This window comes from Lampetra fluviatilis, chromosome 60, assembly GCF_964198595.1.
Source record: "Lampetra fluviatilis chromosome 60, kcLamFluv1.1, whole genome shotgun sequence".
NCBI classification, from domain to species: Eukaryota; Metazoa; Chordata; class Hyperoartia; order Petromyzontiformes; family Petromyzontidae; genus Lampetra; species Lampetra fluviatilis.
The window spans coordinates 3,627,358-3,770,786 of record NC_136334.1 but is presented as its reverse complement, the minus strand read 5'-3'; the positions used below and the strand labels follow the sequence as shown (position 1 = coordinate 3,770,786).

Genomic DNA, 143,429 nt, shown 5'->3' with positions numbered 1-143,429 from the left:
GTCCAAGTCGAGTCGCAAGTCATCAAATTCATGACTCGAGTCTGACTCGAGTCCAAGTCACATGACTCGAGTCCACATCTCATAGGTGGGACAAAGTCATTGTTATGCAAGTCCAAGTCGAGTCGCAAGTCATCAAATTCATGACTCGAGTCTGACTCGAGTCCAAGTCACATGACTCGAGTCCACATCTCATAGGTGGGACAAAGTCATTGTTATGCAAGTCCAAGTCGAGTCGCAAGTCATCAAATTCATGACTCGAGTCTGACTCGAGTCCAAGTCACATGACTCGAGTCCACATCTCATAGGTGGGACAAAGTCATTGTTATGCAAGTCCAAGTCGAGTCGCAAGTCATCAAATTCATGACTCGAGTCTGACTCGAGTCCAAGTCACATGACTCGAGTCCACATCTCATAGGTGGGACAAAGTCATTGTTATGCAAGTCCAAGTCGAGTCGCAAGTCATCAAATTCATGACTCGAGTCTGACTCGAGTCCAAGTCACATGACTCGAGTCCACACCTCTGGATCATACATAGCAACCAGTGGCCCCCATCCCTGAAAGATTTGACACGAGCTTTAAAGCGAGGCTTTCCCTGGATAAGCAACAGGAGCAAATACAAAATAAAATAATAAGTCATATTTTAAAAATACCTTTTTTTTTTAAACACGCTTTAATGAAATGTACCGTACGAGTAATGGTAGAACTCCACGACTCCAGGAAGTGGCCCCGAGGCTTGCCATAACGTAAGGGAGCGTGGTGATTTACAGCCAACGTCAGTTGACCGTGGACAATTAGACCCAAGCCGAAACATAACATAAAAAAGATTGTTTAAAAAATTAAAATAAATTCATAATAGAATATAGTATCGTCACCGGTATGACATACGTATACCAAGTTTGCAGTCGATACGACATTGGGAAGTGGGTTAAAATTGAGTTACAAGATTTGAGGATACGACAACAGAGTGAGTTTATCAAAAGCGTGTAAAGTAATGTTTTCAAATATATGTTTTTTCTTTTTAATGATAGAATATAGTCTTGTCATCAGTATGACATAAGTATACCAAGTTTGCAGTCGATAACACATTGGGAAGTGGGTAAAAATTGAGTAACAAGATTTTTTGAGGATACGACAACAGACAGAGTGAGTTAAATAAAAGCGTCTTATAATAATAGACAATGGCCAGAGTTAAACTGACCATCCATCCAGCCACTGGCGCGTTCTGTTCACTGTGAGGCAAGGCCGTAGCCATGGAGTCAACATTGGGGGGGACCAAATCTTCCAGGGTGTCTGGGGGTCCCAACCCAGAAAAAGATCTAAATTTGAAAACTAATTTCCTACCTAAAATATACAAAAAAATTCACTAATGTCTAATAGTGTATTGTATTACATTGCTCTGTTTTTACTTTTTTTTTACAATTTCTTGTTTCATTGTATGTAATGGCAGAGATTAGGGATTAATAAAGTACAACCACAATCATATCAACAGAAATCTATGCATTGATTTATATGAAGACAAGTCCAGATATTTTGGCCAAGGTTTACCAAATTTTAGTTTTATTTACATAGCATAGCAATTATTTTCTTATAGCAATATATTGGGGGGGGGGGACATTTTGAGCAGATTTGCATATTGGGGGGGGGGGGGGGATGTGTGTCCCCCCGCCACAATATCTATTATAATTACGGCCTTGCTGTGAGGCTATTGGGGATTGTTGGCCGCTAGGCATGAGGCTGGCGATGGTGAGGTGGGGGGGGCTGCGTGGGGAAGAGAGGCTTGGCTCATTAGCTAACACGCAGATGATCGTGTTTCATGCTATTGCGTTAAATTATAGGGGTGGGGGGAGGGAGGTTTAAAGCACGTGCTTTGAATTTTCACGACGCAAAACTCGGGGTTCACAAGCTTACGTTCGACATCGACGTTATGTAATGCGAGGAAGGACGAATGTAACGGAGGTATGGTGCATGATGTCGGATCATTAATTTCAAGATTGTATGACAAATAATGTTTTTTTTATATTTGTAACACGCCACCGCCGAACAGTATCTGCTCGCTCTCATAGAGAGAGAATGGCTCAGAGGCAATGATGAAGGAAGCACAGACAATTTCGATTTAAAGCTTTCGTGACTGCAGGGATTCATCTTCTTGGTTCTTTCGGTAAAGTCACGTAGAAGGGAAGTAATAAAATAATAAAAATAAAACATAATAAAACAATTCTCACGACGTTTCGGCCACAACGCAAGCAGCCGTCCTCAGGCGAAGAATGAGAACATTATCAAGCTAGGAGCTTATATAGGTGTTGCGAGGAGGAGCGCCTTAACAAAAGAATGTGCATATGAAGAGGAATTTAGCATACCAATGGACAATGCGTAGGAGGTGGGCGGAGGGGTTTCAAAGTCCCATTATGCCCATGCATTATGCAGGATCAACAGCACCACGGGGGGGCGCAAGGAACAGCGTTAATAAAGGAAAGGAATGTTAGTGATATGTAGCTGCATTTACCAAACAACCACGTAGAAAACCAAAGTAAAAACTACATAAAAAAAATATATAAACTGAAACTTACTATACTCTACAATAAGCTGAGTTACTAACAACAAATAATAAATTACAATTCTACGTCGTAAGAAGTATATAATATACTTCCATCTAAACTTTATTCTCTTAGCATATACAGTACTATATACTGCCATAGATAAACCCAACATTAAATTATATACTGTATTGCTGTAAACCACCCTATACTTTATACATTTTAATATAACACTATGTATTATTCAACTCACCCTAATGTGTATCGAAATGGTTTATTACGTCCTTCCAATGATTGCTAAGCCTGAATCCATCTTCTCGGTTAAAATTGTCTCTGTGTTTGTATATGTGAATCGCCTCATGAACGAATCTCTCATGATAGCCAGATGGCTTGCAGAGAACCTCCGTCTTGGAAAAGTCAATGTCATGTGAGCCCACTGAGTTGTAACAGTGGTCTGCCACGGCTGAGGTGTTTGTCCTACCGTGTTTTAGATCAGCTTTATGTTCACGAATGCGGTCTGAGACGTGTCGTTTGGTTTCCCCAATGTAACTGCTACCACAGAGGCAACTTAGTTTGTAGACGCCAGGGTACTGTATGTCTGGAATCACATCTTTTACAGATGGTACCAGATCACGGATTTTATGTACTGTGTTGAATCGGACCTGGATCTTGTGTTTAATCAAGGATTTTGGAGATCTTTTTTTTTTTTGATGTCCTAATCAAAAGGAGACCTGATGGTTCAATGAGCCACTCTGTCTACAGGAAAGCCACCCACACGGATGCATATCTAAAACCGGATTCCCACCACCATCCATCCCAGAAGAATTCCCTCATCAAGACTCTATATCATAGAGCCCAATGCATCTCCGACCATGAACACATTTCCAGTGAACTCAAACACGTACGCCAAGCTCTTAAGGCTAATGGTTACTCCGACTACACAATCCGCAAAGCCATCACTCCAACCATCAAGAAAGATCCTGTTGAGGAGCCTTTCAAGACCATCACCTTACCCTACATTGCTGGGGTCACAAAAAAGATCTCCAAAATCCTGATTAAACACAAGATCCAGGTCCGATTCAACACAGTACATAAAATCCGTGATCTGGTACCATCTGTAAAAGATGTGATTCCAGACATACAGTACCCTGGCGTCTACAAACTAAGTTGCCTCTGTGGTAGCAGTTACATTGGGGAAACCAAACGACACGTCTCAGACCGCATTCGTGAACATAAAGCTGATCTAAAACACGGTAGGACAAACACCTCAGCCGTGGCAGACCACTGTTACAACTCAGTGGGCTCACATGACATTGACTTTTCCAAGACGGAGGTTCTCTGCAAGCCATCTGGCTATCATGAGAGATTCGTTCATGAGGCGATTCACATATACAAACACAGAGACAATTTTAACCGAGAAGATGGATTCAGGCTTAGCAATCATTGGAAGGACGTAATAAACCATTTCGATACACATTAGGGTGAGTTGAATAATACATAGTGTTATATTAAAATGTATAAAGTATAGGGTGGTTTACAGCAATACAGTATATAATTTAATGTTGGGTTTATCTATGGCAGTATATAGTACTGTATATGCTAAGAGAATAAAGTTTAGATGGAAGTATATTATATACTTCTTACGACGTAGAATTGTAATTTATTATTTGTTGTTAGTAACTCAGCTTATTGTAGAGTATAGTAAGTTTCAGTTTATATTTTAGTTTTTTTTTACGTAGTTTTTACTTTGGTTTTCTACGTGGTTGTTTGGTAAATGCAGCTACATATCACTAACATTCCTTTCCTTTATTAACGCTGTTCCTTGCGCCCCCCCGTGGTGCTGTTGATCCTGCATAATGCATGGGCATAATGGGACTTTGAAACCCCTCCGCCCACCTCCTACGCATTGTCCATTGGTATGCTAAATTCCTCTTCATATGCACATTCTTTTGTTAAGGCGCTCCTCCTCGCAACACCTATATAAGCTCCTAGCTTGATAATGTTCTCATTCTTTGCCTGAGGACGGCTGCTTGCGTTGTGGCCGAAACGTCGTGAGAATTGTTTTATTATGTTTTATTTTTATTATTTTATTACTTCCCTTCTACGTGACTTTACCGAAAGAACCAAGAAGATGAAGCACAGACAGCCAACGCTAACGATTCTCCAAGCTCTGCAGTCCTCTAAGCAACAAGGTGTTCTCGGCCAATGAATGAGGGTTTACATGCGGAAGGAAACCGGAGCAACCGAAGAAAACCCACCCAATAAGTGGGAGGTATAAGCACTCCATCCCATACAGACAGGACAGGTGGAGTAATAGGTTTTTACCCTTTTATCTGGCAACACAACTGACACCTTTATACAAGGGATCATGTTTGCATTAACCATAACACTTGCGGTCAAAATGCAAAAAAAAAGTCAACGCTGATAATGTATGCACTGTCCTTGAAATTGATTGGTCCACACCCGAGACAGCTTTTCTGAGAGCCCAGTCTCACATGGTGTTGGACCAGATGACGCCAAAATGCGCACAACTCAAAGACAACGCACCATCAGAGTATTGAGAGCTCGGGGTAAGCATTTACATTATGAGACCTCCTTTGCCAGTAGCAAGGTGGAGTCCACGTTTGCTCTACCGCCTTCTCGCGTCGAGCCAAGAGGTTATGGCATCTGGGCGACCCACGGAAGAAGGGAGGTTTCAGTTTAATTTATTAGGTACGAGCTGTACTACCCGGCTTCGCCCGGGACTTGGATTCACCACACCCGGCCGCCTTTGCCTCTCCAGTGGCGATGTTCACACACCAGTTACTCGTTTGAGGCTGAGTCGACCTAGCGGAGGCCCAGGACCGGTTCAAATAATCGTTGCCGGTGGTGGCCGTGAGCGGGAATCGAACTCGGGTTCGTAGCGCGGCGCGTTAACCACTACACTACAACGCGTTTGGCTTCCACGTGCGCGGGTCACGTGACAGATTCTACGTCACAGCTCACTTGCCGTGCAAAAAAATAAATGCATTATTGAGCTCCCACCCCCCCATAAAAAACCCACAAAAGTGTATTTTAATAATGTGTGCATGGTGTACAGTCTGGAAAATGCCCACATGGCAAATTTCAAGTTTGTTGCATGTCGGGAAGTTCTCTAAACATTTTGAACAGACACACATAATCACAACTTTGCCTTTTATATTTATGGCTAAAACCCTGTGAGCCATGCGGCTCTTGACTCGGTTGCAACCGCAACAAAACAAAAACACGAACAAGAAACATCTTAAAGTGACTACACGCAACAGAAAAATCCTGGGAAAAAAACAGCAAAGCCTTCCGGGAAAAAACACCGCATTTCAACGCTGTGTGCAAAAATCCCAGTGGGATGCAAGTCAAACAAGTGATACAGTAAATTTAGCTGTGACGGTCCCAAGCAGTGGCGGCTCCTGCAAAATCTCTCAGGGGGGGCAAATGTCTGGATGATTTATAAGGATAAGGTGCACCCATGCAAAGGATAAATTAACAGCTTAAGCATGTAAAGGCAACTTCACTTCTTTAATATTAATGAAAAATAAAGTGACTCTTACAATACATCTTGTTTGTTTCTATACTCACTATTAATACAATCCACTCAAGTTGCTTTTATTAAAGATTCCACTAGGTGGCGACAAATAAAATTGTTGACTGAAACGTGCTTACGTATGATGACGTAAGCACGTTAGTGCGAGCCCTCCCGGAAGCCATAGAGAATGCATTGCAGCGCCCCCCGTTCGAAAAAAAACATCTTTGAATGTAAGTCTATGGGAACACTCTGGGCGATTCTCAGCCGGAGTGAAATCGCCCAAAAAGAGGCGGTACTCCACAGAACGTGACATGACGCTGATTGGACTATATCCAGAGGCACAGTGACGGCTAGCGTGACTCTGTGGTTGAATGACATTGGTGGTGCGTCGCCCAATCGCCCTAATGAAGAAACCGCCCCGGGTCCCAAGTGATGACGGTGGGACCGTCACAGCTAAATTTACTGTATCACTTGATACAGTAGAAGGTAAATAATCGAAAACACAATGTTATCACTTGATACAGTAAATTTAGCTGTGACGGTCCCAAGTAATGACGGAGACTTGTGTTGCCTCCGAAACGTCGTGATTTATAATTTTATTTCTATTAGAATTTTATTTATTTATATTTTTACCTACGTGACTTTACCGAAAAAATAAGAGTATGAATCCTTGCAGTCACGAAAGCTTCAAATCTAGAATCTTTCGGTAAAGTCACCTGATGACGGACGCTTGTGTTGCGCCCGAAACGTCTTGATTTATTTTATTTTACACCTACGTGACTTTACCGAAAGAACCAAAGAGTATGGATTCCTGCAGTCACGAAAGTTTTCAATCAAGATTGAACGTCTTCTCTTCAGTGCAGTGGTTCTTCTTCTTCTTCTTAACTTGGGGGCGCGAGATGCCCTTTCTGGGGGGTGCGAGACGTGGCCAGATTTTTTTAGAACGTAAATCATCGATAACACAAATTGGGCATGGGGCATGTGAGTACAACTACTTTGTTTCATCAAACCCTTAGGTACTGATGAACATTCTACTTTTTTGACCATTGAGAACCAAAGGGGTGCAAGGCTGCAGTAAAGGTTGAGAACCACTGCTTTAGTAACCTTCATGCGGCTATGGCTTACGCCAAGGCCGTAGCCATGGAGTCAACATTGGGGCAGACCAAATCTTCCAGGGGGTCTGGGGGTCCCAACCCAGAAAAATATCTAAATTTGAAAACTAATTTCCTGCCTAAAATATAATTTTAAAAAATCACTAACACATACGATGGACTTTTTATTCATTTTTTACAATAATGTCTAATAGTGTATTGTATTACATTGCTCTGTTTTTACTTTTTTACCTTTTCTTGTTTGATTGTATGTAATGGCAGAGATTAGGGATAAATTAAGTACAACCATAACCACCATCATATAAACAGAAATATATTTTATAGCAATATATTGGGGGGGACATTTTGAGCATATTTGAATATTGGGGGGGGGGGGGGGATGTGTGTCCCCCAATATATATTATAATTACGGCCTTGCCTTACGCCAAAAATGCCTTTCACCATTTAAGTGCTGCGTCTTTCGATTCCATTTCTCCTTCGTTTCCCAATCAGTTTACAGTCCCACGAATGAATGCATTCTATTGGCACAACAGCAAAACGAATGTGGACTCCGTTTGTTCCGTCTTCATGGGATAGAGCGTTGCCCCCTCGCACGTGTGGATTTTCTCTGGGTGCTGTTTCCTCCCACATTTAAGCTACACGTCAATTGGCTGCCAACACCTTCATATGCAGAGGACCGCAGAGGTTGGGCAATCGTTGGCGTCGGCTCATCGCACGGCTGCTACTGCTGCCTTTCCGCTCGTCCACGGTTTCCGCTCGCACCTCCGAGTCGTCCTCTCTCTACGAGAGCGGGAGGAGATACCGTGTGTGGCAGTGCGTTCCAAGTAGAAATTATTAATTACTCCTTTACTCAGCAAGCCACACAAAAGCCAACGACTGTTTTTTTCCCTCCCCGTAGTGTCCTGCATTGTGTGTTGTTTTAATATTGAACGAATGCATTCTATTGCTTGCGGTCTGATATAAATCAGCATTTCCATTGTTGATGGACAGATGGGAGCTCACCAGGTGAACGGACAATCAAAGCAACAGAGACTCATTCTCTCCTACAGACACTGAGTTAATCCGCATCGCCACTCTCTGTACTCAACTCATGAAACCACAGGACACGCCTGCCACGAACTAGAAACTCACTCCCACCACCCCCCCACCTCCCCGAAAAAAAACTTTACACAATTCCCCCCCAGCCCTCCCCCCCCCAAAAAAAGATACTGACCCACAATCTCGCTGAACTATCAAATGCCTTTGGTGCGGAAAACCTCTGCGTTGTTGCGAAATTCGCCCTCCGCAAAAAATCTCCTTCTGGAGTTGGGAAATGCACAAGTGAAACTTATCATCCGAAAAGATCAAATTCTTGCAACAGTCTCAACAAGAACATGTCCTCTAAGGAATACACGAGGACATACAGGGTGCGCTTTTTGTGTGGAGGAGGGGAGGGAGGAGTCAGGGAATATCTCTGACTCTGACTTTTTTTTCCCTGGGATTGCACTTTTAGTACTCATCCCGGCAAGGGATGACAACAACAAGGGATGACAACAGTGGAATGTCATGACACTACCCCTCAAACGGGGAAGAAAGGGCAAACGTGACGTGCATTTCGAATCTGTGGAATAAGCACAACGAGGTGGCTTGGTTCGGGTCAACCCCGGATTGAGAATGATACCTCGTGGTATAAAGTAGTGGGATGAAGAATGATGAGCATACGGCAGGGAGTAGGGATCGTCATTAGCAACAGGATAGCGAAGTTCGCGACCAAGTTTGTACCCAAATAACTTACACATTCCTGCGGAGGGAGCTGGTAGGAACGTTGGGCTGTTCGGTCAATGGCCAGGGTCAACGGCGGCGTGGTGTATTCCGCAAATGTGGCCGACTGTGAGGGCGGGCACAAGCTGGCGTGAGTAGATTAAACGTTGAGTTTTATAAGGGCACCACGGGGTGACCAGCCCCTCCCCACCCAGCCCCACCCCTCCCACCTCCCAACCACCCTCCCCACCCAGCCCCTCCCCACCCTCCCCACCCAGCCCCTCCCCTCCCATTTTTGGATGCACGATGGACGGACGGACAGACGGACACAATAATCCCCTGTGGACTGATGGAACCAGGTGGTTCCTACCAGTATAATCCAGCACTGTGGAGACGAGGGTTGATTGATCTAACAAATGTTGTGCAACTCCCTTCACCGAGGTGTCAAGGGGTCATAACCCTGGCTTGCCAGAAGGCAGGACAGCAAAAAAGAATGTGGACTCCGTTTGTTCCGTAATTCATGGGATAGGGTGTTGCCCCCTCGCACGTGTAAGTTTTCTCTGGCTGCTCTGTTTCCTCCCACATTTAAGCTCCTCGTCAATTGGCTGACAACACCTTCATATGGAGAGGACCGCAGAGCTCGGGCAACCGTTGGCGTCGGCTCATCACACGGCTGCTGCTGCCTTTCCGCTCGTCCGCGGTTCCCGCTCGCACCTCCGCGTCATCCTCTCTCTACGAGAGCGGGGGGGGGAGATACCGTGTGTGGCAGTGCGTTCCAAGTAGAAATTATTAATTACTCGTTTACTCAGCAGGCCACACAAAGGCCAACGACTCTTTATTTTCCGGAGTGTCCTGCATTGTGTGTGTTTTAATATTGAAATGTTCCGAGCGGATTATTCTACTCAGGCCGCGGTTGGAGACATTGCAAAGTGTCAATCGTGGGAAGCGTAAGCGCCCATTGGGACAGCAGAGGAAGATATCAAAGATGAATGCTGCAATAGTCTCACACGTACGTGTTGAGCATGGAATGTTTGAATTTACTTTGATTTGTTACACGGATGGTCCCGTTTATGTTCAACTTCTCTCGCACCCTACGTAGCCAACGGCACTAATCGGAGGTGCGTGTGGAAGGACAACAAACTAAACACGAAAAAGCAGTTCTAAAGAAATGAGTTTTCAATCTAGATTTGAAAGTGCATGGCTTCAGCCTCTTCCTGATATCGGAAGGAAGAGCGTTCCAGACGGCCACAGAAGCACACTTATCATAAGCCAATGGTCCCGGCTATTTTACAAGGGAGATCCGTAGTGCGCGAGCACAGCAGAAACACAAACAAAAGACAAGGAGCATTGCACCACTAACAAACGAGGTTTTGAACGACCAAAAACGAAACATACACGCGAATCAGAACAAAAAAGTGTAAACGTGAGAGCAGGAGAAGCCAGGTCTGATTATACTGGTAGGAACCTCCTGGTTATACCAGCCCACAGGGGGTTATTGTATCCGTTGTGCAGGGAGGGGATGATTGGGGAGGGAGGGGCTGGGAGTTGAGGGGAGGGTGGGGAGGGGCTGGGTGGGGAGGGGAGGGACTGGGTGGGGAGGGTGGGGAGGGGCTGGGTGGGGGGTGGGAGGGGTGGGGCTGGGTGGGGAGGGGCTGGTCACCCCGTGGTGCCCTTATAAAACTCAACGTTTAACCTACTCACGCCGGCTTGTGCCCGCCCTCACAGTCGGGCATATTTGCGGAATACACCACGCCGCCGTTGACCCTGGCCATTGACCGAGCAACCCAACGTTCATACCTGCTCCCTCGGCAGGAATGTGTTTTAAATCATCGATCACTGTTTCAATGATCCGTTTGATTTCTCTAATCGGTGGATGACACGGAAATGGCTGTAAAAGGCGGTCTCACCGCTGCGTCCCATTGGAGGAAAGTCGATGGGAGGAACTCTACGACGTCACCCGCATAATTAATCGCATCCCGGTGGGCGTGGCTTGCAAGGGGGTTTCCTGCCTTCAGGAGGCAGGGATGTTGTTCTTGGTGGCTGCGATTTTTAAATGGGGAATCGACAACAGAAAGAGTCATTGGTTCAAATGTGTCATTGATTTAATTGGCCGATCACCCCCATCTCTATTGATTAGTCACGTTCAGAGTTCTCATATCTTCTAGATTTATTGAGCCCCTTATCCCGAGGTCCTTTACGACAATTGTGAAATATTTATATGAGATTAAAGTGGTTGAGATAAATAGTGGGGTTATTTAAAGTGGTGGCGTAGTTGTTGTGACAGGAGAACAGGCGGGAGTGGTTAAGGAGGTGCTGGGGTAGGGGTAGTGATAGGGGTAGGTGTGGTGATAGGGGTTGGGGTAGTGATAGGGATAGGGGTAGTGATAGGGGTTGGGGTAGTGACGGGGGTTGGGGTAGTGATAGGTGTTGGGGTAGTGATAGGGGTTGAGGTAGTGATAGGGGTTGGGGTAGTGATCGGGGAAGTGATAGGGGTAGTGATAGGGGTAGTGATAGGGGTTGGGGTAGTGATAGGGGTAGGGGTAGTGATAGGGGTAGGGGTAGTGATAGGTGTTGGGGTAGTGATAGGTGTAGTGGTAGTGATAGGGGTTGGGGTAGTGATAGGGGTAGTGATAGGGGTAGTGATAGTGGTTGGGGTAATGATAGGGGTAGGGGTAGTGATAGGGGTTGGGGTAGTGATCGGGGTTGTGGTAGTGACGGGGGTAGGGGTAGTGATAGGGGTTGGGGTAGTGATAGGTGTTGGGGTAGTGATAGGGGTTGGGGTAGTGATAGGGGTTGGGGTAGTGATAGGGGTTGGGGTAGTGATAGGGGTAGGGGTAGTGATAGGGGTTGGGGTAATGATAGGGGTTGGGGTAGTGATCGGGGTAGTGATAGGGGTTGGGGTAGTGATAGGGGTAGTGATAGGGGTAGTGATAGGGGTTGGGGTAATGATAGGGGTAGGGGTAGTGATAGGGGTTGGGGTAGTGATCGGGGTTGTGGTAGTGACGGGGGTAGGGGTAGTGATAGGGATTGGGGTAGTGATAGGTGTTGGGGTAGTGATAGGGGTTGGGGTAGTGATAGGGGTTGGGGTAGTGATAGGGGTTGGGGTAGTGATAGGGGTAGGGGTAGTGATAGGGGTTGGGGTAATGATAGGGGTTGGGGTAGTGATAGGGGTAGTGATAGAGGTTGGGGTAGTGATCGTGACTGCAGGAATCCATGCTCTTTGGTTCTTTCGGTAAAGTCACGTAGGTAGAAAAATAATAGATCACGACGTTCCGATAGCAACACAAGCAATGGTCATCAGGTGAAACAATGCAGCAGGCGGACTGCTGAGGCTCGAGTGAGGCTCGAGGACATGTCAGTAGGGGTGAGAATTTTGAAACACAGAGCGATAGTAGCAAACAGGGAGGTCAGCGGAGGCGTGGGAGAGTAGAGCAGAAGCGTGGGAATGGTTGGGGGGTTGAGGGGGGGGTTTAAAATGAGCTGAGGAGTTTTGCACAAGGCCGTAATTATAATATATATTGGGGGAGGGGACACACATCCACCCCAATATTCAAATATGCTCAAAATGTCCCCCCCCCCCCCCCCCAATATATTGCTAGAAACATTTTTTATTTCTATGCTTTGTAAATAAAAATAACAATTTGCTAAACCTTGGCCACAATATCTGGACTTGTCTTCATATACATCAATGCATAGATTTCTGTTTATATGATTGTGGTTATGGTTGTACTTTATCAATCCCTAATCTCTGCCATTGCATACAATGAAGCAAGAAATGGTAAAAAAAGTATAAACAGAGCAATATTCTCAGGTTTTTTCGGTAAAGTCACGTAGGTAAAACATTAAAAGTAATGAAAGTAAAATAAAACAAAACAAAAATAAAAATAAAATTCACGACGTTTCGGAGGCAACACAAGTCTCCGTCATCAGGTGGGACCGTCACAGCCAGATTAGCTGCATCAAGTGAAGCAATGATTCAAGATGTAATCCCTTATAAGCAAGTTGAAGGGGGGAGGAGAGGGGGGGGAGTTCATCAGAATGTGGTAGCCAATGAATGGAACGTATCGGGAGGGGGGGGGGGTGGGAGGGGGAGGGAGCCAACTTCTTGGACCACATCAATTCTAGACACCCATCTATCAGATTCACCATGGAAGTGGAGAAAGACGGTAAACTACCATTCTTGGATATTCTGTTTAAGAGGAGGCTTGACGGATCCTTGGGACATTCTGTCTACAGGAAAGCCACCCACACAGATTCCTACCTGAAACCGGATTCCCACCACCACCCATCTCAAAAGAATTCTCTCATCAAAACGCTATACCACAGAGCCCATGGCATTTCTGACCAACACCACCTGACTGATGAATTAAGACATGTACATCGGGCCCTCCAGGATGAACGGATACTCTGACCGTACTATCCGCCAAGCTGTCTCTCCCACCACACAGAAACAACCACATGAAACTCCGACCAAAACTATCACGTTACCATACATAGCTAGGCGTGACCAAAAAGATCTCCAAAATTCTAAACAAACATAAGATCCAAGTCCGATTCAGCACAGTGCATAAAATCCGTGATCTGATTCCATCTGTGAAGGATGTCGTTCCTGACTTACAGTATCCTGGAGTCTACAAATTGAGTTGCATTTGTGGTGATTGCTACATTGGAGAAACAAAACGTCATGTTGCTGATCGTGTCCGCGAGCACAAGTCAGATCTGAAACACGGCAGAACTGATTCTTCGGCCGTTGCCGATCATTGCTACAACTCGGCGGGCTCTCATGAAATTGTCTTTTCCGAGACCAAGGTTCTCTGCAAGCCTCCTGGCTACCATCAAAGGTTTGTACACGAAGCCATACAAATATACAAACACAGACATAATTTCAACCGTGATGATGGGTACAAACTCAGTAATCACTGGAAAGATGTTATTAACCACGCAAAAAAGACTTAATTACACTTTTGGACCATCTTATCTGACAGGCACTATTTTAATTTACTTCACCGAGTGTTAACATCCCCAGTTATTTTTAACAGTACTCTCTTCATTTTTTCAGCCTGCATTGGTATAAACATGGGCAATTTTCGTTCCTTTGTTCTATCATGTGTATCAGACCTCCCCTCCCCCCCTTTCTGCCCATTGTGTTGGCGTGCGCAGCAGCCGCGTCCAAGCCGTCGCCAAATGTTTTGTTGGCTCCCTCCCCCTCCCCCACCCCCCCCCCCTCCCGATACGTTCCATTCATTGGCTACCACATTCTGATGAACTCCCCCCCCCTCTCCTCCCCCCTTCAACTTGCTTATAAGGGATTACATCTTGAATCATTGCTTCACTTGATGCAGCTAATCTGGCTGTGACGGTCCCACCTGATGACGGAGACTTGTGTTGCCTCCGAAACGTCGTGAATTTTATTTTTATTTTTGTTTTGTTTTATTTTACTTTCATTACTTTTAATGTTTTACCTACGTGACTTTACCGAAAAAACCTGAGAATATGAATCATTGCAGTCACGAAAGCTTCAAATCTAGAAACAGAGCAATGTTATACAATACCCTATTAACATTATTGTAAAAATAAATAAAAAGTCCATACCAAGGGTTGGTGAAATTTTAATATTTTAGGCAGGAAATTAGTTTTCAAATTTAGATATTTTTCTGGGTTGGGACACCCTGGAAGATTTGGTCCCCCCCCCCCCAATGTTGACTCCATGGCGACGCCCTTGGTTTTGCATCAGTCGTTGTCGTTGTTGTTGAAAGATTAGTGAAGGCGTGGGCGGGGTAGGCCGAGAATCAGAGGAGTTGCAATCGTCAAGGATGAGTGAAAATTAAGGGAGTGAACGTGTAGGCGATGCAGCAGCAGACGCGCGAAACGAGTTGGCTACAGGATTCTCACAAAGTCTTGGCACGAGAGCTGGGATTGTTTTCGTGTAATTCATCATGCAAATTTCAGAATAGCTTTAACCCTTCCTGGCAATACAAACAATTTTGACAATTTTTTTTATTTTTGCACCAGGTAAGGCCCACTGAGCTGTACAGCTCTTTTTGTCAGAAGCGACTTGGCACGAATGATAGCTCAACGAATCGGCTTATCACGTGGAAATGTATAGCGGTCAAATAACCTAAACGCGCGTCTATAAATGTGGGGGGGGGGGGGGGGGAAACCGAAGGACCTGGAGAAAAACCCACGTGACCACGGGAAGAACAGACAGGCATCAGGGTCGGGATCGAACCTACGACCTCCTGTGTACCAGGCGAGGTAGTTAACATCTCATAGGCGGCCCTGCCAACATGCCAAGCGTGACTGAGCGAGTGCGCGTGGCGAACATGCGAACAACGTGCTCTGATAATTGTAATGTACGCATTTAAATTCTTTAACTGATTTGCCTACACCACAGACAGCCTAATCTCACAACGTCAGACCAGAGAACGCTAAAAGGCGAACGGTACAAATGAGCCGTCCATAAATGACGTCACGCGATTTTGGACGATTTTTGAACCCCCCCCCCCCCTTCGTCACACGGCGTCACAAAAAGTCAAACACCCCCTCAAATATGACGTCAGAAAGCTCTGCCCCCCCCTCCCCCCCAAAAAAATAAAACATGCTTCAAATTGCTTTAAACTATTGCCATTGAAGTACGTATTTAATGTGGCGCTGCACTCTGATGTTGTAGGAGAAAACATGTATTAAAAAGTTAAGTAGAACGCGTTGTCTATATGTATTTAAAGGTGCGCATTTTGATTTGACGTCACATTTCTCAAACCCCACCTCCCCTCGTCACACATCGTCACAAATGTCTGACCCCCCCCCCCCCCCCCCAGGTGTGTGACGTCATTTATGGACGGCCCCAAAGACAATGCACACATCACAGCATTCATTGCTCGGAGTGAGCGGCTATAACACATTCCTGCGGATGGAGCTGGTAGGAACGTTGGGTTACTCGGTCAATGGCCAGGGTCAACGGCGACGTGGTGTATTCCGCAAATATGGCCGACTGTGAGGGCGGGCACAAGCCGGCGTGAGTAGGTTAAACGTTGAGTTTTATAAGGGCACCACGGGGTGACCAGCCCCTCCCCACCCTCCCCTCCCCACCCAGCCCCACCCTCCCACCACCCAGCCCCTCCCCACCCCACCCAGCCCCTCCCCAACCTCCCCTCTCTACCCAGCCCCACCCCTCCCATTTTTTGATTCACGACGGACGGACGGACAGACGGACACAATAATCCCCTGTGTGCTGGTGGAACCAGGTGGTTCCTACCAGTATCACGGGGACTTTTTTTTGCCAGCATCAAAGTGGTTTGGAGCACGTGCGAGGGTGGATGCCCCTCCGGATTCAAAGTAAAATTTCCGTGCCCATCTGGTGGGACAAGCTGTTTCTCATTCCATTCTGGTGCCGGAGTAATATTGTTCACGAAAGTAATTTCGTCAATATTGCACACAAAAAATTCCAAGCGATGGAAGTGGCTCAGTTTGGCTTGACCAACAGATATTGCATTTTTGTAGTAAATCGTCATCTCCTACGTTGCATCATCACGTGCCCCTGATCTCTAGATGCACAACGAGACAACTCCACACTTTATACTGGGCGTCGAATCACCAGGTGCAACTTTTAGGCCACGCATGCTGTGGAGTTGTTGTTTGTCTTTTGGCCGTTGTGCAATTAACGTTCTAATAAAAAATAAAGTATATACTTTTCATCGGGTGGATTGCTACGGATGTCTGCCGCAAGCTGCCTTACCGCTTCACTGCTCGCCAATCCTTAACCTCGACATTTTAATGCGACCGCAAGTTCAACTTTAATACTGCTGCGATTTCAACTTTCATACAACTGCAATGCCAACTCGCAGCGCATCCGCTGCGGCACAGATTCGGAGGTTGTGGGTTGCCACGCTGTGGCTCGCCAAGAGAAGGCGGTACAGCAAAAATGTGGGCTCCCACCTATTCCGTATGCCCCCTCGAATGAATGGGCTTTCTCCGGATGCTCCAGGCTTCTTCCCACTAATTGGCCGAGAATACTTTCGTACATAGAGGACCGCAGAACTTGGGGGTGGTGGGGGAATTAGGCACTGGCTCACCACGTGGTAGATCCGAGTCGTTTTCAGAGAAGTTCTAGATTTGAAGCTTTCGTGACTGCAAGGATTCATACTCTTAGGTTTTTTCGGTAAAGTCACATAGGTAAAAAATAAAATTAAAAGTTAATAAAAGTAATAATGGATATACTTCTCTGAAATCACGTAGGTAAAAAATAAAATTAAAAGTTAATAAAAGTAATAATGGAAATATAATAAAAAATCACGTTATTTATTATTTTATTTTCATTATTACTTTTATTAACTTTTAATTTTATTTTTTACCTACGTGATTTCAGAGAAGTATTTGGCTTCGCGGCAATAAATCTCCACGTGACGATCAGCCGCTTTGTTGAGCTGCCATTTGTGGCCAAGGTAGCTTCTGCAAAAAGAGCTTGGTTATAGCTCAGTGGGCCTTACCTGGTAAAATTAAAAAATAGTTTATTGTGTAATTAACAGAGGTGTGGACTCGAGTCATGCGACTTGGACTCGAGTCAGACTCGAGTCATGATTTTGATGACTTCAGACTCGACTTGGACTTGCCTCATCTTTGACTCGACTTGACTCGGGACTCGAGAGCAAAGACTTGAGACTTACTTGTGACTTGCATAACAATGACTTTGTCCCACCTCTGGTAATTAAATAGTTTTTTGTCACGTGCATGTCGCGTCGTTAGTTTTCTCCCCATGTGAAGCATCTGGAGATGCGGTTGGATTTAGCCACCGTCACGTCAGTGGTGGAGGGTTAACGCCAAGTGCCTGTTGGCGTAAAATTATCTTGTGACGGGCAAAATTAAGAAACGGTTTCGTTTTCTCGCTCCCTTTGAGAGGCGAGCGGCGACTGCGCGTCGCCGAAGCTTTCCGAGTTGATCATTTTTGTCAACCTCGAATATTTGAAAACTTATAACAACCGCTCTGCCAGCTGCACTCGCCAAAGCTTTCAGCGGAGATTTGCCAACGCGAATTCGTGCGCACCCCCCGTTTCATTGGGGCCCGATCCACCACCCACGGCCGAGTCGGTGGCGATTCAAATTTGCGCGAATTTTTTTTTTTGGCACGCCATTATTAAATGCGAGCGTTCTCTCCCTTTCTTCGTTAATCGGATTTTCAGCGAATACTGGCGGCAATTTAGTAGCGCGTTTTTTTTTTTTTGGCGATGCAGCGAGTTTAATTCGGCTACGGGGAAACTTTCCCACGCACCGTGAACATTCTTGCTTAATAAATATATCCTAGCTTTTTTGCCCGTCCAAGGACGGGTGTATATTGCAGAAAATCTGAAATATAACAATAGAAAAATTGTTCAGCTCACGATTATTAATGAGGGGAGTTGCCCCACGTGGAGTGACGTCACGCGGGGGGGGGGGGGCTCAAGTGGAGTGACGTCACACGCGGGACACATTATTGGCTTATTATAGTAGTAATTTTTCATTGCCATTAATGAAAGCTCCATCACATTTGGCTTGGGCAAACATCCGCGGGCGAGCGCACGCACACACACACGAACTGTTTGTGCGTACGGGTAAATCCGACCTCGTCGACATCGTCAAGGAGCATCAACCATCATCACGCGTCGTAATCCTCGCAGCGGCTTCTGGCTCAGCCATCGAACAAAGACGCTGGTGACCGCATCGCGCTGCACTTACAGACGCGCTTCTGCGGCCGTCTGGAACGCGCTTCTGTGGCCGTCTGGAACGCGCTTCTGTGGCCGTCTGGAACGCGCTTCTGTGGCCGTCTGGAACGCCCTTTCCGATATTAGGAAGCCACCGGAGAGATGCACTTTTAAATCATCTAGACCAGGGGTCGGCAACCAAAATAACAAGAAGAGCCATTTATTTCCAATTCGGTACAAAATTCAGTATTTCAAGAGCCGCAATGCATCTGAGTACATACTGTACATACGTACATATCGTCAAGAAGCAGCCCGTAAAGAGCCGCATGCGGCTCCGGAGCCGTAGGTTGCCGACCCCTGATCTAGACTGACCAACTCATTTCTTCACAACTGCTTTTTATGTTTAGTTTGCTGTCCTTACCCCGCACCTCCGATTAGCGCGGTTGTCCACGTACGGTGCGACAGAAGTTCAACATACATATGTAGAGGAGTAGTGGGATGGCGTCATGTCATCTGTAAAGTGGGATGACGTGATGTGATGACGTCATGTCACCGAGGTGGCGGGGTACTTAAAGGGGACCCCGGGACGAGGGCGGGGTCGCCGTAGGGGAGTGAGAGAGAGGCCGTGTGCTCGGTGGCAGAAGACGGGGAGCTCTGCATGCAGATACGAGCTACCAATCGGAGGCCGTTGGACTGCGAGAAGGGCTGGGTGCAGATGCAGCACTTGTCGTAGTTTAAAAAGAGAGAGCGAGAGAGAGAGCGAGCGACATGGAATAGGGAGATGGGGGAAGAGAGAGGGGGGGCAGAGAGGGGGGTAGAGAGGGAAGGGGTAAGGAGAGCAGAGCAATAAATATTTTGTGAAATCTTTCATTTAAATAGGGGGGGGGGGGGTTTACATAAAGCAAAGCATTAAAAAAACGAAATGATGAACGAAGCAAAGTGCCGACTACACCGAGCATCTTCTTGTTTCCTTTGATCGTATAAAAAAAGAAAGGGGAACGAGAGCCTGCGTGGTAGACATCCCAGCCGCCGCCAAAGAAGGGCTAGAGATGTAGAGGTCTCACCTCATCGCCGGGTGAGCTCCCCGCCCGGGGCAGACGAGGTGATAGGCATCGGGGAAGCCGTACCGGGGCTGAGATAGCTGAGGGATGTCCGCGTAAAGGACAGAATCTTAGGTTTTTAAATCCTTTATATTAAGTTCGCTTGCTTGCTTACGACCGTGCAAATCTTTCGGTCGTTTTTTAACCCACTTCCCGTGATCCAATCGAGCTGACATTTTCCACACAGACTCGTTGTGCGTGACAATTAATGTTCGTGAAAAATGTTTTTCCAAAATTTTACACTTTTTAGGACAAAAATATATTTAATTACCAATTGCTTAATGGTGCAATGCAATCATCTGACCCATAGGTGGCAGCCATCTCAAGCCAGAGGACGAGAGGACTCTAGCCGCCACGCATATAAAGGATTTATAGTGAAAAACTTTGTTTTTACGGGTTATACTTGTTTTTCGGTTAAAGTCACGTAGGTAAAAATAAAAATAAATAATAAAATAACAATATAAATAAAATTATGAATCACGACGTTTCGGAGGCAACACAAGTGATACAGTCGTGATTTATTATTATTTTATTTCAATTATTGTTTTTATTATTTATTTTTATTTTCACCTACGTGACTTTACCGGAAAAAACCTAAGAGTATGAATCCTTGCAGTCACGAAAGATTCAACTCTAGAAGTAAAGGACAGAGTTCTGACGTGTGTAAGCGTCGAGCGTAGAGAGTGAAAACAGAGTGTGTAATATTGTGTAACAGTTGTGAATAAAGGACAAGCAGCCCTATGTAACAATCCTCATCTCCGTCTGGCTCTACAAGGCTCCTGCGTGTCAAGAGTTACTACACATAATATAGGTTTTTGGGTCAGATCGCGTTATTATTTATAAATAACGCGATCTGACCCAAAAACCTATATTATGAATATTGGTCGCGAAAGCCTACGTGTTAAAGTTACTACACAACACATGTGGCCCATCTACGGCACTACACATACATAACAGCGAGTTCAACGTGTCCCAACGCGTAATGCTCTAGCCAGGCGCGGTGATGGCTATGCTGCTGTACGTCTGTAACGTAGCACTGTGGGGGCCAACGAGAGTTGATGGATCACCAGGCACCACACGTCGCAAAACTCCCTTCCCCGTGGGTGTTGAGGTGCTATACCCTTGGCTCGCCAGGAGAAGGCGGTGCAGCAAAAGTGTGGCCTGCACCTGTTCGCTCTGGTTCTTTCGGTAAAGTCACGTAGGTATAAAATAAAATGAATTAAATTACGTGTTATGCTGCTGCAAAGTAGCAGCGATATTTGGCTGCTATAAATGTCCACATGATGATGAGCCACTTCGTTCAGCTATCACTTGTGGCCAGGTCGCCTTCTTAAAAAGAGCTTGATAGCTCAGTGGGCCTTGCCTGGTACAATTATAAATAGTTTATAGTTTTACTTTAGAAATTTGTATAATTTTTGTATCACTGTGTACGTGTAGTTTTTTTCCCGATTTCACATGTTCATGGCACAATTCACACCCATGTTTGCAACGCACGGCGGTTAGTTTGAAAACAATCGCCGCACAATTTCTAAATTTAACATAGCTATGTGCACAGTTTATGAGTTGCAGAATGTGAGAAATGTTGTCAAATTCCACGGAGGACACACGAGTTATGGTAATAAATCCAGACAAAAAACCCACGTTGCTGTGACACAAACAAAATCAGAATGCGTACACGAAATTTATTTACCAGGGTCACTGGCCAAACCACCAACACAGACATTTGCCACAATCGGGAGAATCATAACCCTTAAACCAGATTCCCGTGAAAAAAAACCATTGTTGTTGGACGCAAAATAACCTTGATATATACCCATGATACTGGTAGGAACCACCTGGTTCCACCAGCCCACAGGGGATTATTGTGTCCTTCCGTCGTGCATCCAAAAATGGGAGGGGTTGGGCTGGGTGGAGAGGGGAGGGTGGGGAGGGGCTGGGTGGGGAGGGGAGGGTGGGGAGGGGCTGGGTGGGGAGGGGAGGGTGGGGAGGGGCTGGGTGAGGAGGGTGGGGCTGGGTGGGGAGGGGCTGGTCACCTCGTGGTGCCCTTATAAAACTCAACGTTTAACCTACTCACGCCGGCTTGTGCCCGCCCTCTCAGTTGGGCATATTTGCGCAATACACCACGCCGCCGTTGACCCTGGCCATTGACCGAGCAACCCAACATTCCTACCAGCTCTCTCAGCAGGAATGTGTTATAGCTGCTCCCAGATCTGCAAATGCTCTGATAGTGCATTGGCATTCCACTCTTCACCTTTTGGCGTTCTCTGGTCTGACACTGGTGAGACTAGGCCATAAAGAAGGCTGTCTCTGGTATAGGCCAATCAGTTTCAAAGACAATGCCCATATATTATCAGAACATGTTTCGTTTGCATGTTCATCACAAGTACGTGTGGTTAATGCAGACTTGGTTCCTTGCAAAAGGTTTATTTTTGGTGTTTGAACATCTTAAGACTTGTTTTTTTGCCAGAGAGGGTAAAACCTGTTCTTATATTTCATGCTTTGATGCTGGCAAAGAAAGGTCCCATGATGCACCATTACCTTGTTATAACAAGTGCAATTTAATTCTAAAATAAAACATCTTAAAGTTACCAATAATAAATTACAGTCGGTTTTACATAACCTTTCAAATTCTTCAGTTACTTCTTCAGTTTTTTTTTTTGAAAATATATGCAGTCCCAACATTTTAATGTTTAATGTTATACACGGCGCGATTATTCATGCCAACTGCATCAACAACTTCCCAAGCTCTGCAGTCCTCTATGTATCAAGACGCTTCCAGCCAATTAACGAGCGGAAACGTGCGGGGAGGAAATTAGAGTATCGGGAGGAAACCCAAGGAACAGAAGAAGTTCAATTTGTTTTGATTGGCTAAGTCAGGTGGTGGAGGGTTATAGTAAAAAAATAACTTTATTCTCAAGACGATCTAACCCAAAATAAACCAATTATGACTCCGATTGTATTCGCTTCATCCCAGGCACATTTTCTCTCCAACCATTCATAACCTCATCACCTCATCACAAAATAAACAATGTGCCCATTACATTTTGATTTAAAGCTTTCGTGACTGCAGGGATTCATATTCTTGGTTCTTTCGGTAAAGTCACGTAGAAGGGAAATAATAAAATTAAAAAATATAAAAACTATAAAATTCTCACGACGTTTCGACTGTAACACAAGCAATCATCAGGTGTGAAATCCACAGGACTTTTTTCAAATTTTCTTGCTGTGGATTTCACACCTGATGATGATTGCTTGTGTTGCAGTCGAAACGTCGTGAGAATTATATTTTTTATATTTTTATTATTTTATTGTTTCCTTCTACGTGACTTTACCGAAAGAACCAAGAATATAATGTGCCCATTGTTTATTGTTAATATTAGTTAATATTAGTTAATATTAGTTCTTTAAGCACGAAGTTTGCCTGCACCTCTGACGTGTTCGATTCCACTCCGTTGTTGCCTGTTCCTCCAATACGGGATCACCTTGATGTTTATATTCTTAGGTTTTTTCGGTAAAGTCACGTAGCTATCGTGCTGTGACGGTTCCACCTGAAGACGGAAGCTTGTGTTGCCTCCGAAACGTCGTGATTTTTATTTTATTTAACTTTTATTAATTTTATTTTTTTACCTACGTGACTTTACCGAAAAAACCTAAGAATATGAATCCTTGCAGTCACGAAAGCTTCAAATCTAGAATTAACACCTTGATGTTGTCTGTTGCTCTCGTTCTGTGCCGACAACACCGCGGATCTCCGCGACGAACGAGCTGGGTAGCTCGCTAAACCCGACTTTCCCCCGTGTGACAAATAAACGACGATCGATAGAATGTTGAGACTGAAGACCTTTTTCTCGCACAGCCGCAACAATGTTTTAATGAGACAATATTTCAGTTTTATATCGCAGTCATTCACTGAAGCTGCATCGCAAACAACCGCTGTAGCAATGCGTAACGCAGCACACAGTTTCTTTATGCACGGGATGCGCGAAATACAAAACAGCGGAAAGGCGAACCGGACCGACGCTGCTGACAATTGTTCAAGCTCTGCCCTCCTATAATCGGGGCTGTGTGGCCAACTCCAAAAGAGTCAAGCAGAATGTGGATGAACTTTAGGGACACTGGGGTTATGTACAGTAAACATCACAAAACGTTGGTTTCCGTAGCCAATACAAGGATCCGTCCCTGCATTTGGGTTCGGCCGCACGGGAGATTTGTTGAAATTCTCGTGATTAATCCTCGAACATCGCACGAGATCGTCACACTTACACCGCTCGTGAGGAGCTTTATCGGTCATAACTTGAACGACGAAACGCCGCGTGCTATTGACACCGTTGTAAACGTGTCAATTTTGCCGGGATGGCGGAGGAGGGATAACAAAAAGAACTTTGGATTTTCGCTACTCCCGTGGTGCTCAACCCAATAAACAAACGTGAATCGGTGAGCTTCACGCCGCTGCGCTGCGATGACGACAAATCTAACGACGCCGGGTACACCTCAACGGCTCCACGGGGGGCCTTTTTGTTGTCCCCCCCCCCGCACATCCGATGAGCGCCACTGGCTACGTTCAACACGCACGTACGCACGCACGTCGGGTTACGCGCCGGCAAACAGCGCCTCCGTGGCGCCGGCAAACGAGCGCTCGAACTCGGCGTCGGAGAACCTGGAGACGGAGCGCCGGGCTCGCTCACGTAGCTGCCCACGCTCGGCCGGTGGCAGCGCCAGGATGGCGGCCATGGCCTCGGCGTAGGCCTCCTCGCTGGCGGCCAGGTAGCCGGTCGCCGCTCCCTCCGCGGGCACGACGATGTCCAGCTTGGGGCCGCCCGAGTCGTGCGCTAGCACGACGGCGCCGGCGGCCATGCACTCCACCACACCTCCGGGACGCGCGAGCGGGGGGGGGGGAGAGACGCGGCAAAAAAGGGGCAAAGGTTCCCGTCGTTTAGAGCCTCAACACAAAATATTCTTGGTTATTTCGGTAAAGTCAAGTTGAATGGATATAATAAAAATACAACATAATAAAATAATTATATTATTATACTATATTCTTTTATTATGTTTTATTTTATTATTTCCATTCTACATGACTTTACCGAAAGAACCAAGAAGATGAATCCCTGCAGTCACGAAAGCTTTAAATCGAAATCTTTTGGTAAAGTCACGTTGATATAAAATGAGAATTTTATAAAAATTAAATAAAATAAAAGCAAAAAACCCACGACCTTTCGACCGCAACACAAGCGGTCTTCATCAGGCGGAGAGAAAAGAGGGGGGAAGCCTCCAAATGCCACTGCTTATAATGAGGGCTTCCAAAGTTGTGAGTGGGCAGGGGACGAGAGTTGCGAGGCAGCAGCAAGGAAATCTGTGCGGTGTAACCAGCGTGGGCGGGGCAGCCAGTGCCAATGTCGGAGTAAAGCGCGAGATAGATAGACAATGGGGGGAGGAAGGGGGTAGAGATAGGGGGAGAGAGAGAGGGGGGGGTAGAGATAGGGGGAGAGAGAGGGGGGTAGAGATAGGGGGAGAGAGGGAGGGAGAGATAGGGAGAGAGAGAGGGGGGGGGGGGAGATAGGGGGAGAGAGAGAGGGGGAGAGATAGGGGGAGAAAGATGGGGGGGAGAGATAGGGGGAGAGAGAGGGGGGTAGAGATAGGGGGAGAGAGAGGGGGGGTGGATATAGGGGGAGAGAGAGGGGGTAGAGATAGGGGGAGAGAGAGGGGGGTAGAGATAGGGGGAGAGAGAGGGGGGTAGAGATAGGGGGAGAGGGGGGGGGAGAGATAGGGGGAGAGAGAGGGGGGGGGAGAGATAGGGGGAGAGAGAGGGGGGGGGGGAGATAGGGGGAGAGAGGGGGGGGGGGAGAGATAGGGGGAGAGAGAGGGGGGGGAGAGATAGGGGGAGAGAGAGGGGGGGAGAGATAGGGGGAGAGAGAGGGGGGGGGAGAGATAGGGGGAGAGAGAGGGGGGGAGAGAGAGGGGGGGGGAGAGATAGGGGGAGAGAGAGGGGGGTAGAGATAGGGGGGAGAGAGAGGGGGGGGAGAGATAGGGGGAGAGAGAGGGGGGGAGAGATAGGGGGAGAGAGAGGGGGGGGAGAGATAGGGGGAGAGAGAGGGGGGGGAGAGATAGGGGGAGAGAGAGGGGGGGGGAGAGATAGGGGGGAGAGAGAGGGGGTGAGAGATAGGGGGAGAGAGAGGGGGGGGAGAGATAGGGGGAGAGAGAGGGGGGTAGAGATAGGGGGAGAGAGGGGGGGGGGAAGAGATAGGGGGAGAGAGAGGGGGGGGAGAGATAGGGGGAGAGAGATGGGAGTAGAGATAGGGGGACAGAGAGGGGGGGGGTGGAGATAGGGGGAGAGAGAGGGGGGTAGAGATAGGGGGAGAGAAAGGGGGGTAGAGATAGGGGGAGAGAGAGGGGGGGGGGAGAGATAGGGGGAGAGAGAGGGGGGGAGAGATAGGGGGAGAGAGAGGGGGGGGGGAGAGATAGGGGGAGAGAGAGGGGGGGGGGAGAGATAGGGGGAGAGAGAGGGGGGGGGGGAGAGATAGGGGGAGAGAGAGGGGGGGGGGGAGAGATAGGGGGAGAGAGAGGGGGGGGGAGAGAGAGGGGGGGAGAGATAGGGGGAGAGAGAGGGGGGGGGAGAGATAGGGGGAGAGAGAGGGGGGGAGAAAGAGGGGGGGGAGAGATAGGGGGAGAGAGAGGGGGGTAGAGATAGGGGGAGAGAGAGGGGGGGGAGAGATAGGGGGAGAGAGAGGGGGGGGGAGAGATAGGGGGAGATAGAGGGGGGGAGAGATAGGGGGAGAGAGAGGGGGGGGGAGAGATAGGGGGAGAGAGAGGGGGGGGGAGAGATAGGGGGAGAGAGAGGGGGTGAGATAGGGGGAGAGAGAGGGGGGGGGAGAGATAGGGGGAGAGAGAGGGGGGGGAGAGATAGGGGGAGAGAGAGGGGGGTAGAGATAGGGGGAGAGAGAGGGGGGGGAGAGATAGGGGGAGAGAGAGGGGGGGAGAGATAGGGGGAGAGAGAGGGGGGTAGAGATAGGGGGAGAGAGAGGGGGGTGAGAGATAGGGGGAGAGAGAGGGGGGGGGAGAGATAGGGGGAGAGAGAGGGGGGGAGAGATAGGGGGAGAGAGAGGGGGGTAGAGATAGGGGGAGAGAGAGGGGGGGGGAGAGATAGGGGGAGAGAGAGGGGGGTAGAGATAGGGGAGAGAGGGGGGGGGGAAGAGATAGGGGGAGAGAGAGGGGGGGAGAGATAGGGGGAGAGAGATGGGAGTAGAGATAGGGGGAGAGAGAGGGGGGGTGGAGATAGGGGGAGAGAGAGGGGGTAGAGATAGGGGGGAGAGAGAGGGGGGTAGAGATAGGGGGAGAGAGAGGGGGGGGGGAGAGATAGGGGGAGAGAGAGGGGGGGGGAGATAGGGGGAGAGAGAGGGGGGGGGAGAGATAGGGGGAGAGAGAGGGCGGGGAGAGATAGGGGGAGAGAGAGGGGGGGGGGGGAGAGATAGGGGGAGAGAGAGGGGGGGAGAGATAGGGGGAGAGAGAGGGGGGGGTAGAGATAGGGGGAGAGAGGGGGGGGGGGTAGAGATAGGGGGGAGAGAGAGGGGGGGGGGAGAGATAGGGGGAGAGAGAGGGTGGTAGAGATAGGGGGAGAGAGAGGGGGGGTAGAGATAGGGGGTGAGAGAGGGGGGGTAGAGATAGGGGGAGAGAGAGGGGGGGGGGAGAGATAGGGGGAGAGATAGGGGGAGAGAGAGGGGGGGGAGAGATAGGGGGAGAGAGAGGGGGGGTAGAGATAGGGGGAGAGAGGGGGGGGGTAGAGATAGGGGGAGAGAGAGGGGGAGGGAGAGATAGGGGGAGAGAGAGGGGGGTAGAGATAGGGGGAGAGAGAGGGGGGGGGGGAGAGATAGGGGGAGAGATAGGGGGAGAGAGAGGGGGGGAGAGATAGGGGGAGAGAGAGGGGGGGTAGAGATAGGGGGAGAGGGGGGGGGGGGTAGAGATAGGGGGAGAGAGAGGGGGGGGAGAGATAGGGGGAGAGAGAGGGGGGGGGTAGAGATAGGGGGAGAGAGGGGGGGGGGGGGGTGAGAGATAGGGGGGAGAGAGAGGGGGGGGAGAGATAGGGGGAGAGATAGGGGGAGAGAGAGGGGGGGGGAAAGATTGGGGGAGAGAGAGGGGAGGTAGAGATAGGGGGAGAGAGGGGGGGGGTAGAGATAGGGGGAGAGAGAGGGGGGGGGGGAGAGATAGGGGGAGAGAGAGGGTGGTAGAGATAGGGGGAGAGAGAGGGGGGTAGAGATAGGGGGAGAGAGAGGGGGGGTAGAGATAGGGGGAGAGAGAGGGGGGGGGGAGAGATAGGGGGAGAGATAGGGGGAGAGAGAGGGGGGGGGAGAGATAGGGGGAGAGGAGAGGGGGGGTAGAGATAGGGGGAGAGAGGGGGGGGTAGAGATAGGGGGAGAGAGGGGGGGGGTAGAGATAGGGGGAGAGAGAGGGGGGGGGAGAGATAGGGGGAGAGAGAGGGGGGTAGAGATAGGGGGAGAGAGAGGGGGGGGGGAGAGTTAGGGGGAGAGATAGGGGGAGAGAGAGGGGGGGGGGGAGAGATAGGGGGAGAGAGAGGGGGGGGTAGAGATAGGGGGAGAGGGGGGGGGGGTAGAGATAGGGGGAGAGAGAGGGGGGGGGGAGAGATAGGGGGAGAGATAGGGGGAGAGAGAGGGGGGGGAGAGATTGGGGGAGAGAGAGGGGGGGTAGAGATAGGGGGAGAGAGGGGGGGGGGTAGAGATAGGGGGAGAGAGAGGGGGGGGAGAGATAGGGGGAGAGAGAGGGGGGTAGAGATAGGGGGAGAGAGAGGGGGGTAGAGATAGGGGGAGAGAGAGGGGGGGGTAGAGATAGGGGAAAGAGGGTGGTAGAGATGGCGGGGGGGGCATTGCACCACGCTACACACATCCACACTGCTGACGGTAGAGGTTGACAATAAAACACGAATAAAGTCATGACCCAAAGTGGTTGATGACATCTTTCCAATGATTGCCGAGTTCATAACCATCGTCTCCGTTGAAATTGTGTCTGTGTCTGTATATATGGATGGCTTCGTGAACGAATCTTTGTTGATAGCCAGTCGGCTTGCAAAGTACCATCGTCTTAGAGAAATCAATTTCACGTGAGCCAGCCGCATTAAAGTAATGATCAGCCACGGCAGAAGTATTGGTCCTGCCGTGTTTGAAGTGCTGTTAGCTGCTTGTTTGTTGCATTTAATTCTAGATTTGAAGCTTTTTAGGCCACTCAACAGAGACGATCTCCCTCTCTGTACCTGTGTTACTCTCTCTCTATGTATCTTGGTGATATCTGTCTGCTTATATGTCTGTCTATAGTTTTTCTGGTTAGAATTTTTTGTTGCTATTTCATTTATACCTGATGATGATTGCTTGTGTTGCAATCGAAACGTCGTTATTTTTTTTACTTTTATCAATTTTAATGTTTTACCTACGTGACTTTACCGAAAAAACCTAAGAATATGAATTGTTGCATTTAGTTTGCGGTCCTTCCCCTGCACCTCCGATTAGCACGGTTGGCCATTTACGGTGCTAAAGAAGTTCAATATACATAGTACAAAAACAAAGATCCACCCAATAGCCTGAACAGCCTGTTGGGGAAAGTGCTGTTAGCGTGTAGCACCAATCAAGGTCAGCACCGCACACGAAGGGGTAGTGGCCAACACCACGCCCGGCCGCCTTTGTCTCCGTAGTAGCAATGTTAACACACCGCACAAGGTACTAATTTTAGGCTGAGTCGACCTAGGGGAGGCCCAGGACCGGTTCAAATAATCGTCACTGGTGTCGGCCGTGAGCGGGGATCGAACTCGGGTCGCCAGGTTCATAGCGCAGCACGCTAACCGCTACACTACCGCTCAATTGGCATCACACACAGCAGTAGCAAACATCGCCTCCGTACTCTCAAAACTTGGCAGGACCTTCCAGCAAAAGAACCCTTGACACTCATGAAGGCTTTCCTGGGTAAACAAGTCTAGTAGTATTCTTGGTTCTTTCGGTAAAGTCACGTAGAAGGGAAATAATACAATAATACAATTATAAAACAATAAATATTGTTAGGGTTAGAATTTTTATTGTTTCATATTTGTATTATTTTATTATTTCCCTTCTACGTGACTTTACCGAAAGAACCAAGAATATGAATCCCTGCAGTCACGAAAGCTTTAAATCAAAATGTAAATCTAGTAGTAATAATAATAACATTGTGTACATTCTATTAAAATTCCTCTCGTCAAGAACCTTCTCATCTGTGACTCCACAAATATCGACGGTGTCAGGCCGCCCTGCACGTCTTCTCATCGTCGCTGCATCGGCTCTCACACCACCGAGATATCATCACGAAGGCATTATTTCGATTTAAAGCTTTCGTGACTGCAGGGATTCATATTCTTGGTTCTTCTTCTTACTATTAAATTTCTATTAAAATTTCTTCCCTTTATTACTGCTAACCCTACCTCCTCCCTTTGTTGCTGCTAATCCTACATAATGCACGGGCAAAATATGACTTTGAGACCCCCCCCACCTCCTACGCATTCCACAAGTAGTGATTAATCCCATATTTGCATTTTACATAAATATGCTAAATTCCTCTGTTGATATGCAAATTCCTTTGTCAAGGCACCCTTCCTCCCCTAACCCAGCTTAACTATACGCTGCCAAGCATGGTGGTGTTCATTCAGACGCTGTCTTTCCGACAGACCTGTTCTTCACCTGAGGACGGCTGCTTGCGTTGTGGCCGAAACCTCGTGAGAATTGTATTTTATAATGTTTGATTTTTTTTATTTTATTATTTCCCTTCTACGTGACTTTACCGAAAGAACCAAGAAGAAGGCATTATTGATGGGCGTTATATTCATCCTATAATCAAGGGGCCCAGCTATTTGGTCATCATCATCATCCCAAACGTACTCGTGCAGCTGTTCCACCACATTTGTAAATATGGCCAATATTCACAAGGTGACTTTTGTGTGGGCCACCTCCATCCTGAATCCCTTCCATCTCAACTATGGATCTTCATCTCTCTATCTAAATCAGCTCAAGCCTCGCGTAAATCACGTGACTTCTGTGTGGCGGATGATCGCTGCAAAGTATGACCTGTGTTTGATCTTAAAGGTGCATTGAAAAATTATAATATCCGATTGATGCTCCTGCTGTTGTGGAGTGACTCATGCAGCCAACTATGGCTGCAGGGTTTTGGTGGTAAATGTTGTTTGTCATTTATTGTGAAAATTCCGTCACAGTTCCTATGATCACTGTTTCATTGCTTTATTTTGGTGATTTCGAAAAGTTTACTGGTTTGGCCATGTTTGTTTGTTGTAGTACGGAGTAAGACTGATGACCTTAATCTAAGTTGTCTTGTGGTTGTTGTGTTGTTGTTTGACTTGCATCCCACTGGGATTTTTGCACACAGTGTTGGTGTACGGTGCTTTTTCTGCAATATTTTGCTGTCTTTTCTTGGATTTTCTGTTTGCACTGTAGTCACATATTCACTTTAAGATGTTTTCTTATTCATGTTTATGTTTTTTGTTTGTTGCGGTTGCACCCGATTCAAGAGCCGAATGGCTCACAGGGCTATACCTAATAAATGAACTTGAACTAAACCCCTCTCCTCTCCCAACTGCAGCCCCCTGTGAAAACAGACTCTGCTCCTCCGTGCAGGTCACTCCTGTTCGCTCATTCTGTACTCTCTTCTTTCTCTCTTCCCTCCCCTCTAATCACCCCCATCATCACCCTCTCACCATCCCCGACATATTGGCCCGAGCATTGTTTCTCCCGCTCCTCCTCCCCTTCCTGCTGCTCATCTTGAGACTTTCCGTCCTGGGGTCCCATCCCTCTCCCGTTCCTCTTTTCTTTCTCCATCAATTACATCCTCGACTCTACTCCCCTTCCCACGGTGCGGGGTACGGAGATTTACGTGCTGTTAAAAAAAAACAAGGCACAAGAGAAAAATAACACAAGGGATCAATGCGAGGTGACGGCGCGTGTGAGCGTGATACCTATTCCGAAGTGCTCGTTCCACATGGTGTGGAGACCGATGGTGGCTCGGCCCAACAGCGCTTTGAGCTCGGAGAAGGAAACTCCGATGTGGAATTCCACGCTGAGATCCAGGCCCAGAGACGCGGCCAGGGCTCGCAAGCCGTCCACCCTCTTCTGGTCCTCCCGGTCCCGACAACCACCCACCAGCACCAGCTGTCAATCACGCACACACGTACATCAGAAATGATACCAGCACCAACGGTCAATCACGCACACACGCACATCGGAAATGATACCAGCACCAACTGTCAATCACGCACACACGCACATCGGTAATGATACCAGCACCAACTGTCAATCACGCACACACGCACATCAGTAATGATACCACCACCAACTGTCAATCACACACACACACACACATCGGTAATGATACCACCACCAATTGTCAATCACGCACACACGCACATCGGTAATGATACCACCACCAATTGTCAATCACGCACACACATCAGTAATGATACCACTACCAACTGTCAATCACACACACACGCACATCAGTAATGATACCACCACCAACTGTCAATCACGCACACACGCACATCAGTAATGATACCACCACCAATTGTCAATCACGCACACACGCACATCGGTAATGATACCACCACCAACTGTCAATCACGCACACACGCACATCGGTAATGATACCACCACCAACTGTCAATCACACACACACGCACATCGGTAATGATACCACCACCAACTGTCAATCACGCACACACACATCAGTAATGATACCACCACCAACTATCAATCACGCACACACGCACATCGGTAATGATACCACCACCAACTGTCAATCACACACACACATGCACATCGGTAATGATACCACCACCAACTGTCAATCACGCACACACGCACATCGGTAATGATACCACCACCAACTGTCATTCACACACACACACAAATCGGGTAATAATATCACCATCTACCAGCACCAGCTCTGAATAATACATGCACATTACAGACCAAACCAGCACCAGCTGGCTGCTATACATTTCCACGTGATAAGCCACCTCGTTGAGCTGTCATTTGTGATAGCCAGGCCGCTTCTGAGAAATAGATACATAGCCCCAGTGGCCCCTTACCTGGTAAAATAAAAAGTGTCGCAGTTTTAGTTTAACATTCACGCAGGCACGAGAGCTGCACAATCTGACAGCGTGTTCAGAACGACGGCCACCTTCACGCGCGCTCGCTCCGCGGGCGCCAACAACTCCTGGAGCCGGTGGAAGGCGCGGATCTGCAGGGCGTGATCCTTCTCCGGCCGGAACTGCGCCACGGACACTATCGTCAGCTCACCACCACCGCCGCCCTCCTCCTGTCGCTCCAGCGGCAGCTCCAGGAAGGCGTCGACGTCGCACGGAGGGTACACGACGGCGGTGCGGTCGCTGCAGCGCCACAGCGCCAGCACGTGACCCAGCGTCCACGAGGAGTTGACCATCACGCAGCGGGCGCTGGAGCCCACCAGGCCGTACAGCCACGCGAACAGCCGGTAGTAGACCACTTTTGTGCTGCTCAACAGGGGGCTGCGCGAGATGCGGCCGGCGTTGTTTAAGCGCGCGGCTCGGTCCCGCACGACGTTCAGCATGTCGACGCTGATCGTGGGGTAATGGACGTAGCAGCCCACGCGGCAGCCGCCCAGGAAGCGGAAGAGGGGCATCACGAACGCGTAGCCCATCGAGTCGATGAGGACGTGAGGCACACGGCGGCACAGCGCCTCCCATCCCAGCACGATGGAGCCCAGGCTCTGGCCCAGGAGGGTGAAGTGCGGATATCGCTCGGCCTCCACCAGGTATCGGCAGCGCAGGAATACGAAGTCGACGGGACGGGGAAGGGTGATGTTAAAGCGCTGGCGAGCTCCCTCGATGATCTGGGCTCCGGTGACTCCCGTGTCGCCCGTGTACACGACAAACACCGCGTCCTTGTACCTGCACCAAACGCAAACATCCCCCGTTGTAGCCTGAACAGACTGATGGGGCAAGTGCTGTTAGGGAGTAACGCCGATGAAGGCCGACACGGCACATGAAAGGGGTGGGTGGCTTCACTAAGCACGGCCACCTTTGTCTCCCTAGTGACGAAGTTGACACATTACACCAGGTATTCATTTGAGTAGGATCTCGAAAGGGAATGCAACTCAGGTTATCGGGTTAGTAGCACGGTGCACTAACCAGGACGCCAACACTTCCCCTACATCACAAAGACAAATACCTGCATGACGCAAACACCTGGTTAACGCGACAGCACTGGTTGACTCAAGAACGCTTGAAGTCACATCTCATATCAACACATTTGAAAGGGCACTCCCTGTGGCAGCTGTCCATGGGCTGCACGAGGTGACTCAGCACCTGGCCTGCAAACGGGCATCAGTCTGCCAGTAGGGGGCAATGATTGCTACATATAATCCCAATGGAGTATAATCCCAATTCAGAGACAAGACACGTGGAACAGACGGATGGAACAGACAAGAAGACGCAAGCAGACACACGTGGAAAAGATGCAAAAAGACGGGTGGCGAGATGCCATCTGTTCTAGATTTGAAGTTTTCGTGACTGTAAGGATCCATACTCTTTGGTTTTTTCGGTAAAGTCACATAGGTGAAAATAAAATAAAAAACTAAATTAAATCACGATGTTTCGGAGGCAACACAAGCTTCCGTCTTCAGGTGGAACTGTCGTACAGTGATTTTGGCTGTAACAGTTCCGCCTGAAGATGATAGCTTGTGTTGCCACCGAAACGTCGTGATTTAATTTAGTTGTTTTTTTATTTTATTTTCACCTACGTGACTTTACCGAAAAAAACAAAGAGTAGAGATGCCATCTGCCTTACCTGGTATACAAGATAGTGGGTTCGATGCCGATCTTGACGGCTGCTTGCGTTGTGGCCGAAACGTCGTGAAAATTGTATCTTATTATGTTAAATTTTTATTTTTTTATCATTTCCCTTCTACGTGACTTTACCGAAAGAACCAAGAATATGACGTACGCGTACCTCATCGGAACGGGTTCATCTACTCACGCGCAGTAAACCGTAGAAGTGCCAGGAGCTCCGCTCTTACTTGCTCTGCAGGGTCCTCAGGGCGCACCACAGCACGCGCTCTCCACCGCCGCCGGCATTGCAGTACGGGTGGAAGAACGCCACCACCAGCGGCGCGTCGCCTCGGCTCGACACCATCCACTGGCGCACGAGGAAGAGAAGCGCGACGAGCGCCAGCATCAACACGACCAGGGCCAGCGCCAGCGGCAGGAGAATCGAAGCAAACAACCTGCGGCGCAGACGCACAGCTCACGGTTACGCATGGCGGTGGTTTTCTACAATGTGGGCGGGAAAAGCCACACAGCAGCAACGCCCTCCCCCCACCCGATCAGAGTATATTACACTGGTCAACACACTTTTTCTGGCATAAGGTATTCCAACGGTTTTAAGGGAATTTTTTTCAGTTTTTGTCTATCACATCAGGTTTTTGAGATATCAAATATTGCATTTTCAATAAAAGCTGCAGAAGAAAAATATTAAATAAATGTGTATATCTACATAAAATTATATTATAAGCACACTATCCTAAAAATACAGCACCATATTTTAACACTAAAGCAGTCACTGACTCGCAACAACTTGCAATCATAAGTGACAGAGTTAATTTCGGGTAAAATCAATGAAAATGGGGTATGCCGATAGCATAAAAATGAGATGTGATAGAGCAAATCTGAGATCACATTTAGAATCAGCGCCCTGAAATTAGTCTAAAACAGCTGCAAAAGTCCAGGCCAAAAAAAAATATTTTGTTTTGTTGACCAGTGTTATCAATGCCGCCACTGCGGAACCAAAGCTGTGACGCTGGAATAGACACACACAGGTTAGCAGAGCGGTCGTGGCTACGCACGCCTGTTCAAGTTCATTTATTAGGTATAGCCCTGTGAGCCATTCGGCTCTTGAATCGGGTGCAACCGCAACAAACAAAAAACATGAACAAAAAACATCTTAAAGTGAATGTGACTAAGTGCAAACAGAAAATCCAAGAAAAGACAGCAAAATATTGCAGAAAAAAACACCGTACACCAACGCTGTGTGCAAAAATCCCAGTGGGATGCAAGTCAAACAACAACAACAACAACCATAAGACAACTTAGATTAAGGCCATCAGTCTAACTCTGTACTACAACAAACAAACATGGCTAAACCAATACACTTTTCGAAATTACCAAAATAAAGCCATGAAAGCAATGAAAAAGCAATCATAGGAACTGTGACGGAATTTTCACAATAAATGGCATAAACATGTACTACCAAAACCCTGCAGCCACAGTTGGCTGCATGAGCCACTCCACAACAGCAGGAACATCAACCAGAACTGCGTGGAGGAGAGGGTCGGTGGATGGCACAAATGTTGCGAAAACTCCTTTCCCGTTGGGCATGGAGGTGCTGTACCCTGGCCCCCGCCACAAGGCAGTCCAGCAAGTGGACTGATCGCCATCTGTTTCCATCTATACGGGGATTGGGTGTTGTCCCCTTGCACGCACGTGTGGGTTTTCCCCGGGTGCTCCGGTAAACATCTTGAAGTAAAAATCCATGGCGTCAGGGCCCTGCTGAAAACGAGTCCCAACCACTCGGGGTTATTAATTTGTTTGTTAACTGCGAGCCCGTGAGTGGCACGGCTCGAGCCGAGGGTGTCGTGCTGGGGACGTGGTGGCGTGGCACGGCACGGCTCCCCACCGGTAGTGAAAACGAGGCCAGCGCCAATTTAATTTTTTAATTCTAATTTATTTAACTATTTTTCTTTAGTATTTTTATCGTGTTTTTTTGCTTTTATTATTTTCAATGTATTATTTTATATATATCTTTTAAAAAATATTTTTTTCTATCTACGTGACTTTACCGAAAGAACCTGCAGTCACGAACGTTTTAAGTCAAAATTAAAAGCCAAAATTTAAAGCCAGTGCCAGGGTTCAAAGACAAAGACCCCATCACCCGCACAGCCTTGAACACTGTTGGGTCAAGTGCTGTTAGTGAGCACCTGTGAAGACCGGACCGGTACACGAGGGGGTGGTGTGGCCAGCACCAAGCCCGACCGCCTTTGTCTCCCCAGTGGCGATGTTTATACATCACTGCACCGGGTGCTCATTTGGGGCTATTTCGACACCAGCGTTCACACAGACACATTGAAACGAGCAACGTGGGCCCCCCCCCCCACCCCCGAGACCCCACGACACCTCGGCTTCAGGCCTGCCGCACACTCCACGCCGGTGTTCTTCGTTGCAAGGGGCCCGTCCATAAATGACGTCACGCGATTTTGGACGATTTTTGACCCCCCCCCCTTCGTCACACGGCGTCACAAAAAGTCAGACCCCCCCCCCTCAAATATGACGTCACAAAGCTCTGCCCCCCTCCCCAAAATAAAACATGCTTCAAATCGCTTTAAACTATTGTCATTGTAGTGCGTATTTAATGTGGCGCTGCACTCTGATGTTGTATGAGAAAACATTTATTTAAAAGTCTATTTAATTAAGTAGAACGTGTTGTCTATATTTAAAGTTGCGCATTTTGATGTGACGTCACAAATGTCTGACCCCCCGCCCCCTAGGTGCGTGACGTCATTTATGGACGGCCCCATAGACAAATAGTGCGAAAACAACCCGTACCATCATGCTGTCAAAACCGCAATTGTTTCAAATGTGTGGTGGGCCCTCACGCTGTGTCCACACGGACCCAAGACTCACAACTGTCTGGTCATGGACCTGGGCCGCCACTGCTATTGACAGCATATGGGGGGATGGTGGGGGGAGAAACACAAACAGGGGGGCAGACAGAGGGAACAATGTGGGGGGGGGGGGGTCAGAGGGACACAGGGGGGGGCAGACAGAGGGACACGGGGGGGGGGGCAGAGGGACACGGGGGGGGGGGGGGAGGAGCACGGGGGGGGCAGATAGAGGGACACGGGGGGGGGGCAGAGGGACACGGGGGGGGCAGACAGAGGGACACGGGGGGGGCGCAGAGGGACACAGGGGGGGGGGAGGAGCACGGGGGGGGCAGATAGAGGGACACGGGGGGGGCAGAGGGACACGGGGGGGGGCAGACAGAGGGACACGGGGGGGGGGGGCAGAGGGACACGGGGGGGGGGAGGAGCACGGGGGGGGCAGCCAGAGGGACACGGGGGGGGGGGGCAGACAGAGGGACACGGGGGGGGGGGCAGGCAGAGGGACACGGGGGGGGGGGGCAGAGGGACACGGGGGGGGGCAGACAGAGGGACATGGGGGGGGGGGGCAGATAGAGGGACACGGGGGGGGGCGGGCAGAGGGACACGGGGGGGGCAGGCAGAGGGACACGGGGGGGCAGAGGGACACGGGGGGGGGGGCAGACCGAGGGACACGGGGGGGGGCAGAGGGACACGGGGGGGGCAGACAGAGGGACACGGGGGGGGGGCAGAGGGACACGGCGGGGGGGGGGGGGCAGAGGGACACGGGGGGGGGGGAGACAGAAGGACAAACAAGAGGGGGGTTTGGGGCAGGAGGGGGGGGGCAGCGGGGGGCTCACTCCGTGTCCCCAACCCCCGCCGTCACCTGATGGCTCCGTGCACAGTCTCCGCCGCGTCCATGCCCGCACGCTGTCTCTGTCTGTGTGTCTGTGTCTCTCTGTCTCTGTGTGTCTCTCTGTCTGTCTCTGTCTCTCTCTGTGTCTCTGTCTCTCTCTGTCTCTCTGTGTCTCTGTCTCTCGCGGGCGGCTGCCGCAGCCAACAGCGAGGGGAGCGCTCCAGCGACGTCACGACGAGGGGCAGGAAAGTCTGGGGGGTGGGTGGGAGGAGGAAGCACGTGACGTCACATCCTCATCATGATCACCACCACCACCAACAACCACAACAACCACCGGGCAACAGCAACAGCGGGTGACGTCGCAAGGCACCGAGTCGCCGTGACGTCACATCCTCACCAACACCAACAACAACCAACGGGCAGCAGCAACAGCGGGTGACGTCACAAGGCACCGAGTCGCCGTGACGTCACATCCTCACCAACACCAACAACAACCAACGGGCAGCAGCAACAGCGGGTGACGTCACAAGGCACCGAGTCGCCGTGACGTCACATCCTCACCAACACCAACAACAACTAATTCTAGATTTGACGGAGACTTGTGTTGCCTCCGAAACGTCGTGATTTTTGTTTTATTTTATTTTCATTCATTTTGATGTTTTACCTACGTGACTTTAACGAAAAAACCTAAGAATAAGAATACCAACAACAACCACAACCAACGGGCAGCAGCAACAGCTGGTGACGTCACAAGGCACCGAATCATCGTGACGTCACATCCTCATCAACAACAACCACAACCACCGGCAAGCAGCAACAGCGGGTGACGTCACAAGGCACCGAGTCGCCGTGACGTCACATCCTCATAATCCTCTTTCCGCCTCCGCCTCCTCCTCGTTACGTCATCAGCAAGCGACTTCCAGCGCGCGCCATCGCGTCGCGGTAACATCGTCATCACCGGTCACATCGTTGACAATCACCACCATCAGTAGCATCAAACAACACCACCACCGTCAAACAACACCACCATCAACAACACCATCAACAACACCACCATCAACAACACCACCGTCATCATCACTACCGTCAAACAACACCACCATCACCACCGTCATCATCACTACCGTCAAACAACACCACCATTATCAGCGTCACCACCACCATCAGCAGCATCAGCATCAAACAACAACACCATCAGCAACACCACCACCACCGTCACCACCACCACCGTCACCACCACAATCATCAGCAGCACCATCATCATCACCACCAGCACCACCACCACCACCATCATCACCAGCATCAGCAACACCCTCGTCCACCGTGCGGCTGGGTTACGGGTCGCGCGGGGCCAGGGCGTCCCGACTCTCATCCCCCCCCCTCATCTCCCCTCTCATCCCCTCCGACTCTCATCCCATCGGATTGCGCAGTGGACGCGAAGCTTCCGGCCTCAGCTCTGAGGTAACGACCCGGGGGTGATGGGGGTGACGAGGTAGAACAGTCGAGCGAGGTTGTCTGCAGATGAGACTCACAGGGCTGAGAGAGAGAGTTCAGTCCAGCAGTGGATCGTGGGTTCAAGAGCTGGAGTGGATCTTGGTGGGTGGGTGAGTGAGATGGTGGGTGGGTGGGTGAGTGAGACGGTGGGTGGGTGAGTGAGTGAGACGGTGGGTGGGTGAGTGAGTGAGATGGTGGGTGGGTGAGTGAGTGAGATGGTGGGTGGGTGAGTGAGTGAGATGGTGGGTGGGTGAGTGAGATGGTGGGTGGGTGAATGAGATGGTGGGTGGGTGAGTGAGTGAGATGGTGGGTGGGTGAGTGAGATGGTGGGTGGGTGAGTGAGATGGTGGGTGAATGAGATGGTGGGTGGGTGAGTGAAGATGGTGGGTGGGTGAGTGAGATGGTGAGGGAGTGAGTGAGATGGTGGGTGAGTGAGTGAGATGGTGGGTGGGTGAGTGAGATGGTGGGTGGGTGAGTGAGATGGTGGGTGGGTGAGTGAGATGGTGGGTGGGTGAGTGAGATGGTGGGTGGGTGAGTGAGATGGTGGGTGGGTGAGTGAGATGGTGGGTGAGTAAGTGAGACGGTGGGTGAGTGAGTGAGACGTGGGTGGGTGAGTGTAATGGTGGGTGAGTGAGATGGTGGGTGGGTGAGTGAGATGGTGGGTGAGTGAGTGAGATGGTGGGTGGGTGAGTGAGTGAGATGGTGGGTGGGTGAGTGAGTGAGATGGTGGGTGGGTGAGTGAGTGAGATGGTGGGTGGGTGAGTGAGTGAGATGGTGGGTGGGTGAGTGAGTGAGATGGTGGGTGGGTGAGTGAGTGAGATTGTGGGTGGGTGAGTGAGTGAGATGGTGGGTGGGTGAGTGAGATGGTGGGTGGGTGAGTGAGATGGTGGGTGGGTGAGTGAGATGGTGGGTGGGTGAGTGAGATGGTGGGTGGGTGAGTGAGATGGTGGGTTGGTGAGTGAGTGAGTGAGATGGTGGGTGGGTGAGTGAGTGAGATGGTGGGTGGGTGAATGAGATGGTGGGTTGGTGAAGGAGATGGTGGGTGAGTGAGTGATGTGGTGGGTGAGTGAGTGATATGGTGGGTGAGTGAGTGAGTGAGTGATATGGTGGGTGGGTGAGTGAGTGATATGGTGGGTGAGTGAGTGAGATGGTGGGTGGATGAGTGATATGGTGGGTGGGTGAGTGCAGAGCGTGGGTGAGTGGGTGAGTGGTATGGTGGGTGAGTGAGTGAGATGGTGGGTGGGTGAGTGAGATGGTGAGTGGGTGAGTGAGATGGTGGGTGGGTGAGTGAGTGAGATGGTAGGTTGGTGAGTGAGATGGTGGACGGGTGAGTGAGATGGTGGGTGGGTGAGTGAGATGGTGGGTGGGTGAGTGAGATGGTGGGTGAGTGAGTGAGATGGTGGGTGGGTGAGTGATATGGTGGGTTAGTGAGTGATATGGTGGGTGGGTGAGTGAGATGGTGGGTGAGTGAGATGGTGGGTGAGTGAGATGGTGGTGGGTGAGTGAGATGGTGGGTGGGTGAGTGAGTGAGATGGTGGGTGGGTGAGTGAGTGAGATGGTGGGTGGGTGAGTGAGTGAGATGGTGGGTGGGTGCGTGAGTGAGATGGTGGGTGGGTGAGTGAGTGAGATTGTGGGTGGGTGAGTGAGTGAGATGGTGGGTGGGTGAGTGAGATGGTGGGTGGGTGAGTGAGATGGTGGGTGGGTGAGTGAGATGGTGGGTGGGTGAGTGAGTGAGTGAGATGGTGGGTGGGTGAGTGAGTGAGATGGTGGGTGGGTTGATGAGATGGTGGGTGGGTGAAGGAGATGGTGGGTGAGTGAGTGATGTGGTGGGTGAGTGAGTGATATGGTGGGTGAGTGAGTGAGTGAGTGATATGGTGGGTGGGTGAGTGAGTGATATGGTGGGTGAGTGAGTGAGATGGTGGGTGGATGAGTGATATGGTGGGTGGGTGAGTGCAGAGCGTGGGTGAGTGGGTGAGTGGTATGGTGGGTGAGTGAGTGAGATGGTGGGTGGGTGAGTGAGATGGTGAGTGGGTGAGTGAGATGGTGGGTGGGTGAGTGAGTGAGATGGTAGGTTGGTGAGTGAGATGGTGGACGGGTGAGTGAGATGGTGGATGGGTGAGTGAGATCGTGGGTGAATGAGTGATATTGTGGGTGGGTGAGTGAGTGAGTGATATGGTGGGTGGGTGAGTGAGTGATATGGTGGGTGAGTGAGTGAGTGAGATGGTGGGTGAGTGAGTGAGATGGTGGGTGAGTGAGTGAGTGAGATGGTGGGTGAATGAGTGAGTGAGATGGTGGGTGGGTGAGTGAGTGAGATGGTGGGTGGGTGGGTGAGATGGTGGGTGGGTGAGTGAGTGGTGATGGTGAGTGAGATGGTGGGTGAGTGAGATGGTGGGTGGGTGAGTGAGTGGTGATGGTGAGTGAGATGGTGGGTGAGTGAGTGATATGGTGGGTGATTGAGTGAGATGGTGGGTGGGTGAGTGAGATGGTAGGTGAGTGAGTGAGATGGTGGGTGGGTGAGTGAGTGGTGATGGTGAGTGAGATGGTGGGTGGGTGAGTGAGATGGTGGGTGGGTGAGATGGTGGGTGGGTGAGTGAGTGGTGATGGTGAGTGAGATGGTGGGTGAGTGAGTGATATGGTGGGTGAGTGAGTGATATGGTGGGTGATTGAGTGAGATGGTGGGTGGGTGAGTGAGATGGTAGGTGAGTGAGTGAGATGGTGGGTGAGATGGTGGGTGGGTGAGTGAGTGATATGGTGGGTGAGTGAGTGATATGGTGGGTGAGTGAGTGATATGGTGGGTGAGTGAGTGATATGGTGGGTGAGTGAGTGATATGGTGGGTGAGTGAGTGATATGGTGGGTGAGTGAGTGAAGAGAGTGGGTGAGATGGTGGGTGAGTGAGTGAAGATGGTGGGTGGGTGAGTGAGTGAGATGGTGGGTGGGTGAGTGAGTGAGATGGTGGGTGGGTGAGTGAGATGGTGGGTGGGTGAGTGAGATGGTGGGTGGGTGAATGAGATGGTGGGTGAGTGAGTGAGATGGTGGGTGAGTGAGATGATGGGTGGGTGAGTGAGATGGTGGGTGGGTGAGTGAGATGGTGGGTGGGTGAGTGAGATGGTAGGTGGGTGAGTGAGATGGTGGGTGGGTGAGTAAGATGGTGGGTGGGTGAGTGAGATGGTGGGTGGGTGAGTGAGATGATGGGTGGGTGAGTGAGATGTTGTGTGAGTGAGTGAGATGGTGGGTGAGTGAGATGGTGGGTGGGTGAGTGAGATGGTGGGTGGGTGAGTGAAGATGGTGGGTGAGTGAGTGAGATGGTAGGTGAGTGAGTGAGTGAGATGGTGGGTGGGTGAGTGAGATGGTGGGTGGGTGAGTGAGATGGTGGATGGGTGAGTGAGATGGTGGGTTGGTGAGTGAGATGGTGGGTGGGTGAGTGAAGATGGTGGGTGGGTGAGTGAGATGGTGGGTGGGTGAGTGAGATGGTGGGTGGGTGAGTGAAGATGGTGGGTGAGTGAGTGAGTGAGATGGTAGGTGAGTGAGATGGTGGGTGGGTGAGTGAGTGAGATGGTGGATGGGTGAGTGAGATGGTGGATGGGTGAGTGGGATGGTGGGTGAATGAGTGAGATGGTTGGTGGGTGAATGAGATGGTGGGTGAGTGAGTGAGATGGTGGGTGGGTGAGTGAGATGGTGAGCTAGTGAGTGAGATGGTGGGTGGGTGGGTGAGTGAAGACGGTGGGTGGGTGAGTGAAGATGGTGGGTGAGTGAGTGAGTGAGATGGTAGGTGAGTGAGATGGTGGGTGGGTGAGTGAGTGAGATGGTGGATGGGTGAGTGAGATGGTGGGTGAGTGAGTGAGATGGTTGGTGGGTGAGTGAGATGGTGGGTGAGTGAGTGAGATGGTGGGTGGGTGAGTGAGATGGTGAGCTAGTGAGTGAGATGGTGGGTGGGTGGGTGGGTGAGTGAAGACGGTGGGTGGGTGAGTGAGATGGTGAGCTAGTGAGTGAGATGGTGGGTGGGTGAGTGAGATGGTGGGTGGGTGAGTGAAGATGGTGGGTGAGTGAGTGAGATGGTAGGTGAGTGAGATGGTGGGTGGGTGAGTGAGTGAGATGGTGGATGGGTGAGTGACATGGTGGATGGGTGAGTGAGATGGTGGGTGAGTGAGTGAGATGGTTGGTGGGTGAGTGAGATGGTGGGTGGGTGAGTGAGATGGTGGGTGGGTGAGTGAGATGGTGAGCTAGTGAGTGAGATGGTGGGTGGGTGGGTGAGTGAAGGTGGTGGGTGGGTGAGTGAAGATGGTGGGTGAGTGAGTGAGATGGTTGGTGGGTGAGTGAGATGGTGGGTGAGTGAGTGCGATGGTGGGTGGGTGAGTGAGATGGTGGGTGGGTGAGTGAAGATGGTGGGTGAGTGAGTGAGATGGTAGGTGAGTGAGATGGTGGGTGGGTGAGTGAGTGAGATGGTGGATGGGTGAGTGAGATGGTGGGTGAGTGAGTGAGATGGTTGGTGGGTGAGTGAGATGGTGGGTGGGTGAGTGAGATGGTGGGTGGGTGAGTGAGATGGTGAGCTAGTGAGTGAGATGGTGGGTGGGTGAGTGAGATGGTGGGTGGGTGAGTGAAGATGGTGGGTGAGTGAGTGAGATGGTAGGTGAGTGAGATGGTGGGTGGGTGAGTGAGTGAGATGGTGGATGGGTGAGTGAGATGGTGGGTGAGTGAGTGAGATGGTTGGTGGGTGAGTGAGATGGTGGGTGAGTGAGTGAGATGGTTGGTGGGTGAGTGAGATGGTGAGCTAGTGAGTGAGATGGTGGGTGGGTGGGTGAGTGAAGACGGTGGGTGGGTGAGTGAGATGGTGAGCTAGTGAGTGAGATGGTGGGTGAGTGAGTGAGATGGTGGGTGGGTGAGTGAGATGGGTGGGTGAGTGAGTGAAGATGGTGGGTGAGTGAGTGAGATGGTAGGTGAGTGAGATGGTGGGTGGGTGAGTGAGTGAGATGGTGGATGGGTGAGTGAGATGGTGGATGGGTGAGTGAGATGGTGGGTGAGTGAGTGAGATGGTTGGTGGGTGAGTGAGATCGTGGGTGAGTGAGATGGTGAGCTAGTGAGTGAGATGGTGGGTGGGTGGGTGAGTGAAGACGGTGGGTGGGTGAGTGAGATGGTGAGCTAGTGAGTGAGATGGTGTGTGGGTGAGTGAGATGGTGTGTGGGTGAGTGAGATGGTGAGCTAGTGAGTGAGATGGTGGGTGGGTGAGTGAGATGGTGGGTGGGTGAGTGAGATGGTGGGTGAGTGAGTTAGTTGATTTCGTTTCATCAGGGCGAGAAACCTGGTGGGTGGAGAGGGGGTCACGTTAAATGACAGAAGTAAAACGAGTCAAATAACCTACGGCATTGAAGCAAATATAAATCGAAGCAACGACAACTGCGTTGTCACTTTAGCAATGGGAAATAAATGCGTAAACATAAATCAATGTTAAATAAATTCCCTGCAGAGTCGTTTATACAGATCACGGTCCAATTCGATTCCTCCCTATGATGGCAGCAATGCCGTTTAGGAGCAAACATCACGGTGGCTAGGAGATGTTAACTCCCTTGCCTGGCGTGTAAGAGGTCGTGGGTTCAAACCCGACCTTGACGCCTGTTGTACATTTGGTGTTTGCGTGTCTCTCTCTCTACCCCCCATCCTGGTCGCGTGGATTTTTCACCGGTCCTCCGGTTTTCCCCGTCCACATTCAGAATCAACATCACGCGTTTAGAGATATGACTAATCTAGATTTCCACGTGATCAGCCACTTCTTGTTGAGCCATCATTTGTTACAGCCTGGTCGCTTCTGACAAAAAGCTGTCTCACCTGATGACGGATTGCTTGTGTTGCGATCGAAACATCGTGATCTATTAATTTTCTACCTACGTGACTTTACCGAAAGAACCAAAGGTCATGGATTCCTGAAGTCACGAAAGCTTCAACTCAAGATTGAGCCTTATCAGGTTAAATAAAACAATAGTTTCCTAGTTTATAGTTTGACTCGCTGGGCTACCGGCTTTGCCCGGGACTTGGATTCACCACACCTGCTGCCTTTGTATCCCCAGTGGCGATGTTCACACAGCAGAGCAGTTACTCGTTTGAGGCTGAGTCGACCTAGGGGAGGCCCAGGACCGGTTCAAATAATCGTCACCGGTGGTGGCCGTGAGCGGGAATCGAACTCGGGTCGCCGGGTTCGTAGCGCGGCGCGCTAACCACGACACTACAATGCGTTACGCTTCCACACGCGCGGGTCACGTGACAGATGTGACGTCACAGCTCACTTGAAAAAATATGCATTATTGAGCTCCCCCCAGCAAAAAAAAAATATTTTTTATAATGTTTGCATGGTCTACAGTCTGGAAAGTACCCACATGGCAAATTTAAAGTTTGTTGCATGTCGGGAAGTAGGCTAAACATTTTTTACGGACACACATATTCACAACTTTGCCTTTTATATATATGGAGATAGCCACGAGAAGAGGCCGCCAGGAGAGAGTTCATGTCGTCTTCTTGGTTCTTTCGGTAAAGTCACGTAGAAGGGAAGTAATAAAATAATAAAAATAAAACATAATAATAAAATAATTCTCACGACGTTTCGGCCACAACGCAAGCAGCCGTCCTCAGGTGGAGAACAGGTCCGTCAAGTAGACCTGTTCTCCACCTGAGGATGGCTGCTTGCGTTGTGGCCGAAACGTCGTTAGAATTATTTTATTATGTTTTATTTTTATTATTTTATTACTTCCCTTCTACGTGACTTTACCGAAAGAACCAAGAAGATGAATCCCTGCAGTCACGAAAGCTTTAAATCGAAATTTAGTTCATGTCGTGTTGCTGTTCCTCCTCTGTTGAAGGAGCCCAGACCGCAGTGGGGTTTAACTTTGCGGTCCTTAATTGGGGTTCCATGGGTGCAATCGCACACCGATGTGACTTATCTTTGGTGTAACTCAGCGTGTCCGTATGGTAACTCCATTGGCCCCATCCTGTGAAGGTTTTTCCCCCCTGGCTTGGATGGGAAAGTTGCGAATATGCTCTGGGATGTGGGCACGGTTAGACCTCGTTGACTCATTTCTTTGTTTTGATCACTTTCTGTTTTTGATGCCGTTTCTTAATTTGCTTTTTCACTTTTTTTTTTACACTTTCATTTAACTCACTCTGTTGTTGTTGTTGTTGTCGTTGTTGTATCTTCAAATCTTGTAACTCAATTTTAACCCACTTCCCAATGTGGTATCGACTGCAAACTTGGTATATTTATGTCATACTGATGACAATACTATATTCTATCATTAAAATTAGAACATTTTAAACATTCTTTTTTATATGTTGTGTTTCGGCTTGGGTATAATTGTCCACGGTCAACTGACGTTGGCTGTAATTACACACGGTCCCTTACGTTATGGTAAGCTTCGGGGCCACTTCCTGGAGTCGTGGAGTTCGTCCATTACTAGTACATTTCATAAAAGCGTGTTTAAAAAAACTTTTTTTAAATATCACTTATGTTGCTTGTTAGTAGTAGTTGTAGGGTTTTCATTTGCTTAATCGTGGCTGTATATGGGATTAGGTCCTGATATGTAATTAACGTACAGCGTTATGGGATGCTATTAGCATGAATGACCCTAAATAAAATCTAAGTATTATTATGTATCTATGGGTTTTTACGTACTATATAATCCACTGTTTTGGTTGTACTGCCAAAGTCTCGCTGCAACTTGTCTTTTTAATGTAACTGTGTGTCTATATGTGGAGGGACAGGAGAAAGAGGCTTAAACTATTGTCTACTTTTCGATTTCGTTCATTAAATTCTCCACTATTACGCCAATGCTTATTTTGTGTTAGCACGTTTGACTACGTGCGGTGCGAATGAAGTTCAACATACAAACGGGTTAATCACGTGTTTATATAACGGGAGTGATGTGTGTAAGTACGTGGTTGGGTGATGTCGACATTGTGGTGGTGGTGGTGGTGGTTGGGGCCTTTACAAATGCACCACTGGCATAGTAACATGGAGTTGTCAGCATTGGCTCAGGATAGCCCAACAGAGAAGAAGTTAGTGGTGGTACAGACAGACACACACTTGTTGGGCAACTTCAGTCGCAGGTCACGAGTAACGCCAGCTTGCGATGATGATGTGATGTTTCAAAAGTGTAAATGAACAAGGGGAAATGGTTTTGTTCCGTCTTGCGCAAATAATACGACGTTTTAGAGGGCCCCATCAGCCAAAGGCTAAACCACGCAGCCAGTTTCCACGTTTATGCGTCTCATTGACGGGCCCTCGTTAAACCTGAACGGAAAATCGTAAAAAAAAAAGTAAGACGTGAGGTGCACGTTAACTTGAAAAGGTCGCCATGCATTTTTTTTTAATTCATGAAATGTTTCAGCTCGCCCATAGCGCAAGGCCCCTGACTGGTTTTGTTGACCTTGAAATGGCTTCTGTGGCCTCATTTCATCCATATTCTTAGGTTTTTTCGGTAAAGTCACGTAGGTAAAAAATAAAAATTAATAAAAGTAAAATACAAATAAAATAAAAATCACGATGTTTCGGAGGAAACAAAAGCTTCCGTCTTCAGGTGGAACCGTCACAGCACGCTTGCTGCATCAAAATGCAGCAAAATTCCGCATTTTTAATGCATCCAAGCTGCTGTTGAGCGCACCCCAAGGCGGTGTTTCCCTCGCTCTCGTTAAGCCTGCGGGGAAAAAAGAGCGGCGTAAAATCTCGACAGTGTTGCGAAGCGCAATAATAATGCTGCTGCGAATATTTAACTTTATGGGCACCCTTACGATGTGAACATCACAGCGTGTGTGGGAAGACGCATCGCTGTTTGTCTGTGTGCCGTGTCCTTCTCTCAAAGATGTCGGCAACTATTGCCCTTCCACATGCCCTTCCATTTAGCCCTGTCCGTGACATTTACTGCAGAACGTTGAATTAGATACGAGGAGTTGCATCCAATCGTTCAAATTGCTTGCGTACTTAAATCGGTGTTTTCCCCGGCTTCTTATGCCTATACAATTCCCAGTCTCAAACATTTATATTCAGTCTCCTGTTAACTTATTACATGGATAAGAAATCTAACTTTGCCTCTCTCTAATCCACCTGAAGACGGAAGCTTGTGTTGCCTCCGAAACGTCGTGATTTTTCTTTTTCTTTTATTTAACTTTTTATTAATTTTAATGTTTTACCTACGTGACTTTACCGAAAAAACCTAAGAATATGAATCCTTGCAGTCACGAAAGCTTCAAATCTAGAATTAATCTTATACATTTTCTTGTTGTGTACCCTGATACATATATGCTACTCATCTTCTGTCTGACTCTAAAATATTCAACATTCCTAAAGAAAACTAATTTATGTTGCTTCTAATGTGCTTTTTTGGGTCTTCTGTAATTGTCCAGCTCTCACATCCATACAGGAGAACAAACCTGCACAAGCAGCAAATGCGGTATTCTATTTTTTCTAGTCATTGATCATTTCATATTTTTCAATACAAATCCTATTTTCTGAAATATATATTTTGCCGGTGCTGCAGTATTCTTCTGTTTATCTCTTGTGACGCACCTTCCATCTACGTGACAAACCTCCTACTTATTGGCTGTGTCGGGTGGCGGTGGGTTTAACGACACATTTATACTGGTAGGAACCTCCTGGTTGCACCAGCCCACAGGGGATTATTGTGTCCGTCCGTCGTGCATCAAAAAATGGGAAGGGTGGGGCTGGGTGGAGAGGGGAGGGTGAGGAGGGGCTGGGTGGGGAGGGGCTGGGTGGGGAGGGTGAGGAGGGGCTGAGTGGGGAGGGTGGGGAGGGGCTGGGTGGGGAGGGGCTGGGTAGGGAGGGTGGGGATGGGCTGGGTGGGGAGGGTGGGGCTGGGTGGGAGGGGTGGGGCTGGGTGGGGAGGGGCTGGTCACCCCGTGGTGCCCTTATAAAACTCAACGTTTAACCTACTCACGGCGGCTTGTGCCCGCCCTCACAGTTGGCCATATTTGCGGATTACACCACGCCGCCGTTGACCCTGGCCATTGACCGAGCAACCCAACGTTCCTACCAGCTCCCTCCGCAGGAATGTGTTATTTACGAGATATAACCCAAGAAACCTGTTATTATTATTATGGATGATACGTGCTAAACTGATGATGCACACTCTTATCGAACCACATTTTGACTTTATGCAACCTCTAGAAGAATCGTATACTTTCTCAATAATTTCATTGATTCTCCCCCACATGAATCGTACATTATTATTTTTGACACTCTATTTCCTCATTGGTCATTTAGTCACTAGTGGAGCCAGTGGGGGGTGGGGTGGCACATGCCCCCCAATGATCCGATCGAAATCCCTAATTTTGAAATGAATCGGCATTTTGCGACCCTACCACTGTGTAGCATATTATTATGTGCCAGAGACTCTATGAGATGATAGGACAATAGTCTGAGTCCATTATTGGCAATAAGTAACGGCAAAGCAGTTATAAGTGACTCACAGAATTGTGAGTCACTTCTAACTGCAAACACCTTCAGCGAGCGCGATGCCGATCACGCGCCGTTCGAATTCGACCCTCGATCGATGGCTGCGCCATCGCCGCACACGCGTCAAATAAAAAGCAAGGGACAAATCCTTGCTTACTAACAACTCCTCTATCATTTTTCATTGCTAGAGGGGTTGCCCCCTTACCTGAAAATCCTGGCTCCGCCATTGCATTTTGATATTTTTAATTTTGCTTGGATTCATTCTTATTAGGATTTTTTTTTTATAAATGTCTTTCCTGGGCGTTGGACGATTTTTGTTATGCTTCTCTCCGTTCTTCCGTGAGTAGAAAACTTTCTGATGTCACCCAATTCTTTCCACTTTCACCATCTCCATTAGGAATGGTTCTACTGTATTTTTTAAATCCTTTATATTAAGTTCGCTTGCTTGCTTAGGAGCGTGCAAATCTTTCGGTCGTTTTTTAACCCACTTCCCGTGATCCCATCGAGCTGACATTTTCCACACAGACTCGTTGTGCGTGACAATTAATGTTCGTGAAAATTTGTTTCCAAAATTTTACACTTTTTAGGACAAAAATATTATATTTAATTACCAATTGCTTAATGCTGCCATGCAATCATCTGACCCATAGTTGGCAGCCATCTCAAGCCAGAGGACGAGATGACTCTAGCCGCCACGCATATAAAGGATTTATAGTGAAAAACTTTGTTTTTACGGGTTATACTTGTTAACCCTTTCCCATTCCGATGACGTCGTGTACGTATGTCATCAATCCCGAAAGAAAACGGAGAAAAAACTTTATCGGCAACGAGGTTCCCACAAGGCCATGCAGGAGGGTGTGTTGTGGCACAGTTTGGCACCAGCAATCAGAGTGTGGTCGCATCACTACAGTTTTCTGCGTTGAGTACAATGTGTTTACAAACAACGTCACTCCGCCTCTCTTAACTAAAATTGACGGTAACCGTTTACCCGTTCTGAGATTCAGCGGTGAACAGAACACCCACCCTGCAATTTGCAGATGCCTCAGAATGTAATATGGTTGCATTTCTTACACTTCTGTATTTTAAAGAAAGCCAAATGTCTTTCTTTGCAGCCGCAATAAATTTTTTGCCGAGAAGCCGTCAAACAAGTTCAAAGTGGTATTTCAAAGGTTCATCCGTTAATTTATGAGAACAAAACCCCAAACATCCATACGACTTTAATTACAGTATTGCATCCCATAATTAGAGCCAACAATACAGAACTTTTCTCAGGATGGGGCAGAGGAACGAATGAAGTTCAGCAAATTGTCAAAATCCATTCACATTTCTGTTTGCATGAATGAGAAAATATTACAATATAAATTGTGCTAACTGCTACACCACTGCTTCCCAGGTTATAATGGATTTATGTATGTTGAACCTCTTTGTCTGTGTACAGCGCGGAAGAAGTTCAACATACATAAAGCCATTATAACCTGGCAAGCAGTGGTACAGCAGTTTGCACACTGCAGCGACGAAACCGGTGACCTGAGTTTGATTCCCGATCATGGCTAACATCAGCGGCGAGTGATGTCTGAACTGGTTCTGCCCCCTCCTCCCTGCCTTCTCCCCCATCAGCAACCCACAACCGACACAGCACGGAGAGAGACCTTCATTCCAGTGTGGATTGACACGGCTGTAAATTTTAATTGTTTTTATTACTTAGACAAAGACATAAAGTAGAACCCCCTCTTAACAACCACCCCTGTTCTTTGCCATGTTTTGCATTTTATCACAACACAATGGGATGTACACTACGATCATAATACAAGTATAACCCGTAAAAACTAAGTTTTTCACTATAAATCCTTTATATGCGTGGCGGCTAGAGTCCTCTCGTCCTCTGGCTTGAGATGGCTGCCACCTATGGGTCAGATGGTTGCATGGCAGCATTAAGCAATTGGTAATTAAATATAATATTTTTGTCCTAAAAAATTTTTGAATTTTTTTTCACGAACTTTAATTGTCACGCACAACGAGTCTGTGTGGGAAATGTCAGCTCGATTGGATCACGGGAAGTGGGTTTAAAAACGACCGAAAGATTTGCACGGTCCTAAGCAAGCAAGCAAGTGAACTTAATATAAAGGATTTAATAAATGCGTATTTTTGTCCCCCTCTGTCAACCCACTTGTCGATGAAGTACAATTCTGCGTGTATTGAGATACACTGTAGTAGACTCTCGATTATCCGCACTAATGACAGGGAGGACAGCCGTGGATAATTAAAAATTGCGGATAATCCAAAAAGTAACCATTTTCCGTGGATCTCTATGCCAAAAACCACTAATATAGGGGTATAAATTGTGTTCAAGTTAATAAAATTTAGTTTGTTAATGAAAACGAACATTTGTAGTATTAACGGTCGACCGATTGTTTCGCATGCTCAGTGATAGCAGAGCCACGCCAATTAAAATCAATCAAACGTCGCCCACTGTTGTAAAGCTATTGCAACTACTGGACTGTAGAGGCGATCACGTGGATTTCGGATTAACTGGAGCAACATTTGTTCAGTTTAAGCACGTGACTTGCTATAAACATTTCCAACAATAACAATCTATAACTGGTTTTAGATTTTTCTTTTTGGTTCTTTCGGTAAAGTCACGTAGAAGGGAAGTAATAAAATAATAAAAATAAAACATAATAAAATAATTCTCACGACGTTTCGGCCACAACGCAAGCAGCCGTCCTCAGGTGAAGACCAGGTCTGTCGGGGAGACAGACTATGGGACTTTACCGAAAGAACCAAGAAGATGAATCCCTGCAGTCACGAAAGCTTCAAATCGAAATTGGTTTTAGATTATTAATAAGGGCTTAAGGGAAAATCTATGAGTTATTAGTTTATGGCAAAATGTTAGGTGTGCGGTTAATCCCACAAATCGGATAAACCACACGCAGATAATCGAGAATCTATTGTGTTTCATTCATAATAAAGCTTTTTTAGTTGGATCGCGTAAGTATAAATGTGGCGTAACCCTCCACCAGTGCCATTTAGTTACCACCGTTGTGTTGTAGTAACTAATTGGTGCGTTGTTTACGTGACGAACCTTACTGGCTGTGTCGGGTCATGGTGGAGAGTCACGACACGTTTATACTTACGCGATCTAACCCCCAAAAACCTTTCTTATGAATAATATTGGTCGCAAAAGCCTACGAGTTAAACTTACTATTTCATACTCTTTGGTTCTTTCGGTAAAGTCACGTAAGTAGAAAAATAAAATAACTAAAATTTATTTTATTAAAAAAAAAATGTCTTTTATTTAAAAATAAATAATCATTTTAATATTTAAAAATAAAAGAATAATTTATTTTTAAATATAAAAAAAATTTAATTTTATTTTTCTATCTACGTGACTTTACCAAAAGAAGCAAAGAGTATGGATTCCTGCGGTCACGAAAGCTTCAAATCAAGATTGACTATTTCATATTTGTCTTCTATGTATGTTGAACTTTTTTCTCGCCATACATAGCCAACTGTGCTAATTGGATGTGTGAATGAAGAAAGGGCCATTACCCGAGACGCCACCTCATCACATACTCTTTCTCTATGAGACCTCCTTTACCAGTGGAAAAATATAGTAGTAGGTTTTTACCCTTTAAACTTCAAGGACAGTGCATATCATTATCATCATCAGAGTTGTTTATTTTTGTTTGCATTTTGACTACTTGTGTTGTGGTTATTGCAAACATGATGCCTTGTATAAAGGTGTCAGTTTTTTACCAGTTGAAAGGGTAAAAACCTACTACTACACTCTTTCTCTTTTAAGGCCACACGGCGTTTTTGACGGACGTGCTGTTACGTTCTCTGTGTGCTTGGCGTAGGGCTTCGGCGCGTGGCGGCAACGTGTGGCTTGAAAACCGGAGCACTGTGAGCCGCTGGGCATGGCGGAGGAGGAGGTGAAGGCCGGCGCGGAAGTAAAGGTCGATGTGGAGGTGAAGGCCGACATGGAGGTGTGGCACTCCACATTCACCGTGGAAGGCATGACGTGCCAGTCGTGCGTGCAGAGCATCACCAAGGTGCTCGCGGATCTGCCCGGGATCTACAGCGTACAGGTGCGGGCGTGCGTCATGGCTCTCTCTTTGCAGCAGCAGGCTTTGATATTATACTTTACACGCACACAACAAAAACCACACAAGGAAATCGCGCTGCTTTCACTGAACGTGTACCGCATGAATTGTATTTATCTGGCATCTAATTGCAAAAGACTACGCAACTCTCTGGAAACTTTCTCGGGGATATCAGACCTCGACATTGACATACGTTGCCATAAGCAAGACGAAAACTACACAAAGGTTTACTTCTTTTAATGTCACTCATTCACAATTTGGGCCACAGGGTAAGACCACTGTGGTGTCTGTGCTCCTTCAAGGGCAAAACCACATGACACGAACCCTCTCTCTGCTGAAGTCCTCTCATCGTGGCCAGCAGACCTCGACATGGGCATCCAATTCCTGAACCACATAGCTGATATCATGGGGCCTCCTTTGCCAGTACCAAAATATACTAATAGATGTTTCCCCTTTTTTCTGGCAACAAAACTGACACCTTTTGCAAGGAATCGTGATTGCATTAACCACAATACTTGCAGTAAAAAAAAACCTCTTATTTATGCATTGTCCTTGAAACTGATTGGTCCACACCTGAGACAGCTTTTCTTAGAGTCTAGTCTCATATGGTGTTTTTTTTTTGCATTCGCCTGAAAGTATTGTGGTTAATGCAAACATGATGCCTTGCAAAAGGTGTCAGTTTTGTTGCCAGAAAAAAGGGGAGAACCCATATTAGCATATAGCTGATGTTGCAATGGTACGCAAGAGTGGAATAAAATTCCAAAAGTGAACGGCAAAACCACACGACACGAACTCTCTCTTTGCTGAAGCCCTCTCATCGTGGCCAGCAGACCTCGACATTGGCAATCCAGTTTCTGAACCACATAGCTGATGTTGACATTGTACGCAAGTGCGGGATACAAACCCAAAAATGTAAAATTTGGACCACGATGCTGACACACACGGTGCTGATGTACTTCCAATAGCGTCGCGAGGTCCTTGGCGCCCACCTTGATTGAAGTGCTCGATGTGTATTTTACGTCTCGCGGTTAATACACAGACAGTAGAACTCCTGCAGGATTGAGGCACTGTGTTGTTGTTGTTGTCTTAGTTGGGTCTGGGACTGTTTTTGGTGTTATTTTGCTGCCTTGTCCAAGCGTGCGTTTGGTGTTGAAAAATCGGCAGGCATTTATCTACTTATGCAATTTGTACTTAGATACTTTATATATATTTTAAAGACAAAGATGCCCCATATAGCCTGTAACAGACTGTTGGGGCAAGTGCTGTTAGCGAGCACCTATGAAGGCCGGCAAATCACACGAGGGGGTGGGTGGCCAACACCATGCCCAGCCGCCTTTGTCTGCCCAGTGGTGATGTATGCACACCATACCAGGTAGTCATTTGAGGCTGAGTCGACCTAGGGGAAGCCCAAGACCAGTTCAGATAATCGTCACCGGTGTTGGCCGCGAGCGGAAATCGAACTCGGGTCGTTGGGTTCTGTAGCGCAGTGCGCTAACCGCCACACTACCGCTCTCCGTATACCAGAGGTCGCAAACGGGTTTTGATTCCTTACCCGTACCCGGCCGCACCAGGAATCGCAAACAGGTACCCGTACACGTACCTGGTTGGTACGGGTAGCCGGGTATCGGGTAGGGTACGGGTATCGGGTACACGATTGCGACCTCTGCCGTATATACACACATTTCATTTATTTAAGTGACTGGCTTAACTTTTCTCTATTTTGCACTCCTATCGTTTTTAGTTTTGTTGGTTGTTGTAATTAGCTGACCCGCCCCTACTGGCCATCTGTGAAAAAGCGCTTCAGGACTCATCAGATTCCTCTTTCTAAATACAGATTCTGATTCATCGTAAAACTGTCCGGTTGGCGGAATGATCATGGGGAAGATGTCCGGCACACTGCAAAAAATTACAAATGTACTCGATTTAATTTCGCCTTGTGTCTATTTAACACCAAACACTTTCATTTAATGAACACTTGGTGAATGCTCGTTGACCACCAATAACCATGACGTGAAACATTATTTGACGATGCCGCGTTGGCCGTGTGGTGCACATGCACAAATAACAACAGAAAAAACTCAACACATTCATCATAAATAACACCGTGTGTGTGTCCTTAGAAGGAAACGTTTTTACAGTTGAGTATCAATTATCCGGCGCGCGATTATCTGGCGGTCCTGGGCCTATCCGGCAAAACCGCACCAAAGGCTGTAACCAGTCCGGCGACCGGCACCAAGTATGTGACAAGAAAAAGATAGCTATACTTTATTTTAGTGTTAAATGTTACTTACAGTACATTATACACTTCATACAACAACTTAAACAAAAATACTGCACGTAAATACATCACCCCATCTCGAGTCTTCGAGATTGGAGTGGTAAGTACGGTACAGTAAATACAGTAATTTTTTAAAGTAGGAAATGTATTCTTTCTTTATTTGAAGCTTTTGTGACTGCAGGAATCCACACTCTTTGTGACCTCCCAGACTCTATGGTCTTCCTAAAATCCATAAAGAAGGCACCCCGCTACGACCCATCGTGTCGACGATAAACTCTCCGACGTACAAACTAGCCCGTTTTCTATCAGATACTCTGCTCCCCTTCACAGGCAAGACCTCTTCGGCAGTACTCAACTCAACCCAATTAGTCTCTATGGTTAAGGACATGGTACTATCTCCTGATGACATTCTCGTCAGCTTTGATGTAGTATCTTTGTTTACCAAAGTCCCAGTACCGGACACCCTAACAATAATTGAGGACTTAGTCCAACAGGGATTGAATTCTGATGTACCTGCGCTGGTTAGGCATTGCCTCACCAACACCTATTTTACCTGGAATGGCACCTTCTACAAACAGAATGAGGGTACCCCTATGGGCTCCCCCTTGTCACCAGTTATAGCCAACATTTTCATGGAAAAGTTTGAATCAGACGCCATCCAGACATCCACCCTGCGTCCTTCCCTGTGGAAGAGATATGTGGATGACACTTTCGTCATCTGGCCACATGGCCTCCCAGCATTGAACCACTTCTTGGACCACATCAATTCTAGACACCCATCTATCAGATTCACCATGGAAGTGGAGAAAGACGGTAAACTACCATTCTTGGATATTCTGTTTAAGAGGAGGCTTGACGGATCCTTGGGACATTCTGTCTACAGGAAAGCCACCCACACAGATTCCTACCTGAAACCGGATTCCCACCACCACCCATCTCAAAAGAATTCTCTCATCAAAACGCTATACCACAGAGCCCATGGCATTTCTGACCAACACCACCTGACTGATGAATTAAGACATGTACATCGGGCCCTCAGGATGAACGGATACTCTGACCGTACTATCCACCAAGCTGTCTCTCCCACCACACAGAAACAACCACATGAAACTCCGACCAAAACTATCACGTTACCATACATAGCAGGCGTGACCAAAAAGATCTCCAAAATTCTAAACAAACATAAGATCCAAGTCCGATTCAGCACAGTGCATAAAATCCGTGATCTGATTCCATCTGTGAAGGATGTCGTTCCTGACTTACAGTATCCTGGAGTCTACAAATTGAGTTGCATTTGTGGTGATTGCTACATTGGAGAAACAAAACGTCATGTTGCTGATCGTGTCCGCGAGCACAAGTCAGATCTGAAACACGGCAGAACTGATTCTTCGGCCGTTGCCGATCATTGCTACAACTCGGCGGGCTCTCATGAAATTGTCTTTTCCGAGACCAAGGTTCTCTGCAAGCCTCCTGGCTACCATCAAAGGTTTGTACACGAAGCCATACAAATATACAAACACAGACATAATTTCAACCGTGATGATGGGTACAAACTCAGTAATCACTGGAAAGATGTTATTAACCACGCAAAAAAGACTTAATTACACTTTTTGGACCATCTTATCTGACAGGCACTATTTTAATTTACTTCACCGAGTGTTAACATCCCCAGTTATTTTTAACAGTACTCTCTTCATTTTTCAGCCTGCATTGGTATAAACATGGGCATTTTCGTTCCTTTGTTCTATCATGTGTATCAGACCTCCCCTCCCCCCTCTCTGTCCATTGTGTTGGCGTGCGCAGCAGCCGCGTCCAAGCCGTCGCCAAATTTTTTGTTGGCTCCCTCCCCCTCCCACCCCCCTCCCTCCCGATACGTTTCCATTCATTGGCTACCACATTCTGATGAACTCCCCCCCCCCCTCTCCTCCCCCCCTTCAACTTGCTTATAAGGGATTACATCTTGAATCATTGCTTCACTTGATGCAGCTAATCTGGCTGTGACGGTCCCACCTGATGACGGAGACTTGTGTTGCCTCCGAAACGTCGTGAATTTTATTTTTGTTTTGTTTTATTTTACTTTCATTACTTTTAATGTTTTACCTACGTGACTTTACCGAAAAAACCTGAGAATATGAATCATTGCAGTCACGAAAGCTTCAAATCTAGAATTTATCAAAAAGTCTATTTCATTAAGTAGAACGTGTTGTCTATATTTATTTAAAGTTGCGCATTTTGATGTGACGTCACATTTCTCAAACCCCCTCCCTCGTCTTACATCGTCACAAATGTCTGACCCTCCCCCCCAGGTGCGTGACGTCATTTATGGACGGCCCCTTAATGACGAGTGTTTTTTTCCTGTCAATCATTTGTTTCATATTTCAGATTGGGCCAGCGTGGCGTGCTAGGAGGGGTTTGAGAATGAGTGTGTGGGGGTGGGCAAGTTTGCCTGATGGTCGTTATCTTGTGCCTGATACTGGTAGGAACCTCCTGGTTACACCAGCCCACAGGGGATTATTGTGTCCGTCCGTCGTGCATCCAAAAATGGGAGGGGTGCGGCTGGGTGGAGAGGGGAGGGTGGGGAGGGGTGGGCTGGGTGGGGATGGGATGGGCTGGTCACCCCGTGGTGCCCTTATAAAACTCAACGTTTAACCTACTCACGCCGGCTTGTGCCCACCCTCACAGTCGGCCATATTTGCGGAATACACCACGCCGCCGTTGACCGAGCAACCCAACGTTCCTGCCAGCTCCCTCCGCAGGAATGTGTTAACTAAGGTGATCTCTAGCAGTGAAAGTTACTTGTCGAAAACTTGCACTATGCACGTTAAGTCACCAGGGGGTGCCGCTTAATAGCATGCACTTTTACACAGTTCAGACAGTGGATATACAGTAAACCCGTGTTAATTCGACATATATGGCGCTTTGGCCTTGCCGAATTATCCAATATTCTGAATTATGTACAATAGTCCTCCCCAGTGCCTCCTGTCCCTCCTGTCCCAATAAAAAAAACTAATTTTTTTATTTTTTCCAAACAAAGTAACCATCTCTTGTTTCAAAGTTTTCCATGTACAGATTTGCTATATCAGCAAATACGCATTGACACACCTGCATCAATTCTATCCAAAACTCTGGATTTGTCTCGCAGTCTCAGGGATTTATACTTAAGTCCTTTCCTATTAGTTTAACACGTAGGCTTTCGCGACCAATGTTATTCATAATAAAGGTTTTTGGGTTAGATCGCGTTATGTATAAATGTATCGCAACCCTCCACTACCCGACACATCAGTAAAAATTGTCACGTTGACAAAAGACAAAATTGTTCACCACTATAGCCCACCGGTGTGTTGAAGAGTGAATCCACAACATTTACAATTTGAGTAGTACGACGTTTCGCTGAACATGACACCCAGCATCTTCGGGCGATTTGTCAGAATAGTGAAGCCATCCACGTGCTCCCGGTCTTAAATAGTGCAGGATGACGTCATCATTGTTGAACCCCATCAGGATTTGAGATTAGAGGCGGGGGTGTGGGTGAATGAAATTATGTAATAGATCAGTAATCAGCCACTTAGCATGTGACTCACCTGCAAGGAATTGCAATGTGTTGTGTATGACTTAATAATGCGCTTCCAAGCTGAGCCGAGTCTATAGCTATCGCAGCGATTAAAGTCATTCGAATTCTTAATTTCAATTGATTCGCTAACTAATCTTGGTCAGTAATAATTAGTTCTGCAAAACATTGAAGTGAGATTTGGTACGGTACACAGAATTCAAAAACTAGTGTCATGTACTAAAGATGAATTACCGAAGTTAACAACAGAAGGTGTATATCGGATCAATTGCTTATGCGGTAAGTGTTATATTTGACGGACGGGATGTAACATCAGCATAAGACTAAAAGAACACCAAAGGAACATTAAATTCTCCCAAACACAGCTGTCAGCAGTGGCAGAGCATGCTTGCCAACAAGGACATTCAATTGATTTTGATAGCGTTGAAGTGCTATGCGAGATCTAATTATTAGTGGCCAAGAATAGTTAGAGAATCAATTGAAATTGACAAGAATTCAAATCACCTTAATCACTGTGATAGCTATAGACTCAGCGCAGCCTGGAGGCGTATTATTAAGTAATTCACAACACACATTTCAATTCCTTACAGGTGAGTCACATGCTAAGTGGCTGATTACTGATCTATTACATAATTTCATTCACCCACACCCCCGCCTCTGATCTCGAATCCTGATGGCGTTCAACAATGATGACGTCATCCTGCACTATTTAAGACTGGAAGCACGTGGATGGCGTCACTATTCTGGCAAATCGCCCGAAGATGCTGGGTGTAATGTTCAGCGAAACGTCGTACTACTCAAATTGTAAATGTTGTGGATTCACTCTTCAACACACCGGTGGGCTAAAGTAGTGAACTATTTTGTCTTTTGTCAACGTGACACATTTTTAAATCCTTTATATTAAGTTCGCTTGCTTGCTTGCTTGCGTGCGTGCTTGCTTGCTTGCTTGCGTGCTTGCTTGCTTGCTTGCGTGCTTGCTTGCTTAGGACCGTGCAAATCTTTCGCTCGTTTTTTAACCCACTTCCCGTGATCCAATCGAGCTGACATTTTCCACACAGACTCGTTGTGACAGACAATTAATGTTCGTGAAAAAAAATCCCAAAATTTGACACTTTTTAGGCAAAAAAAAAATATTTTACATTTATTCAAATAGAACTCATTCATCGTTTTGGCTGAACGTCACAGTATAAGAGCCCAGAGCGTAACCCCTCCACAGGCTGTGGCGGAGTAGCGCAGTTGGTAGCGCCCTCGCTTCCCATGCCAAAGGTCGCGGGATCGATCCCCGCGTCCTCCACAGGCGAATATATTTTTAAATCCTTTATATTAAGTTCGCTGCCACGCATATAAAGGATTCATAGTGAAAAACTTTGTTTTTACGGGTTATACTTATTAAATCTTTTATATTAAGTTCGCTTGCTTGCGTGCTTGCTTGCTTACGACCGTGCAAATCTTTCGGTCGTTTTTTAACCCACTTCCCGTGATCCAATCGAGCTGACATTTTCCACACAGACTCGTTGTGCGTGACAATAAATTTTCGTGCAAAAAAAATTCCTACATTTTACACTGTTTAGGGAAATTTTTTAAAATATTTAATTACCAATTGCTTAATGCTGGCAGACAATCATCTGACCCATAGGTGGCAGCCATCTCAAGCCAGAGGACGAGAGGACTCTAGCCGCCACGCATATAAAGGATTTATAGTGAAAAACTTTGTTTTTACGGGTTAATTTTTTATTGATTAGCCGTGTCGGGTGGTGGAGGATTGCGACACATTTATAAATAGCGCGATCTAACTCAAAAAACCCCTACCTATTACTTTGAGATGTAGATGTGGACGACATTTCTGAGAGGATTGGCTTGCACAGAGTGCAAGGGTCCATACTCTTTGGTTTTTTCGGTAAAGTCACGTAGGTAAAAAAGAAAATGCCTTGATACAGCAATTTTGCTGTGACGGTGCCACCTGAAGACGGAAGCTTGTGTTGCCTCCGAAACGTCGTGATTTATTATTTTTTTTTTTACCTTCGTGATTTTACCGAAAAAACCAAAGAGTAAGTTTGCACAGAGTGCATAAACGAAGTCGAGTCCAAAGCGACGGGTCTGCACCAACGCTCACCACGCACGCGGCCCGATCACGCTGAGTCGTTGTTTTGGTCGTGGTGCACAGCTTCGCTCCACGTTCAATCCGAAATTGGACCATTGGGTATGGCAATTCGGCTCGTGGCGAATTACTAATACACCGATAATAGGTTTTTTACCCTTTTATCTGGCAACAAAATTGACACCTTTTTACAAGGGATCATGTTTGCATTAACCACAATACCTGCGGTCAAATGCAAACAAAAAAACAGCACTCTAATAATGTATGCATTGTCTTGGAAATTGATTGGTCCACACCCGAGACAGCTTTTTTTTGGAGCCCAATCTCCTATGGTGTTCGACCAGATGACGCCAAAAGGCGCACGATATAAAATAAATACTAATACACCGTGTATGTGCCGAAAGCGCAGCCGTGCCGAATGAGCCCCCATTACGAATGATTAATTACCGAGATAATGAGGTTTTACTGTACTGTGCAGTAGAGAGAGAGAGAAACACTTTCTCTGTTTACGGAGTGAAGTGTTGGCGCTTCCGAAGTCATTTAACAAATATTTAAAACATTTTAATAGCGACTATTTCTCTCTTCCATATGATGGCATATTTTCCCAGGAGCTAAATGCCAATGTCGCGGTCTGCTGCTGGCCATAAAGAGGGCTTCGAGAGCAGTGGCGGCTCCTGCAAAATCTCTCAGGGGGGGGCAAATGTCTGGATGATTGATAAGGATAAGGTCCACCCATGCAAATGATAAATTAACAGCTTAAGCATGTAAAGGCAACTTCACTTCTTTAATATTAATGAAAAATAAAGTGACTCTTACAATACATCTTGTTTGTTTCTATACTCACTATTAATACAATTCACTCAAGTTTATTTTATTAAGGATTCCACTAGGTGGCGACAAATTATATTGTTGGATGAAACGTGCTTACGTATGATGACGTAAGCACGTTAGTGCGAGCCCTCCCGGAAGCCATAGAGAATGCATTGCAGCGCCCCCGTTCGAAAAAAAACATCTTTGAATGTAAGTCTATGGGGCCACTCGGGGCGATTCTCAGCCGGAGTGAAATCGCCCAAAAAGAGGCGGTACTCCACAGAACGTGACATGACGCTGATTGGACTATATCCAGAGGCTGACAGTGACGGCTAGCGCGACTCTGTGGTTGAATGACATTGGTGGTGCGTCGCCCAATCGCCCTAATGAAGAAACCGCCCCTGTTCGAGAGAGAGAGTTTGTGTAGTTTTGCTGTTCCCCCCTCCCTTGAAGGAGCGCAGACGACAGTGGTTTACTAAGTGGTACATATTTCTAGATTTGAAGCTTTCGTGACTGCAAGGATTCATATTCTTAGTTTTTTCGGTAAAGTCACGTAGGTAAAAAATGAAATAAAAATTAATAAAAATAAAATCATACAAATCACGACGTTTCGGAGGCAACACAAGTCTCCATCATCAGGTGGGGCCGTCACAGCCAGATTTGCTGTACCTCACTTCATAGAGCAAATCTGGCTGTGACGGTCCCACCTGATGACGGAGACTTGTGTTGCCTCCGAAGCGTCGTGATTTTTATTATTTTATTTTTATTAATTTTAATTTCATTTTTTACCTACGTGACTTTACCGAAAAAAATAAGAATATAAAGTGGTACATAGCTTGGGTTACATGATCTGGAGTCACTGGTGTTGAAAAATAACACTAGAAGACGATAGGTCAAGATGTAATGTGAAGCGCATTGCTGGTATCGGATTTGACAGTGGTGAGATTTCCAATGGATTCAAAAGACATCGCAGCAATGGATTTCGATTTAAAGCTTTCGTGACTGCAGGGATTCATCTTCTTGGTTCTTTCGGTAAAGTCACGTAGAAGGGAAGTAATAAAATAATAAAAATAAAACATAATAAAACAATTCTCACGACGTTTCGGCCACAACGCAAGCAGCCATCCTCAGGCGAAGAATGAAACACCCCAAGCTTGGAGCGTATATTTAAGCTGGGTTAGAGGGGGGGGAGGTGGGAAGAAGAGCGCCTAAACAAAATAATTTGCATATCAAGAGGAATTCAGCATATGGAAAATGCGTAGGAGGTGGGCGGGGGGGGTTCCAAATCAATACTATGCCCGTGCATTATGCAGGATTAGCAGCATCAAAGGGGGGGGGGGAAGGGGGGGAGCATTAACAAAGGAAAGGAATGTTAATAGTATGTAGCTGTAGTTACTAAACAACCACGTAAAAAACTACAGTATAAACTGCATGACAAACTAAAGTATAAACTACATACCATCATCAGTAAACTTACTATACTCTACAATAAGCTGAGTTACTAACAGTAAGTAATACATGAAAAATTCTACGTTGTAAAAAATTATATAATATGCTTCCATCTAAACTTTATTCTCTTACATCACACGCGTCTATACCGTACTATATACTTCCATAGGCAAAACCAACATTAAATTACATACTGTATTGCTATAAACCACCCTATACCTTATACATTTTTAATATAACACTATGTATTATTCTACCCACCCTAATGTGTATCAAAATGGTTTATTACGTCCTTCCAGTGATTGCTAAGCCAGAATCCATCTTCATTAACCGAGAAGATGGATTCTGGCTTAGCAATCACTGGAAGGACGTAATAAACCATTTTGATACACATTAGGGTGGGTAGAATAATACATAGTGTTATATTAAAAATGTATAAGGTATAGGGTGGTTTATAGCAATACAGTATGTAATTTAATGTTGGTTTTGCCTATGGAAGTATATAGTACGGTATAGACGCGTGTGATGTAAGAGAATAAAGTTTAGATGGAAGCATATTATATAATTTTTTACAACGTAGAATTTTTCATGTATTACTTACTGTTAGTAACTCAGCTTATTGTAGAGTATAGTAAGTTTACTGATGATGGTATGTAGTTTATACTTTAGTTTGTCATGCAGTTTATACTGTAGTTTTTTACGTGGTTGTTTAGTAACTACAGCTACATACTATTAACATTCCTTTCCTTTGTTAATGCTCCCCCCCTTCCCCCCCCCCCTTTGATGCTGCTAATCCTGCATAATGCACGGGCATAGTATTGATTTGGAACCCCCCCCGCCCACCTCCTACGCATTTTCCATATGCTGAATTCCTCTTGATATGCAAATTATTTTGTTTAGGCGCTCTTCTTCCCACCTCCCCCCCCTCTAACCCAGCTTAAATATACGCTCCAAGCTTGGGGTGTTTCATTCTTCGCCTGAGGATGGCTGCTTGCGTTGTGGCCGAAACGTCGTGAGAATTGTTTTATTATGTTTTATTTTTATTATTTTATTACTTCCCTTCTACGTGACTTTACCGAAAGAACCAAGAAGAGCAATGGATTTATTGAAATGAGATGGGAGAGTGAAAATCTCCAGAGATATTCCGTGCAGACATGAGGAAGCAAAGTGTTTCACGCACCAGTGTCAAATTAGCAATACGATACTAATTAAGTTGTGAGTATCGTTATTCAAATTACCGATGAATGAGCTGAAACGATAATAATATAATCCATGCGTCGTTAAACGCTTGTACGCGTAACAATTTAATTTGTTGGGTGTTGCAGGGTTCTTAAGAACACAAATCCGGGTCAGCTCATTACGTGGCCTCATCCAAAATTAAATTATGAATCGGGAATACAATACACATGACTTGATGAAGCAATGGTGGCACAGTCGGGTTTTTTACAATCGGGTTTAATTGTCTTTTTATATTAAACCCGATCATCTTGAGATTGGGAGAAATCCGGTTTAATTGGTTCTAATTTAAGAACCGCACTTCTCAACGATGGGCTTCATCCACTCCAAGCTAAGGAACTCACTGGCGCCCACGATTGTGGAGAAGTTTGTGTTCATCAAGACCAACCTGCCCGCATTCTACAACTACCCCGTGCCCGACGGCCCCGAGTACGATTGCAGCACCGACGAGGAAGCAGCCTAAGCCTGTGAGTTTCGTATTCATTAAACCAGGTTTTAATTCTAGATTTGAAGCTTTCGTGACTGCAAGGAATCATATTCTTAGGTTTTTTCGGTAAAGTCACGTAGGTAAAACATCAAAATTAATGAAAATAAAATAAAATAAAAACAAAAATCACGACGTTTCGGAGGCAACACAAGTCTCCGTCATCAGGTGGGACCGTCACAGCCGAATTAGCTGCATCAAGTGAGGCAATGATTCAAGAAGTAATCCCTTATAAGCAAGTTGAAGGGGGGAGGAGAGGGGGGGGGAGCTCATCAGAATGTGGTAGCCAATGAAAAACAATGGACGACGGCTTGGACGCGGCTGCCGCTGCACACGCCAACACAATGGACAGAGAGGGGGGAGGGGAGGTCTGATACACATGATAGACAAAAGAACGAAAATGCCCATGTTTATACCAATGCTGGCTGAACAATGAAGAGAGCACTGCCAAAAAATAACTGGGGATGTTAACACTCGGTAAAGTAAAGTAAAATAGTGCCTGTCAGATAAGATGGTCCAAAAAAGTGTAATTTAGTCTTTTTTTTCAAGCCGTCGTCCATTGTTTTGGCCCCGCTCCCCCCCCCTCCCCCTCCCGATGCGTTGTGCTTAGCGCTCCGTGCTGTCTTTGAGCCCCGCCCCCTCCCTCCCGATGCGTTCCATTCATTGGCTACCACATTCTGATGAGCTCCCCCCCCCTCTCTTCCCCCCTTCAACTTGCTTATAAGGGATTACTTCTTGAATCATTGCCTCACTTGATGCAGGTTTTAATTCCCCGAAATCGGGTTTAATTGTATTAAAGAATAAACCCGATGCCTGCCGCTGGAAAAATCGGGTTTTTTCCACCCATGTGACGAAGTGAGTAAATTCGATGTCTTCCTCGAGATGGAAATAAAATTGTGAGCTGCTGGATAAGAGCACTGAGCATGGCAGCAGAAGAATGAAGGCAGAGATTTCAACACATTTAAACATATATACACACACAGGCATTTTTACTACTCTGCCAGTGCATATGCTGAGTAACAATCATTGCGCAGGCTCTGGTGAGGCCCAATTCAGGTTGTAAGAACTTGGGGGACCTTTGGAGTTGAATTTGACGAATGACCTTTGACCCTTGGCCATAAACCTTGACCAATCACTCGTTTCAATGGGTTGTGCGCGCCACCCCTCATTGCACACACCGCCTTACACGGCGCGGTAATAGGGAGCTGGTGAGTGTCTTCAGGCTGAGTGGCAAGTGTCGGGCAACTTTCTGGTGAGTGTCATTGTTTTGAGTTTAATTTATTTAGTTTTCAGTTTAATTTATTAGGATTTACCCTGTGAGCCATTCGGCTCTTGATTTGGGTTCAACCGTTTGTTTTACATTCGCGAAGGAGATGTGCGCAGCAGCCTGTCGATGTTCTTCCGCGGTTGATGGTCACCCCAGTGTTTTTTTGAGGAATGGCAAAGCCATGAGGTGTGATGTTTGTGTTTTGAATGAATGAGGTGTTCATGGTGGATGTCCCCCCATTGTTCCACTCTTGTTCGCCAGTGTTCTTCCGCATCTGTAATTCTGTTAGCTTTGTTCGTTATCTTATAGCTGAGGCACTTTAATGCTGAAGGGGCAGTACTATTATTTTTTAACCCAATGGGTCACGGATGGAAGATGGTGAAGTTTCCAATTACAAACAGTCCTCGACTTACGAACAGGTTACGTTCCTGTGACCCGTTCGGAAGTCTATTTAATTGTATCTCGGATCACAATATGTAATTGTAGGCAAGGTCAGTGTTATAAAATGTGTAACATTTCAACAAAAGAAGGGAAGCATTGTTAAACTAGAAATAAGAACAAATATTGAACATTTGCATGTAATACTTTAATACATACTTTGGAGTGAAGAAAAACGTGAAATAAAGTGACGTGAAAAGAAAAAAGGAAAATTATTTATTTTCACTTGCCTTGAGTCCTGATGCAGGCTTGCTTGTTGGAAAGCAGCACAGGATGCGAACGAAATAGTTCCCCGGTTTGGTTCGCAAGTCAGATGGTTAAAAACAATATCATATTTTTGGCGTATTCTTGGTTCTTTCGGTAAAGTCACGTAGAAGGGAAATAATAAAATAATAAAAATAAAACAATAAAATTCTCACGACGTTTCGATTGCAACACAAGCAATCATCATCAGGTGTGAAAATTATACAGCAAGAAGAAATTTGACGGTACATGGCCCCGTCCATCGTCCCTTTGATGCGGTGAAGTTGTCCTATCCGCTTAGCAGAAAAACACCCCCAAAGCATAATGTTTCCACCTCCATGTTTGACAGTGGGGATGGTGTTCTTGGGGTCATAGGCAGCATTCCTCCTCCTCCTCCAAACACGGCGAATTGAGTTGATGCCAAAGAGCTCCATTTTGGTCTCATCTGACCACAACACTTTCACCCAGTTGTCCTCTGAATCATTCAGATGTTCATTGGCAAACTTCAGACGGGCATGTATATGTGCTTTCTTGAGCAGGGGGGACCTTGTGGGCACTGCAGGATTTCAGTCCTTCACGGCGTAGTGTGTTACCAACTGTTTTCTTGGTGACTAGGTCCCAGCTGCCTTGAGATCATTGACAAGATCCTCCCGTGTAGTTCTGGGCTGATTCCTCACCGTTTTCATGATATTTGCAACTCCACGAGGTGAGATCTTGCATGGAGCCCCAGGCCGAGGGAGATTGACAGTTCTTTTGTGTTTCTTCCATTTGCGAATAATCGCACCAACTGATGTCACATTCTCACCAAGCTGCTTGGCGATGGTCTTGTAGCCCATTCCAGCCTTGTGTAGGTCTACAATCTTGTTCCTGACATCCTTGGAGAGCTCTTTGGTCTTGGCCATGGTGGAGAGTTTGGAATCTGATTTATTGATTGCTTCTGTGAACAGGTGTCTTTTATACAGGTAACAAGCCAAGATTAGGAGCACTCCTTTTAAGAGTGTGCTCCTAATCTCAGCTCGTTACCTGTATAAAAGACACCTGGGAGCCAGAAATCTTTCTGATTGAGAGGGGGTCAAATACTTATTTCCCTCGTTAAAATGCAAATTAATTTATAACATTTTTGACATGCGTTTTTCTGGATTTTCTTGTTATTCTGTCTCTCACTGTTCAAATAAACCTACCATTAAAATTATAGACTGATCATTTATTTGTCAGTGGGCAAACGTACAAAATCAGCAGGGGATCAAATACTTTTTTCCCTCACTGTATGTGTTTCCCCATCACGCGCATGGATTTTCTCCTGGTGCTTCAGTTTCCTCCCACACGACCCGTTGATATATGGAGGACCGCAGAGCTAAGATTTATTTTGTTGACAGTGAGCAGATAACAAATTTAATCAAATAAATGAAAACAACTAAATTAAATGACGACGTTTCGGGCGCAACACAAACGTTCTTCTTCAGGTGGGGACAACGTAGCGAAAGCACAACCGCTTAAGCGGTTGTGCTTTAATTGAGTTGTTTTCAGTTATTTTATTTTTTACCTACGTGACTTTACCGAAAAAATTAAAGAGTATGAATCCTTGCAGTCACGAAAGCCTCCAAATCTGGAAGTGAGCAGATACTATACGCATTGTAAGTTGAATGTAATTATTGTCATAGACCCAGATAGTCCGGTCATTATCCACATGTGCCAATGAGTATTTATAAGGCTCGGGTGGCACGGAAAGTGGCACGGAAAGTGGCACAGACTTGGGTATTCATTTTTGTCGTTGGTGTTAAGGTGTAGATTTCAGTGTCAACACCATTCTGGAATTCAGAAATGGGAAGTTGATTTTATTTTTTAAAGTTGGTTTCCACAACGTTATCTTGTGAATATTTGAAGTCTCTGTAGAAGCAACATTTTCAAGTTGGTAATGAAACGGAAGAGGTGTGTTCCTCGTTTTTTTTACGCTTTCAAATTAAGGTAGAAAGTATTCACCCATTCGCTCTTGCCATCCATCCGTCTGTTGCGTCTGTACAATCAGGAGCACAATGGCTCTTTGTAATACAAATCCAATACGAGCAGAACTTTAGTATCAAGTTTTGTTGCTGTTTTGGGATATATACAAGTTGATCAAAGTTTTCCCAAATCCTACACACGAGACCAGCGCCCTCCCAATGACTATTTAACGTGGGACGTCATCCGGTGATGTCACACTCCACGCGCCGTGTGACTACTGTTGTATGTGTTGGGTTATGAAATTTTGATGAAAATAATAAAAATTAATAATTTTCCGAAAAATGCGCAAATCGCATTAATTATGTTAATGTGTGTATTAACATGCATAAATTATGATAATGTGTGTAATTATATGCATAAATTATGATAATCGCGGAGATAAGCGTGAGGTTCCCAGTGTATAAGCGTAGTAATTTATGCGGATGCTTGCGATTATGTTACTGTGAGTAGTTATGATAATTAGGCTTAGCTTCGTTTATCCATTGTTATATCAATCAGGATAATACGATTATCATCGATTAAACGTTTACCGATTATCTTAGTGTGTGTTATGATATTTTAGGTCTCCATTTTCATATCTCATCGCAGGATACAGTTATCAAGAATAACATAGTTTTCCATGGACTTGGAAAGAAGCACTCGAACAGTTGGTGTTAAGCAATTTTATTCTAAACAAGCACATGACACTCTCTTATCCGAAAGCAAGTATACGTCAATAAATTCATGGACAAGATTATGCAGTAACGAAAATGAATGACTAAAAATACTTCTTCATTGGCGTGATTATGCAGTTAACGAAAATGAATGACTAAAACATTTCTTATTCATGTAACTCGACGACAGCAACGGCTTTGCACGATCCGTTGATATTGAACGCACCACCTCGAAATGGCAACCCTTTTTGAAACGCAATGACAATTTTTTTTTTTAAAGTCTTATTCGTGTGCGTGCTGTGTGTGCGTTGTCCCCTTGTAATATTAATTAATTCTTAGAGCCGGGAGTTGTGTCGTTAGCTTGTGTGGTGTGGGAGGATACGAACAGCGGCCAGAAGTTTTCTCTGGGTTGGGCGTGGCCGCCGCTCTGCTCCTGCTGCTCCCTCGCTCGGCGTGTCTCGGCTTGTGCGCTCTCTCTCTCTCCACTGCTGGACGACGAGTTGGCACGACGCTCGGTGACGCCCGGTGACGTCCGAGTCGTGCTGCTCTTGCGCTCTCTCTCCCTCTACTGCTAGATGACGAGTTGGCACGACGCTCGGTGACGCCCGGTGACGTCCGAGTCGTGCTGCTCTTGCGCTCTCTCTCCCTCTACTGCTAGATGACGAGTTGGCACGATGCTGTCCTTGAAGATGCTCGGTCGCTCGTGGCGCTCGGTGGCGCTCGGTGGCGCTCGGTGGCGCCCGGTGGCGCTCGGTGGCGCTCGGTGGCGCTCGGTGGCGCTCGGTGGCGCTCGGTGGCGCCCGGTGGCGCCCGGTGGCGCTCGGTGGCGCTCGGTGGTGCCCGGTGGCGCTCGGTGGCGCCCGGTGGCGCCCGGTGGCGCTCGGTGGCGCTCGGTGGCGCCCGGTGGCGCCCGGTGGCGCTCGGTGGCGCTCGGTCGCGCTCGGTGGCGCTCGTTCGGAAGACTTTGACTCTTTTTCTCCACTGCGGGATGACGAGTCGGTTTTGGTTGATGCTGGTTGATCTGGGTGTGTATTAGACACACGGCGCATTCGATGGCGTTGTCCTCTTCCTCACAGCCGTTTGACCAGGCTTTCTCCACTGCTTCGCGCTCTCTGCTTTGCTCGCTTGGTCGACACTTGGCGATCTCCGCCCTTTTACAGGTTGATTGCTTGTCGTCGCTCGTCACTCTCTCTGCTCCGTGCTTCCCTTGTTCGTGCAGCTGCCAGCTTCACTCACACTTAACTTCGTTCTGTGAGAAGCGACACCTGCTATCGGCATCGGTGTTTCGTTTCCTCACGACGCTCCACCAGCCGGAGCACAGCTGAAACCCAGCCCCGACCCAGGTTGAACTCAGACTTCTGCGACTCGAACGACCCCTCCTCGTTCCATCACTTCTCGAGGCACGATCTGTCCCCGCTCTCTTGCGAGCCCTGTCGCAATGCTGCGTCGCAAGCCGAGTTGCGAGACCGAGCACGACTCGACCCAGACTGCTCTCAGACTGTCACTTTAACGACGTCTCGTCGTCCCATCTCTCCTTGAGGCACGACTGCCACACCTCTCTTGCGAGCCCCGTCGCAACACCGCGTCGCAAGCCGAGTTGCGAGACCGAGCACGACTCGATCCAGACTGCTCTCAGACTGTCACTTTAACAACGTCTCGTCGTCCCATCTCTCCTTGAGGCACGACTGCCACACCTCTCTTGCGAGCCCCGTCGCAACACCGCGTCGCAAGCCGAGTTGCGAGACTGAGCACGACTCAACCCAGACTGCCTGTTCGCTGTGTGCGCCCGTGCCTAACTCAAAACGTGACTCCCCTCTCCTCTCTCCGCGTCTCTTGCGAGAGAAAACAAACAGAATAAAAAAAACAGATATCTTTGGAATGTCAGGCACCGATTCCCCCCTGTGACCTTTTTTCTCCCTCTTTGCTTGCCAGGCCCCGCTGGAAGACAAAGGTGGCTGAGGAGATGTTTGCAATACATTTATGTGGTCCTGTGTGTTACATTTATTCTTGAATTATATTTTATGAGTTCCTTCGGTCTTAGTATCGGGGTTATCATTCGTCTATGTTTAATGAATATTCGTAATGATCCTCGTCACATTATTATTTTGGGGCTTCGCCAAGTTAAGTTCTCCAGAGATTGGTGTTTTATTCTGAGTTATATTTTAATGTCCTGAGGTTAAGCGTAACTATGTTTCCACTTAAGCTTTCTGGAATTCGTACTCTTTAGTTTTTAGGAAGGTCGTGTAGGTAGGAAACATATACTAATAATAAAAAATATTATTGTTTGTTGGTTAATTATCTTTGTTAAGTTTCTACTTTTCGGTAAGGAAAACGTTAAGAAAACGCGAGTTGCAACCGTTATTTACTCTGCACCTTATCTGTACATCTCCAGATGTCTTGGGAGGCTAGTCCATACATCTTTTGTCCATCTGGATGTCTATGACCTCTCTGTGACCGAATTCTCAACATTTTAACCGCCCTCCATGTTTCATGGATTCCTGGTGTGCTTGTGAGGAGAAGTGAGTTGTTTTCATTGTTTAATAAAAAAATATATATATAGATAAAATAAAAATATTATAAAAAAACAATTTTGAATTGTTGTTAATAAAAAAAGGGTATAGACACAACACTACCTCTCGTAGCGCTGTTCATTGGCGCTTACAAGGACACATCGTACGTTGTAAAGCGTTACAGCATCCATGCGTACGTGCGTGCGTGGTTTTTATTCCTTGCTTTTTTTTGCCATGGGACGCAATGACCTGCGCATGGTCCTGTCACATGACACGTGAAACGTGCCCAGCTCCACACTTCCTGTGGCTCCAATGCCTCCACCCCCATTCCTCGTGCTCCCACCCCTCGCCGTTCCACTAACCCCTGTACTGGGATTGCAAACATTTCTCCCTCGCACTGTCCCACAACCCCCCCATCTGCTCGCTCACAAATCGCGACGCGGCACCCACACAAGCCACGAACGATCGGACCTCCGTTGCGCTGCGGCGGCGTGAGTAAGTATTCCTGCCTGGCACATGTGTTTTTTTTAGTTTTTCATGGCGACCAACTTGCGCACGTACACACGCTTGTGTGGAAAGAGCGAGTTTGTGAAATGATGTCTTGACGTGAGTTTGTCGTTACCGATGCCGGGTAAGGTTTTTTACAAAAAATGTACTTTATTGACGTTCGTCACGATTTATTGACCGATTTGTGCCAGCGATTCACTGCACGACATTTGCGTGAGTTATAAAGCGGATTTATATATTATGACGACCATCATTCATAAATTTATTCCAGTGCAATAACCCATTATGGTTTGGGATATGTTTATTTCAGTGAAGTAACTTGGACCTATTCGCTACAAATTATTGAATTCTTAGATTTGGTACGAATTGCGCTTTCGTTTTGATGTGTGCTTCTCTATTTTTATTTGTTTGACTTCATATTTAACAATAAAACAAATCCCAAAGATCTCTAAATATTTTCACATTTTAAAACAAGTTTTCCTCTAAATCAGTTTAAATATCTGTCAAATGTGGATAGAAACCAAAAGAATTAGCCGTTTCTTTTGCATGTGCCTTGTCGTAAGTACTTTAGGAACCCCCCCGTGAAATTTAAAACAATTGCCTGGTCGCTGACAGAGGTAATTTTATAAAGGAAAGTGCTTGTGTAAATAGTAAAGCATGGCCTCTTGGGCAACAGTCGGTTGGACTTTTGCGTACTGCTTGTAAAATAGGAATCAGTGGAGCAACACCCACACACCACACATACAAGGGGCGGGGGGGGGGGTAACGTGACTCCAAACGTTCTCGCGACGTTTTACAAGTAACGCGAAAACATGATGACCTTTTGTGTATTTACACGTAGCGTCCTGCGCTTCCATGTCACGAGGCCTGGCCCCATTCGGCACACGCGTGCCGTTGTAGGGGGGTTGGTAAAATTTGGGTTGGGCGGAATCACCGGTGACCGCGTGAAACGGCAACAACAAAAACGGTTACCGGTTTTGCGGCACGCGCAGAAATTCTCTCCGCCTTTCGGGCCCCTCTATTCAGCGCCCAGGAGTTTAGATCAAATACCCTCCCTCTAATTGAGGCCCTTCTACGAGCAGTGCCGTGAGTGAGCAAGTATTGGCTCGCGAGTAAGTGCTCGCTCACTGGCTCACTCACGGGTGTCCTCCAGCTTATCCGGTTTCTTCCCCATTAGCTAAAGATCAAACGTACAGTGGAGCTGGTACTGGTCCAAAATAAAACGAAAAAAATCCAAATTGTGAACAATCACTACCAATTACTCAATTGAGATTACGTACAGCAGTGTCACCACCCGACTGAAAACGTGGCAGGAATCTCCTCTTGAGACTCGCTGAGGCTTTTGAGGACGAACAAATTTAATAACAATATGTCCATGTACGAGGCTATAGGTAAGGCTATCAAACCAAATATCATAATGGGACCTGATATGAATAGAATTACTTGCGTAAATGCTGTGAGCGAGTGACTGGCAAATGGAGCTGAGAATATACATACTCGAAGGTGTCCTGTGCTACCGGTGGGGCAATATGACACTCACCTGACTCTACCTAGGGTTAGATCGCGTTATTTATAAATGTGTCGTAACCCTCCACTACCCAACGGCCAATCAGTAAAAAAGTGTCACGTTGACAAAAGACAAAATAGTTCACTACTTTAGCCCACCGGTGTGTTGAAGAGTGAATCCACATCATTAAAAAAAAATGTATTGTGGATTCATTAAAAAAAAATGTATTGTGGATTCATAAAAAAAAAATGTATTGTGGATTCATCAATTTTTTTTATTGTGGATTCATAAAAAAAAAATGTTTGGATTCATAATTTTTTTTTATGTTGTGGATTCACTCTTAAACACACCAGTGGGCTAAAGTAGTGAACTATTTGTCTTTTGTCAACGTGACACTTTTTTACTGATTGGCCGTGTCGGGTGGAGGAGGGTTACGACACATTTATAAATAACGCGACCTAACCCAAATACGTTTATTATGAATAATATTGGTCGCGGAAGCCTGCTACGTGTTAAACTGATTTTACTATCAATTTGATAATTTTACACTGGTGTGTGAAATACAGGAACTCCTCTACTTACGAACGGGTTAGGTTCTAGAAGTCCGTTTGCAAGTCGATGTGTTCGTAAGTCCAACTTTACTCCCATCGATTCCAAAGATGGGGAATGGATTTAAAAGTTGTATAATCTCCAGTAGATGTAGATGCCACTAGTTCATCGTGTTCTGCAGATGTAGATGCCACTGGTCATTTATGTTCTGCAGATGTAGATTGCGCTGGTTATTCATGTTGTGCAGATGTAGATGCCACTGGTTATTCATGTTGTGCAGATGTAGATGCCACTGGTTCTTCATGTTCTGCAGATGTAGATGCCGCTGGTTCTTCATGTTCTGCAGATGTAGATGCCGCTGGTTATTCATGTTGTGTAGATGTCGATGCCACTGGTTCTTTGTGTTCTGCAGATGTAGATGCCACTGGTTCTTTATGTTCTGCAGATGTAGATGCTAATTCCCTTTGGTGTATGTGTTTCCTCTCTACTCTCTTGAAAACTTACCAGGAGATGTCTGCACAGTTGTTCTCTACTTCTCTTCATAAATCAACTTGTAACAGGCAATAGCATCTTGAACAGCTTCCGAAACCTTCGTAAACATTTCAATGCTGGGTCCTGAGACTCTCAATTACACAGCTCTTAATAATAGGGTTTTTCCCCTTTTTTTGGCAACAAAACTGAAACCTTTTTACAAGGATTCATGTGTGCATTAACCACAATACTTGCAGTCAAATGCAAACAAAAACACACTCTGATAATATATGCATTGTCCTTGAAACTGATTGGTCCACACCAAGGGATGGCTAATCAGTTTCAAGGACAATGCATATATTATCATAGTATGTTTTTTAATGGCATTTTGACTGCAAGTATTGTGGTTAATGCAGACATGAATCCTTGTAAAAAGGTTTCAGTTTTGTTGCCAGAAAAAAGGGGAAAACCCCTATTATTATATTGTGGTACTGGCAAACGAGGTCTAATGATGTAGATGCTCACCCCGAGCCCTCATTACTTTGATAGTGCCGCTGTCTTTGAGCTGTACGCCTTTTGGCGTCCTCTGGTCGAGCACCAATTGGGTCGAGGCTCAAAAGAAAGCCGTCCCTTGGTGTGGACCAATCAGTTTCAAGGAGAATGCCACAGATATTATCATAGTGTTTTTTGTTTGCATTTTGACTGCAAGTATTGTGGTTAATGCAGACATGAATCCTCGTGGTTTCAGTTTTGTTGCCAGAAGAAAGGGGAAAAACCCTATTATTATATTTTGGTACTGGCAAAGGAGGTCTAATGATGTAGATACACAGCTCTTTTTCAGAAGCGACCTGGCCACAAACGATAGCTCAACGAAGTGGCTGGTCATTTGGAAATGTATTGCAGGCAAATACTCTGAATGCATGTTGATTATAAATGTGGAGGGGAAAACCGGAGGACCCAGAGAAAAATCCACACCACCACGAGGAGTGAGAACTCCAAATACAGACAGTCCCCGAGTTACGATGGGGGTCCGACTTAGGATATTTCGTTCTAACGATGGCGAAAGCGATACGACAAAATTGTTAAATATTTTAAATTTCGCGCGGCAGGCAAACGTAGCGGCGTATGAATCTTGGTGACTACAGTACAACATGATACGTTCAATGCATGTTAAAAGTTTTTATAGCAGATAGGATTGTTTCCTGAAAAAACTTTCTATTAAATTGCAGTTCATATAGGTAGGCTAAGAATTTACCTTGTTTTTTTTACTTTACATTTTACTGTGCAATACGGTATTGTAATTAATAAACACATACAGTATATAGTTTATACAGTACGGTACTGTAAATTGCTCTGTTTTGCTAAATTATCACCATTCTTTAAGACTCCTGCGTAGGCTAGGCCATCTTCGACTTACGATATTTTTGACTTACGATGGGGTCGTCGTAACGCATCTCCATCGTAAGTAGAGCAGTCGTCGGGGTCTGGATTGAACCCGAGACCTCCTGTATACCAGTCGAGGTAGTTTACATCTCGCCACCCTGGGGCGCCACTGTGGCGAGAACACATGGCCAGGTCAGAGGGGGTGCGCGTGTCCCTCCATCCTGATGCTGCCAGCCGTGCCGTGCCAGAAGGCCACCGAGATTCAATTTCGAACGCGGAGACAATTCTAATTTTCCACTGCGTCAGAATTTAAATTAATTTAAGTGAACAGACGTAATTCTGTCTGTTCGTTATTGAGGACACCTGGACATGGGAGAGCTGTTGGGAGGTTAATTTTTTTTTTTAAATAGTAAGTAAGCGCGTTTATAAAAGCGCAGCTCTTATAACCGAGGTTATAACGAGTGCGCAATTGTAGAAGGGTCGAATGTATTTTCACCGTAAGTTTAATTTGTATATCAAATGCATGGTTTGGTGTGCACAATATACTTTTTTTGTAATAATGGCTACATTTTGCCTGCATTATCAGTTTATTAAACATTCCCATCGACATTTGCTTATCATACGATATATGAAGACAAATGTGGTTGTGATGAGCAATGACAATTGATATTGCATTATTATTTGTTACATGTTACGTCATTTAAAATGTTTTGTCATTCATGCAAACCAGAGGTCGCAAACGGGTTTTGATTCCTTACCCGTACCCGGCCGCACCAGGGTCGCAAACGGGTACCCGTACCCTACCCGATACCCGGCTACCCGTTCCCGGCCGGGTATCGGGTACCCGTGCCCTACCCGATACCCGGCTACCCGTACCCGGCCGGGTATCGGGTACCCGTACCCGTACCCGGTACCCGGCCGGGTATCGGGTACCCGATTGCGACCTCTGGGATGAAGCCATGTTGCAGGCGCGGGTGGGTTGATTCTAGGAACTTGAATTGTGAGAAGAGACAAGACGTTGGGAAATGAGTGACAAACGGTTACTCACCAGTGACTCACGGCCTACCCGTACCCGGCCGCACCAGGGTCGCAAACGGGTACCCGTACCCGTACCCGATTGCGACCTCTGATGCAAACCGCATCTCGAATCACTGTAGACGTTGTAACACACACGGTTTTTCGCACGGAGGCGCGGGGGCAAACTGCAGACATGCGGCGTGGGAAGTCATCCACAGCCCGATGCTTACCAACAGTTGAACCTTATGGCGGAATCCCAAATGAATAGAAGTCAAAATCGTAATTTATTTATTTATGGCGACTCCGTCCCACCGCGCACATAAACGCAGCGACCCACCTGGCGCGGATCATTCTGTTGTCATGTCAGAGCGCAGCAGCGAGGACTAATGCCGTCGTCATAAACAAAACTTTGATTAGCGCATCGTGTAGAGCTCGTTGAGAGGAATAGATTGCCATATCGTTCACCTTCAACAGACATAAAATTATGTCGCAACGCAGTTCATGCGAGAGCCGGGGGATTATGGGGCCCCGGGGTCCCGCCATAAGGTTAAGTTATCCAAGCTCTGTGGTCCTATATTGTACGTGTGTATAGATGTTAACTACCTCTCCTGTTATACAGGAGGTCGTTGGTTCGATCCCGACACTGACACACCTGCTGTATGTTTGCATGTCTCTCTCCCCGTGGTCGCGTGGATTTTTCTCCCGGTCCTCTGGTTTTTCTCTCCACACTTAGATTCAATGTGCGTTTAGAATATTTGGCTGCTATACATTTGCACGTGATAAGCCACTTCGTTGAGCTATCATTTGTGGCCAGGCCGCTTCTGAAAAAGAGCTGTATAGCTCAGTGTGGGCCTTACCTGGTCAACTAAAAAATAGTTTTAATTAAAAAATGTATCTTGAACTTCGTTGACACTGTACGTAGCCAACTGTGCTCAAAGGCGGTACGGGATATTTGTAAGCTTGTAGACACCTAATGATTATCTAATCATTCTCTCCGCAGGTGTCTTTGGAGAATAAGAGTGCTTCAGTTCTGTACGACCCGGCACTGCATACCCTCAACTCTCTGAAAGACAGCATTGAGGACATTGGCTTTGAGGCAGCTCACAGAGGAGCAGCCACCGTCATGATGCTGGAAGTCGCCGACGTTGACATTGTGGGCATGACCTGTCAGTCGTGTGTGCAGAGCATAGAGGGGAAAATGTCAAAGCTCAAGGGAGTGCTGAGTTTCAGCGTGTGCTTACAGAAAAACAATGCCACGGCCGCATTCATTCCGGAGGTCATAAGCATGCAGAAGCTGTGCGACGAAATCGAAGACATGGGATTCGAGGCGCGCCCCGTCGATCGGAAGCCTGCCACGGACACCGCGGAGGAGGGCAGGTCAACCGCCGAGGATATGGTGAAAATGAGACTCGAAGGATTGATTGGGCAATCGGCGGTGAATGCAGTGGAGGGGAAGTTGAGCAAGTTGAATGGTGTCCTGCGTGTGAAGGTTAACCTGTCCAGCCAGGAGGTGGTCGTGTGGTTCCAGAAACTCGTCATCAGCGTCGACGACATCCAAAACCAGATCGCCGAATGTGGTTTGCAAACCACGGTGAGGTCGCGTCCGAAGCAGCTGAGGTTGTCGCCGCAGGCCGTGCAGAAACTGCAGGAGATGAACGGCTCTGTGTGCCATTTCAAAGAAGCCAAGCCAACGTCGCTGGGCCTCGGGAAGTGTCCGAACGTCGCCATAAGCGTCGAGGGGATGCACTGCAAGTCGTGCGTCTTTAACATCGAGAGCAACATCGGCCAGTTGCCCGGAGTGCACAGCATCGTGGTTTCTCTCGAGACAAAGTCGGCTGCGGTGAGCTACAGCCCGGAGGACATCTCCCCCGCGGCTCTATGCCAGGCCATCGAGGCGCTTCCACCCGGCATCTTTAAAGGTAAAACTGGGCAGTACTTCATACTAAAGGTTGCTGGGTTAGATCGCGTAAGTGTAAATGTGTCGAAACCCTCCACCACCCGACACAGACATGTCCCACCTGATGACGGACGCTTGTGTTGCGCCCGAAACGTCGTGATTTAATTTATGTTATACCTACGTGACTTTACCGAGGGTTTTGTCACGTAAACAATCCACAAGATTTACAATCTGAGTACTCAGATTGTAATGTTGTGGATTCACTCTTCAAACGCACCGGTGGGCTGAAGTAGTAACTAGTTGGCGTTTTGTTTAAGTGACAAATCCCTTACTGATTGGCCGTGTCGGGTGGTGGAGGGCACCATTTGTGCGTGCTTGTCTTTTCCGGCTGCCAACCACAGAATTATTTTAACCCTTTCCCGTTCCGTCTGCGAATCACAGGGAAGCTGTACCGTTTTCTTGGTTCTTTCGGTAAAGTCACGTAGAAGGAAAATAATAAAATAATAAAAATGAAACATAATAAAATAATTCTCACGACGTTTCGGCCACAACGCAAGCAGCCGTCTTCAGGTGGAGAACAGGTCTGTCGAGAGACAAAGTCTGAATGGCACGCCCCAGGCTTGGAGCGACTATTTAAGCTGGGATGGAGGGGCGAAGAGCGACTTGACAAAATAATTTGCATATCAAGAGGAATTTAGCATATTTACGAAAAATGCAGATATGCGATTAGCACTACTTGTGAAATGCGTAGGAGGTTTGGCGAGGGGTCTTGCGTTGTGGCCGAAACGTCGTTAGAATTTGATCTTATTATGTTTTATTTTTAATAATTTATTATTTTCCTTCTACGTGACTTTACCGAAAGAACCAAGAAGATGAATCCCTGCAGTCACGAAAGCTTTAAATCGAAATTTAATGTGTACCGTTGACCGCCGAATCTCGGTACGCGCAAGCAGGTTCAGCGCTCATTTTATTGAGTGGGGCGTAGCGCCGTTGTTTTTGAGACATTTTACTTGCCGTAGAGAACCGTAGCGATACGACCACATTCTAGGATAGCTGGCGCCAAACACATGGCCCTGTGGGAACCTCGGTACCGATAAAGTTATTTTTTTTTTCTCCCGGTTTTGTTTCAACGATGTACGCGTACGTCATCGGAACGGGAAACGGTTCCAACACCAGCGGAAGGAACGGGCGAGAGTGCCAATCCGGCACGTGGGGGTCACCGCATCGGTAACGTTTTCCTTTCCCCACCCTAGCGAGCGTCTCGCCAACGTCGGCGAAGGCGGTGGCTTCCCCCCCTCCTCCTCCGCTGAGCAGCGTCGTGGTGCTGCGCGTGGAGCACATGGAGAGCGCCGCTGGCGTCCTCGCCGTGGAGCGCGCCCTGCTGGAGTGCCCCGGCGTGAAAACGGCGCGCGCCTCGCTCGTCGACAGCACCGCCACCGTGCACTATGACCCCCGGGGCGCCAGCCCCGCCGCTCTCTGCGCCACCATCACCGGCAAGGGCTTCAAGGCTTCCCTGCTCGGTCGGTGAAGCCGCCTCCTCTACATCCTATGACCACCCCCCCTCCCACCCCTCTTCTCCGCTTCCTACGAATGTATTTTGTTTGTTAATTCACGGACGCCATCATACTTTCGCACTCTTTATCAATCACATACGCCCCAGGTTTTTCGTTCACGATGAAACGCCGGGTAGAAATTATGCTGAGCGTATGAGTTATAATTAAAACCTGTTCTCCCTAGACCATCCTGCTGCTGCTGCTACTCCCTGCCCACGCCCTCCCAGTGACGACCAGGCCTACCCTTTTATACTCTTTGGTTTTTTCGGTGAAGTCACGTAGGTAAAAAAGAGAAAATAATTTAAATGACGACGTTTCGGAAGCAACACAAGCAACCGTCATCAGGTGTTAACTGCTCCAGCAAAATGACTGAGGCGTGTTGCTTCCGAAACGTCGTGATTTAATTTATTTTCTATTTTTTACCTACGTGACTTTACCGAAAAAAACCAAGGAGTATGAACCCTTGCAGTCACAAAAACTTCAAATCTAGAACTACCTTTTTATAATTTCTGTAAAGCGTCTTGGAATAAGGCGCTATATATATCTAGATAAGATATTGGTTATTTAAAAACAAATCATGATGTTTCCCCACCGATTGTCGACCGCGAGCGGTGTGCGTGAAGCAACGTAGCAAGATGCTGGCAAAGAGGTCCAATTATGTAGCTGCTCACCCCGTGCTGTAAATGCCCTGATAGTGGCATTGTCCTTGTACTGTGTTCACCTTTTGGCGTTCTCTGGTTTGACACTGCTGAGACAAGGCCCTGATGAAGACTGTTTCTGGTGTAGGCCAATCAGTTTCAAAGGCAATGCCATATATTATCAGAGCGTGTTTGTTTACATGTTCATCACATGTACGTGTGGTTAATGCAGTAACTTTATTCCTTGAAAAGGGTTTATATTTGGTGTTTGTACATCTTAACACCTCCTGTGTTATTGCCAGAAAGGGTAAAACTTGTTTTTGTTCTTGTTTCAACATAGCAAGAGCCTGGCATGAGTCATGACCACATGACTCATGCCAGGAAAATTCAAATTTATATAATGTGCATTCCATCATCGGATCCTGATGCGCAGATGTACGTTCATGCATCGCCTGCATAATTCATCGTCGTGTTCGACGATGTTTCGCCCCCCCCCACCCCCGCGACATGATAGTGACGCGATTGTCTTTTACAAGTGGCGACCGTGGGAATACGTGAGTTCCCATTGAATTCACGTATCACCTGCCAAACCCCTGGACCATTTTGTAAACCCAGAGAGACGCATAGAGACTCATGCAGATGCATATAGACCAGTGGAGATACGTAGAGACTCAAGGAGATACATAAAAGGCAAGCCACAGTCGTGCGATCGTGACCATGGGACCCAAACTGTGGCCCCTAGAGTCAGAATCAGATTATTTTATAGATACAGTAAACCTTGGATTGCGAGCATTATTCGTTCCGGAAACGTGTTTGTAATCCAAAGCACTCGTATATCAAAGTGAATTTCCCCATAAGAAATAATGGAAACTCAGATGATTCGTTCCACAACCCAAAAATACTGTGTTCATGTAAAAATTATTCATACAAAATAACTTTTTATATTTTTATCATTTTTATTTAATATAAAGTAATCAAATTTATTAATTACATTTAATCGTGGCTGGTGTGATGGAGACGAGAGAGAGGAGAGGAGGAGGAGGGTTATTGTGTAGGACGATTTTCACTGTCACCAACGGAATCACTGCCATCTGTTGGCTCACTGGAATTTTTTTCTTTTTGTGCGACTTTAACAAGGAACCTATCCAATGACACTTGCTTTTGCCTCCTTTTGAGGATCTCGCGAAAATGGTCACAACACTATAGTAAACAGTTTACGCTCGCACAGATGTTGACTATACGAGTGAGGCACGCCGACTGAGACCGAGCATGGGAGACGATTACCCACAATCCCGCAGCGAGAGAGAGAGAGAAGAACCGTCGGCTCAGTTGTGATCACGTGACGCTCGGCAGACAAAGCGTATATGTGCTACTCGTATTGCAAGACCTCGCTCGTTTATCAAGTAAAGATGTATTTAAAATTTTTGCTCGTCTTGCCAAACACTCGCAGACCAAGTTACTCGCAATCCAAGGTTTTACTGTGCTGGAGAAATCCGATGAGGTGGGAAGCTTTTTTTTGCGCAGATGTCCAGTAGGGGCACATGAGGTCAGAAAGTTACAACAAGAAAAAAATACCAAAAAAAGAAACGCGACAGGAATGCTGCAATTGCGAACGTCGTCGTCCCGTCTCACCACAGATGGCAGCGATCCCAAGTCACGGGCAAGCCACTCGCAGTTCCTACTGGAGGGCTCGACTACCCCCTCGCTCAACGGCAGCAGGCCGGGCTGGCACGCGTCCACCAGCAGCAGCAGCAAGGGGGCCATGCAGCTCGTGCCCACCGAGGAAGAGGCGGTGGTGGCATCGGCGAAGGAAGAGGAGGCCAAGTGCTTCCTGATGGTCACGGGCATGACTTGCGCCTCGTGCGTGGCAAACATCGAGCGCGTGCTCGGCAGAAGGCACGGTAAGGGCTCCCCCCCCCCCCCATCCTCCCTCTGCCCGGGGGCATGCAGTCTAAACTAATAAACACGCTTTAATGAAATTGGCCGCAAAGCTTGCCATAACGTAAGGGGCCGTGGTGATTTACAGCCAACGTCAGTTGAGCGTGGACAATTAGACCCAAGCCGAAACATAACATATAAAAAAGATGGTTTAAAAATATACATATGTTTTAATGATATATAGTATTGTCATTAGTATAACATAAGTATACCAAGTTTTCAGTCGATACCACATTGGGAAGTTGGTTAAAATTGAGTTACAAGATTTGAGGATACGACAACAACAGAGTGAGTTAATAAAAAGCGTGTAAAAAGATTGTTTAAAAATAAATGTATTTTTGACAGAATATAGTATTGTCATCAGTATGACATAAGTATACGAAGTTTGCAGTCGATACCACATTGGGAAGTGGGTTAAAATTGAGTTACAATATTTGAGAATACTACAACAACAACAGACAGAGTGAGTTAAATAAAAGCGTGTAAAAAACTCAACTATTTTTAGTATTTTAGCAAGTAAGGCCCACCGAGCCATGCAGTAGCCACCTGGCTATCGCAAATGATATAATTCGACGAATTGGCTTATAGTCACGTGAAAATTTGTCACGGGCCAAATTACTCTGGATGCGTAGACATCAGGATTGGGGAAGACTAAGGCGGCAGGGCGTGCGTGACGCTGCCCCCCCCCCCGCGTTCCGTAATGGCCTTCACGTGTGCTCGCTAGCAGCCGTTGCCTCAACGGTCTGTTAAGGCTACACGGGAGATCTTTGTAGGGGAAGTACAGTTGGCTGTGGGCTGCCACACCCGTCTGTGTGACCTTTAAGTGTTATTCCCTGGCGCGTGAGTTTATTCTGGCCACTGTCCTCCAAACTCACTCCGCTCTTGCGGGAAACTCGAAAAGTAATGCCCATTAAGAAATGTGCCCAGTAATCTCTGTTAGGCTTAATTGCAGTGCGCTGTAAGTAGCCCAGGTTTATCGGGTTTCAGGTTTATTTTTTTAACCAGGAGGTGACAACTCAAGAATCCAGGAGAGGAGTCTCACTTGCAAGAGCGTCCTGGGTCACAAAAATGATAAAATCCAAACACAGCAAAGACACAAATGGCATATAAGCGATATAATTCGCTGTACGAGTAAAGAATGGCCTGTTGCGTAACGTATTCGCTTCCGAATGTGTTGTCAGCACGTCCAGGGTGATGCGATTTCACCAGACACCTCCAGTTGGTTGGCAACGTACGGTGCGAAAGTTCAACACACAGTCCGTTGGCGTTATATTTTTATTACGCCGATATACGAATTGAATGTGGCGCGATCGAGTGAACAGAGCTACGTCGCACTAGTGTGAATAAACGGTCGTATGGCTACCTCGTCGTAGCATCGCACAAGGCGGGATGCTGCTGGATGCTTCTAGGTGCTAAACACGCGCCTCCGTCTTTGTTCAGCCTGCGTACGCATCTCACGTGTTATCGCGGACCGTGCTATACCCGTGTACTGTTGTTCAGGAACGCAACTACCACCTACCGCGTTTTTGGAGAACAGACTGTACATACGTACATGCATACGTTCATCCCACCCCCCGGCAGGTGTTCAGTCGGTGCTGGTGTCGCTCATGGCCGGCAAGGCCGAGGTGCGCTACCACCCGGCCTCCGTGGCGCCGGAGGAGATCGCGGAGAGCGTGCGAGACATGGGCTTTGGGGCGACGCTCCTCGACAACCAGGACATCGCGCCGGGCTGCCTGGAGCTCGTGGTACGCGTCCCGGCCGTTATAGAAAACAAAAACACAAAAAAAACAATTGCTGTCGATATTTCTTTGCAGACTGGAACGTCAGCAGAGGTGTTTGTGTTTTTAAAGGAGTGTACAATGTGACCTGTGTCCCTCATTGACCTTGTTAATGGTTTGGTTATTGCACGCTAAGTTCAATGCCTCCCAAACCTTGCGGTCTAAAGTTGCTATGCTGCCTCCGATTAGCACGGCTTGCTACGTACGGCACGAAAGAAGTTCAACGTATATATACATGCTACGTGCAGGCGCTTGGTATTAGTGTGTTCTATGGTCTCCCCGTAATCTGCATGCGGTTCTCTATGGGTTGTCCAGTTTCCTCGCATAACTAACAAAAACACAGCATATGATGGAACTGGTATTGGCCCGAACATGCCAACGTTGAACTATCAACACTGCAAATTACTCGATTGAGATTACGCACAGCAACATAAAACTATACTCTTTGGTTCTACTATTGTTACTCTTGTTATTATGTATTGACTCATGCAACTAGTGAAGGATGCTAGGTTTAGTAATATATGTTATGTATGTCGCTATTGTAAACTTTCAATTACATTTCTTATGATAACTGTAACATTGTTTTTATAGCATTATTTTAGTAATTTCTAGAAAGGTTTAGTTTAGCCCGATTTTTTTATGTAGTATAGAGTTAGACTTAAAATTTTAATCTAAATTGTATTATGATGGTTATTCTGATCTAACATCAAAATGGGATTTTTGCACATATTCGTACGCAGCATAATCAAATGGTGCTTTTTTCTGGAAGATTTGATTGTTTTGTAGGGGATGTTTCAATTTGCGTACAGTATATTTTAAATGTATCTTGCAATTTTATTGTTTGTTGCAGTTGCACCCGAATCAAAAGGCGAATGGCTCACAGGGATATTCCAAATAAAAAAAAAAATGAAACCAAACTAGACGAGGGGTGAGAATCTTGATTTGAAGCTTTCATGACTGCAGGAATCCATACTCTTTGGTTCTTTCGGTAAAGTCATGTAGGTAGAAAAATAAAGTAAAATAAAAAATTATATCACAACGTTTCGATCGCAACACAAGCGATTTATTTTTTACGCCTGAGGACGACCACTTTTGTTGCGATCGAAACGTTGTGATATATTATTTTTTCTTTTCTTTTTCTACCTAAGTGACTTTACCGAAACAACCAAAGAGTATGGATTCCTGCAGTCACGAAAGCTTCAAATCAACATAAAACTATGAACTACATTTTATTTTATTCGGCAAGGCCCACCGAGCGATATGGCTCTTCTTCTTGGTTCTTTCGGTAAAGTCACGTAGAAGGGAAATAATAAAATAATAAAAATAAAACATAAAATAATTCTCACGACATTTCGGCCACAACGCAAGCAGCCGTTCTCAGGTGAAGACCAGGTCTGTCTATACATTTAAAAAAACTTTTTTTTATACACGCTTTTATGAAGTGTACGAGTAATGGAAGAACTCCACGACTCCAGGAAGTGGCCCCGAAGCTTGCCATAAAGTAAGGGACCGTGGGCAATTATAGCCAATGTTAGTTGACCGTGGACAATTAGACCCAAGCCGAAACATAACATAGAAAAAAGATTGTTTAAAAATATTTATTTTCATGATAGAATATAGTATTGTCATCGGTATGACATAAGTATACCAAGTTTGCAGTCGATGCCACATTGGGAAGTGGGTTAAAATTGAGTTACAAGATTTGAGGATACGACAACAACAACAGACAAGAGTGAGTTAAATAAAATCGTGTAAAAAGCTGAGGGTGATCAACCGACAAATAGGTAACAACATAACAGCGTCGAAAAAATTCAGGTGCGACGGCGGTGCCGCGCGATCATGTGATTGCCGCTTTGACCTCTGACCTGTTCGGCGACATGCCTCCTCTGCCGCGGTGGCGCCGGCAGGTCCAGGGCATGCGGTCGGCGTCGTGCGCTCACGCCATCGAGTCGGCGCTCACGCAGTGCCACGGCGTCACGAGCACCGCCGTGGCGCTGGCCACAAACCGGGCGCACGTGGAGTTCGACCCCGACCAGATCGGCCCACGGGACATCATCAAGGCTGTCCAGGTCAGCCCGTCGTCCGTGCCGTGCCGACGTGTTCTCTGTGTGTCGTATATCTTGTCATTTATTTTTATTTTATTCATTATTCAACAAACCGCGAGCCCGTTACAGCCCATCGCTCGACTCGCAAGTCGGGGAGTCAACACTCGCGGAGAACAGTCCCGATGCAACGGAGCCGTATACAGCGGTACCTCGGTATACGTCGTTAATTCGTTCCAGAAGGTCGGAGGACTTATACCGAAAATGACGTGTACCAAGCGAATTTTTCCCATAAGAAATAAAGGGAAAGGAAATCATTCGTTCTAGAGTATAAGAAATGATATTTTATATGGCATATTATACATTCATGGGGTTGTATAAAATAATTTAGACACTACTAAAATGCATACATAAATTAAAATAAATGCATAAATAAATTAAAATGAATTGAAATATAAATAAAATATAACATCACTTTACCTTGCTGAGAGGAGTTGATAGCCTATGAGGATGGTGGTGAGGAAGGGGAGGAGTCGTGAACGGGTTTACGCGGGTATGCCGGTGACTCATCCCGACCCATACAAGTTCTAGCAAGCGCCTCGTATCCCAAGCAAGACATCGTATCCCAAGACATTTTTTTCTCGTCAAAACACGACGTATACCAAATTCGACGTATTACGAGGTATGACTGTATTATTATTTGCCATTTGTAGGGGGGGGGAGGGGGGGGTTCTGCTGCTCCAACTAAGTGAGGACATCGTCGGGGGAGAGATGAGCATTTAAATAGGGGTGGGGGGGCGGTGGGGGGCTGATGGAGGGCAATGTGTGTGTGTGTAAATATCTTTTGGGGAAAAAACGACGATCACAGTTTTAAAATCGTAAATGGCTTCTTTGACGACTATTTAACGTTAAGAATTGTTGCTATCATGTGAAAAAAAAGAACGCTCCTGCACATTACTTTTTTTTTACGTATGAAACTTTTTCTGCAGTCTTCCGTGGCCCCGATAATCGCTTCGAGCGCCCTACACTCCCAGTGCCTCTGGGCAGTAATGCTGTGTGGTATCACAATGAGAATATTTATTCATATTTCAGGAATCCGATGAGCTACAAACCTCTTTCTCACAGATGTGCAGTAAGGGTGGGTACACCTCCCTCTGAAGTGGCGGTGCCGCGGACAGCCCCAGGTAGCATCAGTAGACCTGGCGATGTCCTTCCCTCTCGCCTCCGATTAGCACGGTTGGCTACGTACGGTGCAATAGAAGATCAACGTACATACTGCCCACAGACTAACACTGCCCATAGAGTCAACACTGCCCATAGACTCAACACTACCCATAGACTCAACACTACCTATAGACTCAACACTGCCCATAGACTCAACACTGCCCATAGACTCAACTCTGCCCAAAGACTCAACACTGCCCATAGACTCAACACTGCCCATAGACTCAACACTGCCCATAGACTCAACACTGCCCATAGACTCAACACTACCCATAGACTCAACACTACCTATAGACTCAACACTGCCCATAGACTCAACACTGCCCATAGACTCAACACTACCCATAGACTCAACACTGCCCAAAGACTCAACACTGCCCATAGACTCAACACTACCCATAGACTCAACACTGCCCATAGACTCAACACTGCCCATAGACTCAACACTGCCCATAGACTCAACACTGCCCATAGACTCAACACTGCCCATAGACTCAACACTGGCCATAGACTAAACACTGGCCATAGACTAAACACTGCCTATAGACTAAACACTACCCATAGACTCAACACTACCCATAGACTCAACACTGCCCATAGACTCAACACTACCCATAGACTCAACACTGCACCTCCGATTAGCACGGTTGGCTACGTACGGTGCGAAAGAAGTTCAACGCACGTACCTGTACATAGGTAGAGTCAGGTGTGCCCAAAGGTTCTTAAAGTTTTGCAGGACGAGCAGCCACTGCCCCCATGTTGGGTAGTTAGGGGGGGTCCAGTCAGGGATTTCCATCCTAGTCCTGAATCCTAAAGATAGGGGGGGGATCAATGTGTGTCGATCACTCTAAGAAGCCACAGCTCAGTGCCGCAGTTTACTCCAGCCGCAGTGCTGTCGGGTGAGTACGCACGTACGTACGTTGCGCTGATTTTGCACCGTGCATAGCCAACAGCGCTAATCGGAGGTGCGGAATAGTCTCGTGTTGGGAGTGATGTGGCCTCCGATGCGTTCGTGTGTGCGGCATAAGAACGGAAACCGCAACAGTGGAGGTCCGCTCCACGTCACAGTGGCGACGGGGTTTATTTTCAATGTGGTTCAGAAGCTAAATTCCAGTGTCAAGGTCTGTTGGCCACGATGATGGCTTCAGGAGAGAGAGTTTGTGTAGATTTGAAGCTTTCGTGACTGCAAGCATCCATACTCTTTGGTTCTTTCGGTAAAGTCACGTAGGTGAAAACAAAATAAAATAAAATTAAATCACGTGGTGATTAAACAAAAAAAAATCACCTACGTGACTTTACCGAAAGAACCAAAGAGTATAGAGTTTGTGTAGTTTTACTTGGAGCGCAGGCTACAGTGGTTTACTATGTGGTCCTTAGTTTGGGTTTTTATGACATCATGTAACTACCTCACCTGGTATGTAGGAGCTCGTAGGTTTGATCCTGACCCTAATGCCTATAAATTTGGAGTTTGCACCTTCTCCCCGTGAGCGCGTGAATTTTTCTCCAGGTCCTCCAGTTTTTCCCTCCACCTTTACAATCAATGCACGTTTCGAGTAGTTGGCTGCGATAGATTTCCACTTGATAAGCCGCTTCGTTTGAGCTATCATTTGTGGCGAAGGTCGCTCCTGAAAGCAAGCTACACGCACCCGCGCACACGGGAGCCTCGCTAACCGGGCGGGCGGTGCGGTGGGTGCGCGTGTGCGTTAGGCAGCACACACTCAATTTGAGACGTTACATCGTGTTGCTCCACCCCGTTCCCAGTAACCCGCCCCCACCCCCCACAACACCTGCGTTGGATGTCTAACACAGATTTAATCATCGCCATCGTGTTGTTCACAGAATGCCGGGTTCCACGCCGTCCACCTGAAGAGAGACCGCACGGGGAACCACCTCGACCACTCGGACAAGATTCACCAGTGAGATATTGATGTCGCTCATTGCCTTAAGATGCCCACGCTATGCGGTTTGACGTTCTTCCAAACCGGTGAAGATCACCTCGCATATTTAGCTGTGGGCAGGGATCAAACTCAGGTGGCCAGGTTCAGCGAGCAGCACGCTAACCACTGCGCCACAGCGCCACCCGTTGTATGCATTGACTGCGATGACGACTGTTGTCAGGGCATCTGATATGGCTAATGCGATCTATGTTTTTTCTCCAATTTCTTTTAGGGGCCGTCCTTAAATGACGTCACGCAATTTTTGACCCCCCCCCCTCCCCCCTTGTCACACGGCGTCACAAAAAGTCAGACACCCCCCCCCTCAAATATGACGTCACAAAGCTCTGCCCCCCCCCCCCCCAAAACCATATTTCCATTTTGAAAATAAAACATGCTTCAAATCGCTTTAAACTATTGTCATTGAAGTGCGTATTTAATGTGGCGCTGCACTCTGATGTTGTAGGAGTGTTGTTTAAACAATTAGTGTTGTTATAACAATTCTATATTTGTTTCAAGTTGCGCATTTTGATGTGACGTCACATTTCTCAAACTCCCCCCCTCACCCCTCGTCACACATCGTCACAAATGTCTGACCCCCCCCCCCCCCCCTAGGGCGTGACTTCATTTATAGACGGCTCCTTATGGATTTTTTTATGTGTCTGTGTAATGTTGGTGAGAGCAGAGCATCACTCCTTGTTGACTCCGATTTGTATTTTGCTGAATAACTTGTGCAATGTTCGTGGGTTTGATATAAATTTTTTTTTTTTTAAGAACTTGATATATTATATTCTTGGTTCTTTCGGTAAAGTCACGTAGAAGGGAAATAATAATAAAATAAGATAAATAAAACATTAGGACGCTGTCTTTCCGACAGCTCTGTTCTTCACCTGAGGACGGCTGCTTGCGTTGTGGCCGAAACGTCGTGAGAATTTTTATTATGTTTTATTTTTGTTACTTTATTATTTCCCTTCTACGTGACTTTACCGAAAGAACCAACAATATGAATCCCTGCAGTCACGAAAGCTTTAAATAGAACTTGATATGTTACGGCTTCAAATGCTTACTTCAATTCCCTCCGATTAGCGCACCACGCTGCACATCCGGCTTCGAGTTCGATTCCTGCTTACAACCAATAACGGTGGTGATCATCTGAAACCTGGTGCTGGGCCTCCCCTAGGTCAACTCTGTCTCAAATGAGTACCTGGTGCAGCGTGTGAACGGCGTCACTGGGGAGACGGTGGCGAAACCCACCGTGTGTGCCGTGCCGGCCTTCAAAGGTGCTACTTTTTTAATCGTAGCACTTGCCCCGACAATCTGTTTAAATTTTGATTTAAAGCTTTCGTGACTGCAGGGATTCATGTTCTTGGTTCTTTCGGTAAAGTCACGTTCACGTAGAAGGGAAATCATGCAATAAAAAATATATTAAACAATAGTAGTTTTAATTGTTTCATACTTTTATTATTTTATTATTTCCCTTCTACGTGACTTTACCGAAAGAACCAAGAATATGAATCTGTTTGAAGTCGATATGGGCAATCGCTGTCTTTGTGGAGTGCGGTAGCGCAGTGGTTGTCGCACTGCCCTACAAATCTAGCGACCCGAGTTGCGATTCCCGCTCACAGCCAACATCGATGACAAATATCTGAAGCTGTCTCTAGGTAAACGGCCTTAAACGAGTACCCGGCGTGATGTGTAAACATTCGTACACGGAGAGACATTGGCGCCCGGGTGTGTTCCTAGCTGTACAAAGCATCTCCGTCTTTTGTGTGTGTGTGTGTGTTACAGGTGGCGAAGGTCATTCTTCTTCAGCCTGATTATTGTGGTTCCTACCATGGGGATGATGATTTACATGATGGTGACAGAACGCCACCACGAGGGCCACCACACCGGCATATTGGCCAAGCACATCGTGCCGGGACTCTCTCTGATGAACCTCGCTGCCTTCGTGTTGTGCACCCCAGTGCAGGTATCGACTCCCAACGAATACGAACAACATAAAATCCACAGATCACGTTATCGTTACCATTATTATTACGTTCGCTTACCCAGGAATTCCTCGTTTTCAGGAAGGCCCCCGCCAAGTTTTTTTTTTGCAGCGGGGGACGACGACTGCCACCTTTAGATTCAAATTTGAACCGTGACGCCGGCGGCACACGATGGGCCCCCCTAACGCTTGCGAGTGACGTCACGGGATCTTTAACGTCGACTCCGAAGCGGACGAGCGCACGCTTCCGCCGTTAAGACGCCCGCGGTTATTAAATGGGGGGGTTGGCCGCTCGACGCGAACCGGGAACCTCTTGCGACAAGCGGGCGAACGCGCTGTCTGTCGACAAGGTCACGCCGCGGCCCACTTAACCCTACCCCGTTCCGAGGCGTCTGCAAGTCGCAGGGTGGTGGGTGGGTCTCGTTCACCGCCGAATCTCGGAACGGTTCAAGTGGCTCGGCATAAATTTTATTTCGAGAGGCGTAGTAACGCCGTTGTTTTTAACGACGTTATTCACCGCGGAGAACCGTAGAGACACGACCGCCGCACTCGACGATAGCCGGTGCCAACACTGTGCCACATGTCTTCTCCCCGCATGGCCTTGTGGGAGCCTCGGTACCGATGAAGTTACTTTATTTTAGTTTTTCTTGCCGGGTTCGTTTTTGATGATGTACACATACGTGTACATCGGAATCAGGAAGGAAGAACTGATGACCGACACGTACCTCATCGGAACGGGAAAGGGGTTAACCTGCACAGCGTCATAAAACCCAGGCTCCTGAACGATTCGTAGGTAGGGGTGGGAATGGGATGACATCGCTAGGGGGACGCATATGTGCCGAGCGCAGTGACGTAACAACATTTATTATACCAGGGGTCGAGTGACCCCCCCCTTAAATAGTGTTATTTTATAGGGCACATCTAGAGAAAAGCCTTTGTAGTGGCCTTTTAATAATTAACAAAATGAAGAAGTTGATATTTAGTATATAGTAGTGATGAAACCAATGTCTGTGGTCCTACTATTGGCTGGCTGATACAAGAGGCGTGGCCAAGGCAGTTCAGTCAGAACACACAAGAGTTAACACTTGCATATGGAAACCTTACAAGTCAGCGGAAAGTTAGGCAGAAGGAAGAAATAAAGAAACAAGATGAATCCTTGCTTCCTTCCGGAACGCAGTCGCAGGGTTCACAAATCCACTCCCCTTCTTCTTGGTTCTTTCGGTAAAGTCACGTAGAATGGAAATAATAAAAAATAAAAAAAATAAAAACATAATAAAATAATTCTCACGACGTTTCGGCCACAACGCAAGCAGCCGTCCTCAGGTGGAAATCCACTCCCGCTACGGCGTTCCGGGGCATTCCGGGGGCATTCCACGGGCGTTTCCGGCTTCATTCCCAACCACCGGTCCACAGGCCCCCTGAGCGCCCATCTCCCTTCTCCCGCAGTTCATCGGCGGCTGGTACTTCTACAAGCAGGCCTACGGGGCCCTGCGTCACGGCACGGCCAACATGGACGTGCTGATCGTCCTGGCGACCACCGTGGCGTACGCCTACTCGTGCGTGGTGCTCTTCGTGGCCATGGGGGAGCAGGCGATGGTCAGCCCCATCACGTTCTTCGATACGCCGCCCATGCTCTTCGTGTTCGTGTCGCTCGGCCGCTGGCTCGAGCACATCGCCAAGGTGTGAGGCCGCCCCAGAAGGAAGTTTGAGCACGCCGCGGGGAGCCTTGCCTTGACTTCAAGCTTTCGTCACTGCAGGAATTCATATTCTTGGGTCTTTCGGTAATGTCACGTAGATAGGTTCAAAGCGGTCGTCTTCCTGAAGATTCCGCGGGCAATCCTGAAGACGACCGCTTGTGTTGCGATCGAAACATCGTCGTTTTTTGTTATTTTTTGTTATTTCCTTTGAACCTATCTGCGTGACTTTATCGAAAGACCCAAGAATACAGGCTTGCCTTGTTGGATAATAACTAAAAGCAATAATAACAATTACAATCATTTCCTCCACGCGGAGGCGCGAGGAGGAACCACGGGCGAGTGGGAAGGCAACAGCCACGCGGGTGAGCCGCCGTTACCAACAATCGCCCAAGCCCTGCGGTCCTCCGTATATGAATGAGTGTTTCCACGTTTTATTGAAGACGCGCAACCACCGTAGAGAGTCGAAGTCAGCGGCTATTGCACCCCGAGTTACTCTAACCCAGTGGTTGTTAACCTTTACTGCAGCCTTTGCACCCCTTTGGTTTTCAATCATAGGGGTTTGATGAAAAAAGTAAGTATTTGTACTCGCGTGCCCCGTGCTTAATTTGTGTTTTCGATGATTTACCTTCTAAAAAAATCCAGCCATGTCTCGCACCCCCAGAAAGGGCATCTCGCACCCCCAGGGGGTGCGTGCACCCCTGGTTAAGAACCACTGCAAGTCTAACCCATGCCCCTTATGTACGCAATATCCAATCGCCAGACGTTCAGGCAATATAACAATTTTATTTTTCGATTTAAAGCTTTCGTGACTGCAGGGATTCATCTTCTTGGTTCTTTCGGTAAAGTCACGTAGAAGGGAAGTGATAAAATAAAAAATAAAAACATAATAAAATAATTCTCACAACGTTTCGGCCACAACGCAAGCAGCCGTCCTCAGGTGAAACCAGGTCTGTCGAGGCGACAGCGTCTGAATGCTGTCGCCTCGACAGACCTGGTTTCACCTGAGGACGGCTGCTTGCGTTGTGGCCGAAACGTCGTGAGAATTATTTTATTATGTTTTATTTTTATTATTTTATTACTTCCCTTCTACGTGACTTTACCGAAAGAACCAAGAAGAGAAATATAACAATTGCCGCATCTCGAGCCGTCTCGCAGACGGCCACGAAGCGACCCGTTTTACCAATGGGCCAATTGGGGCCTCTCGCGCCTGACTTAACCGAAGCATGAGCTCGGCGCTGAACCAACCAGCACGGTGGCCAACGGCAAAGTCAGTATTGTCACGTGAGCGCCGTGAGCCAATGGGAGGGCTTCCCGTGCCACGTTCGCGCTTCAGAGTTGCCGCGCTAACGTCTTAGCGGCAACCAGATATTAAAACTAACGCCAAGGATGGGTGAAATTAACGGTGGGGAAAAAAATTGAAATGTCCTCCGCTAAACGTAACACGCTCACCTTTTTAAAACTGAGAAACGTCGGGATCTGCCACAGTTGGACAACCTCCGTGAATGTTAAGGTCATTTCTATTCCCCTGGTGGCTGAACGATCGACGGCAGAAGGCGAGCTTGCCAAAAGGAAACGCTCGGGGTGGGGGGGGAGGGAGAATAAGCTGATACTAACACTGCTCTTCCCTGTTTCTACAAAGACACAGCTTAGCGCACGTTACTTTTTCGTTTTACCTGCATCATTGTTTGCCGAGACTGACCTGAATTGAACCTTTCAAGCAGTGATTTTGAACTCCCGTCTGTTGAGCTCGCTCCCAAAGCCAATGTGGGATTCAAAGGCCACCGACGTTCCATTGCGTCTGGTTTTAAATGCACGTTTTTCCCATTTTTTTAAACTTGAGGTTATGTAACCTTCACAGTCTCATGGCGTTTGTACTCTCTTCAGATTGCCGAGAATCGTGGGATGCATGATCGTGAAACGGGGGCTGTGTAAGCTCGCTTTTCGATTCAACGTCGCCGCATTTTGCCCTTCGCCGGCGGTTTGCCTTTCAGAGCAAAACCTCGGAGGCGCTCGTCAAGCTGATGTCCCTGCAGGCTGCGGAGGCCACGGTGGTGAAGTACGGACTCTACAACGACATCATCGGGTACGTCGGGGGTCGACGCTGTGCTCGCTTGGCTGAGACAGCAACAGCTTTCACATGAATAACAGGAACAGCATCAACAGGAACAGTAGGAACGGCGAACACGTGCAGTTTAAACAGGAATAGCGTGCACCTTTTGGAGTCATCTGGTCGAACACCGTGTGAGACTAGGCTCTTAAGGAAAGCTGTCTCTGGTGTTGATCAATCAATTTCAAGAGCAATGCATACATTATCAGAGTGTGTGTTTTTGTTTGCATTCTGACCGCAGGTATTGTGGTTAATGCGGACATGATTCCTCGTAAAAAGGTTTCAGTTTTGTTGCCAGAAAAAAGGGGAAAAAAACTATTATTAGGAACAGCAAAGACAGTAACAGCGTACAGATAGGAGCAATCGGAACAGGAGGAACACCGCAGACAGGCAAGAGTGTAAACAGAAATAGCTTTGACAGGAATAACAGGAACGGCTTCGACAAGAACAGTTTAAACGGAGAACAGATTCGGCAGGAAGAGCTGCAGCAGAACACAGCTTAGACAGGACCAGCTTAATAATAGGGGTTTTTCCCCTTTTTTCTGGCAACAAAACTGAAACCTTTTAACAAGGATTCATGTCTGCATTAATCACAATACTTGCAGTCAAATGGAAACAAAAACACACTATGATAATATATGCATTGTCCTTGAAACTGATTGGTCCACACCAAGGGACGGCTTTCTTTGAGAGAGAGGGACGACTGATTGGTGTGGACCAATCAGTTTCAAGGACAATGCATATATTATCATGGTGTGTTTTTGTTTGTATTTGACTGCAAGTATTGTGGTTAATGCAGACATGAATCCTTCGTTAAAAGGTTTCAGTTTTGTTGCCAGAAAAAAGGGGAAAAACCCTATTATTATATTTTGGTACTGGCAAAGGAGGTCTAATGATACAGGAACAGCTTTCTCACAAAATAGGTTCTGCAGCTTCACCAGAAAGCGGATTATCACTTCACTAATGGTGATATCTGTGCGATTATTTTTTTATACAAGCAATTCAACATGACAGCGAATGTACTTGCGTTAGCAACTGAGTGCAAGTTGCAATCATTGACATGAATCATTACACTGCCTCAGGACAGAAAGTACAGAGCAGGCTGGAATTTTGAGTAGTGGCCTTTCATCAGACCCAACGTATGTACATATGTTGAACTTCTTTTGCACCATACGTAGCCAACCGGTGAAGCGGGGGAAGGACAACAAACCAAACACAAAAAACAGTTCTAAATAGATTCGTTTTCTTACCCTGTCATTGGAACATTTAGGCGTGTTAAGTTGGGCTCGCATTTTGTTATAATAACACATTACGGATTTTTTAAAATCTACATTTAAAAGTGCATCAAACAGCAACAGCTTCAACAGGAAGAGCTATACCAACAAAGAGAGGACACGGACATCGGCTGGTTGACAGTTTGAGATGACCTCTCTGCGTTGTGACCTCTGCCCTCGGTGACCTCTGCTCTCGGTGACCTCTGTGCCCTCGGTGACCTCTGTGCCCTCGGTGACCTCTTCCCTCGGTGACATCTGCCCTCGGTGACCTCTGCCCTCGGTGACCTCTGCCCTCGGTGACCTCTTTCCTCGGTGACCTCTTTCCTCGGTGACCTCTGCCCTCGGTGACCTCTGCGCTCCGTGACCCTTGTGCTGTGCAGAGAGGAGCAGGTGGACGTGGACCTGGTGCACCGGGGGGACGTGGTGCGAGTGCTGCCCGGAGGGAAGTTCCCGGTCGACGGGAAGGTCGTCGAGGGGCAGTCCCTCGCCGACGAGTCTCTCATCACCGGTGAGAGGGAACCGACATTGCAGTAAAATATTTTTTACTGTTGTGATTTTTTTGCCAGGTAAGGCCCAATGAGTTATGTAGCTCTTTTTCAAAAGCGACCTGGTTATCACAAATGATAGCTCAACAATAGTGGCTTATCACGTGGGAATCTATAGCAGCAAATTACTCTAAATGCACGTTGATTCAAAATGTGGAGGGAGGGCCCGGAGACAAATCCACGGGACTAAAGGGAGAGAGAGAGACGAAAACACAAAATATACAGCAGGTGTCAGGTTCTGGATCGAATCCCACGACCTCCTGTACACCAGGCGAGGTAGTTAACATCTCCTAGCCACCGTGATGATGATGAGAGAGAGAGCCACGCAAACTTCAAATATACAGCAGCAGGCGTCAGGATCGATCCCACGACCTCCTGCATACCAGGCGAGGTAGTTAACATCTCCTAGCCACCGTGATGATGATGAGAGAGAGAGAGACACGCAAACTCCAAATACACAGCAGGTGTCAGGGTCGGGATCGAACCCACGACCTCCTGCATACGAGGCGAGGTAGTTAACATCTCCTAGCCACCGTGATGATGATGAGAGAGAGAGACACGCAAACTCCAAATACACAGCAGGTGTCAGGGTCGGGATCGAACCCATGACCTCCTGCATACCAGGCGAGGTAGTTAACATCTCCTAGCCACCGTGATGATGATGAGAGAGAGAGACACGCAAACTCCAAATACACAGCAGGTGTCAGGGTCGGGATCGAACCCACGACCTCCTGTATACCAGGCGAGGTAGTTAACATCTCGCCACTTTGACATAGAATTGTAATGTATTACTTACTGTTTAGTAGCTCAGCTTATTGGAGAGTATATTTAGTATACTGATGATACTATGTAGTTTATACTTTAGTTTTTTACGTGGTTTTTTAGCTACATACTATTAACATTCCTTCCCTTTGTTAATGCTACCCCCATCCCCTCCCTTTGATGCTGCTAATCCTGCATAATGCACGGGCATAATATGACTTTTAAACCCCCCGCCCACCTCCTACGCATTTACCATAAATATGCTAAATTATTCTTGATATGCAAATTATTTTGTCAAGGCGCTCTTCTTCCCCCCTCCAACCCAGCTTAAATATACACTCCAAGCTTGGTGGTGTTTCATTCTTCCTCGAGATGTTGGTGTAGGTTGATGTCTTTCTGTAATTTCTGCCGCGTCGCTCGCAGGGGAGGCTATGCCAGTGATGAAAAAGCCGGGGAGCCTGGTGATCGCTGGCTCCATCAACCAGAACGGCGGCCTGCTGGTGAAGGCCACTCACGTGGGAGCCGACACAACGCTGTCCCAAATTGTGCGGCTGGTGGAGGAGGCGCAGACTTCCAAGGTGAGGCTCGTGGCCACGTGCTGCCATCGGTAAGCGCCCCCCCCCCCTAGTGTACATCAGCATGTTACACTGGCCCATTCCTAGGGCTATCATTCCAAACATCTATTATTATTATGATTTCTGTGGGACCACAGAAATGATGATGATTATTATTACAGTGCTGCTCGCATCTCCGATTAACACGGGGAGCTACGTATGGTGTGAAATAAAGTTAAACATATGGCGCAGTCAGCAAGTGACCACGAGCTCTCGCGGGTAGGACTACCTTTCATGGGTGCTGTGCTTTCGAGATGTTAACTACCTCGCCTGGTATGCAGGAGGTCGTGGGTTCGATGCTGACCCTGACGCCTGCTGTATATTTGGAGTTTGCGTGTCTCTCTTTCTCCGTGGTCGCATGTATTTGTCTCCTGGGTCCTCCGGTTTTTCCCTCCACGTTAAGAATCAACACGCATTTTAAGAGTATTTCCGTGTGATGAGCCACTTCATTGCGCTATCATTTGTGGCCGGGTCGCTTCTAAAAATAGCCACAGCTCAGTGGGCCTTTACTGGTAAAAATAAGAAAAAACTTTCAGTCTTTAGTAGTTTTTATCTCGCAGACTTGGAGAAGGCGAGGGCCATTGGGCCCGTATGACGTTGAGGGACGATCGCCCGACCAACACGGGGTCGCGTTGTCGCCCCTCTCCTGCAGGCACCTATCCAGCAGTTTGCCGACAAGATCAGCGGCTACTTTGTGCCGTTCATCGTGGGCGTTTCGGTGGTGACCCTACTCTCCTGGGTCACCATCGGCTACGTGGATTTCAGCATCGCTAAGAAATATTTTCCGGTGAGTTTGCCCCCCCCCCCCCGCGTTGGATTCTGCAGCGGTGTGGAATGACGCGGCCCCTTGGCCCTGTTTAACATTTGTGATCGTGGCCCTGCTCTGCTCAGCGCTGGCTCCAGTGAGCCAGGCCTTTTGATCCTGACCCACGTAGTGTCGACGGTTCACTCTTAATGTGTGCCATTTTATTGAGGGAATACTACTACCGTGTTGTTATTAGTTCGAGGGATAGACGGCTGTCACTTTTGTGGACACGTCACCGGAGTCGCCCCCCCCCCTCCCCCACCGTGATCCGTGGATCAAACAAATCACTCGAGACGCCGGTGTATGGCAGCCAAGAGCAGTTTATGCGAATGCTGTCACCGCAAGAGGTCGCACGTTTGGCGCAGCAACGGTCCTTCACTGACTGTGCGTGACGAATGAATGACTTTGTGGTATTAATCCTGCTGTGGTCTGGGACTGTTTTGTTGTTTTTATGCTGCCTTGCCCAAGCTTGATACATCGGATTTCTATAATTATTTATGTATCTATTTATAATCAGTGGACTAGCTTACCTTTTTATAAATGTTGCACTCCCGTCGTGTTTTTGTGTCGTGTTTGCTGTCGCGGCTTGATGACCCCCACCCCACACTGTGATAAAGAGCTTCATAGCTCATAGGACCCTTCCTGCAGTCTTAACTAAATATTCTGATTCTGTCTTCTTGGTTCTTTCGGTAAAATCACGTAGAAGGGAAATAATAAAATAATAATAATAAAACATAATAAAATAATTCTCACGACGTTTCGGCCACAACGCAAGCAGCCGTCCTCAGGTGAAGAACAGGGCTGTCGGAAAGACAGACGCTGTTGTGAGAGTTGTATTTGATTGTTTAATTTTTTTTATTTTCTTATTTCCCTTCTACGTGACTTTACCGAAAGAACCAAGGAGATGAATCCCTGCAGTCACGAAAGCTTTAAATCGAAAAAAAAAAAATCTGATTCTGGTTCACAGCCACGCTAAACTTGAGCTGGCTCTTGAACGTGGTTCCAGCCACACTTAGGATTCCCATGAGCCTGACCCAAGTCAAGGCTTTTGAACATCTTTAGAAACAACCGAGTGGCTGAAACCTGAGCGGACCCGTGTTTAATTCAATCCTAAGCCAAACCACGACACGGAATACCGGTCTGAACGTGTCTTACCTGAATTTCCAACACCACCTTCTCAAGAAATGTCTGTATCCTGAAGCTGTCGATGATCTTCGCACCTTTGCACGGACCTTTCACCAATTGCTCGTGTGTTGAAATGGAAGGGCGCTTTTCGTGTTTTACGGTGTTTTATTTTTTTATAGTGAGCCCAAAAGATTATCAGTCACTAAATAATCGGACAATATACGTCTCCTTGCAGAATTTGTCTCTCTGCATACATTTTTTTGAGATGCATCCTATCCACCACGTGACTTTCTCAGACCCATATCTAGCAAAGGGTTAACATCTGGTATTTCACCACCATTGATTGGTGAAAGAAAGCTGATGAGTCAAAACCGGCGCTGGTGTGTTAAACCAACATTGCTGACAAAATCTACTCCAAGAACACCATGTGGCTGATGGTTTTGTAAAAAAAAAACTTTTTTTGGTCAACACACTTTCTATATGGAAAGACATTGACAAGGAGGCATATTATCATACGCTTAAAAAAAACACATTTATTTGGGGCACCACTGTGGCGAGATGTTAACTACCTCGCCTGGTATACAGGAGGTCATGGGTTCGATCCCGACATTGACACCTGTACATTGGAGTTTGCATGTTCTCCCGTGGTTACGTGGATATTTCTTCAACATTCAGACTCAACGTGCGTTTTTTCCTACACATTTAGAATCGACGTGCGTTTACATTATTTGGCTGCTATAAATTTCTACATGACGATGATGAGCCACATCGTTGAGCTATCATTTGTGGCCAGGTCGCTTCTGAAAAAAAGCTTTCCAGCTCAGTGGGCCTTACCTGGTAGAGTAAAAAATTGCTCTGTAGTTTTAATTCTAGATTTGAAGCTTACCGAGTATTTACATCCCTAACGTTTAACAGTACTCTCTTTATTGTCAGCCAACACTGGTATAAACATAGGCATTTTCTTTTCCTTTTCTATTATGTACATCCACAGTGACTTGCGCACAAACACGTCGTTGACCACGACCACGAGTACCCCGTCCCTCTGTTAGCCCCGCCCCCCCCCCTCCTGATACGTTCCATTCATTGGCTACCACATTCTGATAAGCCCCTCCCCTCCCTCCCCCCTTAACTGGTACTTAAGAGCTTACATCTTGAATCCCTCCCTCACTTGATGCAGCAAATCTGGCTGTGACAGTCCCACCTGATGACGGAGACTTGTGTTGCCTCCGAAACGTCGTGATTTTTATTGTTTTATTTTGATTAATTTTAATTTCATTTTTTTACCTACGTGACTTTACCGAAAGAACTAAAAGCCTGTAGTTTTAGTTTAATCGCTCATCCTGATGCGTGCGACTCTGCCCCCCCCCGTCCCCATCTGCCCACCCCCCCCCCCCCCCCCGCGTGCTGTCCCACGGAAGGAGTACGATTCGAGGCTGTCGCACGGCGAGGTGGTCTGGCGCCTCGCCTTCCAGGCGGCCATCACGGTCCTGTGCATCGCGTGCCCCTGCTCGCTGGGCCTGGCCACCCCCACGGCCGTCATGGTCGGCACGGGGGTCGGAGCGCAGCTGGGCATCCTCATCAAAGGCGGCGAGCCCCTGGAGATGGCTCACAAGGTGGGCACGGTCACCCTGCGGGTTCCGCAGGCCCACGTTGCGTTTTTCGGTGGAGATTGGGTGCCACGGTGGCGAGATGTTAACTACCTCACCTTTTGTGTTTAGTTTGTTGTCCTTCCCCCATACCTACGATTAGCACGGTTGGCTACGAATGGTGCGAAAGAAGTTCAACATACGTATAACAGACTAAACACAAGAAGTAGTTCTAAAGAAATTCGTTTTCAAGCTAGATTTGAAAGTACATGGCTCTAGTGCTTACCTAATATCGGAAGGAAGAGCGTTCCAGACGGCCGCTGGAGCACATCTGGCCCATGTTAGTTACGTTGTGTGATTTTTTTTTATCTGTGTGAACAATCTGGAGAACCTTGAAAAAACTCAGAACAGGGGGAGAACATTCAAAGCTCCGTACAAAAGTGGCCAAGTCAGTAATTGTGCTATCCCACTGTATTATTATACATCGTCAATGTACTCCAGGCGCTCGTGTTTTCTTCCACATTGCAAACTCTGCTTCGGAAGGAATTGCCGAAACCTCCCAGCAGAGGATGCGCCGAGACTCGGCAGGGACTCTCGTGGATAAATAATTGACAATATTCTTCCTGGCTGCTGGCTTTCAGCATTAATATATAATCACGGGGCCCTTAACCCCCCCCCCCCCCCCCAACATGCACTTAAAAAAAAACCGTTAAACTATTTTTATGTTACCAGGTAAGGCCCACTGAGCTACGTAGCTCTTTTTCAGAAGGCGACCTGCCCACAAATGATAGTTGAACGAAGTAGCTCATCATCATGTGGACATTTATAGCAGCCAAATACCGCTACCACTCTGTAGAAGCGTAACACGTGAAGCACTTGACTTAAAGCTTTTGTGACTGCAGGAATTCATATTCTTTGGGTCTTTCGGTAAAGTCACGTAGATAGGTTGAAAGAAAATAAATAAATTAGTAAATAAGTAAATATACAAATTGAAAGTCACGTAGATAGGTTCAAAGAAAATTAGTAAATTATTTTCTTTTAACCTATCTACGTGACTTTACCGAAAGACCCAAATAAAACGTGAAGCACTGTATGGCGGACAAAACATTTGCGGGGGCGGGGGCGGGTAGCGATAAGTATCCTATTATTATTATAACGAGAGAGAGAGCCGGTCAATTCGACTGTAACAGTCCCGTTGAACAGATGTGTGGATCAGCGTCGGCATGGATGTACGTTATAGCGTCGTTGGCGTCGGTCGTTTAGGTGGACACCCTGAGTGCCAGCGCGTGTTCACGCACCGCCGATTCGCGCGGTTGGCTACGTACGGTGCGAGAGAATTCAACAGACGTGTACGTACATACAGTAGATCATCGGTTCAACAGACGTGTACGTACATACAGTAGATCATCGGTTATCCGGTGGCTTGGGGGGGGGGGAAGGCGGCACTGGATTTTCAAAAATGCTGGATAATCACTAATCATTATTTTAAATAGGTTTATTTTTGCACATTCTTGCATAATGGATTTTTAGGTGTTGTGTGTATGTCTGTGTTTATAATGCGTTTTGTTACGCAAGACCGGCATAAGTAAATACACAAAGAGAAATAAATAAATATCCTACTGTGAATAGTTACTGTATTGACTGCATCGTACTTACCACTCGAATCTCGAAGACGCTTGCATGGGGTGATGATAACGGGATATAGAATCGGGGCTGGTTATTCAGAGTCTGAATCCAACGCCATCGGCTTGCGATGGAGGTGGTTCACCGGATCGGCACGGGACCGCGGATAGTGTTGGAAGCCGGGGACAATCGCCGGAATAATCGGCGATCGACTTGCACGTTCACGCCCGTCAGGTGCGCACGGTGGTATTTGACAAGACGGGCACGATCACGCACGGCATCCCCAAGGTGATGCGCGTGTCCATCCTGGAGGAGCACGTGAAGCTGCCCCTCCACACGTTCCTCGCGGTGGTGGGCACAGCGGAGGCGAGCAGCGAGCACCCGCTCGGCTCTGCCGTCGCCAAGTACTGTCGGCAGGTAATTATAGTGACTAAAAACTTTAGTGACTGCAGGAATTCATTTTCTTTGGTTGTTTCGGTAAAGTCGCGTAGATTCAAAATAAAATAAAAATTATCAAAAATATATACGTCAAAAACCAAAAACTCACAATGTTTCGATCGCAATAAACGTGTCGACCGCTTGTTTTTTTATTATGATTTGTTTTTCCAAACATCTGGCTAGTTTATCAGTTACTCCCGCAATGTACGGTATTTTAATAGTTTTAACTACTTGGTCAGTTTCAATGCTCGTGTTATTTGATTTGGTTTTGGTATTCAGTGCCCTGTTGATCTGTGCATCATTGTAACTATTAAATTGCAGCGCTTCTTTAACATGTTTAATTTCACTTATCAGATTATCGATTTGGCATGTTCTGTTTACGTAACAAACCTTACTAAATTGGTTGTATCGGGTGGTGGCGGGTTTTACAAAACATATATTTACGCGATGTAACCCAAAAAACCTGTATTATGGATGATATTGGTCGCGAAAGCCTATGTGGTAATAGGAATTATTACCACCATCAAAGGTTAAACTAAAACTAAGCTATTTTTGGTTCTTTCTGTAAAGTCACGTAGAAGGGAAATAATGAAATATAAAAATATTAAACAATAAAATTCTCACGACGTTTCAACTGCAACACAAGCAATCATCATCAGGTGTGAAATGATGATGATTGCTTGTGTTGCAGTCGAAATGTCGTGAGAATTTTATTGTTTTATATTTTTATTATTTTATTATTTCCCTTCTACGTGACTTTACCGAAAGAACCAAGAATATGAATCCCTGCAGTCATGAAAGCTTCGAATCAAAATTTAAAACTAAGCTTGTTTTTTTTATTTTACCAGGTAAGGCCCATTGAGTTATACAGCTCTTTCAGAAGCAACCTTGCCATCACAAATGATAGCCCAATGATAAGTGGCTTATCACGTGGAAATGTATAGCAGTCAAATACTAAACGCGTGTCCATTCTAAATGTGAAGGAAAAAACTGGAGGACCCGAACAAAAATCCACGCGACCACAAGGAGAACATGCAAACTTGAAATACACAGCAGGCATTAGGGTCTGGGTCGAACCCACGATCTCCTGCATACCAGGCATCGTAGTTAACGTCTCGCCCAGGTGAGGGAGGACCCCTCTCGTGCAGAACATCAGCCCCACTCCTGAAGGCAGCAGCTGGGGTCGCAAGCTGTGTCGGGTGCAGGAGCCGCTCGCGTGATGTGCCCTTACTCGGTCCAAGCGTCGAAACTCCTTCCTCCCTGGCCGTGTCCGCGACTGTGTCCAGAACCTCGGCACCGAAAGCCTGGGATCGTGCGCCGACTTCCAGGCCATCCCTGGGTGCGGGATCAGTTGCCGCGTGTCCGACGTGGAAGCCGTGCTGGCGTCGTCGAAACAGGGCCTCGCCGCCGCCAACTCGGTGGCAGCGGCGCTGCTGGTAGACATCGCCGACGGGGGACCCGCGGGCTCCCGAACCATCTCCAGCACCGGTGCGCATGTGTGTGTGTGTGTGTGTTACAAGGTCGCGTTCGTTACGCACGCACAAAGCGCTTTCCGCAAACGAAGCACGATGCTTTGCCGATTTCGTCAAGGAGCGTAAACCGTCATCGGCGAACGCCGGGCACCCTCGCAACAGCAGCGGCTTTTTGGCTCGGCCATCGAACAAAGATGGTCACCGTATCGTGCGCATTCAGATGCGCTTCTGCGGCTGTCTGGAATGCTCTTCCGATATTAGGAAGCCACTGGAGCTTTTCACTTTTAAATAATTTGGATTAAAAGCTCATTTCTTGATAACTGATTTTTGTGTTTACTTTGTTGTCCTTTTTGGGTTAGATCGCGTTATTTATAAATGTGTTGTAACCCTCCACCGCCCGACACGGCCAATCATCAAAAAAGTGTCACGTTGACAAAAGACAAAATAGTTCACTACTTTAGCCCACCGGTGTGTTGAAGAATTTTTTTTTTGTAAATGTTGTGGATTCACTCTTATGAAGATCAACATACATACGTATAACATACTAAACATAAAAAGTAGTCGGCGTTTGAGACTTGTTTCATACTGGCTGATTAAACATTCGAGAGTACCGCGTGTGTGCTCTGTAATTACAATGCTGATGGTTTTATAATAAGTACATGACCATCGTGTTACCTTGCTTATTTCTCACGAGTGTTGGCGGTCCCTTTTTATATTGCCGGAGGAAGTGTGTCGGTTATTTCACGGGGAGCATTCAATAATTGACGCAGTCCGCTGTTGGATATTAGCAGGAAAGTCCAAAGGCTCTTTCAGGGGAGTCCTGCATTGGGGTGTGTTTGGCCAACATCAATGACATTTTATGTTTTGAGTTTTGGGAAGAAAGGGAAATCCATGCAGAACAGGGGGAGAACATACAAACGCCACGCATAACGGCACCCTCGTCGGGGGAGTCGAACCCCGGGTCCATCTTGCTGTGAGGCACGATTGTTACCACCCGCACTCGGCGAGTAGCCTTCCCCAGCTGTGATCTGACGAAGGTGAGATGGAGGTTGCACCTGTGCGTGTGTGACACGTGTGTGACACGTGTGTGACACGTGTGTGACACGTGTGTGACACGTGTGTGACACGTGTGTGACACGTGTGTGACACGTGTGTGACACGTGTGTGACACGTGTGTGACACGTGTGTATGGTGAACCTCTATCGCATGCCGTACGCAGCCAACCGTGCTAATCGGAGGTGTGCCGGGGGAGGAAAGCCACCTCGCGGCCGCGTCACCAAACTTTCCTTGTTTCATGTCCACGGGAACAGATGTGGGGGCTGGACCAGCAGCAACCTCGGGGCAAGAATACGCGGTTCTGATTGGAAACCGCGAGTGGATGAACCGGAATGCGCTGCTGGTGGCGGAGCCCGTAGACAAGGCCATGGCTGAGCACGAGGAGAAGGGCCAGACCGCCGTCTTGGTCGCCATCAACGGTAATCAAAGTCATTATAATAATGATAATTGACAATTGTAAAGTGAAAAAAAATAGGAATAAAATAATAAATCAATAAAATCACGACGTTTCGGAGGCAACACAAGTCTCCATCTTCGGATGGGACCGTCACAGCTAAATTTACTGTATCAAGTGTTGTAATTGTAAAGTGGCCCATTTCATCCGTAGGGCCATCCATCCATTGTGCCACCACCGTGTAAGGAAAGCCAGGAAAATAAAGAGAAACCTGCAGGGGTACACGGCCAGAACCAGTGGGGTGGTGGGGTGAGTGTAACGGGCAGTTTAAAGAGTTGAGATTTCAGGACAGACTTTTTTTCACTCCAACGAATTTGATTACCAAAGGCAAAGCGTTGTTCCGTAGTCTGGGAGCTGCTTTGGCAAAAGCCCGCTCAGCCCAAGAATTGAGCCTTGATCTCGGAAACAGGATAAGGCAGTCCGGAGATTTCAGGATCCTCGTTGGAGAGTGTAAATATAAATAAGTTCCTGCAAATATTGTGGGGCTAACCCATGCGGAGGCTCGTAGACCAGCAGCAGGATCTTGTAGTCCACCCGATACTTGAAGAGTCGTCGGTGCAGAGACGAATGCGCGGGTGTGATGATGATGATGTGCTCGTGAAACGGTGCGCGCGTAATGACTCCAGCAGCTTCATTCCGAACGAGCTGGAGTCTACCCAGCACCTCACTGTTAGCAGCTCCATCACGAGCCTCCGTTCTCTCTGCCGCATCTACCCATGCCCAGGGGTGGAGCCAGAACTAAACTAAACCATTTCTTTATTTTACCTGGTAAGGCCGACTGAGTTACGTAGCTCTTTTTCAGAAGCGGCCTGGCCATGACATATTGTAGCTCAGCGAAGTGGCTTGTCATCGTGTGGAAATATACAGCAGCCAAATATTCTTGGGTTTTTTCCTGTAAAGCCACGTAGGTAAAAAATTAAAACTAAAATTAATAATACTTGATACAGCTATCGTGCTGTGACGGTTCCGCCTGAAGACGGAAGCTTGTGTTGCCTCCGAAACGTCGTGATTTTTATTTAACTTTTATTAATTTTAGTTTTAAATTTTTACCTACGTGACTTTACCGAAAAAACCCAAGAATATGAATCCTTGCAGTCACGAAAGCTTCAAATCTAGCAGCCAAATACTCTAAAAGCGTGATGTTGATTCTAAATGTGGAGGGAATAACAGAGGACCCGAAGGAAGAAAAAAACACACGACCACAGGGAGAACCTGCAAACTCTGGGATCGAACCCAAGATCTCCTGTATACCAGGCGAGGTAGTTAACATCTCACCACTCCTACCACCATGGAACTCCGTGGTGGTGATGCTAGGGGAAATTTGAACCCGGGCTGCCTTCATTCCGGAAGGAACCACGGACGAGTGTAGCGGCGGGTAGTCCATCTATGTAATGCGCAAGTGTCTGTCTGTCACGCTCTGGATCTCCCAAATGTTGTTTGCGTAACAAATGTATAAATAATATTGATCTATTACTTTACATGATTTTCGATGGGTGTTCGTGTCTGCCAACCCCCCTCCCTGCACTCGGGACTCAGTTGGTACGGTCCAGGTCTAATTTTTTCCCAGTTCTGTCCCTGCCAACTCTGGCTATTGATTTACACAAATACCATGAACTCCTCTCAATTATCCAATTGTCTGGGGCAATGGGTGGGAGGGTGGCCTGGATAAAACAAACACATGGAAGATGCAAAACATGTGTAGATTATACACATTTATTGCTTGCATACGTAGAACGGGGAGGGGGGGTGGAGGAAGAGATTTACACTGCATCGTCTTTACGGACACGTGTCCACCGGGTAGTGGCTGCCTACAGACCGGCACTACGAAGGCAGCAGCAGCAGCGAGGGTTGGTGGATCGCACAAAATGTTGCGAAACTCCCTTCCCACGGGCGTCGAGGTGTCCATGCGCTGGCAAGCCAGGAGACGGTGGTTCCAGCAAAGTTTCTAGAGGGTTGCCCCCTCACTTGCACCTGTGTGTTTTCTCGAATTGCTCCGGTTTACTCCCACACATCAATATACTCGCTAATTGGCTGAAAACATATTGACATATATAGGGCTGCAGAGCTTGGGCGATTGTCGGATTATAATTAGTTACATGTGCTCGTGAAGGGGGGATCCCTCAATCCGAATGCAGCGCCCCCTTTGGCGACCGAGTTCAGACGACCTCTTCCGTTGCCACGCCGACGTCTGTGCTGCCTTTCTGTATACTCCAATCAAGAGCCGCAATTTCAAGTCTCGTTAGATGGTTGTGCAGATGTTATTATACAATGCGAGTCCAGACGACTAAGGGGAGAGAAGGGACCTAAGGCCAGATGGTGGGAGACTTGTCAGGACAGATCTTGAAGCTTGCCACGTTGGATCTGGCGGAGCGTAGAGAGTTGATTTGAAGCTTTCGTGACTGCAGGAATGCATACTCTTTGGTTCTTTCGGTAAAGTCACGTAGGTAGAAAATACATGTGTCTGTGTTTTGTCTCTCTCGCAAATGTAGTTCTGCCTGATGACGACTGCTTGTGTTGCGATCGAAACGTCGTATTCGATTATTTAATTTATTTTCTTTGGCATTGGCCATTGATGACGTCTTTATCCTCGATTTCCAATCAATTATTTGGCGATGCTGCTGCATTGGCAGTGGTGCACAAGCACAGATGATAAAAAGTTAACCCGTAAAAACAAAGTTTTTCACTATAAATCCTTTATATGCGTGGCATCGGTTTTATTTTATTATTCATTTCTGTTTTTTTTGAGTAAGAGTTTCATTTTTATCACATTGGTATTTTAAATAAAATATGAAAAAAAAATCCTAAAAAGTGGAAAATTTTGGAAAAAATTTTTCACGAAAATAAATTGTCATGCACAACGAGTCTGTGTGCAAAATGTCAGCTCGATTGGATCACGGGAAGTGGGTTAAAAAACGACCGAAAGATTTTCACGGTCGTAAGCGCGCAAGCAAGCAAGTGAACTTAATATAAAGGATTTAAAAACTCAGCACGTTCCTCAGTAACACTCTGTGCGTGGCCTTAAAATTATTGTTTTTTTGTAATGGGTGACGTTTCAGTCAGTGGCCTTGTGCTACAAACAAGATTCATTGCCCGAAACGACGCCTATTCATCCAGGGTGGCCCAGAAGTCAGGACACACAGGGCTATTATGTTTATTTTAACACATCGCAAAAGGTGATTTAATTTTCGATTTGAAGCTTTCGTGACTACATGGATTAATATTCTTGCTCTTTGTTTTTTTGGTAAAGTCACGTAGGTAAAACAATCAATAAAATAAAATAAATTTCGATTTAAAGCTTTCGTGACTGCAGGGATTCATCTTCTTGGTTCTTTCGGTAAAGTCACGGAGAAGGGAAATAATAAAATAATAAAAATTTAACATAATAAGATAAAATTCTCACGACGTTTCGGCCACAACGCAAGCAGCCGTCCTCAGGTGAAGAACAGGGCTGTCGGGAAGACAGCATCCTAATGAACACTGCTAAGCTTGGCAGCATATTTTTAAGTGCTTAAAGTGCTAAAAAATACACTGCAAAGCTTAGCAGTATTCATTAGGACGCTGTCTTCCCGACAGCCCTGTTATTTAATTTATTTTAACAAATGTTTAAACCCACTGCCATTAGCGTTAATGCATGCATGAATGATCTTTTTGAAATTAATTCAGGATTTTTAATTACAGGAGTAATCTTTGAACGTTCATCAATTACGTTTTGTTGCCTCGGTTCGTCGCGGCGTTCTTGGTCGAGTTTTGTAAACGACGGATTTGAGGTTGACCCCCCACAGGAAGAAAAAAAAAATATTGATTGATTTGAAGCTTTCGTGACTGCAGGAATCCATACTATCGGGTTCTTTCGGTAAAGTAACTTAGAAGGGAAATAATACAATAATAAAATAATATTGAAAATGTGAAACAATAAAATTCTCACGACGTTTACCGCCACTATTTTTTAATTTTCTTGCTGTGGATTTCACACCTGATGATGATTGCTTGTGTTGCAGTCAAAACGTCGTGAGAATTTTATTGTTTTATATTTTTATTATTTTATTATTTCCCTTCTATGTGATTTTACCGAAAGAACCAGAGAGTATAAAATATTAACTTAAGGAATAAACAATTACAATGTTTAATGCCACCTCCGATTAGCACGGTTAGCTACGCACAGTGCAAAAGATGTAGGAGATACATAAAATGAATGAAATAACCCTATGATGTGCCCTGACTTTTGTCCCACCCTGAATATGTTTCCCTTTAAGCCACACAGTGTTATCGACAGAACGTGTTTATTTTACCGCTATCTAACCATAAAAAAAACGTTACTGCGGACGTCATTAGTTGCGTGGTTTACAGTCGCGAGTACAGGGTGCTTCAAAATAATGTTAACACTTCTATGGGACTATAGTTTCTAATGGATACTACACTGTAACATGATGACAAATGTATGTTTATTAGCTTCAAAAAGTCAGAGTCTCCACGTGTTCGCCGTCATTGTCAACAGGTTGCCTGGAATCTTCTCCAGGTGGTCTCCAGAGCCTGGGAGGCAGCACATTTCCCGTGGCGTCGTTGCAAATTCTCCGAAGCGTTAACATTCATCTTCTTGGTTCTTTCGGTAAAGTCACGTAGAAGGGAAATAATAAAATAATAAAAATAAAAACATAATAAAATAATTCTCACGACGTTTCAGCCACAACGCTAGCAGCCGTCCTCAGGTGACGGCTGCTTGCCTTGTGGCTGAAACGTCGTGAGAATTATTTTATTATGTTTTATTTTTATTATTTTATTACTTCCCTTCTACGTGACTTTACCGAAAGAACCAAGAAGATGAATCCCTGCAGTCACGAAAGCTTTAAATCGAGCGTTAACATTTTTTTGAAGCAACCCTGCATTTTAGTTGTTTGTTCAGAAACGGGGGAGGGCCCTGACATTTTTTCGGCGGCCGTGGCTCTGTGCTCTGCGTGCTCAGGCAAGCTGTGCGGCATGCTGGCCATCGCGGACACCGTGAAGCCGGAGGCCGCGCTCGCCGTGCGCACACTCGCCGACATGGGCCTCCAGGTGGTGCTCATGACGGGCGACAACAGGAAGACGGCACAAGCGATCGCGGCCCAGGTCGCCCAAACCCCTCCCGAACCTCCGACCCACCCACACCGGTTCTAAACTAAACAATTTTTATGTTTACAGGTGAGACCCACTGCGCGCTGTATAGCTGTTTTTCAGAAGCGATCTGGCTTTCACGAATGATAGCTCAACGAAGTGGCTTATCATCATGTGGACATGCATAGCAGCCAAATACTCGAAAACGCATGACATTGGTTCTAAACGTGGAGGGAAAAAACCGGAGGACCCAGATACAAATCCATGCGACCGCAGGGAGAGAGACACACAAACTCCAAATATACAGCAGGCGTCAGGGTCGGGATCAAACCCACGACCTCCTGTATACCAAGCGAGGTAGTTAACATCTCCTAGCCACTGTGATGATGATGAGAGAGAGACACGCAAATTCCAAATATACAGCAAGCGTCAGAGTCGGGATCAAACCCACGACCTCCTGTATACCAAGCGAGGTAGTTAACATCTCCTAGCCACCGTGATGATGATGAGAGAGAGACACGCAAATTCCAAATATACAGCAGGCGTCAGGGTCGGGATCAAACCCACGACCTCCTGTATACCAAGCGAGGTAGTTAACATCTCCTAGCCACTGTGATGATGATGAGAGAGAGACACGCAAATTCCAAATATACAGCAAGCGTCAGGGTCGGGATCAAACCCACGACCTCCTGTATACCAAGCGAGGTAGTTAACATCTCCTAGCCACCGTGATGATGATGAGAGAGAGACACGCAAATTCCAAATATACAGCAGGCGTCAGGGTCGGGATCAAACCCACGACCTCCTGTATACCAAGCGAGGTAGTTAACATCTCCTAGCCACCGTGATGATGATGAGAGAGAGACACGCAAACTCCAAATATACAGCAGGCGTAAGGATCGGGATCGAACCCACGACCTCCTGTATACTAGGCGAGGTAGTTAACATCTCACCACAGTGGCGCCCATCATCAGCACACGCCTGCCCCCGCGCACATCCGACGAGAGCCCCCTGAGTGGAAAGCTGCAAAGTTGCATACGAATTAATTACAATGTGGGATATTTTTACAACATTTGCCATTGTTCAAGTAAACCAGTGCAAGGCCCCTGGGCCACTGGCGGCCCCTGGCGGCTTTTAGTGCAGCCCCTGGGGTGCGGCCTCCTCGACAATGCACAAATGTGAACACACCCCCCACCCATCATCATCGTGCTGCTGTCAAACCCAATGGTTTTAAATGTGTGGCGGCCCTCACACTGATGTATTATTGCCAAAAGTGTTCCACCCCCCCCCCCCCTTTGAATATGAGTGAAGAACACTGACATACACATTTATTCTGCGCTAATGTCATCAAAACAATAAACGAGAAATGACCATCAACGAAAGTGTTACCGACACAAGACTGCCGACAGGGATGCCCTCTCGACTGCCTCTACCCGTGAATCCCATCTTTGAGAATTTTGCTTCAGTGCTCACTGCCCTCCATAAAATTACTCGAATGCAAATACGAGCAGAATTATTTTCTCTCTCTCCACCGATAACACGTGTCGTGCGTGGTCTTCGTCCCATCTAAGCACCGTCCAGGCTCAGCTCCTCTTCCGAGATGAGATGAGATTGGCCACATTCCCGGTGAATTTGTCATAAGCAAGGCAGGGAGCTGGGCTGATGAATCAAAGGGTGGCAGGTGATGGCACGCAAGTGGCTTTTGATGATGGAAAATAAAGCGTTTGTTTTTTTTTTGCAGTGCGATGTAAATTCACCAATCCCGGTAGTAATTATCATCATTGCGGCTGGTGTTCCCATAGGCTGCTAGCTTTTGGCCAATTCGCCTGGCATTTCAACTCGGTGATAATCGTAATACGTAGGTAGCCTCGCAGCAATATTGTAACTGATTTAAACTGGATAGTGGATCCCTTTCACAAGCGTTTGAATACAATTCAATAGCCACGTGTTTTGGTGTAGGCTGTGAATGGTAAACAGGCAGCTGTGCTGTGTGTGTGTGTGCAGGTGCGCATCAGGCGCGTGTGTTTGGACGTGCTGTGTGTGTGTGTGTAGGTAGGCAGTACTGTGGGGAGCAGTGGCACAGTGCTTGGCTCGCTGCGCTACGGACCCAATGACCTGAGTTCGAATCCCTCTCCTGACCAATAATAGTGGTGAATATCTGAACCAGTCCTGGGCCTCCCCTAAGTCAAATACCTGGTGCGGTGTGTAAACATCGGTACTAGGGGAGACAAAGGCGGCCAGGCGTGGTGCTGGCCACCCACCCCCTCGTGTGTCGTGCCAGCCTTCATAGGTGCGCGCTAACAGCACCTGCCCCATGGGTCCGCTAAAGGCTATACGTGGGTGGGGTGTTGGATCTTTGTTTTTGTAGGTGGGCATCAGGCGCGTGTTTGCGGAGGTGCTGCCCTCGCACAAGGTGGCCAAGGTGGAGCAGCTGCAGGAGAGCGGGCAGACGGTGGCGATGGTGGGCGACGGCGTCAACGACTCGCCGGCGCTTGCCCGCGCCGACGTGGGCATCGCGCTCGGCACCGGCACCGACGTTGCCATCGAGGCGGCGGACATCGTGCTCATCCGCGTGAGTCACAACGACAAACTAAACCATTTCGATTTAAAGCTTTCGTGACTGCAGGGATTCATCTTCTTGGTTCTTTCGGTAAAGTCACGTAGAAGGGAAGTAATAAAATAATAAAAATAAAACATAATAAAATAATTCTCACGACGTTTGGGCCACAACGCAAGCAGCCGTCCTCAGGTGTGTTGGGGAGACAGCGTCTTCACCTGAGGACGGCTGCTTGCATTGTGGCCGAAACGTCGTGAGAATTATTTTATTATGTTTTATTTTTATTATTTTATTACTTCCCTTCTACGTGACTTTACCGAAAGAACCAAGAAGATGAAACTAAACCATTTAGTTTATTTTACCGGGTAAGGCCCGCTGAGCTATATAGCTCTTTCTTTCAGAAGCGACCTGGCCATCGCAATTGATAGCCCAACAACGGGAAGCGGCTTATCGTCACGTGGAAATGTGCAGCGGCCAAATGCTCTTGAACGCGTGACGTTGATTCTAAATGTGGAGGGAAAAACTGGAGGATCCGGCGAAAAATCCCCACGTGACCACGGGGAGAGAAAAACACGCAAACCGCACGTATACGGGCGTCAGGGTCGGGATCGAATCCACGACCTGTATACCAGGCATGGTAGTTAACATCTCACCACTGTGAGAGAGAGACACGCAAACTCCAAATCTACAGCAGGCATCGTCAGGGTCGGAATCGAATCGTTGTTGTGTAGGGAACCTCATTGCGCATTTTGCAGCAATGCGAGTTTAATTCCCGTTGTGGTTTCTACCCAATGAAACGTGGAGACCGAGACCTGTCCATCGGGCCCGTGTCTGCCACCAGTAGCTGCAGCAGAGGGAGGCAAAGTTGGCCCGGGCGTGGTGCTAGTCACCCGCTCGCTTTTGTGCCGTGTCCACCTTCATAGGCGCTCACTAACAGCACTCGTCCCTGCGGTGTACTCGAGGCTATACGGGAGGTCTTTGTCTTTGTAGGTGTTGAGCCTCGTCCGCGTCTGTTGTGCGCAGAACGACCTGCTGGACGTCGTTGCCAGCATTCACCTCTCCAAGAAGACGGTGCGACGCATCCACATCAACTTCGTGTTCGCCCTCATCTACAACGTCGTCGGGATCCCCATTGCTGCAGGTTCCCCTCGGCGCACCGCTCACTTACCCCCCCACCCCCCCACCCCACGTGCGCAGTGCAGTACGAACACCCTAGGAGTTCTCTCCGGGACATGCGTGCCCAAGCGCTCCCTCCGTGCCCCTCTCTCCCGCCCATCCAGCAAGGGCTGTTAGGCCGGGCCGATTCTCGATGCAGCGGAAGGCCATTGAGCATGGCTGGCTACGTACGGTGCGAAAGTAATTCAACATAGAAACAAGGCAGGACGGAGACTTCCCTCGCGTCTGTGTATATGTATGTACGTTGAACTGTGCGGAGCTGCTGGTTTGCTGCCATATGTGGAACTGGAGCTCCCGGTGGAAGCTTGCCGTCCTTCCCTTTCAGCCTTTCGGCGCCCAAAAGAAGTCTTCTGTTCGAGAGTAGTGTTCAGGGTCAAACCCTTTCCTTCGTAGTGGCGGCCGAGGATTTACGCTGTCGACGGGAGGGGAAGGCAAGCCCTCTTTCCCAAACGTAGTAGAGAATGAGTCCGAGTCTTGGGTGGCGAGGGGAAATGTTAAACAGGGATGTGATGAGTTTTCACAGGAGTTTTCAGTTTCAGTTTTCAGTTTCATTTATTTGGTATAGCCCTGTGACCAATTGGGCTCTTGAATCGGGTGCAACCGCAACAAACAAAAAACTAAAACATGAACATGAAAACATCTTAAAGTGACTATGTGACTATGTGCAAACAGAAAATCCAAGAAAAGACAGCAAAATATTGCAGAAAAAGCACCGTACACCAAAGCCGTGTGCAAAAATCCCAGTGGGATGCAAGTCAAACGACAACAACCACAAGACAACTTAGATTAAAGCCATCATTCTAACTCCGTACTACAACAAACAAACATGGCGTGTGTATCAGAAGGAAGCTACCCGAAGAATTGGGATTTATAGCAGAGTAGATCTTGTAAACATCCATTGATGTGAGTCGGACCCAATCTTTTTACGACCATAAAAGTGGACTTCTCATCCACGGTCAGCTGGAGGAAGAATTGTAACTTTTTGGACATTTGATCTATTGGTATGAATTAGTCGTAATTTTGTGACCCTCCTGGTTGGAAAGTTGGGATTGTGGTCTGGGATGGTGGACCTCGTGTGATATTTGTGCTTTTTTTGTTTTGGTGCCATTTCTAAATTTGTATATTAATTTATGGTTTTTCTTGGGAGTAGTAGTCGTAGGATTTTTATTCTATTTGTGTAGTGGCTGTATATAGGATTTGGTACTTATGTATAATTCATGTGCAGCATTATGGGATGCTATTAGCGTGAATGACGCTGAATATTAAATGAATGTATTATTATGAACGGCCAAATTACTCAAGAATATCACCAATTTGAGGACGCGCTTGAAGTTTCTACAGCCTTTATTGGACATGGCGCTCATCTGTCTGTCGCTGTCGGCTAAGGATTAGATCGGTTTACCAGTGGCCAGGTTGGTGGTGTGGGATGAGGCCAATGAGTGGAAGGCGTTGATTTTTTTATCCGCACGGGAGATTGACATTTGAGAAGGTTGCAGTGACGCGTCCTCGACAGTAGGGGGAGTGTGCTTGTATGCAAGTGTGTATGTATATTGAACTTATTTCGCACCGTACGTAGGCAACCATGCTAATCGGAGGTGCAGTGTTGAGTCTAAGGGTAGTGTTAGTCTATGGGCAGTGTTAGTCTATGGGTAGTGTTGAGTCTGTGGGTAGTGTTAGTCTATGGGCAGTGTTAGTCTATGGGCAGTGTTGAGTCTATGGGCAGTGTTGAGTCTATGGGCAGTGTTGAGTCTATGGGTAGTGTTGAGTCTATGGGTAGTGTTGAGTCTGTGGGTAGTGTTGAGTCTATGGGTAGTGTTAGTCTGTGGGCAGTGTTGAGTCTATGGGCAGTATGTACGTGGAACTTCTTTCGCACCATACGTAGCCAACCGTGATAATCAGAAGTGAGGGGGAAGTAAAGTGTCAGGTCTATTGAGGCTACCTGGGGCTGTCTGCAGCACCACCACTTTGGCAACAAACTAAACACAAAAAGCTGTTCTAGAGAAGCATGAGCATTGCAGTCGGCCGCGGAAGAGCATCTGAAAGTGCGTGATGCGGTGACCGTCTTTGTTCAATGGCTGAGCCAAAAGCCACTTGCTGCGTGGATGACCGGAGTTCGTGTGATGCTTTATGCCCCTTGACGAGATGAGCGAGGTATTGCGGGTCATTGAGCGCGACCTAATAACGGATTCGTTCGGCAACCAGAAGCCACCGCAGCTCGGAGAGCATCGGACGGATCCGGGCGGATCTTGCGGTTATACCCGTCACAACACGTGCCGAAAGTTGAATGCTAAGGACGCGCAAAACTCCGCGAAACTTCGCGTGTCTGTATACCATTCCGCGCTCACTTGCCCCGCGCCTTCTGTGCCCCGTGCCGCCATGTGCAGGGGTGTTCATGCCGGCGGGGCTAGTGCTGCAACCGTGGATGGCGGCCGCAGCGATGGCTGCCTCGTCCGTGTCTGTTGTGCTCTCGTCGCTGCTGCTCAAGAGGTGAGCTAACGCCCCGCCGTCTGTAGTGCCGTGACCTACGTGCGTTTGGCGGGGGTACGGTTGACGGCGGCATTGGCAAACAGCTGTGAATTAAGTTATTTTTATTTTAACCTGGTAAGGCCCCACTGAGCCATACAGCTCGTTTTCAGACGCGCCCTGGCCACAAATGATAGCCCAACGAGGTGGCTTATCGTCACGTGGACATTTACAGCAGCCATATACTCGAAACGGAGGAAATTCCACGTGAACACATGGAGAGAGAGAGAGACACGCACACTCCGAAATATATAGGCGTAAGGGTCGGGATCGCGAGGTAGTTTACATCTGGCGACCGTGGTGCCCACGGAAGTACCGCAACACCAGGTGCGTGGATAATATTGATCGCGAAAGCCTACGACTACGTGTTAAACTAACCAACATAATATGGGAGACCTAGGTTGGGAGGGGGGGGAGGATAGTGGGGGAGAGGGAAAGCCGGGCAGGGTGGGTGGAGAGAGACGCTTTGTTAATTTGGATGGTGGGGTCTTCAGCTATCGACTCCGAGTCCTTGACCTCCCAAGGGCCGGGATTTCCAGAGCGCTGGGTGCCGTGCGGATAAAATCCCGTTGGTGACCCCGGGTTCGGACCCCAGACCGCCGGTGCACGCCAAGCAGGGTGCCGTCGGTGGCTCTCGGAGAATGAATGTCCGTGAATTCATTTGCTTACATCATGAGCCGAAATGTCCGGACGCGCAATCGTCGCGTGCGCGTTACGTGTTGCGGCGCGAGCAAATCTGTCTCGGCGAAGCAGGAAATGTGTGCACTGGTCGTGCGGTGGTTTCACGGTTGTGGTCTCGCGTCCATCTGCGTGCGTGCGGTAGTGCAGCGGGGAGCGGTAGTGCAGCGGTTAGCGCGCTGCACTATGAACCCGGTGATCCGTGTTCGATTCCCGCTCACGGCCAACACCAGTGACGAGGATCTGAACCGGTCCTGGGCCTCCCTTTCATTGACTCAAAGGTGGCCGGGCGCGGTGCCGGCCACCCGCCCCCTCGTGTGCCACAGTGCCGGCCGTCACAGGTGCTCGCTGCGCAGCGCTTGCCCCAGCAGTCTGTTCAGCCGGAGGACCTTTGTCTTTTGTCAGGTACAAGAAGCCGAGCCGCCTGCGCCTGGAGGCGCAGACCCGGGGCCGCGTACGCGAGTGCAGCCTCTCGGAGGTGAGCGTCGCCGTGGGCATGGGAGACCGTCCCGCCTGGGTGGACGGGCGCACCTCCCCCAAGCTGGGCGTCTGGGACCGCGTCAAGTTCATCAGCCAGACGTCCATCGCGTCGCTCACCGCGGACAAGCGCATGGCCGGCGGCACCGCCGCCCTCTCCGTGCAGCTGCTCGACCGGCACTCGCTGCTCGGCGACGGCGGCTCGCACCACGAATTCACGACCGACGTGTGAACGGCGCGATGGCTGGGGACTGACCGTCGTTGGCCGCTGTGGTCGATCGCCGTGCTCGCCTGTGCTGGGAGAGAGCCCGTCGAGCGTGAAGCCTCCACCGCCGCCCCTCCCTCCCCCGCACCTCCCCGGTCCTTTCCCCAGCGGTGCATCTTGTGCAATAACGTGATGGCAACCTTGAAGTCTATCGCACGCTTGCAAGACGAGGTTTTTAGCTCGAACTTTTACAATGTAAATACGTTGTTGGACTTGCCGACATGTCGTGGTTTTAGTGAAGTCACGAACGAGGATTTTTTTTTGTTTTCGCCTGAAGATTAACGTGAAAGCGAGCACGCGATGTCGCCTCCTGCGACGCTCGTTTCGTGCCACGGGAACAGAGAACCGGAACTTTCCCTTGTCTAGGACCCTCTTTAAAAAAAAGAGTCCGTGAGACTCCGTGAAGCTTTCCTGGGTTAACAAGCATAATCAAAATAATACTAATTAGTGTGAACGCATTCCATTCATTCATACCGACAGGGAGTGGCGTGCTCGATTGCTCTCTCTCGCTCGCTGCGCCCTGTTTAGCCTCTTCATATAAGTTTATTTTTATTACAGTGCCTCTGCACGAGGTGCATTACCTCTCGTTATACAATATTTGTATGGTTTAAAAACGATAATAATCCTGTTTCTGCATCTAAAATGCAAAAACATGGTTATTAGTTTGTTGTCCTTTCCCCGCACCTCCGATTAGCACGGTTGGCTACGTACGGTGCGAAAGATGTTCAACATACATCCGTACATAACATGAATGGGAGCGATATATAAACTTGCTCCGATCTGCAGATGGGGGAAATGGCAATTTTTTTAACTTGAGTCCTTTGCAAAGGGTGACGTATCGTGTAATTGATGCCGAGCGTGCAGTTATAACGGTGTAATGTGTAAGGGGGGGCAGCAGGGTGGTGGAGTGGTGGCGCAGTGGTCACGCTTGCACCTCAGCCAGAAGGGGAGGCCAGGGTTCGATTCCCGACACGGGCGCCCTTCTGTGTGGAGATGTTCGCTCTCCCTCTGCTCTGCGTCGGTTTCCTGCAGGTTTTCTGGTTTTCTCCTACAGCTCAAAACAACATACAATGTAACTGGTATTGACAAAACATCCAGAACAATAACAAAAAATACTCAGTTGGGATTACGCACAACAGCAGCAGCAACAACATTGCCCCCCGGCCCCCACCCTGCTGCAAAAACCTGGCAGGATCATCCTGAACCTTGAGACTTTCCTGGGTAAACAAGCAGAGTCATAGTAAAATGTGAAACTAATGCAGTTGTAAATGGTGGACAGAGAATTTAATTAATTTCAGCTTAATCAAATCGGAGGGAGTGGAGGTTGATTTCCCTCCCTGCCGCCAAATAACTGTAACCGCATTGAGTCGAGTGTTTTACGCAATTTTACCAGTAATTATTTTAGTATCCATTTGCATGTATATATATTTTTTAATGAAATCAAAAACATTTTACCTAGCCGTGTTGCTCAAGTGATTCGCTCGACGGTTGCCGTGATGAAGGTAGTTTTTTTTTCTATACACGGTAAGAAGGAGTCAAGATTAACCGTGGAAATGTTTTTCATTGTTATTATTTGCGTACCCTGCCTCATAGCCATGGTTTCAAGATCAAACGACAAGAGTGAGGACATTGGAAGCGATGCAGAATTTCCAAGCACTTTCGAATGTGCAAACGAATTTAAAAAATCAACGTGTAACATTTGCACGTTTGCCAATGACCCGTCATCCGCATAACCATATTTACTGTGGGCCACAGCCATCGTTGGCCAATCCACCAGGCACGGTTAAACTCTCTTGGTAGATCTCAGAGGGCTCCGCGATCCACCACAAAGCCATCACCAACAATGACCCTGTTCTATACAGGGACTCCTCTACTTACGAGCAGACCTGTCCGTATGTCCAGTTGTCTGTTCAGACTGCCAGTCGTAAGTTCAGCCACCGTGCAATAGATGGCGGTGGTGGCATTTACATCTGCAGAACGTGAAGAACCAGTGGCATCTACAGGAGATTATACAACGTTTAAAGCTTCCAATCAAGATTGGACGTTTAAAGTCGTTCCCCGTGTGTAGTGCACATGCCGTACAACGTGTTTTAGAATCGACGGGAGTAAAGTTGGACTTACGAACCCAGATCTCCAGATCCTAACTCGCTCAAGTCGAGGAGTTCCCCGTGCACGATTTAGTTTACGTACCCAGGGGTCAGAAACCTGCGGTTCCGGTGTAGCGTGCGTGGCTCTTTGGCCCCTCTGCCAGGGTTTTATTCCCAACCCCCCTCCCCCCGGCAGGCAGCCGTTGTTTTAAATCTTAAACGTCATTTTACTCAACGATAATAGGCAATTTATGAGATATGATAGGCAGTGGGGTCACTATGGAATGTCTCGGTGACGAGATAAATGTGTACAACAGTCACGAATTGGCTGTGTCGGGTGGTGGCGGGTTTAACGACACATTTATATTTACGCGATCTACTAAGGGTGGGGAAAAAATCTAAATAGACGCAGTTCATTCCATCACCTATTTTGTTTATATTCAAGTCAGAATTTGTTTGTCATCTGCTGTATAACCGCCGTGTTTGTGCACACGTAACTCTGCGCGTGTGATGCGTCTCTCGAACTATTTGGCTCTGACTAAAAAAATGGCCCTTGTTGAAAGGTTGCCAATCCCCTGGTTAATACCAAATACTAGTGCCATCTATTGTTCGACATTATCTCGTTAGTGGCCGTCCATAAATGACATCACTCACTTGGGGGGGGGGGGGGGGGTCAGACATTTGTGACGATATGTGACGAGTGGGGGGGGGGGGGGTTTGAGAAATCTGACGTCGCATCAAAATGCGCAATTTTAAATAAATATAGACAACACGTTCTACTTAATTAAATAGACTATTTAATAAATGTTTTCTCCAACATCAGAGTGCAGCGCCACATTAAATACGCACTACATTACTACAATGACAATAGTTTAAAGCGATTTGAAGCATGTTTTTTTGGGGGGAGGGGGGGGCAGAGCTTTGTGACGTCATATTTGAGGGGGGGTCTGACTTTGTGTGACGCCGTGTGACGAAGGGGGGGGGGGTGGAGGTAAAAAATCGTCCAAAATCGCGTGACGTCATTTATGGACGGCCCCTTAAGATATGAACTTAATTCTCGTTCGGGGCTTTTTATTTGCCGTCGGCCGAAACGAGAATTGTCGTCGGCTTAACGGTGTCCGACGTTTGTCCCGATTTGTCCCGAGACCCACAAATGTATCGTTTGCGACCGTCCCACCCATGGATCCTGATTTACGTCTTGGCCACCGCCGCTGTAGAGTTCAGTGTGGAGAGGTCTTCCGTGCCACCTCTGTCTCAAACGCTGGTGGGCCCTGCAGCATCACGGGTGGGGCATTGTGCCAGACAGAGGGAGTCACGTTTATAAAGTTTATTCCACTCCCCCTGCCTCCAATTGAGCTACGCTGCTCTTCTCCAAGGGTCAACTCAGCCGGCAGACAACAACAGCGGCGGCAGCGGCGTCTTTAAAAAGAATCTAGCAGCGGGGAAAATGAGAGCATTTGGAAGATCTACCTCGTAAGCAGCAGCTGTAGCTAATTATTCAGAAAAGTTCCCCATTTCAAAATAGGAAAAAGAAAAATTCCATGGCGAGTTCCGCACATTATCTGGCGTCGGTAGAGCGCGAGCTCCGAGTGAATGGCCGCGGCGATGTCACGCTGGTAAGATGCAGCGGGGCAACGTTTGGCGCGGTGAAGTGTTGGTGAGCTGCAGCGAACGCCGCGTGCGACGGGATCGGGTCGACCGGCGGAGCGATCGCTCTCCGCTCGCCGTGCGCCCTTGCGTCGTGTGTCCATCTCCCTCTCGGCGATTACCGTGCCAACTACCTCTTCCACTATGTCTGGCGTTCTGGATGGTGTTTCGTTTTAACGTCTTTTTATTGCTGAAACAATCGAATGTTTTAAAGTGCAATTGATGTACACGTTATTCTGGGGGGGTGGGATGTCAGAGACCATGTGTGACGGTAGTTACCTCCTTACGACGAACTGCTCGCGGACCTGCGAAAGATGTCGCTGCCGCTTTAATGCCCCCCCTTGGGCGTTCACTCAAAATAGGTCTCGTGACGATTTGAACCAGGCCTTTGAAGAAAAATGTATCCATCATCCCCGGGTACTTGGACCATTGGTATTTTTTTATGGGGGTGGGGTGGGAGGGGATCTCCAAGTGAAATGCTAAAATCAACTTCACACAGATTGCAGTGTATTTTTATAGAACGCCGTGATCACGATTGAACGATTGTTGCCCACGGGGCCACCGACGTACCACGGATGTCTCGATAATCTCACGCGCGGGAGAATGTGTTGCCGCAGCTACTGGGCTCGTTGTAAACGGAGTGCCGTCAAATGCGCAGTTCGTAATATTCGAGGTAACGCTGCATCACGGGAAGGTCCGTTCGGCGTCAAGAATGTGCAGTGGCGAGTTCCGTTGCTTGTAAATTAGCGTAGGGACGATGTGAAAGGTGTCAAAAATCACGGTTTCGGTGCATCCTGTTACTACTTGCAGTAATTGTCGTGTTGTGCTTTCTGTAAATGCACGTCGTGCTGGTTTGTCCTTCCATAAGACTTTTTTTTGGGGCGGGGGGGGTGTTAGATCGCGTAAATATAAATGTGCTGTTAAACCCGCCACCACCTGAGTTACGACGTTTCGCCTGTAATTACGTAACAACCCTTACCGATTGGCTGTGTCGGGTGGTGGTGGCGGGTTTAACGGGACATTTTTATTTACGCGATCGAACCCAAAGCAAACTCTATTGTGGATAATATCGGTCGCGAAAGCCCTACGTGTGTTTTAACTGGTTTGCTCTTCTCTGCGTGATGTCGATCGAAACACGTGTGCAGTCACGACCTTGAATGGCCTGCATTGAATGGATCGACAAGTATTAACTGTTAGCATTTGTACTCTTTAACCCGTGACTGGCACTTCATTAGGGTACTGTAAAAGGCACTGTGGTTTGAACATCGTTGTTTTAATTACTGAAATTGTAATTTGTTCATAATCAACGTTTTTGGGTTTAGATCGCGTTATTTATAAATGTGTCGTGACCCTCCACCACCCGACACGGCCAATTAGTAAAAAAGTGTCACGTTGACAAAAGACAACGTGACACTTTTTTACTGATTGGCCGTGTCGGGTGGTGGAGGGTCACGACACATTTATAAATAACGCGATCTAAACCCAAAAACGTTGATTATGAATAATATTGGTCAAGAAAAGCGTACGTGTTAAACTGATTGTAATTTGTGTCGATGTGGGCAATTTAAATAACACAACAGCAGGATGATACATCCCACTTCATAAATCTGTGTCTATAGACGTCAGAGATTAGAAGTTTTCTTTACACAACCCATTAACCGCACGGGCTTCTGGGAGTGAATCGTTTCAGCGGCGATGATTCACTTCCGTACAAGCACACACCCTTGGACCATTTTCGACATGCAAAGTCTCATCAGCAGTCAGGCGTGCTTGGGATTAACTGTGATGAACTGGCAGATGTTAAATACAAGGACCATCTCTTTACGGATAAAATGAGTCCCTAGTCTGACGAAAAATCATACGATACTTATATCAAAACAATCATTACCGTCGTGGAGAATATAGATAATGTAATAAGTAGAGTATATTATTTCGTTCATTTTGCCATGTCACTGATCCAATGGGAATAATCCATATCAGGGCATGCGCTAGGTGTCTGCTGGGTTTGGGCCCTGCACCAACTTAATGACCCTTGGACACCACCCAAAGTCAAAATCCTTGGCGGCATGAATCACCACGGTGGCTATGAGATGTTAACTACCTCGCCTGGTGTACAGGAGGTCGTGGGTTCGATACTGACCCTGACGCCTGCTACATATTTGGTATCCGGGTCCTCCGGTTTTTCTCTCCACATTTAGAATCAACGTGCGTTTTAAAAGTATTTTCCAGCCGCTTCGTTGAACTTTCATTTGTGATAGCCAGTTCGCTTCTGAAAATGAGTTATATAGTAGATCAGTGGGCCTTGCCTTTTTAAATGTTTTATAGTTTTACCATCGCAGTGTGCCCCCCCCCCCTCCACGCACAATGGCTCGACTGGCCACACCACCCGTAAAGAGCAGGAGCCAAGTGCGATTTGGATAAAACTGCAACCGCCGCTGAAGTTCGTATTTTTCATTATTAAAAGCATAAACAATCAAAATACAAATAACACTTCACTTTTGCAAAGTGCCACCCTCTATAACCACCCTCTAAAACGTTTGAACATTTCCCCATAGCCCCCCCCCCCCCCCATTGCTGTGCCCGAGTTTGTTCTTCAATTGTTAACGCCTTTTGCAGCACTTTACTGTTGTGTATTGCCCGGCAATGTCACCAAAGTCACTGAAAGAGGTGTGTTTTAGCACTTGTGAACCCATGGCTTTTCCATGTGAACCATTCTCTATTTTGCGACGCAAATTCATATGATGTACTCAGATTTAGATGTCATCGTTGCTTCCTGCCCACAGCGTTTCTGCACAAAATCCCATGAATGTTTGTTACAGTTGGTATAATTGCTTAACGGTAGTAAAAAAAAAACCTGATTTTTCAATCGCTTAAAAAGGAATTCTGTTCAGCCGATTCGCAAAGCGCTGGGCGTTGTGCAGCAGCGATCGTGCTGCATTCACAGCCGAGACTTTGCGGCGGTGCATACGTTATGCGACCTGATATTCGACTTGAAGCCAGTCTCTTGCCCATGCCTCCATTATCCCTTACTAAAGCGGTCGCTGCTGGGATTGGTGGTGTATTTGAATTGCACGGCGATAAAGGTCTGACCAAGCATTTTATTTTCCAATCGTCAAAAGCCACGAGTGGATTTTGACGATTGCCGGCTTTTAAATCGGTGTACAAGCCACAGCGGTGCGATTGTGGCCATGCAACCAAAACTTTGGAGCACTCATTCAACAGAGGAGGAACAGCAGAACGACACCAACTCTCTTTCCTGAAGGCTCTCGTGGTGGTGGTGGCTTACAGACCTAGACATTGGCGTTTAGCTGCCGAACATATCGCCATCGTGCGCAAGAATAGACCGCGTGCGAGGATGGTAGCCTTGCCTTTATTGATATTTACATTGAAATGCATTCATAATACGAATGACACTTTCATTTTATATAGTGTCATTCATGCTCATCGCATCCGATTAACCCTGTTGCCCGTGGAAAAGTCGGCGGCAATGCGGCCCCATCTCCTCGGATCTGGGGATCTCAACAGGGTTGAGCCTGGACAAGCGCTTTGATGGGCCACCACCGCTGCACGTGAAGCATGTTAGGTGTTATAGGCTGCTGCGGAGGGGGGGGGGGCGGCTACGTTGTGGGAAACGGTGCGGTCGAGTGGAGTCAATTCTATTGCTTTCCTCCATTGCAGCAGAGTTCGGTGCAGTACTTTGAAAGTTGAGAAAATGTATTTTGTAAAGGGCTAATATTCAAACTCAATTTATTGATACTAGAGGAATCCGATGAGCTATGAAGCTAATTTTTTCACACATGTCCAGGAGATGTGGCAGTAAGAACTGTAAAGCTCCATCTCTCTCAGCAGTATAATACAATGGGATCTTGCTTCGTTAAATGTGTGTTTCTCATCTTCTGCTCAATTGCAAAGTGCATACGATTTTTCTGGATTTGTGATGAGTTGTGATTACTTGATTAGAATCTGCCTTCCAAAGCACTGTTAGAAACTGTATAAGAGATTAAAAAGCAACTTAACAAGAACCATATTGCCTGGTGTAACTTTCACCCTTCCCGATGTAACAGTCCAGATCGGTAAAGTTCACAGTTTGGAACGTGACAAATGCACGCCGTGATTACTAAAGTCTGCATCTTGATGTCACTTTGCATTTTGAGGAGAAAAAAAAAACTAAGGTCTATGACAATTGTTGTACCAATCACAGGTCGAATACAACGTTTTAAATGTTCTGCAACATTTGCCAAGCCTTTGTTGTTTTTGAAGAAACTGTCGCTCTGATATTGTATGTATGCATGTGTTGAACATCTGTCGCACCGTGCATGGCCAACTGCTCTCCAATCGGTGTATGCTTGATAGAAATCTAATCTCAGTGGCCTTGGATGGGGACTTGTTGGTTACAGGGGCATCATCAACACTGGCAATGTATATGATCAAGAATTAACTGTTGTGCGAAATAAATTCAACATGCATAATTATATTAGCATGGTTGGCTACGTATGGTGCGAAAGAAGTTCAACATATGAGAATAGGTTTTCCCCTTTTTTCTGGCAACAAAACAGGTGTTAAGATGTTAAAACACCAAACTTAAACCTTTTACAAGGCATCATGTCTGCATTAACCACAATGTTTGTGGTCAGACCGCAAGCAAAAAAACACTGATAATATATGCATTGTCCTTGAAACTGATTGGTCCACACCAGAGACAGCTTTCTTTCAAGCCTAGTCTCAAACGTTGTTAGACCAGAGGACGCCAAAAGGCGTACAGCTCAAGTTCAACATACACACGTGTATTAGCACGGTTGGCTACGTATGGTGTGAAAGAAGTTCATCACGTACATAAGCGTAGTGTATTTAACGGTGACACACACACTTGATCTTGGAGGCAATACGTTCATTCGACAACCCCAACAGGGTAACTACATAACGCACCACGACAGTTAACTAGACCCCCACAGGGTAACTACATAACGCACCATGACCGTTAACTTGACCCCAACAGGGTAACTACATAATGCACCACGACCGTTAACTTGACCCCCACAGGGTAACTACATAACGACCACGACATTTAACGAGACCCCAACAGGGTAACTACATAACGCACCATGATAGTTAACGAGACCCCAACAGGGTAACTACATAATGCACCACGACCGTTAACGAGACCCCAACAGGGAAACTACATAACCGGGTCAGGCCAGTCACGTACTGCCTGACCCACGATCCTGAACGTGACGACCGAAGACCGAGGAGACGTCGCACGGCGGGTTGAGTCCAAGAAGACAGCCGCTATCGCTCTCGGGACCTCCCTTTTATGCTCTCAAGCGCGTGGCCTCGCTCCGCCTTTGGCCACGCCCCCTTCTGGCTCTCGCCGGAAGGTTCTCGACCGAGCATCACGTGTCCCTGGTGCCCCCCGGTCACGTGCCCTCTCGGGTTCACCCAGACTGTCACGTCCTCACTTGCCGTCTCTCTCAGACCGTCACCAGAACTTGTGCCCCCTAAGGCCCGCTTGCATGCTATACCCACGCTGGTGTCAGAGAGAGGTTCAAGGTGCACAGTTCAACTCTTGTGACAGTAGCTGGCGCTAAACACCATAGTGGCTCCAGTTATGTAACTACATATTTTCAGGGTGCTTCAAAAAAACGTTAACACTTATATGGGACTCGTTTTAAATGGAAAAAGAACGGTTAATACTACACTGTGACATGATAACAAATGTATGTTAATAGCTTCAAAAAGTCAGTCTCCACTTGTTCGCCATCGTTGTCAAAACACGCGCTTGAAATCTTCTCCAGGTGGTCCCCAGAGCCCAGAGGGCACATTTCTTGTGGTATCGTTACAAATTCTCAGAAGTGTTAACATTTTTTTGAAGCACCCTGCACATTGCATCCACATTGGTTTCCAAACTCTCGAGTCTCACGAGCCCCATGTCCGCTGCACGCGTTGGGAGCGTCCGAGTTGGTACTCGCGCGAGCTTGTGCCATGCCGTGCCAGGGGGGGGGTGCGATTGAGGAGCCAGTCGAGACGGGCAAGAGGGGGTCAACAATTGAGGGTCACGGCCGCCGTGGAAAGCCGCAATTGGGGGGGCAAGGGGGGAACACCCTGGCAGGGATGTGTGTCCACCAAGGCCGTAGCCATGGAGTCAACATTGGGGGTAGCAAATCTGACTGTGACGGTCCCACCTGATGACGGAGACTTGTGTTGCCTCCGAAACGTCGTGATTTTATTGTTTTATTTTTATTAATTTTAATTTCATTTTTTTACCTACGTGACTTTACCGAAAGGACTAAGAGTGCACATCTTCCAGGGGGTCCCCCCTCCCTAATCTCTGCCATTACATACAATGAAACAAGAAAAGGTAAAAAAGTAAAAACAGAGCAATGTAATACAATACACTATTAGACATTATTGTAAAAAAAAAGTCCATCCCATGTGTTAGTGAATTTTTTTTTATATTTTAGGCAGGAAATGGCAGGAAATTCTTTTTCAAACTTAGATTTGTTTTTTTCTGGTTTGGGGACCCCAGAACCCCTGGAAGATTTGCTCCCCCCCAATGTTGACTCCATGGCTATGGCCTTGGGTCAGCCTATGGCTATTCCAACCCCAAATGTGGCTCATCGTTATCCACACGCGATGCTCGCCGAGCGGTGCAGAAATCGAATCTCAGTGGCTTGGGTGGGGACGGTATTTTTGGTTACAGCGGCGTAATCAAACACGAGCAATTTGCGTTATCGAGAACGAACCCTTGTGGCGAATCACTCTGCTGCAGCGGCAGCCAACCGGCCTCTCCCGAGCCGCATGTCCCTCTTTAGTCCACCGCATGCGTCTCTAAGGGGCATAACGTGAAACGTACCCCTATGGGGCCGTCCATAAATGACGTCACGCGATTTTGGACGATTTTTGACCCCCCCCCCCCCTCGTCACACGGCGTCACAAAACGTCAGATCTCCCCTGAAATATGACGTTACAAAGCTCTGCCCCCCCCCCCCCAAAATAAAACATGCTTCAAATCGCTTTAAACTATTGTCATTGTAGTGCGTATTTAATGTGGCGCTGCACTCTGATGTTGTAGGAGAAAACATTTATTAAAAAGTCTATTTAATTAAGTAGAACGTGTTGTCTATATTTATTTAAAGTTGCGCATTTTGATGTGACGTCACATTTCGCAACCCCCCCTCCCTCGTCACACATCGTCACAAATATCTGACCCCCCCCCCCTAGGTGCGTGACGTCATTTATGGACGGCCCCTATCACGTAAGCTAAGAATAATGAATATCTCCCGTGCTGTGCCGAAAAATGTCAATGGATGCACACGTGGCTCCTTGCAGAACTTGTGGTGAATTTTTGGCTCTTTGGTCTGTGACACGTTGGCAACCCCTGCTCAACTCTCTTCCAGTTCTACGCGACGGCTGAAACTTGTCGCACGTCCACTGCGGAATTGTTGCACGCGGGCGACCTGATCTGCGTCAAGTCGTGAGGGTTTGACAGCCCCGCGTTGGTGCCACGTGGCAGGCGTCAGGGCCCAGAGAGAAGCTGATGGAGGGGGTCAGTGGTTGTCAGGACTCAGAGCTACAGAGAGAAGCTGGTGGAGGGGGTGAGTGGTTGTCAGGGCTCAGAGCTACAGAGAGAAGCTGGTGGAGGGGGTGAGTGGTTGTCAGGGCTCAGAGCTACAGAGGGAAGCTGGTGGAGGGGGTGAGTGGTTGTCAGGGTCCAGAGCTACAGAGGGAAGCTGGTGGAGGGGGTGAGTGGTTGTCAGGGTCCAGAGCTACAGAGAGAAGCTGGTGGAGGGGGTGAGTGGTTGTCAGGACCCAGAGCTACAGAGAGAAGCTGATGGAGGGGGTGAGTGGTTGTCAGGGTCCAGAGCTACAGAGAGAAGCTGGTGGAGGGGGTGAGTGGTTGTCAGGGCACAGAGCTACAGAGAGAAGCTGGTGGAGGGGGTGAGTGGTTGTCAGGGTCCAGAGCTACAGAGAGAAGCTGGTGGAGGGGGTGAGTGGTTGTCAGGACCCAGAGCTACAGAGAGAAGCTGATGGAGGGGGTGAGTGGTTGTCAGGGTCCAGAGCTACAGAGAGAAGCTGATGGAGGGGGTGAGTGGTTGTCAGGGCACAGAGCTACAGAGAGAAGCTGGTGGAGGGGGTGAGTGGTTGTCAGGGACCAGAGCTACAGAGAGAAGCTGGTGGAGGGGGTGAGTGGTTGTCAGGGACGAGAGCTACAGAGAGAAGCTGGTGGAGGGGGTGAGTGGTTGTCAGGGACCAGAGCTGGAGAGAGAAGCTGGTGGAGGGGGTGGGTGGTTGTCAGGGCTCAGATCTACAGAGAGAAGCTGGTGGAGGGGGTGGGTGGTTGTCAGGACCCAGAGCTACAGAGTGAAGCTGGTGGAGGGGATGAGTGGTTGTCAGGACCCAGAGCTACAGAGTGAAGCTGGTGGAGGGGGTGAGTGGTTGTCAGGGCCCAAAGCTACAGAGTGAAGCTGGTGGAGGGGGTGAGTGGTTGTCAGGACCCAGAGCTACAGAGTGAAGCTGGTGGAGGGGATGAGTGGTTGTCAGGGCCTAGAGCTACAGAGAGAAGCTGGTGGAGGGGGTGAGTGGTTGTCAGGGCCCAGAGCTACAGAGAGAAGCTAGTGGAGGGGGTGAGTGGTTGTCAGGACCCAGAGCTAACAGAGAGAAGCTGGTGGAGGGGATGAGTGGTTGTCAGGGCCTAGAGCTACAAAGTGAAGCTGGTTTAGGGGGTGAGTGGTTGTCAGGGACCAGAGCTACAGAGAGAAGCTGGTGGAGGGGGTAAGTGGCTGTCAGGGTCGAGAGCTACAGAGAGAAGCTGATGGAGGGGGTCAGTGGTTGTCAGGACTCAGAGCTACAGAGAGAAGCTGGTGGAGGGGGTGAGTGGTTGTCAGGGCTCAGAGCTACAGAGAGAAGCTGGTGGAGGGGGTGAGTGGTTGTCAGGGCTCAGAGCTACAGAGAGAAGCTGGTGGAGGGGGTGAGTGGTTGTCAGGACCCAGAGCTACAGAGAGAAGCTGATGGAGGGGGTGAGTGGTTGTCAGGGTCCAGAGCTACAGAGAGAAGCTGGTGGAGGGGGTGAGTGGTTGTCAGGGCACAGAGCTACAGAGAGAAGCTGGTGGAGGGGGTGAGTGGTTGTCAGGGTCCAGAGCTACAGAGAGAAGCTGGTGGAGGGGGTGAGTGGTTGTCAGGACCCAGAGCTACAGAGAGAAGCTGATGGAGGGGGTGAGTGGTTGTCAGGGTCCAGAGCTACAGAGAGAAGCTGATGGAGGGGGTGAGTGGTTGTCAGGGCACAGAGCTACAGAGAGAAGCTGGTGGAGGGGGTGAGTGGTTATCAGGGACGAGAGCTACAGAGAGAAGCTGGTGGAGGGGGTGAGTGGTTGTCAGGGACCAGAGCTGGAGAGAGAAGCTGGTGGAGGGGGTGGGTGGTTGTCAGGGCTCAGAGCTACAGAGAGAAGCTGGTGGAGGGGGTGGGTGGTTGTCAGGACCCAGAGCTACAGAGTGAAGCTGGTGGAGGGGATGAGTGGTTGTCAGGACCCAGAGCTACAGAGTGAAGCTGGTGGAGGGGGTGAGTGGTTGTCAGGGCCCAAAGCTACAGAGTGCAGCTGGTGGAGGGGGTGAGTGGTTGTCAGGACCCAGAGCTACAGAGTGAAGCTGGTGGAGGGGATGAGTGGTTGTCAGGGCCTAGAGCTACAGAGAGAAGCTGGTGGAGGGGGTGAGTGGTTGTCAGGGCCCAGAGCTACAGAGAGAAGCTAGTGGAGGGGGTGAGTGGTTGTCAGGACCCAGAGCTAACAGAGAGAAGCTGGTGGAGGGGATGAGTGGTTGTCAGGGCCTAGAGCTACAAAGTGAAGCTGGTTTAGGGGGTGAGTGGTTGTCAGGGACCAGAGCTACAGAGAGAAGCTGGTGGAGGGGGTAAGTGGCTGTCAGGGTCGAGAGCTACAGAGAGAAGCTGGTGAAGGGGGTGAGTGGTTGTCAGGGACCAGAGCTACAGAGAGAAGCTGGTGGAGGGGGTGAGTGGTTGTCAGGGCCTAGAGCTACAGAGAGAAGCTGGTGGAGGGGATGAGTGGTTGTCAGGGCCTAGAGCTACAAAGTGAAGCTGGTGGAGGGGGTGAGTGGTTGTCAAGGCTCAGAGCTACAGAGGGAAGCTGGTGGAGGTGGTGAGTGGTTGTCAGGGCACAGAGCTACAGAGAGAAGCTGGTGGAGGGGGTGAGTGGTTGTCAGGGCACAGAGCTACAGAGAGAAGCTGGTGGAGGGGGTGAGTGGTTGTCAGGGCACAGAGCTACAGAGAGAAGCTGGTGGAGGGGGTGAGTGGTTGTCAGGGACCAGAGCTACAGAGAGAAGCTGGTGGAGGGGGTGAGTGGTTGTCAGGGACCAGAGCTACAGAGAGAAGCTGGTGGAGGTGGTGAGTGGTTGTCAGGGCACAGAGCTACAGAGAGAAGCTGGTGGAGGGGGTGAGTGGTTGTCAGGGACCAGAGCTACAGAGAGAAGCTGGTGGAGGGGGTGAGTGGTTGTCAGGGACGAGAGCTACAGAGAGAAGCTGGTGGAGGGGGTGAGTGGTTGTCAGGGACCAGAGCTGGAGAGAGAAGCTGGTGGAGGGGGTGGGTGGTTGTCAGGGCTCAGAGCTACAGAGAGAAGCTGGTGGAGGGGGTGAGTGGTTGTCAGGACCCAAAGCTACAGAGTGAAGCTGGTGGAGGGGGTGAGTGGTTGTCAGGACCCAGAGCTACAGAGTGAAGCTGGTGGAGGGGATGAGTGGTTGTCAGGGCCTAGAGCTACAGAGAGAAGCTGGTGGAGGGGGTGAGTGGTTGTCAGGGCCCAGAGCTACAGAGAGAAGCTAGTGGAGGGGGTGAGTGGTTGTCAGGACCCAGAGCTACAGAGAGAAGCTGGTGGAGGGGATGAGTGGTTGTCAGGGCCTCGAGCTACAAAGTGAAGCTGGTGGAGGGGGTGAGTGGTTGTCAGGGCTCAGAGCTACAGAGGGAAGCTGGTGGAGGTGGTGAGTGGTTGTCAGGGACCAGAGCTACAGAGAGAAGCTGGTGGAGGGGGTAAGTGGTTGTCAGGGTCGAAAGCTACAGAGAGAAGCTGGTGGAGGGGGTGAGTGGTTGTCAGCGACCAGAGCTACAGAGAGAAGCTGGTGGAGGGGGTAAGTGGTTGTCAGGGTCGAGAGCTGCAGAGAGAAGCTGGTGGAGGGGTTGAGTGGTTGTCAGGTCCAGAGCTACAGAGAGAAGCTGGTGGAGGTGGTGAGTGGTTGTCAGGGCCCAGAGCTACAGAGAGACGCTAGTGGAGGGGGTGAGTGGTTGTCAGGACCCAGAGCTACAGAGAGAAGCTGGTGGAGGGGATGAGTGGTTGTCAGGGCCTCGAGCTACAAAGTGAAGCTGGTGGAGGGGGTGAGTGGTTGTCAGGGCTCAGAGCTACAGAGGGAAGCTGGTGGAGGTGGTGAGTGGTTGTCAGGGACCAGAGCTACAGAGAGAAGCTGGTGGAGGGGGTAAGTGGTTGTCAGGGTCGAAAGCTACAGAGAGAAGCTGGTGGAGGGGGTGAGTGGTTGTCAGCGACCAGAGCTACAGAGAGAAGCTGGTGGAGGGGGTAAGTGGTTGTCAGGGTCTAGAGCTACAGAGAGAAGCTGGTGGAGGGGGTGAGTGGTTGTCAGGGGCCAGAGCTACAGAGGGAAGCTGGTGGAGGTGGTGCGTGGTTGTCAGGGTCCAGAGCTGCAGAGAGAAGCTGGTGGAGGGGGTGAGTGGTTGTCAGGGTCCAGAGCTACAGAGAGAAGCTGGTGGAGGGGGTGAGTGGTTGTCAGGACCCAGAGCTACAGAGAGAAGCTGATGGAGGGGGTGAGTGGTTGTCAGGGTCCAGAGCTACAGAGAGAAGCTGATGGAGGGGGTGAGTGGTTGTCAGGGCACAGAGCTACAGAGAGAAGCTGGTGGAGGGGGTGAGTGGTTGTCAGGGACCAGAGCTACAGAGAGAAGCTGGTGGAGGGGGTGAGTGGTTGTCAGGGACGAGAGCTACAGAGAGAAGCTGGTGGAGGGGGTGAGTGGTTGTCAGGGACCAGAGCTGGAGAGAGCAGCTGGTGGAGGGGGTGGGTGGTTGTCAGGGCTCAGAGCTACAGAGAGAAGCTGGTGGAGGGGGTGGGTGGTTGTCAGGACCCAGAGCTACAGAGTGAAGCTGGTGGAGGGGATGAGTGGTTGTCAGGACCCAGAGCTACAGAGTGAAGCTGGTGGAGGGGGTGAGAGGTTGTCAGGGCCCAAAGCTACAGAGTGCAGCTGGTGGAGGGGGTGAGTGGTTGTCAGGACCCAGAGCTACAGAGTGAAGCTGGTGGAGGGGATGAGTGGTTGTCAGGGCCTAGAGCTACAGAGAGAAGCTGGTGGAGGGGGTGAGTGGTTGTCAGGGCCCAGAGCTACAGAGAGAAGCTAGTGGAGGGGGTGAGTGGTTGTCAGGACCCAGAGCTAACAGAGAGAAGCTGGTGGAGGGGATGAGTGGTTGTCAGGGCCTAGAGCTACAAAGTGAAGCTGGTTTAGGGGGTGAGTGGTTGTCAGGGACCAGAGCTACAGAGAGAAGCTGGTGGAGGGGGTAAGTGGCTGTCAGGGTCGAGAGCTACAGAGAGAAGCTGGTGAAGGGGGTGAGTGGTTGTCAGGGACCAGAGCTACAGAGAGAAGCTGGTGGAGGGGGTGAGTGGTTGTCAGGGCCTAGAGCTACAGAGAGAAGCTGGTGGAGGGGATGAGTAGTTGTCAGGGCCTAGAGCTACAAAGTGAAGCTGGTGGAGGGGGTGAGTGGTTGTCAAGGCTCAGAGCTACAGAGGGAAGCTGGTGGAGGTGGTGAGTGGTTGTCAGGGCACAGAGCTACAGAGAGAAGCTGGTGGAGGGGGTGAGTGGTTGTCAGGGCACAGAGCTACAGAGAGAAGCTGGTGGAGGGGGTGAGTGGTTGTCAGGGCACAGAGCTACAGAGAGAAGCTGGTGGAGGGGGTGAGTGGTTGTCAGGGACCAGAGCTACAGAGAGAAGCTGGTGGAGGGGGTGAGTGGTTGTCAGGGACCAGAGCTACAGAGAGAAGCTGGTGGAGGTGGTGAGTGGTTGTCAGGGCACAGAGCTACAGAGAGAAGCTGGTGGAGGGGTTGAGTGGTTATCAGGGACCAGAGCTACAGAGAGAAGCTGGTGGAGGGGGTGAGTGGTTGTCAGGGACGAGAGCTACAGAGAGAAGCTGGTGGAGGGGGTGAGTGGTTGTCAGGGACCAGAGCTGGAGAGAGAAGCTGGTGGAGGGGGTGGGTGGTTGTCAGGGCTCAGAGCTACAGAGAGAAGCTGGTGGAGGGGGTGAGTGGTTGTCAGGACCCAAAGCTACAGAGTGAAGCTGGTGGAGGGGGTGAGTGGTTGTCAGGACCCAGAGCTACAGAGTGAAGCTGGTGGAGGGGATGAGTGGTTGTCAGGGCCTAGAGCTACAGAGAGAAGCTGGTGGAGGGGGTGAGTGGTTGTCAGGGCCCAGAGCTACAGAGAGAAGCTAGTGGAGGGGGTGAGTGGTTGTCAGGACCCAGAGCTACAGAGAGAAGCTGGTGGAGGGGATGAGTGGTTGTCAGGGCCTCGAGCTACAAAGTGAAGCTGGTGGAGGGGGTGAGTGGTTGTCAGGGCTCAGAGCTACAGAGGGAAGCTGGTGGAGGTGGTGAGTGGTTGTCAGGGACCAGAGCTACAGAGAGAAGCTGGTGGAGGGGGTAAGTGGTTGTCAGGGTCGAAAGCTACAGAGAGAAGCTGGTGGAGGGGGTGAGTGGTTGTCAGCGACCAGAGCTACAGAGAGAAGCTGGTGGAGGGGGTAAGTGGTTGTCAGGGTCGAGAGCTGCAGAGAGAAGCTGGTGGAGGGGTTGAGTGGTTGTCAGGTCCAGAGCTACAGAGAGAAGCTGGTGGAGGTGGTGAGTGGTTGTCAGGGACCAGAGCTACAGAGAGAAGCTGGTGAAGGGGGTGAGTGGTTGTCAGGGACCAGAGCTACAGAGAGAAGCTGATGGAGGGGGTGAGTGGTTGTCAGGGTCTAGAGCTACAGAGAGAAGCTGGTGGAGGGGGTGAGTGGTTGTCAGGGGCCAGAGCTACAGAGGGAAGCTGGTGGAGGTGGTGCGTGGTTGTCAGGGTCCAGAGCTGCAGAGAGAAGCTGGTGGAGGGGGTGAGTGGTTGTCAGGGACCAGAGCTACAGAGAGAAGCTGGTGGAGAGGGTGAGTGGTTGTCAAGGACCAGAGCTACAGAGAGAAGCTGGTGGAGAGGGTGAGTGGTTGTCAAGGACCAGAGCTACAGAGAGAAGCTGGTGAAGAGGGTGAGTGGTTGTCAGGGACCAGAGCTACAGAGAGAAGCTGGTGGAGAGGGTGAGTGGTTGTCAAGGACCAGAGCTACAGAGAGAAGCTGGTGGAGAGGGTGAGTGGTTGTCAGGGACCAGAGCTCCAGAGAGAAGCTGGTGGAGGGGGTGAGTGGTTGTCAGGGATCACAGCTGCAGAGAGAAGCTGGTGGAGGGGTGAGTGGTTGTCAGGGCTCAGAGCCACAGAGAGAAGCTGGTGGAGGGGGTGAGTGGTTGTCAGGGTCGAGAGCTACAGAGAGAAGCTGGTGGAGGGGGTGAGTGGTTGTCAGGGACCAGAGCTACAGAGAGAAGCTGGTGGAGGTGGTGAGTGGTTGTCAGGGCCCAGCTCACTCTGCAAATCCTTTGGGTCGACCTCCGTGTCGTCATAGTCGCCGTATGTTCACCGCTGCTCTTAAGATTAAGTTGGTCAACAGGCCAGAACCACGAAATCACGCTTCTGTGAGTCGCAATGCTCGCGCTCGATGCGATGTCAAAACACGATTGGCACTTTGTAAATCAAGGTGAATGCAGTTGCACCCAGCATCACGTTTAGTTCTCCGTGTAAGTTGACGGCATCATTCATTTTGTGGGGGGCACTTGCTTGCTTTGTTTGGAAGTGTGCAGCGCACAGTGGGAATTGCAAAAACAAAGATCCCCCGTATGGTCTTGAACAGGCTTTTTTGGGGCAAGTTGCTGTTATGGCACACGAGGGGGTGGGGTGTCCAGCACCACGCTCGGCCGCCTTTGTCTCTCCAGTGGCGATGTGCGTACACACGCACGAGGGCAAATGCTGCTAGCGAACACAGACACACAATCTCTTTCAATCCTTCCACTTGCTCTTTCTCAAAAGTCTCCACAGCAAACCACTCTCTCCTTTTTTTGTTACGATCAGAGGAAACAAGAACATGCTCGGTGTAGTCGGCACTTTGCTTCGTTCATCATTTAGTTTTTTTTATGCTTTGCTTTATGTAACCCCCCCTCCCTGCCATTACCTCCCATGGCCACTAGTCCACTCGGACTGCAGGCTGACTCCCCTGTCATTACCTCCCATGGCCACCAGTCCCATCTCACTCACAACTTATACCCCTGCCATTACCTCCCGTGGCCACTAGTCCACTCGCACTGTAGGCTGACACCTCTGTCATTACCTCCCATGGCCACCAGTCCCATCTCACTCATAACTTATACCCCTGCCATTACCTCCCGTGGCCACTAGTCCATTCGTACTGCAGGCTGACTCCCCTGGCATTACCTTCCATGGCCACCAGTCCTGTCTCACTCACAACTTATACCCGTCCCATTACCTACCGTAGACATCAGTCCCTTCGCACTACCAGCTGATACCCCTGTCATTACCTCCCATGGCCACCAGTCCCTTCTCACTCACAACTTATACCCCTGCCATTACCTCCCGTGGCCACTAGTCCACTCACACTGCAGGCTGACACCCCTGTCATTACCTCCCGTGGCCACTAGTCCATTCGTACTGCAGGCTGACTCCCCTGTCATTACATATTTGTGGATACACTTACATTTTTCGATCATCCGACTGCGATATGAAACATTGCAGTGCAGCCGCAAACGTGTCGGTGTATTTATATCGCCAAATAGCCGTGCGTAGCTTATGCTCATTCTCATATACATATTTTAAGCCGTTAATACAGACCATTTTATTTATTAGTGGAGATATTTTTCAAAAGTGTCATATATTGCTTGCTGTCTAAAGTAAGGCGTTACATTCTGAACGTGTGTGTCTATTTTCTGTCATACAGTGCAGGACAATACAGTTATTTCCCCGTACCTCTCTCTCTTGATAAATTAGCAATGAATTATTAATGTCAGGAAAGTCGTGGCCAGGTGCCTAAGAGAGCTCGTAACATGTCAAACAATTAGCTTCACTTGCCGTTTTTCCTTCTTCCCCTTAAAACACTCGCTTATTTTACCTTGCTTACACGAACTCCTCGCCCTCCTTTCCCCCTCGTTAACACCGTGATCCCCTTTTCCCAACTTCCCCTACCCATTTATCACACTCACTCCAGCATCATCATCATCAACCGCTCGCTGTCACTTTCCCCATCTTTTATTTCACGAATCCTCGTCAACTTATCTTATCAATCACAACTGCTACTGTAAACTTAGCTAATTATTTGTTACGCGCCTGAGTCAAGACGCGAAAATTTAAAATAATATGTTGCCCCAACCGGCACTTGATGAGTTTCTCCTTCCAAACCAAAATATGATTATCCCCAAACACTTTCCCTGCTCAGCCTGGAGTTCTGTTCACAATTTTCTTGGTGACTTATAACCGCACGAGGAGTTGTGTGTGTGTGTATATACAGGGTGTTTCAAAAAGCAGTACTGCTTTGAAATTGGGTCGATTTAAAATCAGTACTGGTCTGAAATTGGGTCCATCTTTTTGAAACACCCCGTATATTAAAACGTGGGTTGTTCACAATTTGGATAGTACAATTCATATGAAAACGGATTTGGTCAGGAAGAATAAAGAGCCGATCAAAGTGTTTTTTATTGCGTTGCTAATGGGACAAGTTCTTAAAAGCTCAGTGTATTGGTTCCCATGAATCGTGAAATGTGCTCATTACTGAAGGAAAAGCGTATGCAGTCATTGGCCCCACCTACACCGTATCCTTCACTCAAAACTGCTCTAGAGGAGTTTTACACCCCTAGCTGCCACTGCTATTCAGTGGCCTAAAATGAAATGTTTTCGTTCCGGATGACCGCTGCAACGTATGATCTTGTGTTTTGAGTGAGTGTGCTGATCTTTGAAGGTGCATTTGAAATATTTTGATACTCCTACTGATGCTCCTGCTGTTGTGGAGTGACTCATGCAGCCAGCTATGGCTATAGGGTTTTGTGGTACATGTTGTTTGTGTCGTTTATTGTGAAATTTCGGTCACAGTTCCTATGATCACTGTTACATTGCTTATGGATTTATTTTGGTGATTTCGAAAACGTTTTTTGGTTTGGCCATGTTTGTTTGTTGTAGTACGGAGTTAGACTGATGGCTTTAATCTAAGTTGTCTTGTAGTTGTTGTCGTTTGACTTGCATCCCACTGGGATTGTTTGCACAGCGTTGGTGTACGGTGCTTTTTTTTCTGGAAGACTTTGCAGTTTTTTCCTGGATTTTTCTGTTTGCGCATAGTCACTTTAAGATGTTTTCTTGTTCATGTTTTAGTTTTTTGTTTGTTGCGGTTGCACCCGATTCAAGAGCCGAATGGCTCACAGGGCTATACCAAATAAATGAAACTGAATCCGCAAGACTCCGTGACGTTACATATAATCAATGAAATATTCATAAGCAATTAAGTA

At 47.7% G+C, this 143,429-nt stretch overlaps 2 protein-coding genes across 5 annotated transcripts; one reads left to right on the top strand and one right to left on the bottom strand.

The window, feature by feature from the left end:
* Positions 1 to 23,308: 23,308 nt before the first annotated feature.
* Positions 23,309 to 38,704, bottom strand: ALG11 (ALG11 alpha-1,2-mannosyltransferase). Of its 2 annotated transcripts, none has more exons than XM_078881264.1 (5): positions 38,268 to 38,287; positions 34,795 to 34,913; positions 32,920 to 33,667; positions 31,697 to 31,889; positions 23,309 to 24,569 (listed from the first exon to the last, which is right to left on the bottom strand). In XM_078881264.1, the coding sequence occupies exons 2-5, from the start codon at positions 34,908 to 34,910 to the stop codon at positions 24,292 to 24,294; spliced, it is 1,335 nt and encodes a 444-aa protein (XP_078737390.1). In that variant the 5' UTR covers positions 34,911 to 34,913; positions 38,268 to 38,287; the 3' UTR covers positions 23,309 to 24,291. The 2 variants fall into 2 exon arrangements, with proteins under 2 accessions (XP_078737390.1, XP_078737389.1); XM_078881263.1 differs by lacking the exon at positions 38,268 to 38,287 and adding an exon at positions 38,294 to 38,704 and having other exon boundaries at positions 23,314 to 24,569; positions 34,795 to 35,001.
* Positions 38,705 to 38,957: 253 nt separating this feature from the next.
* Positions 38,958 to 124,824, top strand: LOC144951024 (copper-transporting ATPase 2-like). Of its 3 annotated transcripts, XM_078881260.1 has the most exons (24): positions 38,958 to 39,724; positions 49,140 to 49,186; positions 54,066 to 54,296; positions 79,781 to 80,699; positions 81,931 to 82,197; positions 84,506 to 84,769; positions 86,388 to 86,551; positions 88,492 to 88,653; positions 91,690 to 91,766; positions 93,573 to 93,753; positions 95,218 to 95,451; positions 97,460 to 97,551; positions 99,230 to 99,357; positions 100,580 to 100,734; positions 101,423 to 101,557; positions 104,119 to 104,313; positions 106,144 to 106,326; positions 107,634 to 107,835; positions 109,130 to 109,294; positions 114,290 to 114,432; positions 116,786 to 116,989; positions 117,998 to 118,115; positions 120,535 to 120,637; positions 121,757 to 124,824. In XM_078881260.1, exons 3-24 carry the CDS (start codon positions 54,126 to 54,128, stop codon positions 122,058 to 122,060), a joined length of 4,566 nt encoding a protein of 1,521 aa, XP_078737386.1. In that variant the 5' UTR covers positions 38,958 to 39,724; positions 49,140 to 49,186; positions 54,066 to 54,125; the 3' UTR covers positions 122,061 to 124,824. The 3 variants fall into 3 exon arrangements, with proteins under 3 accessions (XP_078737386.1, XP_078737387.1, XP_078737385.1); XM_078881261.1 differs by lacking the exon at positions 49,140 to 49,186 and having other exon boundaries at positions 95,218 to 95,367; XM_078881259.1 differs by lacking the exon at positions 49,140 to 49,186.
* The last annotated feature ends 18,605 nt before the right edge of the window (positions 124,825 to 143,429 follow it).

Bases quoted from the DNA above. Each gene is read 5' to 3' on its own strand.
- ALG11 (XM_078881263.1), bottom strand. From the start codon at position 38,328: ATGGACGCGGCGGAGACTGTGCACGGAGCCATCAG. The intron at 35,002-38,293 runs GTGACGGCGGGG...TCTGCGCCGCAG, and splicing joins ACTGTGCACGGAGCCATCAG to GTTGTTTGCTTCGATTCTCC. The intron at 31,890-32,919 runs GTGGCCGTCGTT...CGTGATTGACAG, and splicing joins CGGAGCGAGCGCGCGTGAAG to CTGGTGCTGGTGGGTGGTTG.
- LOC144951024 (XM_078881259.1), top strand. From the start codon at position 54,126: ATGGCGGAGGAGGAGGTGAAGGCCGGCGCGGAAGTAAAGGTCGATGTG. The intron at 93,754-95,217 runs GTATCGACTCCC...CTTCTCCCGCAG, and splicing joins TGTTGTGCACCCCAGTGCAG to TTCATCGGCGGCTGGTACTT. The intron at 101,558-104,118 runs GTGAGTTTGCCC...GTCCCACGGAAG, and splicing joins TCGCTAAGAAATATTTTCCG to GAGTACGATTCGAGGCTGTC.